The following is a 126,251-nucleotide window of genomic DNA, read 5'->3' as shown; positions in this document are numbered from 1 at the left end:
TGATTTGAGCAGCAACATGACTCCATTGCATATTCTGTATTAATTTTCTGAGCCTCCTCTTATATTCCCTGAAGGGATTTCTCGAAATATTAGGAGAGACTTCAGACGCTTTCTTTAAAACATTACTACATATTTCATGTTTCTTAAAAATTAAGAACAGTGGCACAAAGTTATTCAAAAGGATGAGATAAAGGGTGCGGTAAGTTAGGAATAATCTCGATGGATGAAACTGTACGCATAAATCGGCTTCAGTGCTGGGGTCATGTGAGGCGAATGGAGGAGGTTAGTTTACACTCATGTTCATAAAACAGAACACCTTGGAAGGCTAGAGATAGGACGTTTATATTCACAGGACATGTTCATTAGTTTGTTCTGCAGAAACGATTAGCATTTCAGTCACCTAGGTTCAACATGTGTCCTGTTGCCTAGTAGGCACTAAGTCCTCCATGGGCACTGATAACTTGTTCCATGAGTAATAGGTGCGAATGGCGCCCTGGGGTATAGCCAATCCATACTGCATTCACCTGGTTCCACAGCTCATCGTTGGTGGTTGGCATTGGATCAGAGCGCCGCACTCGTCGTGTTACCATATCCCGATAAGTCCGGTGATCGGGCGGGCCAGGGCAACTGTCTGACATCCTGTGACAACAAGAAGGTACGTGTTCGTGCAGAAACATGTGGTCGCGCATTGTCCTGCTGCAATATGGCGTCTGGGATGTCGTGCAGAAAGTGTATGGCTACGGGTCGCAGTATGTCATTCACGTCACAGTGTCCTGGACATGCACCAACTGTGAATTGTGGTTGTACCCAATAGCACCTCACACCATAAAGCCTTAAGTTGGTGCTGTATGTCTTGTGCGAATGCGGTCATTGTCATGCCTCTCCCCCTGTCTGTGGCGAACCTAAATGTGGCCATCATTTTCAAACAAACAGAACCTGGATTCGTCCAAAAACACTATCTGCTGCCATTCCTGTCCCCAGTGACGTCGTTCCATACATCATTGCAATCTAGCATGTTTATGCACATTAGTCAAAGCTAGGCAGAGAAGTGGACGACGTGCCAGTAACCCAGACCGTAATGAATGGTGACGGACTGTCACTCCTGATAGTGTACGATGTGTTACACTGTTCCACTGTTGCGCCAGAGCCGAGGATGAGGTGTCGATCTTGTCGGGTGGGGGTGGGGGAGTTGTCTGGGAGGTGCGACTAGACCCATCTCGTCGTGTTCCTCGGCCTTCTGTGAACCATTCTGTACACACCCGTTGCACTGCCGACACACTTCGTCCCACATGAGCAGCAATTTCCCGGATGGATGCATCACGTTCTCTCATGCCAGTAATGCGCCCTCTTTCAAACACACTCATTTGTCGGTACGATTCTCGCATATGTCTCTGGGGCATCCTGCATGTCTGCTCAAGTCACACTGATCCATTACCTTCGGTTTATAGCGACAACGAGAGCCACTGGTACATTTTACCAGTCGGTGGTGGCGCGCTGAGATATCGATGTGGACTTTGAACCTGAGGGCTGACATGGTTCAAATTCAGAATATACTAATTATCAGTGGTCGACAAGGAATTTGTTACACACACAAATTCAGGTGTTTCTTATGTATTTCCATCTGATGATTCCAAAAATGAAGTCAGAAATTGTCCATCACCCACCATTTTTTTGTAATTTTGAAAATAATGTTTTTCCTGTTTATTAGCGTTGGAGGTACTGTATATAGGTTGCTGATTAGAAGGAGTATCTTACATTTAAATTTCATTCCATTTTGTCAACAGTGGACTTATAACGTTTGGTGATTGTTGCCTTGAATTCACGAGTTACAGCAATTATATTCTCCTAAAAACAATGATTTTAAGGTAAAGTTTGCAGATGAGTCAGTGTGGCCAACTGTAGCGGAATGTGTTGTGGCAATGTACTTTAACTTGCTCACGAAGTATTCTAAATGGGTCTAGTACACCAAGAGGTAGGGTAGTTCTTTCTAGTCACACCAGAAAAATGCTGGGGCTGTACCTTAATTGAGGCCACGGGCGCTTCCTTCCAATCCTAGGCCTAGGCCTTTCCTATCCCATCGTCGCGATAAGACCTATCTGTGTCGGTGCGACGTAAAGCCACTAACAAAAACATTTCTATCTAGCCCCATTAATTTCAAACAACTTACAGTAGACGATCTGAAACAAGGAGTAGAATAAGTACTTGAAAAGTTTTCTCATGTTGTCCACAAATTGAAAACAAGACCACTTCGAAGAAGAATCGACTAAACTTGTTGGAACATAGTAAAATTCGCAATTGTATTTCCAAATTTTTTGCAAATTGGAAGAAAGCTTGTTAGAATTTATCTTCCGACACTGCGTGGCGGAGTGTAGCGGAATTTCAGAAAACCCGTAGTAGCTTTTGCTACCGGCACAATGCGAGTTGGAGCTTTCTTAAAAGGAAGAAGCTAATTCTGTGCTCTCTTCCGTTGTCAATTGAATTGTTGTAGAAGTGTGTAATACGATCCATAGTAGTGCGTTATAAGAAGTAGTGTGTGTAATGTGTATAAGAAATATGTCTCGAAAGTGCATAAATGATAATAACATCTTCAGTTACGAGTGCGGTAAGCTGACTTTCAAAGCGCAGGGACGGAAGTTTACTCCTCTTATAAGAAGGGCTGGTCACTTTTATTTTAACAACAAAATAGACCAGAAAAAGACATGGGAACCAGAAATATCGTGTACGAAAAGTGGAACACTATTAACTGGCTGGTTGATAGAATCCTGCCATATGCCTTCTACAATACCTATGATATGGCGCGAATCTGTAGGATCATATGACAGACTGCTACTTCTGCTTGACTAATGTATCTGGAATAAGTTCCAAGTCCAGGCATACTGTTAAATATCCATCTTTGGATTCAGCAATTCGACCGGTGCCTCACGGGCCAGGGCTTCCCATACTAGATCCAGATTTGGCGTAAGAAGATACTATAAATGAACCTTAAATGATTTGGTTCGTGATCGTTGTTTAAGTAAAAGCAAGGCAGAATTACTCGCCTCAAGATTGAAAGGATGGAAGCTACTGCACGGTGACGCCAAAGTAAGTTTTTTCCGCAAACGCCAAAAGGAATTGGAGTATTTGTTTTCTAAAGAAGAGGACCTAGTTTTATGCAGTGATGTCGAGAATTTATTCCAGTCACTCGGTGTTGAGCATAAAGTTGAGGATTGGCGTTCGTTCATGGACTCCTCGAAAACAAGGTTGAAAGGAGTAATACTACATAATGGAAACATATATCCATTCCTTTAGCCCATGCAGTTGGTTTGAAGGAAAATTATGATAAATGAAGCTCTTACTTTCTGCTATCAATTATGACCAATTTTCTTGGCAGATACGTGGGGATTTGAAAGTTATAGCTAACTTATATTACTAGGGTTACAGCTTGGCTAGACCGAATTTTGCTGTTTCTTATGCAAGTGGAATAGCAGAGATAATCATTATATTCAAAGTAATTGGCCAAAACGAGAGTCACTTAATCCAGGACATGGAAATGTTATTCACTTACCACATGTACAACCTGAAAATATCTTCTTGCCTCCACTGCATATCAAACTAGGCTTGCTTAAGAATTTTGTGAAAGCTTTGAATCGTAATGGCAGTGCATTCCTCTTCTTAAAAATAAGCTCCCCAGGATCAGCGATGCTAAAATTAAAGAAGGAATATTTGTTGGCCCTCAAATAAGAGAATTGATGAAAGATATGCAGTTTGAAAATCACTTAAATATGCAGGGAGCACTTGCATGGCAAACTTTCAAAAAAGTTGTAAAAAGACTTTCTAGGAAACTTCAAGTCTGATATGTACAGAGAACTTGTCAGTGAGATGATTGACAACTACAAGCTAATGAGATATAATATGTCTCTAAAAATAAACTTCCTGCACTCCCATCTCTATTTCTTCCCTGAAAACCTAGGGGCTGTGAGCGAGGAACACGCGGTGCGTTTCCACAAGGACATCGCGGAAATGGAAAGGCGCTTCCAGGGTAAATGGTCCCCAAACATGCTAGCAGACTACTGTTGGACACTGATAAGAGATGTTCCTGAAGTGAAATACAGTAGAAACTCCAATTTACATACATTTTAGATAAGTAAATGTAATTTCAGGTGCATATGGTCCTGAGGTTCACTCAGCCTACACCAAAAATGAGTACCAGGTTAATTCCTGGGGCAAAGGCGGCCGGGCGTAGAGCTAACCACTCTACCCCATCACGTGCCGAGGTTAACAATGGTGGAAGCCTTTACCTTCCACTCCTCCAAGTGACTTGGCTTTGTTTGCTTTGCTAAATGTAATTTCAGCTAAAATATAATACTATAGTGTATAGACACCAAAACAGGTTTTTTATGTTATTACTCGAAAACCTTGGGTGATGGGAAAGTTCTGTAAAAAGATTTGAAATCAGCACAAAAAAGGAAGTGAGAAACACGTATTGTCTCTCTTGTAACAAAAAAGTTCAAATTTTGTCAACCAGTGTTATTTTTTAAAAGCATGTTCTCATTGCTCCCCTGAGGGGGAGGCGGGCCACCTGGTAATTCTATCGGTGCCTCATGGGCCAGGACTTCACTCCACCAGGTGACAAGACTGAAGAATTTTTCGAACATCAGGATGATTTACAGAATGATCCAGATGCGGTGGATGATGATACTATAAATTAATGAACCCACCGGACGAGTTGGACGTGCGGTTAGAGGCGCGCGGCTGTGAACTTGCATCCGGGAGATAGTGGTTTCGAATCCCACTGTCGGCAGCCCTGAAGATGGTTTTCCGTGGTTTCCCATTTTCACACCAGGAAAAGTAAGTAAGGCCACGGACGCTTCCAACTCCTAGGCTTTTCCTATACCATCGTCGCCATAAGACCTATCTGTGTCGGTGCGACGTAAAGCCACTAGCAAAAAAAAAAAAAAAAAAAAAAAAAAAGGAAAAGAAAAGAACCTCACTTTGTAACACAGGAGGATTCAAATGATTTGATTCGTGATGTTTGTTTAAGTTAAAGCACGGCAGAATTACTCGCCTCAAGATTGAAAGGGTGACGCCAAAGTAAGTTTTTTCCGCAAACGCCAAAAGGACTTGGAGCATTTGTTTCCTAAAGACGAGGACCTAGTTTTCTGCAATGATGTCCTGTGAATATGAACTTCCTATCTCTAGTCTTTCTAGTCTTTCAAGGTGTTCTGTTTTTTATGAACAAGGGTGTACTTAGAAAAATGATGAACTCGGTCCTTTTCTTCTGGAGTTTACGCTATAGTTTTTACTCAATCGAGGACGTTGGTCTTGTTTTAATTTAAACGAACTGAGTTCTTAAACTGAATTGGGATCGTCAGTACTCAACTAAGGACACTCCCGGCTGGCATCTAGCGTTTATATTTTAAACTGTTCAACGGAAACAAGGCTAGGAATCTAGTGAACATTCGGCGAGATGGCTGACCAAGCAAAACATTAATACAAGTGTCAATACTAATGACATAACTGTGACATACCTTATTCTTTCTTTCTTAATCTGTTTACCTTCCAGTGTTGGTATTCCCCCGGACTCAGCGAGGGATCCCACCTCTACTGCCTCAAAGGCACTGTCCTGGAGTGTGAGAATTTGGGTCGGGGTGATACAACTCGGCAGGAGGGCCAGTGCCTTGCCCAGGCGGCTTCACCTGCTACGGTCATCCGGGGTCTTGTGGGGGATGGAAAGATTGAAATGGATGGACAAGGAAGTCAGAAGGAAGCGGCCGTGGCCTTAAGTTAGGTACCATCCCGGCATTTGCCCGGAGGAGAAGTGGGAAACCACGGAAAACAACTTCTGGCTGAGGAAGGAATCGAATCCCCTCTACTAATTTTACCTCCCGAGTCTGAGTGGACTGCGTTTCAGCCCTCGTACCACTTCTCAAATTTCGCGGCAGAGCCACGAATCGAACCGGGGCCTCCTGGGATGGCAGCTAATCACACTAACCACAACACCACAGTGGCGGGCTGTGACATATCTCATCATCATCATCATCATCATCTGTTTACCCTCCAGGTACGGTTTTTCCCTCGGACTGAGCGAGGGATCCCACCTCTACCGCCTCAAGGGCAGTGTCCTGGAGCTTCAGACTCTTGGTCGGGGGATACAACTGGGGAGTATGACCAGTACCTCGCCCAGGCGGCCTCAACTGCTATGCTGAACAGGGGCCTTGTGGAGGGATGGGAAGATTGGAAGGGATAGGCAAGGAAGAGGGAAGGAAGCGGCCGTGGCCTTAAGGTAGGTAGCATCCCGGCATTCGCCTGGAGGAGAAGTGGGAAACCACGGAAAACCACTTCGAGGATGGCTGAGGTGGGAATCGAACCCACCTCTACTCAGTTGACCTCGCGAGGCTGAGTGGACCCCGTTCCAGCCCTCGTACCACTTTTCAAATTTCGTGGCAGAGCCGGGAATCGAACCCTAATCACGCTAACCACTACACCACAGAGCCGGACTTGTGACATATCTACTAAATAATATTAAAATATTGTTACTGTGTAGTCATTTAATGAATATTCGGGAACTCTAGGGTGGAATGTTGTATAGAAAGGCCTTGGTTGCAACTGTCTTCAATTAGGTACCAAAGGCCCTAAACGACTGTAATCTGGGTGACATAACAAAGAAATCGCACGTTGGATGTTATATTTATTTATGGTAATTTTCTCACAGCCCACCTCTCTGGTGTAGTGGTTTGTGTGATTAGCTGCCACCCCTCGTGGCTCGGGGTCGATTCGCGCCTCCGCCATAATTATAATAACAAAAATTATGGTTGTGATCTTCTCATAATGCGATGTGTTTAAGTTAAGTTCGGACCTCACGCAAACAAGTAAATCTGGAAATGATAGCCAGAATTAGGAATGGATAAACGTACAGAAAATAAATTAAAAAGGAGAAAAATTATTTATGAGACTCTCCTCTATAGTGAAATGTACAGTAGAACAAACACTGATGTGCTGGAGGAAGCAGGCAGGCCATGGAAACAAATGAGCGAGTAGGGAACAAACAGCGACTTATCGCCGCCATCTTCGCCCGGACCAAGTGCCATGCGATTTTTCAATCTAGGGGATATTGGAAGACGAAATTTTCGCTACAAAGCCACTCAACCTACAACATTTAAGAGATTTGTTTGAGGAAAAGTCCGCCTCTGTGGTGTAGTGGTTAGTGTGATTAGTTGCCACCCCCGGAGGCCCGGGTTCGATTTCCAGCTCTGCCACGAAATTTCAAAAGTGGTACGAGGGCTGGAACAGCGTCGACTCAGCCTAGGGAGGTCAACTGAGTAGAGGTGGGTTCGATTCCTACCTCAGCCATTCTGGAAGTGGTTTTCCACTTCTCCTCCAGGCAAATGCCGGGATGGTACGAAACGTAAGGCCACAGCCGCTTCCTTCCCTCTTCCTTGTCTATCCCTTCCAATTTTCCCATCCCCCGCAAGGCCCCTGTTCAGCATAGCAGGTGAGGCCACCTGGGCGAGGTACTGGTCATCCTCCCCAGTTGTATCCCCCAACCCAGAGTCTGAAGCTCCAGGACACTGCCCTTGAGGCGGTAGAGGTGGGATCCATCGCTGAGTCCCAGGGAAAACCGACCCTGGAGGATAAACAGATAAAAAAGAAGAAGAAGACGTTTGAAGAAAAATTTGAAAACATGTTTGGTAATTGTTCCGATGTTTCGTGGATGTGCAGAGGTGAAAGAAGGTGCTGGGTGGAATAGGTCTCAACTTACGAAATTAAAGTTAATTTAAAACTTTAACAAAGGTTATATTTTCTTTTCAAGATAAACAAATAACAAGTATAACAGGTACTCAGTAGCATATCAACAAATTAAGAATGTACAATTGCAATTTGTTAATGGATTTGGGCTTCGAGCTTCGACACGCAATCCTTGAGCAACGAGCCCAACTTTATCTAAGTACAAAGTTCAACAAAGGGGCTGAAAACCCCAATCATGCCAAGGAGCACTAGCTCCCAATTACCCAGTAAAGCCTGCTCGAGGCACACAGAAACCAAATTTAAGAAAGAGCAACCCGCTCTCAAAGTTCAAGCCTATTCAAAGGCCACACCAAACTCCACCTTCAATCTGCCCTCCAGGCACACAAGAACAGGGGTAATAATACCCAATCTACTGAGGCCTATTCAGTAAAGAAACGGGTCAATTACATGGCCCAAAATTCTGATTTGAATGGAGGTGTAACTTGCACTCCTAATACCTTTTTAAAACCTGTTTGGCACTAGGCCGCATACACAAGGGCTAATCCCATACTAAAGAGGTGACTTGTATAAGAAGACTTTATTACATTTAAAACAAGAAGAAACGGTTGTGAAAACAAAGTCACCTCAAAACAATAGGAGTGGGAGCTCGAGAGGGTTAGCACTCTCTATCCCAATTTATAGTTAAAGATCCGAAGTTTAGTAATAATAATGTTATTTGCTTTACGTCCCACTAACTACTTTTTAAGGTCTTCGGAGACGCCGAGGTGCCGGAATTTAGTCCCGCAGGAGTTCTTTTACGTGCCAGTAAATCTACCGACACGGGGCTGTCGTATTTGAGCACCTTCAAATACCACCGGACTGAGCCAGGATCGAACCTGCCAAGTTGGGGTTAGAAGGCCAGCGCCTTAACCGTCTGAGCCACTCAGCCCGGCGAGCCGAAGTTTTACCAAGTGTCTATTATATTTTAAAGATAGGTTACATGGGAAAGTTTTCGAACCTGCCCCGAGGGTTAAACTGCTGAGCTAGCAAGAAATAAAGTTATTAAACGGCCATTACCTTGTGGATGAACTGCTGCCCGAAGAAAGAGGCGCTTCCCGCCCCCTGCTACATACTCACACTAGGAGAGATGTTACTGAAGTGGCCAGGAGACCAGAAAATCAGCAGTTTATATACCCTCGTGGAAAATTCGAGACGTTTCATGAATGATTACAACCCGACCACAGAATTTTATTGGATTATGGCAAAAACTAATACACCAGACGAAGAAGAAACACCTTATTGGTGGAAAATTAATTACAGAAATTCCTTATTGGTCAAATTCAAAACTGGCGGAAAGAGAAGGGTTATACTGCCAACCCAAACAATGACTGAAAGAAATTTAACAAAGAACAAACTTATGAATAGCAAATTTCTTCAAAAAAAGTTCCTTCACTTCGCACTAGGGTGCACCATAGCAGTTCTTAAGTGGTGCCATCTAGAAGAGAATGTTCACACTTCTTACTCCAGAGAAAACAAAAACAAATCGAAACCGACATAGTTCAGAATACTTCAAAATTTACGGTAAAGACATCTTCTGAGAAACCTTAGAATTAATATGGTTGTTAAAGTTCAGGCTTCCTCCAGTAGAGGAGTTTCAACTGGCGCAATGTTTGAATTAGCGGCGTGGAGGTGTACCGCCCGGTGCAGTAATAATGCGGACTTCTGTCGCAATATATGTAGATCAGTGCTTGAACGATGTCTTTGTTTTGATAAAAACGGAGGCCAATTTGAAGAATTCCTGTATAAACTATTAATGCTACACAACGCATTTCCATTAACTGACTTATGCCGGATCCTTTATATCCAGGGTGTATCAAAACAAAAAGAAAAAACAAAAAAAATAAGTCAGGGATGCTCTTCGTGTTAAGTTCAGAACGATGGTGTAGTCGGATTGGCGGAGGAAATCCTTTGCGAGAAAATGAAGTTACTTTCTTACGAACTCACCGTATTTGTTATGCCAGAGCACAATCCGCTGCCGTGCGGTGCATGATGGAGACAGAGTTAATGCTCCGCGCATATGCACAAGTTTCCTCGTTCGACTCACACAAGATTGTCCTTGTTTGGTAATATCTACAGTTCGTTTATTAAACAGAGTAACTGCACACACAGTACAAGAACACACTTGTCAGTCAAGATCGCCTCTCCTATCGTCTGCTGGTCACAGTAACGCCCTTTAATATTTAACATCCTCGAAGATGCGACGCTGCTGTCCCACGATTGTGTTTTCCTTCACTCATAACATTGTACAGTATATTGAATGAAACACTGAACTGTTCACAGCGGATTTTGTTTAGGATGTGTGGTATGTCGCGAATGACCTGGAAAGCTGCCTCTATTCTCTTTCTACGGGGTTCGCATAGTAGTCAATTTGTGCAGAACAAATTGTACACTGCCTACTGGAGCTGGAGAGCGACTGTGCAAAACGAATGAGCAACTTGTGAATTTGCACCGAGCGTCTCTAACATCCACGTTTCCCTCCCTTCCTTCCCTTCTCTGACGCACAACAACAGGAGCGGCTGGCTCTGTGGGGTTATGTGAACGAATGTGATCCACGAAATGTCACTGTAATATATGTCCCAAATGGAAGATAATAATTGCTTTTACTCAAATAAAGTCTCAAATCGGAGGTAAATTAAGAAATGATGAAATATTCTATTTGTAGGGAATACATACTTCACTGTCTTACAAGTACTATTTCTTGTGCGTCGCAACGCAGTGTTTTGTTTGTCTAACATTGTCGTGTGTGATATCTTTGCTCAGTGAAGTTCTTTGGTGTTGTTTTATTGATTTTTCTCTTTGGATGTAATTTGAAGGGCTGTCACTTCGCGGTAGTGCTGCAAAGGAAGAAGGAAAATATAGCATCATTTCCTGAATTATATCGCGATAAGCAGGAATTAATTGGCGATAAAAACCTATGGCCTATGGACTAGCAAACTGAAATACAGAGATAGATTACCGCTTAATGTGGTTTTTCTTTTCTTTAGAAATGGTTGTTCTATGGACTGTTTCATTGAATTGTAGACGAAATCTAACGTGATAATTAAAAAAAATTAGCAAAATTCATAGGAATCTGGATATAGTTGGAGAAATGTGCGGAAGAAAAAAGGATGGATGTTTTGAAGAAACGAACATATTACGACATATCGTTAGGGCGAGTTGTGGACTTGTGTTCTAACTGATTCATTAAATGATTTATTGGTCCAGGGATCATGTTATTTTTCTTTAAAAAGTAATATATATATTAGTCCAGGTATCATGCTATTTTTCTTTCGGCAATAGCTTTAGGTCTTGTAGCTTCCTTACAGCACGATCATTTGCCTCGTTAAAGAATGCGATAACTTCCTGAATGCTGCTGACCTCCATTTCGCTGTTTGAACTGCCCGCGCTAGACATATGGACAAAAATAAGGAGAATTCACAGACATAGCACTCCCATTCATCGGTGCCAGCCCTGGACCTCAAGAAAGAAACAAAAGACGGCGCGAGCAGCGGAATACAACATAATGGGGTCCTGTCTACAGCCCGTGAGTACGTCTAAATATTGAGTATTGAGTAAAAGCAATTATTATCTTCAATTTGTGACAAAGATTACAGTGACATTTCGTGGATCACATTCGTTCGGCGAGTTCGTCAATTTGAATCGCACTCGAAAAGAAAAATGTTCTCCGCATTCCAATTGCACCATCGATCTTAACAAGACACGAGAGCATCCCTGTTTTCTTTTGTGTCGGTATACACCCTTTAGAACTACGTTCAGAGTGTTGAATGTTGAATTGCATTTCTATTCGACATTGAGTTAAATACTTTGTACAATTGCTTAGCGATTGCCCAACCCTGATTCCGTGACCTAATCACTGCCGGGGCATCTGTGAGCAGGACTTAAACGGACGTCCAGACCATATCTGAAGAACAGCTGACCTTGTAACAAGATCCTATTCATCGGCATTCTCATTACAATAGAAGATAACACCCGTGGGGTTGTGCAAGGCGCCGCCTACACTATTGGTGCCATACTTGGTACAGACAATCGTTTAGCTAGAACCATCCTTGAGGTGATGTATTGTGACAGCGGAACCGCCCGCTAAATAGCTATGTTAAGCAGCTTTCCTCTCCTTTGAACAATGTTCCACTTAATCTCAAGAACGTGATTTTGAAGAGATAAACAAATATTACCGGAAACAAGTGACACAATTGCCTTTGTTCCTTAAATATTTTGTTACGTAAATGTCGGAGGATCTGTGGTGTAGTGGTTAGCGTGATTAGCTGCCACCCCCGGAGGTCCTAGTTCGATTCCCGGTTCTGCGACAAAATTTGAAAAGTGGTACGAGGGCTGGAACGTGGTCCACTCAGCCTCGGGAGGTCAACCGAATAGAGGTGGGCTCGATTCCCACCGCAGCCATCCTGGAAGTGGTTTTACGTGGTTTCCCACTTCTCCTCCAGGCAAATGCCAGCATCGTACCTAACTCAAGGCCACGGCCGCTTCCTTCCCTCTTCCCTGTCTATCCCTTCCAATTTTCCCATACCCCCGCAAGGCCCCTGTTCAGCATAGCAGGTGAGGCCGCCTGGGCGAGATACTGGTCCTCCTCCCCAGTTTTATCCCCGACCCAAAGTCTCACGCTCAAGACCCCTGTTCACCATATTAGGTGAGGCCAGCCGCGCGAGGTACTGGTCCTCCTCCCCGTTGTATCCCCAGACCCAATGTCGTAATCTCCAGGACACTGCCCTTGAGGTGGTAGAGGTGGGACCTTTGCTGTGTCCGAGGGGACCCTGGAGGGTAAACAGATTAAGAAGATTAAGGAGAAGAAGAAGAAATGTCGTAATTACTTACCCTGGTAACCGGGAAGACATATACAAGGAAACGTAACCGAAAGGCCTCGCGGAAGAAAGAAAGAAAGAAACAAAGAAAGAAACAAAGAAACAAACAAACAAAGGGACTTTTTCCTTGCGTACATATATTCATTTTTCTTATCATCCGACTCGTTGGATGAATGGTCAGCGATGGAGCCTTTGACTCCGACCGGGTTGGAGATTTTGAGCACGTTTGATTGATTCCTCTGGCTCGGGGACTGGGTGTTCGGCTTTCACCCAACACTTTCCTCTTCATATTCAGACAACACACTGCATCACCAATCATCACAGTAACACGCAATAGTGATAACATCCCTCTCTATAGGGTTAATATCAGGAAGGGCATCCGTCCGTAAAATAGGCCCAAATCCACTTGTGCGATACACTTCCCAACCGCGAACCCACAGCTGTGGGAAAAGCGGTAGAAGAAGAAGAAGAAGAAGAAGAAGAATAACATTTTTCTTACCTTCTCCTCCTTAATCTGTTCACCCTCCAGGGTTAGTTTTTCCCACGGACTCAGCGAAGGCTCCCACACCCACCGCCTCAAGAACAGTGTCCTGGAGATTACGACATTGGGTCGGGGGATACAGCGGGGGAGGAGGACCAGTACCTCGCGCGGCTGGCCTCACCTAATATGGTGAGAAGGGTTCTTGTGGGGGATGGGATTATTACAAGGGATAGGAAAGGATGTGGGAAGAAAGCGGCCATGCCCTAGAGGGAGAAGTGGGAAACCACGGAAAACCACTTCCAGGATGACTGAGATGAGAATCGAACACCCCTCTACTGAGTTGACCTCCCGAGGCTGAGTGGACCCCATTTCAGCTCTCGTACCACTTATCAAATTTCGTCGCAGAGCCGGGAATCGAACCCGGACCTCCGGGGTGGCAGCTAATCACATCACAGAGGCGGACACTTGACTCATTATTACACTAATTTGTGTGGTATTCTTCATGGAAACATTGTAAACAAAGCATTTCGCGACAACGAACACATTTGAAACAAGAATAACACTTTGATTTCATAACTTCACGCGAAAAACAGATGTTGTTCTCAAATAGAATTACAAATCAAGGGCATACTCGGAACTCCGAATCTTCAGTTCCCAGTGACAATGCGCAATAGACTATGTGGGAAGAATAGCTGTGGGAATAACATTACCAAATTTTGAGGATAGATTTAAACGTTAAATTTTGCACAAAACAAGGGCCATTGGCAAGAACTCTCGAACAGGGCTAAAATATTATTTAACGAAGGGAAAATCCTCAAAATTTGAACCATTTTCTAGAAAACCACACGGCGACATCCCCTTGTCAGCCTTAGGAGGTCAACTGAGTAGATGGGGGTTCTATTCTGACCTCATCCTCCTTGATATGGTTTTCTGTGGTTTCCCACACATTCTGGAGGTATATTAACTTCCTCTTGTCTATCCTTTCCAATATTCCAATATTTCCCCCATAAGACGCCTTTTCAGCATAGCAGGTGAGAGCGCCTGGGCGAGGTACTGGTCCTTCTCCCCGTTGTATTCCCCGATCCAAAGTATCGCGCTCCAGGACACTGCCCTTGAGGCGGTAGAGATGGGATCCCTCGCAGAGTGCGTGGGAAAAGCCGACCCTGGAGGGTAAACAGATTAAGAAAGGAGAAAGAAAGAAAGAAAAACAGCTGTTATCATCACGAGTTTGTGATACACTTTAGGGAGGAGGAAGATGTCGAAATACAATGAACCAAAGATGGTATCCCCTGAAGAATTACACCCATTTTATACTCCAATGTTACAGGCAGTTGGAGATTTCAGAATACTTCATTGTATATCATCATGTGATTTACTGTGCACAGTACAAGGTGAAGTGTTTGACAAACAGCACGTTACTCACACGTCTCAAACGAAACCTTATTCAACGTCAGTCAGTCAGACTCGCCGACTGAGCCAGTTATGGCGAATCAATTACCTCACGTGAAAAGGAGATATTCTTCAAGACCGAGGCGGGGATGTGCATGGAGCAAAATCCAAGCTCCAAGCATGGCAAAGAAAAACACGGTATATTTTAAATCAAGTTACAGTTCAGCGTTGCTTTTCGTTTGGGCCCAGCGATGGATCACACCTCTACTGCCTCAAGGACAGTGTTCCGAAGCGTGAGACATTGGGTTGGGATACAACTGGGGAAAAGTACTAGTACCTCGCCCAGGCGGCCTCACCTGGTATGCTGAACGGGGGCCTTGTTTGGGGATGGGAAGAGGAAGAGGGAATGAAGGGGCCGTGGCCGTAAGTTAGGTACCATCCCAGCATTTACCTGGAAAGACGTGGTAAAGTACCTCGTGAATGGCTGAGGTGATAATCGAACCGTCCTCTACACAGGTCAAATCCTGAGGCTGAGTGGACTACGTTCCATTCCGCGTTAACACTTCCCAAATTTCGTTGCAGAACCGAGAAACGAACGTTGGCCCCCGAGAATGCCAGCTAATCACACCAACCACTATACCAGAGAGGAGGACAAAGACTTTCTATTCTGAAAATAATCCCAGCATAATATTTTGTGATCAGATGCAAAATAATTGACTGATTTCTCAGGGACGTAGTGGGACTAATTGTAAGGGCATACTGGGCCTTTCTTACTGTCAGCTAAGGACAGAGGTGCGGTATCCGAGTGATAAGGAGTTGGACTAGAAATAGAATGGGTTCAACCCGCACAGGTTCGAATCCTGTCGGCACCGTCTCTTTATCTACATATTAGATGTTGCAATGTGATATACTGGGCCTTTCTTATTGTCAACTAAAGCAGAGCTGCGGTGTTCGAGTGGTTAAGGAGTTTGACTTGAAATTCAATGGGTTCTACCCGCACAGGTTCGACTCCTGTCCGCGGCGTTCCTTAACCTACATACTATATGTTGCAATGTGACAAAATGGGCCTTTCTTATCATTAACTAACACAGAACTGCGGTGTCCGAGTGGTTAAGGAGTTGGACTAGAAATCCAATGGGTTCTACCCACACAGGTTCAAATCCTGTCCGCAGCGTTACGATTTCTACACATTAGATGTTGCAATGTGCCACTCCGGGCTTTTCTTATTAATAACTAGGGCAGAGCTGCGGTGTCTGAGTGGTTAAGGAGTTGGACATGAAATCCAATGGATTCTACCCACACAAGTTAGAATCCTGTCCATAGCGTTAGTATTTCTACACATTAGATGTTGCAAGGTGACACACCGGGCTTTTCTTATTGTCAACAACCGCAAAGCTGTGGTGTCCGGAGTGGTTAAGGTGTTGGACTTAAAATCCAATGGGTTCCACCCGCACATGGTCGATTACTGTCCGCAGCGTTACTTTTTCTACATATTGAACCGTACTGTTCATGACTTGATATGCAATATTTGACGCAATTGTAATTTTTCGCAACATGACTCCGAGTATATGGGCGCGAAGCTATATAAAACGCGGGAGTATCGAGGTGGTTCCCTAGGAAGGGTGTGACCATGTATGAGTGAAAATGAAGATGTGTTGGAGAAGGAAAGAGAGACAAGAATTTTGTTTTGGGAAGTACCATGCCACCTTAACAGCATTTAAAGCGGGAAGTGACAGGTTTACCACGTCACGGGAATCGAGTGATATCTCCTCTACCTGAGGGTTTTTAGGATAATAAAACGATGAAGTCCGCCTCTGTGGTGTAGTGGTTAGTGTGATTGACTGCCACCCCCGGATGCCCCAGTTCAATTCCCGACTCTGCCACAAAATTCGAAAACTGGTACAAGGGCTGGAGGAGAAGTGGGAAATCACGGAATCAGTTGACCTCCCGAGGCTGAGTGGACCCCGTTCCAGCCCTCGTACCACTTTTCAAATTTCGTGGCTGAGCCGGGAATCGAACCCGGTCCTCCGGGGGTGGCAGCTAATCACGCTAACCACTACACCACAGAGGCGGCATTTCTTATTGTCACGTTACAAAAAGGCCGCGGTTTTCGAGTTGTTAAAGTGTTGGATTAGAAACCTAATGGGTTCTACCCGCACAGGTTCGAGTCTTGTTCGCAGCGTTAGCTTTCTACATATTAGATGCCGGAATGGGACACATATGCCTTTCTTATTGCAGGTATGTGTAAGAGCTGCGGTATGCGAGTGTTAAGGACTTGGACTTGCAACCCAATGGGTTCTACCCGGGCAGGTTCGAATCCTGTCCGCAGCGTTGTTACAGTATGACGCACTGGGCCTTTCTCATTACGGGCTGGATTAAGTGCTGCAGTGTCCCAGTGGTTAAGGACTTGGATTGGAAATTGAATAGGTTCAACCGCAGCGCTGCTTTTTCTACATATTAGATGTGGCATTATGAAACAATGGGCCTTAGTTTTTGCCAGCTAGGGACAGGGCTGCGCAGTCCGAGTGGTTAAGGATTTGGACTAGAAATTGAATGGTTCTACCCGCTCAGTTACCAGTCCTGTCCGCTGCGTTAGCATTTGTACAAATTGGGTTATGCAGTATGACACACTGGACCTTTCTTATTGCCAACTAGGAACAGAGCTGCGGTGTCCGATTTGTTAAGGAGTTGGACTAGAAATCCAATGGGTTCTACACCCATAGGTTCGTGTCATATCCGCAGCGTTAATGTTTCTACATATTTGATGATACAGTATGACACACTGGGCCTTTCTTATTGCTGTTTGGCGGGAGAGCTGCGGTGTCCGAGTGGTTAAGGAGGTGGACTAGTAATCGAATGGGTGCTAGCCGCACAGGTTCGAGTCCTGTCCACAGCGTTAGTTTTTCCACATAATGGATGTTGCAATATGACGCAGCGGACCTCCCTTATTGTTGCCTAGAGTAAAAGAGCTGCGGTGTCCGAGTGGTTAAGGCTGAGCGATCAGTTTTAGCTGCCAATCGCGAGGGAACAGATGACAGCTCCGACACCACTAGCTAGCGGTTTCAAGTGTTTTTCTAGTGCGTTGTCTAGGTTATACCTCGTAGGCAACGATTAGTGACGTGCACTACACTTCTATCTCCCCGTTCTGCTCTTACACGTCATCTAGTGTCTGTATCTCTCTCTACTTGTGTCGCCTTGCTTCTGAGTCACACACACCATACCTGCTTTCCGAGCCGTAAGACCAATTTGTACGATCTGTCGTCCTGCATCCCCAACCCGCCAAAGATCGGTTGTTTGTTATGTTATGATGTAGCATACATAATGATACTATTAAATGATTATGATATATTATGTTTCTTAAAATCACAATTCAAATACATTTCTATTGATCATAAACTATATTTCTTCTGGGATTATAACTTGCAGATTTTCTTTGCTGTAAGTTAGGTACCAACCCCGCATTTGCCTGGAGGAGAAGTGGGAAATCACGGACTCAGTTGACCTACCGAGGTTAAGTGCACCAAGTTCCAGCCGTCGTACCGCTTTTCAAATTTTTTGCAGAGCGGGGAATTGAACCCGGTTCTCCGGGAGTGGCAGTTAATCACTCTAACCACTACACCACAGAGGCCAACGTTACTCTTTCTACATATTAGATGTTGCTATACGAGACTTTGCGCCTTTCTTATTGCGACGTTGCAAAGAAGCTGCGGTGCCCGAGTGCGTAATGGGCTCTACCCGCACAGGTTCGAGTTTTGTTCGCAGCGTTAGCTTTCAACATATTAGATGTCGCAATGGGACACATATTCCTTTCTTAATGCCTATGGGAATAAGAGCTGCTGTGTCCGAGTGGACTTGAAAATAGTGGGTGCTAACCACACAGGTTTGAGTCCTGTACGCAGCTTAAATTGTTATGTATATTAGTTGTTACTGTTACGGAGTTATCCGTGGAAGGCAGAGGTGAAAGAAGGTGCGGGCTAGAATGGGTCTAACTACAAGGCCAAAAGATGAATTTAAAATTACAATAAAGGTTATATTTTTAAAATTTCAAAACTTAACAAGATTTAACAAAGAGCTTTAGACTTCAACAAAAACCAGCGAGTCAAACAATAACCAACTATCCGGTCCAAGACCAAGAAAACAATTTTCCACTACGTAAAATAACAATGAAAGGCAGGTACAAGTATAATTTTACCAGTACAGGGAATTTTTTTTTTTTTTTACAAGTTTTGGGCTTCGAGCCCCGCTTTCACAATCCTTGAGCTATTGGCCCAATTTTACCAAGGTACAAATTTGAACTAAGGGGCAGAAAACCCCATCATACCAAGGAGCACTTGCTCCTAATTACCATGTTAAGCCTCCAAGGGGCACTCAGAGATCAAATAATGAAAGAGCAAACCGGCTCACAGTTACTCACGCCCCTTGCGGGCAGCCTCAGCTTTTACAATCACTTGCCATACAGGCACGACTTACAAATTTAAACAGGGGTATCTCTTAGCCAAGCTACTGGGCCTTAATGGAAAAATATTAGGTTAATAACAACGGCCCAAAACGCAAAAGGAATGGAGGCGTGAATTAGCACTCCTAAATACACATTTTAAAACCTAAGTGGCGCTAGGCCGATTACACAGGGGCTAATCCCAAGCTAGGGAGGTGACTCGGATGAGAAAACTTTAATACCTTAAGGAAGAGAAGAAACGGTTATGAAAACGTAGTCACCTCAACTTCAAAATGAAGAGGAGCTCGAGAGGGTAAAGCACTCTCTATCCCCGAATTACAGTTCAAGTTATGTGAAGTTTTTACAAAAATTGAAAAGGCTTACATATTTAAAGATATAGGTTACATGTTAAAGGATTCGAACCTTCCCCGCGAGTTGAACTGCTGAGCTAGCAAGAAATTAAGATGTTAAAAGGCCATTTCCTTGTTGAAGAGCTGCTGCCTCAAGAACGTGGTGCTTCCCGCCCCCTGCTACATATTCACACACTGAGAAAGATGTTATACGAGTGGCCCGGAGACAAGTAAATCAGCAGTTTTTATACCCTCGTGGAAAGTTCGAGACATTCATGAATGATAACAACCCGCACTAAAACTTTTATTGGCTACAGTACACAGTTACATACAAAATTGAAGAAGAAAGCCCCGATTGGCCGAAAATTAATTGCAGAAATTCCTGATTGGCTACATTCAAAACAGGCGGAAATAAAGGATTAATATTGCCAACCCACAAATGACAGAACAAAATTTAGTAAAGAGAAAACTTATGAATACAAAATTTCTCCAAGAAGGTTCATTCCTTTACACCAGAGCGCATTATCATAGTTTTTCGTGGAGACGTCTGTTAAAGAATGTCCACACTTCTTGATCAATGAAAAACAAAAGCAAATCAAGAACCCACAGTGACATCTTCTGATAAACAGTAGAGTTAGTTCAGTTGTTAAAGTTCAGGTTTTCCCCAGTAGAGAGGTAATTTAAAGCGGAACATTCAAATATGTGGCTTATAAGTGTACCAACCGGTACAGACCTCCCCCCCCCCCCCTAAAAGTCCTGCCAAGTGTTGATACAGAAGAATGTTGGATAAAGTTATTTTCCAAAGCAAAAGTCAAGCTGTCGCTGATTAATTGAAGAAGAATTTAGAAGAGAAAATACAATTTTTCAGTAGTCGGAGGTCTCTTAAGTTGTGTGATATAGATGGGTGGGACTAATTTAAGTCCAGCTTTAGAGTTTCTTTGTTGTTGTAGAATTGCGAAACAAAACATCAATTCATGGAAGTAATATTTTTCTAAGTCCACCAAAGATTGATTTGAAGCAAAAATGTACTAAATGCAGATATAGAGTGTCCATGTAACTGTTGAAGTACATTAGCTGCCGATTAATTTTGACGGCAAGACCAGTCGCCGCTGCCAAAGTTCTGTCGAGGTCGCCCGGACCCCTCAAGTACCCTGAGATACACCTCTCCCGCTACTATGAGAGGGGTAGTCGTGGTGAAGGACGCCGCAGATGCAAAGTTTGTTTACAGTCCCCAGATCAGCTTGCGGTGCGCCGCACTTCAGCCTGTGCCGGGAGATAGACTCCGGCGCGCCGTACACAGAAGGACATCACGGAAGTGGAGTGGGCCCTTACCCCACCACGGTGGCGGTAAGGCGACGAACGGCTGAGGGGCACTGAAACAGTAAGATCTCGGCGGCAGAATTGTTGTTGAGATCTGATTTAAGGGTACGATCTTTGTTGGAGAGGCAGAGGGGCCAGTAGCGTGGAAAATTCTTCTTTTTGCCACTGATATGGTTTTAGCAGGATACGGGAGCTTGGTAATGGCCGCGGGGAAAGGACAGCAGAATGATCAGAGGGGAAGATCGTACAATTAACACATAGACACAAGGAACGTAATCCAAGGGCAGAAGGCCTTAAAATAAAACAAAACTATAACCTTCAGGGGTCTTACAAAATGTCAAACACTAAGTTAGCAAGGATATTACACAGGTTTCACCTGAGATAGGTGAAGCCTAAAGATCCTCTCGGTGGCTGGATTACTCACTAGTAAAGTTACTGGAGTTAGAAAATCTAAAATGATACACGGCCCATAAAATCTGGGGGCAAGCTTGCCCGTGGGAACAAAGTTCTTAATCATTACCTGGTCTTCTACATTTAAATTGGTGGGCCTCCGTCCACGATCATATCTTTCCCTAACCTTCTCATGAGAAACTTTAAGATTGGCCTTAGCCTTCTTCCAAAGATCTCTAATATTATCTGGATCTATTGTCTCAGGTAGAATATCACTAAGAGACCACAGGTTAGAGAGCGGCGTGTTGGGTACAAACTTAAACATCGAGGAAGCCGGAGTAAACTTATGAGATTCATAAACCGCCGAATTCAAAGCGAAGGCTAACCTATGCAGGGATGTGTCCAACCTGGAGTGATAGTCATGATGGTAGGCAATAAGAGCCGACCTCAGAACACGATTGACCCGTTCAGCCAGAGATGGTTGAGGATAATACGCTGAGGTAGTTACATGTAAGATGGATAAATCAAAAAACAGAATTTACGGAAGAGATTAGAGGTAAAAGCTTTCGCATTGTCAGAAACAATATATTGACACGGACCAAAAGAAGCAAAAATGGAATTTAAACACGAAATGGTGGACTGAGCGGTAGCCACCTTAGTCGGAAATAACAAGGAAAATCTTGTGAAACCATCTACATACACAAGAATGAATTTATTGGCGTTCCCCTTTGATTGGGGGAAGGGTCCTACGTAGTCGATGTAGAGGCGTTCCATGGGGCGCGACGCTTGATGAGAAGATAATAGCCCTAGTTTAGTGGACATGGTGGGTTTACTAAGTAAACAAGATTTACAAGATTTTACCAATTCCCGAATTTCACCGTCCATACCTTTCCAAATGAACACCTCTCGGATCTTTACTCGAGTTTTGAAGATGCCTAAATGTCCCCCTAATGGGGTCTCATGGAAGTAATTGAAGATCATAGGTACAAGAACAGTAGGAATCTTCTGATCATGCCTCGACGGGCAACATAATACCCCATTCCTCAACACAGAAGGGACGACATGTTCCCCAGAAGAAAGGGTTTCCATAACGGGAGCCAGCACTGGATCTTCACGCTGATATTTTTCAATATCCGTAAACAACATGGGGGCATCAGTTAGAATGGCATTCACACCAGGAGGTATGGACTCGGGAAGAGAAGCACTGTCTTCCTGTTCAGAGGTATCCACATTATTGGAAAACATACGGCTTAGTCCGTCCGCCACAACATTTTCGGATTCTCTTATATGCCTAACATCAAACAGGAAGGCAGAAATCCTGATAGCCCAGCGGGCTATGCGACCAGTACGACGCGGCCTAGCTAAGACCCAGCTTAAGTCTTGGTTATCAGTCTGTAAGTCGAACTTGATATGTTCCAGATAGAGGCGGAACTTTTCTAGCGCAAATAAGACTGCCAAACCTTCAAGTTCATAAATGGAATACTTGGATTCTTGAGCCGATAGTATCCTAGATGCATAGGCGATGGGTCGCCTTCCGAGTTCAGTCTCTTGAAGAAGGACTGCAGCCACCGCCAAGGACGACGCGTCGGTTTGGACGATGAATTTCTTCGAGAAATCAGGCATAGCAAGGACAGGGGCGTTACAAAGCGCTAATTTGAGGTCTTCGAAAGCGGCTTGCTGAGAAGGCCCCCACTCAAATTTGACGCCTTTCCTACGTAGTAAGTTCAAGGGCGCCGCTCTATTAGCGAAGAAAGGAATAAATTTCCTGAAGAAATTCACCATGCCAATGAATCTGGCAATTCCTTTGATGTCCTTGGGAGGTTTGAAATCACGGATGGCCTGTGTTCTAGAATGATCTACTGCGACACCATCGGGCGACTCAGTATGCCCTAGAAATGACATGGAAGGCTTAGCGAAAGCCTTACGAAGGCGACTCAGGACCTCTTTCAGATGTTCTAGATGTTCTTCAAAAGTCTCAGAAAATACATCATGAAGATAATGGTATAGGTACTCAAATTTGATGTCGGAGAAGACCCTGTCTAGCAGTCTCGTAAGCACAGCTGCTCCCGTGGGGAGACCAAAAGGCACGCGGTTGTACTCATACAATTTCCAATCCGTGGCAAACGCTGTAAGGTGTTAAGATTCCTCTGCTAGTGGTATCTGATTATAAGCCTGAGTGAGGTCTAAGATGGCGAAGAACTTAGCTTTTCGAAACCATGAAAAACAAGAGTGAAGGTCGGGAATCGGCACAGATTGTAACACCACCTTCGATTTAAAACCCTGTAGTCAATCACAGGCCTGAAGCCACCTTGGGGTTTCGGGACTAAGAAAATAGGCGATGAATATGCAGACTTAGAGGGCCGAATTAGACCATCTTTCAGCATCTGATCTATGATCTCCTTCAGAGCCTTCATTTTGGGTGGAGATAACCTATAAGGTGGAAATCTAACGGGAATCGAATCCGTAACCTCAATCTTGTATTCAATAAGTTCAGTAACACCAAGAGTATCAGAAAAAACATCTGGAAACGACTGACAGCTTACGATTACTCTCAGCCTGCTCCTCAGGTAGATGTCTGAGGTCTAACAACATCTCATCCTGGGTAGGCGAAACAGATGAACATGACAGAATTACATTTTAACAAAGGAATTTTACAATTATCTGCAAATTTGAAAGTGCACGACTTGCTCTGAATGTTGAGCACTAGACTCGTATGCGACATGAAGTCCGCTCCTAGTATAATGGGGCAAGAGAAGTGCTTAGCCACAAACAGTTTAATTTTCCAAGTGAATTCCAAAATGCGAATTTTGGCATACAGGGAACCTAAAATTTCTAATGGAGAAGAGTTAGCCGAAACGCATTGAACCGAGGACGAACAATAATCAGAAAATTTACAGACAGACTGTAATTTGGAATACCATTCAGCCGGAATAATGGAACACACACTCCCAGAGTCTAATAGGGCAGTAATCGGTACATCATTCAACTCAATTTGCAGAAAAGTTACCAGTGCGGGGGTCTCCGCCGCAATCTTAAGACATTCTTTGTGACCTTCGAATGATAAATTAGAAGAGCCCTGACTTTTCCCTGAACTTTCGTCGGGTTTAATAGGGGCTGAGCCTGAAGAAGGTGAGCACGCAGACTCAGCCGATGTCACTAGGCACTTTTGATTATTTGCGTTGGTGGAGGTTGCACCAGAAGTTGAGCAGGAGCGGGTGTTATTAGTATTAGGGCAATTCTTAGCTATATGAGAAAACGAGCCGCATTTAAAGCAGCCTCTTGATGACCCTGCTCCATTCTTTGCCCCGTTGGATTTGATCAAAGGGCACTTGTTCCGGAGATGATCTGCAGAGCCACAAGCATAACATTTGCGGGTTGCGATGGTTCGGCGAGGTGGAGGCCGAAGATTACTTGAAGAAGGAGGGGACTCCCTCGCGACACGTAGTGTGTCAGCATATCTAACTCCCCCGGCTGAGACAGCCATAGCTTCTAATTCGGAAAAAGTTTGCGGACGCGACGCAAAACACAAGTGCGACCTATAGGATGGTGAAATTCCTTCCACAATGGCTTGAACAATTTGATCTTCTGGGAAATGAAGAGCAAATACCCTAGTATAGAACTTAATATCTTGGATGAAGTCGGGAAGATTTTCATCCAGACGCTGTACTCTGTAATAATACTTCTGTATTAGAGAGGACCTTGCCCTAGCCGGAATTTTTTTGCCAGAAGGTGTGCACGGAAGTCTTCTATAGAGGATTGATCAGCTATGGCTCTCACTATTTTGTCTGAAAGGACACCGATGGCATAGGGATAAATAATCTGAAGAATCTGACACGGGGAAAGCGAAAACACAAGAGCATGATCCTGAAACTCGACCAAAAATCTTAGAAATGGAATTACATCACTGGTGGAATTAACGGAAAACTAGGAAATACCTCTAAGCAACATCGCTAGAGGATGAGGCAAACTACTAAACCCGGGTGACATAGTAGGTAACGGCCTATGGGGTGGAGAAGCAGAGGGTACATTATTCAACACAAATGGAGGGATGGATGTACGACGACCAGACTCGGTTTCTAATGGGGCAGATGTCTGTTGGATTCCTACGGATTTCCTACTTTCTTCCCTCTTGGAGGAATCCTCCTCACTTAAATTTTTACCACCGTGGGCTGGTCGGTTTTGGGAGTAACAGATCCCGATAACAATTGACTAAAACCTTAGTAGACATTTTAGAAAGTTGTTCAATAAGAGCACTAGCCTCCATTCCCCTGAATGTCACTTAACTTAAGAGACAATAGATCACTAACTCTGTTGTAAAAATGGAACAGTCTAGCCTGTACACGTGTAAGTTGATTTGGAGATGGATCACCCACTTCAAAAAACTAACTACAGATGCTAGCTCAGTAGTATTGTGTCAGTGATCGTGGAGAGAGCGTTGTCAATCTCTTTCTCTCCCAAGGTTGGGATGGTAATCGGCAAGTCAAGGGAATCCTTAACCTTGTTGGTATCTACCGCAACCGTGCCTCCAGATTGAACATTTCTAATGGTTAATTCACAAATTAATTCCTCCTTGCGCAAATAGCCGGGATGGAGAACATCGCGAGGGCCGGACATGATGACAAAACATTGACAAATTTAGAAAAAAAGAAAGAAAGTTCCAGCGACGGAGAAAATTGTTAGAGTTCAGGGCAAAAACAATGTTTAGCCGTCAAAAGGGGCTAAATTGAGACCCATTTACCACGCTCTGCTACCACTTGTTACGGAGTTACGCGTGGAAGGCAGACGTGAAAGAAGTTGTGGGCTGGAATGGGTCTAACTACAAGGCCAAAAGATGAATTAAAATTTCAATAAAGGTTATATTTTGAATAGACAACAAGATTTAACAAATTTTCACTAGATGAAATAACAATAAAAAAACACAGTTACAATGATAACTTTACAAACGAAAGCACAAGTTTCGGGGTCTTTACAAGTTCTGGCTTCGAGCCCCAATTACACAATCCTTGAGCTACTAGCCCAACTTTACCAAGGTAAACTCATTTGTTCAAAGGGCAGAAAACCCCTTCATTCAAGGAGCATTTGCTCCCAACTTTTAACCTCAAGCCTCCCAGAGGCACTTTTCAAACACAAGAAAGAGCTGACCCGCTCTCAATTTTTCAAGCCTATTAAAGGCAATACCAGACTTTTACACATGATTGCCATCAAGGCACAACTTACAATGAAACAGGGGTATCTAGTACCCAGCCTACTGGGTCTAAATAGAAAATGAACAGGTTAACTTAAATGGCCCTAAACGCAAAAGAATGGAGGCGTGTATCAGCACTCCCAAATACACATTTTAAAACCTAAAAGGCACTAGGCCGATGACAAAGGGTCCTATTCCCAAACTAGGGAGGTGACTCGTATTAGAAAATTTAATACATTAAGGAAGAAAAATTTACCAAAACGTAGTCACCTCAAGGCAAAAATGAAGGGGAACTCGAGAGGGTAAAGCACTCTCTATCACCGATTTACAGTTAAAGATATATGTTTTACAAGAGAGACGGCAATTTACATGTTTGAAGATAGGTTGTCCGCCTCTGTGGTGTAGTGGTTAGCGTGATTAGCTGCCACCCCCGGAGGCCCGGGTTCGATTCCCGGCTCTGCCACGAAATTTGAAAAGTGGTACGAGGGCTGGAATGGGGTCCACTCAGCCTCGGGAGGTCAACTGAGTAGAGGTGGGTTCGATTCCCACCTCAGCCATCCTGGAAGTGGTTTTCCGTGGTTTCCCACTTCTTCTCCAGGCGAATGCCGGGATGGAACCTAACTTAAGGCCACGGCCGCTTCCTTCCCTCTTCCTTGTCTATCCCTTCCAATCTTCCCATCCCTCCATAAGGCCCCTGTTCAGAATAGCAGGTGAGGCCGCCTGGGCGAGGTACTGGTCATACTTCCCAGTTGTATCCCCCGACCAAGAGTCTGAAGCTCCAGGACACTGCCCTTGAGGCGGTAGAGGTGGGATCCCTCGCTAAGTCCGAGGGAAAAACCGAACCTGGAGGGTAAACAGATGATGGTGATGATGATGATGATGATGATGATGATGAAGATAGGTTACATAATGAAGGTTTTGGACCTTCCCCGAGGGTTAAACTGCTGAGCTAGGAACAAAATAAAGATGTTAAACGGCCATTACCTTTGTGATGAGCTGCTGCCCGAAGGAAGAGGCGCTACCCGCCCCCTGCTACACTTCCATACACTAGGCTAGATGTTGTTCGAGTGGCCGAGAGACAGGAAAATCAGCAGTTTTTATACTCTCGGGGAAGGTTCGAGACCTTTCATGAATAATTAAGACACACCCACAGTCGTTTATTGGCTGGCTAAAGGTTACACATCCAAATTGGAGAAGAAGGACACGATTGGTCAAAAAATAATTACAGAAATTCTGGATTGGCTAAGTTCAAAACTGGCGGAAAGAAAATATTTATATTGCCAACCCACAAATGAAAGAACGAAATTTAGTAAAGAACAAACTTATGAATACAAAATTTCATCAAATATAGTTGTTCCACTTCGCACCAGGGTGCATGGTCATAGCTTTTTTTGTAGAGACATCTATCAGAGAATGTCCACACTTCTTGATCAATAGAAAACAAATCAAGTTGAACTCCGCACAGTACTGACAACTTCGTAAACACAAAATTTACGGTAGTGACATCTTGTGAGAAACTTATGAGTTGATCCAATTTTAAAGTTCAGAGTTTCTCCTGTAGAGGAGTACGTTACGACGGAAAATTCAAATGTGCGGCGTATAAGAGTACCAGTCGGTACAATTATTATTATTATTATTATTATTATTATTATTGTTATTATTATTATTATTATTATTATTATTAATTATCAACTATCGTCTTCAAACCGCAAGCTTGAAGGCTGGAGCCCATAGGATATAGTTTATGGAGAAACAGTGATATATCATTTATTAAGTTGACCTGCCACGCCATAATTTTGTCACACATCTGTGGGTTGAGTGGGTACGTCACAATATGAAACACCGGGCCTTTCTTTTTGCCAGCTAGGGACAGAGCTGCGGTGTCCGAGTGGTTAAGGAGTTGGACTCGAAATCCATTGTGTTCTACCCGCACAGATTATTGTCCTGTCCGCAGCGTTAGTTTTCCTACATATTAGATGCTGCTATATGACACACTGCGCCTTCCTTATTGCCACGTTGCGAGGAAGCTGCGGCGTCCCAGTGGTCAAGGAGTTGGATTCGAAATCCAATAGGTTCTGCCCGCAGCGCTGCTTTCTCTACATATTAGATGGACAATATGAAACACTTGTTCGATCTCGTTTTCGAGTTGTTTATTCATGTTGAACGAATTGAATTGAATTGAATTTATTGATCATGATTTACATGCCACTGAGACTGAAAAGTCCCTTTATGCAGCGTCTTCTTATAATACAATGCAGATTTATGAAAACAGCAACCACATTTTTATAATATTAAGGTATTAAACTAAACAAGAAACTTAAAAAAAAATGAAAATACAGATACCAAAACCAGTAAGGTTAAGACATACATTATATAATAAGAAAGTAAATCATTAAGCCCTTCTGTTATTTTGGACTACATGGGTTTAAAGGATATAAAGCTAAAGCAGAGAAACAATTTTCTTCGAAATATACATATTCCTGATTGTTCGACACAAGAATGCCTGATCTCAGCCTCTTGCGTACTCCTCCAGAAAGATAGATGTTAAGAACTGCTTTAGTTGGGTACAGTTAGTGTTACTTGCGAAACGGTGAAGATTAAAGACGTTAAAGATACGTGATGCAGTGCAAACAAAGGATTTGTTAAATTTAGTGGTACGATGAAGGGGAATTTGAAGGGTGGTTTTTGTAAACCTATTATCTCTGTTATGTACCGACTCCATAGGTTTAAATGCATTATAAAGGTAGGATGGTGTCTTCAGTTTGAGAATTTTCTGCGTAGCAACAGCTACTGAGATATCCCGACGTTCATGGAGTTTCTAACTCTTCCCACAGTCCACGAAATGTACTTCATCATTAAGTGCAAAGGGAAGGCCAACATAATGTACATTACATACTTAATTTATTCACAAAAACTATTTACACTGTACAAAATATGCATTAGGACGTGGTGGTCCATGATGTAGCGCACCAAACACAATGTCGTTACCGTCGCTAGTCAAAGTCTCCTAATTCACTGACGCCGGTGAGGCGCGTGACTCTGTCCCCCCTTCCACTGGGGCTGTAGCAGTCTGATTATGCTGACCCCTGACGGAAAAACAGACACATGGCGTTCAACATACCGCCCACCTAATTTATATATAAATTACAAACATAAATGTTATTAAGAACTGTTACCGTGATTTGGTGGATCAGCAGAGGTGAAAGAAGGTGCCGGGGTGATTGGGTCTATCTACTTTATCAAGAAAGAATTTAAACTGAAATGGAAGGTTATATTTTCAAAAAGCAACAATTTCTCACTTAGTGAGATAACAATAACATAGTAATTTAAAAACAAGATTTAGAAAAAAAATCCAAGATTTCGAATCTTTAACACACTTCGGCTACAAGCCCTTAGTTTTACAATTTTTGACCTTCTAGATCAAACTTTACAGAGGAGCGTAATTTTTAAAGGGCAGAAATCCCCAAATACCTGGAGCGCTTGCTCCTTAATTTATCATGTCAAGCCTCCTAGAGGCACGTTTACAGTACTTGTAAAGAGCATACACGCTCTCAGTTTTTCAAGCCTAGTCAAGGCAACACCAAAAATATCTTACACTTTCTGGCTTTCCATGGCCTCGTTTACAAATTGAAACAGGGGTATCTCGTACCTAACCTACAGGGCCTTCGATTAGAAGAAATAACAGATAAATAAATGGACCGAAAACAAAATGAACGGAGGCGAACACTTGCACTCCTCTATGTAGCTTCTTAAAACCTAACAGGCACCAGGCCGATGAAACAGGGGCTATTCCCAAACTATGGAGGTGACCCGTATAAAATTTTTAAATATTAAGGAAGAAAAGAAAATCAGTTACCAAAACTTAGTCACCTCAAACCAAAATGAAGTGGAGCTCGAGAGGGTAAGTCACTCTCTATCCCCGAATTACAGTTACAGATTTTATGAAGTTTTTACATAAATCGGCAAAGAGTTACATGTTTAGAAAAGTAGGTTACATTATTAAGGTTTCGGACCTTCCCCGCGGGTTAAACTGCTGAAGAAATAAAGATGTTAAACGGCCATTACCTTGCTGAAGAGCTGCTGCCTGATGAAAGAGGCACCACCCGCCTCCTGCTTCACATCCACACACTTAAATAGCTGTTGATCAAATGGCCAAGAGACGTGGAAATCAGCAGTTTATAAACCCTCGGGGAAGGTTCGAGACCTTTCATGAATAAAACAGCCACGCCCTCTCACTTTATTGGAGAATTTAAAAGTTACACACCAAATCGAAGAAGAAGCCTGTGATTGGTAGGAAATTAATTACAGAAATTCTGGATTGGCTAAATTCAAAACTGGCGGAAGGAAAAGATAAATATAGCCAACCAACAAAAGAATGAACGAAATTTATTAAAGAAAAAACTTATGAGTACAAAAATTTCTTCAAAACAGTTTCTTCACTTCGCACCAGGGTGCATGATCATAGTTTTTTAGCAGAGACATCTGTGAGAGAATGTCCACACTTCTATGAAAAACGAAAAACAAAACAAGTAGAATTTCACACAGTTCAGGAAACTTCACCATAAAAATTACGGTAGTGACAAGTTCTGAGAAAATTTACAAGTTGGACCAGTTTTAAGTCCAGCGTTCCTCCTGTAGAGGAGGTTTTATTGGCGCAAGATTTAAAAGTGCGGCGTAGGGGTGTACCTCCCGGTACATGAACAATAAAAATTAGCACTCACACTGAAAAAGTCAAATGAAAAAATAGGAAAGGTTTAGCACATGAAAGATTACACCTTTTTACTAATTACATTTTTTCACTATGTACAGTTTCAACCTCTTCTGGGAAGACACAAAGTTTTGCAACTGGGCGTTTGAAGGTCCCCTTGGGAGTGCGAATAGTTGCAACTCGCACGAAGCCGTCAGCACCTCCGTGCGTATCTACCACGATCCCTGTCTGCAACACGAGAGGTGGCAAGTTGTCTTCCTTGAGAAGAACTAGAGTTCCGGGTTGAAGGTTGACCCTTCCTGCTGACCACTTAGTCCGCTGCTGGAGTTGACATAGATAGTCCCTTGACCACCGCTTCCAGAAGTACTGCCTGCAACGCTGAAGTAGTTGCCACCTGGACAGACGAGAATCTGAAACTGCAAGTAAATCTGGCTCTGGGATGGTTGTGAGAGGTTCTCCAATCAGGAAGTGACCGGGAGTCAGGAATGAATAGTCATCAGGACTATCAGACAATTTAGTTATTGTTCTCGAATTCAGGCATGCCTCAATCTGGACTAACAACGTGGACACTTCTTCAGAAATCAGTACAAGATTTCCTGCAACCTTCTTCAAATGGGACTTAGTAGACTTTATGCCAGCCTCCCACAGCCCACCAAAATGAGGGGCATGCGATGGAATAAAATGCCACTGTATTCCACATTGAGATGCGAAGTCATCCACCTTCCTCTGATGTACTTGAGATCTGAACAGGGTGTGAAGCCCCGCAGCTCGTTTCTTGCTCCCACGAATGTACTTCCATTGTCGCTGTAGATATTCTGGCAGATACCCCGACGCGATATAAATCTACACAGAGCAGCTAGGAACGCATCAGTAGACAGGTCAGAGACAAGTTCAAGATGGATCGCCTTGGTAGCCATGCAGATGAATAGAGCAATATAACATTTTAGCTTTGTTTTGCTCTTACGGGTCCCTTGCTTAATGTAAAGTGGACCCCCATAGTCAACTCCGCAGTTCAAAAATGGTCTGTTGGGTTCTACCCTGTGGTGTGGGAGCTGGCCCATGAGTTGAGTTGATGTACTTGCCTTCAACTTGTAGCAAGGGAGACACTTGTGTGTTATGTGCCTAATGACAGACTTACCATTAGGTATCCAATATTGTTGTCTAATGATTACAAGCAAAAGTTAGGGTCCAGCATGCAGAAGTCGCATGTGCTCGCACATTACTAACAACCTGGTCACAGGATGATTAGGTGGTAGGATGATGGGATGTTTCTGGCTGTACGGAGCTTGAGATTGTTCCAATCTGCCGCTCACCCTAAGCATCTGGTTTGCATCTACAAAGGGATGAAGAGACTTCAACTTGCTGTCCTTTGCGATCGGTCTGCCAAGTCGCAGATCTTGAAGCTCCTTACCATATTCTCGTTCTTGGGCAGTACGAATGATCCTGTGTGATGCCTCTTGAAGTTCTACTACAGTCAGACTTCCCACCTGTCTCCTTGAAGCAGCAAGCCTGAGGTTGTTCATGTATCTCAGTATGAAGGCCATGACTCTCACCAGCCGTGTCCAAGAAGAAAAGCGTTGGACTAAATCTTCAAGGAAATTACTGACAACAAGTAAGCAAACAGCTGGTTTCCGTTGCTCTGGTACATCAGTGAGTTCGGAAGTTTTCTTCATGTCGCTGGCAGGCCAGGTTGACGGTGGCTGGTAGAACCAGGATGGTCCCACCCACCATAACAGATTGTCTTGGAGAAGATGTGGTTCAATCCCTCTCGAAATGATGTCAGCTGGATTGTCCTGTGACGTCACATGGTTCCATTGTTCTACAGATGAAAGTTGTTGTATCTCAGACTCTCGGTTACCAACAAACGTTTTCCAAGATGCGGGCTCTCCTGCAAGCCAAGCTAGTACTATGGTAGTATCAGTCCAATAGTAGTATTGTTCAATTTTTAGGTTAAGTGAAGTCTTAACCTTATCCATTAATTTTACAAGGAGTAATGCACCACATAGTTCAAGTCTAGGGAGGTAAATCTGTTTCAGTGGTGCTACTCTGGATTTGGAGCTTAACAGCACTACTGTTACATTATCCTTGATATCTATACTCCGTAGGTAAACAGATGCTCCAAAGGCCCTTTCTGAAGCATCAGAGAATCCGTGTAACTCATATTGTTTAATTTCTCCGTCTCCCGTCACGCTTCGAGGGATGCGAATGTCGTTGAGTGATGGCAAATATGCATGGAACTGTTCCCAAGTAGTTAATAGCTCAGGAGGCAAACTCTGATCCCAGTCCACTTTCGCTTGCCATAAGTGTTGCAAGAAAATTTTACATTTTATTATTACTGGACCTAAGAGTCCCAAAGGATCAAAAATGGATGAAATGCAGGATAACACACTACGTTTTGTCCAGGTTGTGGTCTTCTGGGTGTGACTGGTAGCTACAAACTGGAAGATGTCCTTTAGAGGATGCCACAGTAGTCCCGAGGCCTTAATGGTACCCTCTTCCTTGTCATCCAGACTCCAGGGCAGTTGTGATTCTTGGTGCTCAAGAGGTATGTGCTCTAAAAGAGTGGGATGATTAGCACACCATTTACGAAGAGGAAAGTCTGCGCTACTGAGTAGTTCGATCAGCTCTTGTTGCAGACTGAGTGCATCTCCAATGGCATCTGCTCCACTCAGAACATCATCAACATAGACGTCTCTTCGTAATGTCTCCGACGCTCTTGGGTATTGCAGTGCACCATCGTTGGCCAGTTGTACCAGGCATCTTGTGGCTAAAAAAGGCGCTGCTGAGGTACCATAAGTTACAGTGGAAAGTCGATAAATCTGGATAGGTTCATTCGGAGATGAACGCCAAACAATACGTTGCAGATCTTGGTCATCAGGATGAACTAGAATTTGCCTGTACATTTTTGTAACATCTGCAGTGAAGGCATACTTGTGTGTTCTAAATCTCAAGATGATAGAATACAAGTCTTCTTGCACCGTAGGTCCAACCATCAAGATATCGTTCAGTGAGTAGTTACTAGCAGTTTTAGCAGAGGCGTTGAAGACGATTCTGACCTTAGTGGTAGTGCTGGACTGCATAATTACAGCATGATGCGGCAGGTAATATGTTGGCTTATTAGTTTGCGTTGTCAGAAGTTCCATGTGATGAAGATCAGCATATTCTGTCATGAACTCAACATAGTCCTTCTTCAAGTCTGGTTGGCGATGTAATTGCTGTTCAATTTGACTGAGACAACGAGTGGCGTATTTAAATGAATCCTCATGGTGTGGTTTAATAGGCAGTCTTACAGCATATCTTCCGGTGCCATCCCTAGTAGTGTTGTTCACAAAGTGTTCTTCGCATTGACTTTCTTCTTTAGAACGCGGGGGACACATCTTTACTTCCGCTTGTTTCCAAAATCGTTCGACCTGTATGTGCAGTTCATTGCCGCGCACAAGACATGACTTTCTTGCTGGTAGACTTTAGAGAGTGTGGTGGTATCTTGCCTGATAAGATCCAGCCAAATTCAGTGTCCTGTAGTACAGGATGATTTTTCTCTCGTGAGTTGGCCACGACGCAGTATGTCAAAAAACACAGAAGCCCCAGTAGTAAATCAACTTCACCTGGTGTACTAAATTGAGGATCCGCCAAGGGAATGTCCTGTGGTAGCTGCCAGTCAGACGTGTCAAGCTGTACTGTAGGGAGCTGACCAGTTTTGCAAGGAAGTACAGCACAAACAATAGGGGTAGTGTAGTCTGTGACCCTAGATGTAACTTGGATTTGACAAATATGTGATGATTCAGTTGCCTTAGTATCACTAATTCCCCTTATAGGCATTGAGTGCTGACTCAATTCAACCCCTAAGCGATCTGCCAAACGCCTGGACATGAAATGCATTTGAGACGCACTATCAAGTAGCGCTCGACACTGATGTGTATGTGTAACCAGCACGAGAGCTGTTGACATGAGTATAGTTGCTCTTCACAACACAGTAGGTTTGCTGCTGAGTCTGGTTGGTTTCTGATGTAGTAGAAGCATTGTAGGAAGTACTCTGCTCCTTGTGCAACAGAGTATGATGTCTATTATTGCAGATTCGACAATTTCCTGAACTACACTCCTTTAAAGTATGATTAGCACCCAGACAGTTGAAACAAAGTTTACACTTCTTTAAAGTATGATTAGCACCCAGACAGTTGAAACAAAGTTTACACTTCTTGGTGAAATCTATTCTATTTCCAACGCGGGCTTCACAAAACCTAGGGCATTTTGTTAGGGTGTGATAAGCCTTACAAAACTCACAAGGAGTTGCTGTTGTGACAAATGAATTCTTACTGCTCTTATCACCACCATGTTTGGATACGACCTGTTGCTTGTCGCTTTAGTGTTGTTTTGGGGTTGATTAGCTCCAGAGTTTGACAACTATTCTCCAAGAAAGCTACTAAATCCTTCAAGCGAGGGAACTTCTTATCTGAGGATATAACTTCCCACTGTTTTCTAGACCGAGGCTGATTCGATCTAGTACTAAGCGAGATAACAACATTTCATGCAGAGCCACATCTACGTCCATTACTTCGATAGCGCTCAGGTTGCTCAGCAGTTGATTTAGCAACACTCGTAAATCCTTAGCTGATTCTGTTTTAACTGACGGAAGATCTAGCAGTTGCTTAACGTGTAGTCTACAATCAATTTGGGGTTACTATATCTCTGAAAGATTAATTCCCAAGCTACCTTGAAATTGCTTTCAGTGACAGGCAAGCTTTCAATTAATTTGTGAGGTTCTCCCGATAAGCATGATAGTAGGTATACCTTTGTATGTCTGTTAAGGCATGATTATTAATTACCAGGCTCTGGAATGTATTTCGAAAGTGAATAAATTCAGAAATAATTCCCGTAAATTTTGGCAGTGAAATAGTAGGGAGTCTTATTTCATGCATGCTACTGGTATTTGAAGAACTAGATGTTTTGGGGGGGAAGTCGCATTCAACAAAGTTTCCATCTTAGATTTTATTTCTAGAAAGAGTTCTTCAATGGATTTCCTATGAACTTCTTCGGTATCGGTAACTTCTAACTGGGTTTGAACATCGTTGTATTCCTCATTACTTGAACATAGCAGCCTTTGCCTAACTCGAATATCATTCAAATTTGAGCCTTCATTAAATGTACTGACAAAACTAGCTATACGGTTTATGCGAGACTTAATAACTGCTCTTTTCTTTATGAGACCTTTTCGCTGGAGAGGATCCATGGTGAAGGATAACAAGAAATAATGGATATATTATAAAGGACTGGGAATGCCAGACTACTTACAGATCAGGAGGATGTATCCTTCCACAGCAGGGCTGAAAACCAAAGAGAATTACTACTCCTTGGAAACTCCACCAATTGGGTTGGTAAGACTGTATTCGTCCGCGCAAGATGGCGGCAACACACGCTTCAATCTCGAGGTTTAAAATTATTGAGAACTGTATTAGAACTCAGTTAATCACATCACAAGTCACAGTGTTTCATGTAGAAGATGGTTGTGAATCACATACACGGCACGTTAGTTGAAGTCCCTCATTTGTACCTTACTGCGCAGTACTTAGCACGTGGGTGGTTGTAAGTTTGGCGGTAAAACGAACACATTCGTACCTTACACAAATGTAAACACTTGTCAATAAACTGTAATCACTAATAGGCCTAAATGCGCAGATTATGAGATGTAATATCGTCACTGAATCACATCGGGCACCGGAGGACAAAATTGTTCGGTCTCGTTTTCGAGTTGTTTACTCATGTTGAACGAGGCCTAGCTATTCCCACAGTCCACGAAATGTACTTCATCATTAAGTGCAAAGGGAAGGCCAATATAATGTACATTACATACTTAACTTATTCACAAAAACTATTTACACTGTACAAAGTATGCATTAGGACGCGATGGTCCATGATGTAGCGCACCAAACACAATACTGTTACCCTCGCTAGTCAAAGTCTCGGAACTCACTGACGCCGGTGAGGCGCGTTACCAAAGAGGATAGAATAGAGATGAAACTCAATGATAAATTTCGGTTCCAAGCAACGAGCTAGACTAGCTCGTTGGTTCCAAGCCACTTGGCGCTAGTAGTTTTAGTCTCTTTTCCGAGATAGCGCCACAGTGTGCATTCTGGTGCAATACCTGAGTATTACTATCAACAGATAGAGCGGAGAATTAACATCCGGTGCAGTGACGCACATCCGGGTATGCTTACGGCTCCTCCGCCCTCCCTTCCCCGCCCCCCCAACCGGCGATAACAATGCAGTTCTACTACTTCCATGCCCAATACATTGTAATTCATATATTTTTATTTCCAAGTATTTACTACGTTGTAAATAATGATTTGATACCCTAGGTTCGTATGGCATACTATGTTACTGAGAACATAACCACACACCTCAAAGCAGCTTTAACTTCAAATGAATGATTTACACATTAACACAAAGCTAATATTATAACAAATAAGAAATCCCTTCGAAAGCAAGACAACAGAGCACACCATATGCAAGACAATGGGGTATCACATCAATATCCAAGTCATCATCATCATCATCTGTTTACCCTCCAGGTTCGGTTTTTCCCTCGGGCTGAGCGAGGGATCCCACCTCTACCTCCTCAAGGGCAGTGTCCTGGAGCTTCAGACTCTTGGTCGGGGGATACAACGAACCCGGGCCTCCGGGGGTGGCAGCTAATCACGCTAACCACTACAAAACAGAGGCGGACGTTACCATTGTTAGGTTTTGAAAATATAACCTTTATTGACATTTTAATTCATCGTTCGAAGTTGTAGTTAGACACATTCCAGCCCGCAACTTCTTTCACCTCTGACTTCCACGAATAACTCCGTAACAGTTACAATGTGACACACTGGGCCTTTCTCATTGCGGGCTGGAGTACGTCCTGCGGTGTCCCAGTGGTCATGGAGATGGATTCGAAATCCAACAGGTTCTGCTTGCAGCACTGCTTTGTCTACATAGTAGATGAACAATATGAAACACGGGGCCTTTCTTTTTGCCACCTAGGAACTGAGCTGGGGTCCCGATGTGGTTAAGGAGTTGGACTTGATATCCAATGCGTTCTGCCCGCACAGGTTCGACTCCAGTCCTCAGCGTTAGTTATTCTACATATTGGAGGATGCAGTGTGCCACGATGGGCCTTTCTTATAGCCCGCCAGGATATCCGATTGGTGAATGTGTTGGACTAGAAATCCAACGCGGTCTACGCGCACAGGTTCGAGTCCTGTCCGCGGCGTTAATTTTTGTAGATATTGGATGATGCAAATTGACACACAGCTCCTGTCTTATTGCGAGGCAGGGGCGGAGCTGCGGTGTCCGAGTGGTCAAGCATTCAGAATTGAAATCCAATGGGTTCTACCCGCACAGGTTCGAATACTGCCCTCAGCGTTAGTTATTCTACATATTGGGGGATGCAGTGTGCCACAATGGGCTATTCTTATAGCCCGCCAGGGTGTCCGATTGGTGAATTAGTTGGACTAGAAATCCAACGGGGTCTACACGAACAGATTCGAGTCCTGTCCACAGCGTTAGTTTTTCTAGATATTGGATGATGCAATATGACACACAGGTCCTGTCTTATTGCCAACCAGGGGCAGAGCTGCGGTGTCCGAGTGGTTAAGGAGTTGGACTAGAAATCCAATGGGTTCTACCCGCACAGGTTCGAGTCCTGTCCGCAGCGTTAGTTTTTTTACATATTAGATGCTGGTATTTGACACTGCGCCTTTCTTATTGCCATGTTGCGAGGAAGCTGCGGTGTCCGAGTGTTTAAGGAGTTGTACTCGAAATTCAAAGGGTTCTACCTGCGCAGGTTCGAATCCTGTCCGCAACGTTAACTTCTCTGTATATCAGTTGTTACAATACGACACACTGCCCCTTTCTCACTACGGCCTAGATTAAGTGCTGCGGTGTACCAGTAGTTAGGGAGTAGGATTCGAAATCAGATCTTTTCTTCCCGCGGCGCTGCTTGTACTACATATTAGACATAGCAACTTGGAACACTGTGCCCTTCTGTTTGCCAGTTAGGGACACAGCTGGGGTTTTCGTGTGGTCAAGGAGTTGGACTCGAAATTCAATGGGTTATACCCGCACTGGTTCGAATCCTGTCCCCAGCGTTAGTTTTTCTAGATATTGGATGATGCAATATGACACACAGGTCCTGTCTTATTGCCAGCCAGGGACGGAGCTGCGGTGTCCGAGTGGTTAAGGAGTTGCACTAGAAATCCAATGGGTTCTACCCGCACAGGTTCGAGTCCTGTCCGCAGCGTTAGTTTTACTTCATATTAGATGCTGGTATATGACACTGCGCCTTTCTTATTGCCACGTTGCGAGGAAGCTGCGGTGTCCGAGTGTTTAAGGAGTTGGACTCGAAATTCAAGGGGTTCCACCCACACTGGTTCGATTCCTGTCCCCAGCGTTAATTTTTCTGCATATTAGATGTTACTGTACCGGGCGCTACACCTCTACGCGACGCAAGTTCAAATCTTTTGCCAATTGAAACTTCTCAACTGGAGAAACCCAGAACTTTAACAACTGAACTAACTCTACGGTTTATCAGAAGATGTCACTGAGTGTTTTTGATTTGCTTTTGTTTTTCATTGATCAGGGTGTGTGGACGTTCTCTCTAAACTATGGTAATACACTCTGGGGCAATGGAATGAACTCTCGTGAAGAAATTTTGTATTCATAAGTTCGGTCTGTTCTAAATGTTGTTCTGTAGTTTGTGGGTTGGTAATATTAACCCTTTCTTTCAGCCTGTTTTGAATTTAACCAATCAGTAATTTCTGTAACTAATTTTTCTCCAATCATACCTTTTTTCTTCAAATTTCCATGCGTATTTCTCCGGGCCACTCGTATAACATCTAACTCAGGGTGTGAATATGTAGCAGGGGGCGGGAAGCGCCTCGTTCTTCAGACAGCATTTCTTCAACAAGGTAATGGCCTTTCAACAACCTTATTTCATGCTAGCTAGCATTTCTTCAACAAGGTAATGGCCTTTCAACAACCTTATTTCTTGCTAGCTCAGCAGTCTAACTCTCGGGGAGGGTTCGAAACCTTTAATATGTAACCCATCTCTTTAAAATGTAAATTCCTTTTCAGTCTATGTAAAAACTGCAAATCTCTTTTACTGTAAAGCGGGGATAGAGAGTGCTTTACCCTCTCCAGCTCCCCTTCATATTTGAAATTGAGGTGACTACGTTTTCATAACTGTTTCTTCTCTTATTTAATGTATTAATGTTTTCTAATAAGAGTCACCTCCCTAGCTTGGGATAAGCCTCTGTGTAACGGCCTAGATCCACTTAGGTTTAAAATGTGTATTTAGGAGGCAAGCTCACGCCTCCAGTCCTTTCTGTACTTTGGGGCAGTAACTCAACCTGATGTTTTGTTTTCTTCATGCGAAGGCCCTGTAGGTTGGGTATTAAATACCCCTGTTTCTTTGTGTGCCTTGAGGGCAGATAGATGTGAAGATTGTTGTGGCCTTTGTTAGGCTTGTAAATTTGAGAGCAAGTTCGCTCTTAGCGGGAGCAAGAGCTCCAGGTAATTAACGGTTTTCTGCCCTTTGGTACTTTATGATTGTGAGCTGAGAGCTCAAGGATTGATGAATTTGGGGCCGTAGTCCAGAATTTGTATAGACCACTTAACTGGTGCTTTTCTTGTAAAGCGGCATTGTACCTGATTTTCTTTGTTATTTCCCCTAGTGGAAACATGTTAAATATTTCTCTAATCTTGATTGTTGTACGCTCAAAATTCTATGTTACCATTGTTCATCATCATCATCATCATCATCATCATCATCTGTTTACCCTCCAGGTTCGGTTTTTCCCTCGGAATTTTGCGAGGGATCACACCTCTACCGCCTCAAGGGCAGTGTCCTGGAGCTTCAGAATCTTGGTCAGGGATACAACTGGGGAGTATGACCAGTACCTCGCCCATGCGGCCTCACCTGCTATGCTGAACAGGGGCCTTGTGGAGGGATGGGAAGATTGGAAGGGATAGGCAAGGAAGCGGGAAGGAAGCGGCCGTGGCCTTAAGTTATGTACCATCCCGGCATTCGCCTGGAGGAGAAGTGGGAAACTACGGAAAACCACTTCCAGGATGGCTGAGGTGGGAATCGAACCCACCTCTACTCAGTTGACCTCCCGAGGCTGAGTCGACCCGTTCCAGTCCTCGTACCACTTTTCAAATTTCGTGGCAGAGCCGGGAATCGAACCCGGGTCTCCGGGTGTGGCAGCTAATCACGCTAACCACTACACCACAGAGGAGACGTTACCATTGTTAAGTTTTAATTTATAAACTTTAATGACATTTTAATCCATCGTTCGAACTTGTAGTAGCCCGCACCTTCTTTCACCTCTGACTTCCACGGATAACTCCGTAACAGTTACAATGTGACACACTGGGCCTTTCTCATTGCGGGCTGGAGTACGTCCTGCGGTGTCCCAGTGGTCATGGAGATGGATTCGAAATCCAACAGGTTCTGCTTGCAGCGCTGCTTTGTCTACATATTAGATGAACAATATGAAACACGGGGCCTTTCTTTTTGCCACCTAGGAACTGAGCTGGGGTCCCGATGTGGTTAAGGAGTTGGACTTGATATCCAATGGGTTCTGCCCGCACAGGTTCGACTCCAGTCCTCAGCGTTAGTTATTCTACATATTGGAGGATGCAGTGTGCCACGATGGGCCTTTCTTATAGCACGCCAGGATATCCGATTGGTGAATGTGTTGGACTAGAAATGCAACGCGGTCTACTCGCACAGTTTCGAGTCCTGTCCACAGCGTTAGTTTTTGTAGATATTGGATGATGCAATATGACACACAGGTCCTGTCTTATTGCCAGCCAGGGACGGAGCTGCGGTGTCCGAGTGGTAAAGGAGTTGGACCAGAACTCCAATGGTGTCTACCCGCACAGGTTCGAGTCCTGTCCGCAGCGTTATTTTTTCTACATATTAGATGCTGCTATATGACACTGCGCCTTTCTTATTGCTACATTGCGAGGAAGCTGCGGTGTCCGAGTGTTTAAGGAGTTGGACTCGAAGTTCAAAGGCTTCTACCTGGGCAGGTTCGAATCCTGTCCGCAGCGTTAACTTCTCTGTGTATTAGTTGTTACAATACGACACACTCACCCTTTCTCACTACGGCCTAGATTAAGTGCTGCGGTGTCCCAGTGGTTAAGGAATTGGATTCGAAATTAGATATTTTCTTCCCGCGGCGCTGCTTGTACTACATATTAGACATAGCAACTTGGAACACTGTGCCCTTCTGTTTGCCAGTTAGGGACACAGCTGGAGTTTTCGTGTGGTCAAGGAGTTGGACTACCGGGCGAGTTGGCCGTGCGCGTAGAGGCGCGCGGCTGTGAGCTTGCATCCGGGAGATAGTAGGTTCGAATCCCACTATCGGCAGCCCTGAAAATGGTTTTTCGTGGTTTCCCATTTTCACACCAGGCAAATGCTGGGGCTGTACCATAATTAAGGCCACGGCCGCTTCCTTCCAACTCCTAGGCCTTTCCTATCCCATCGTCGCCATAAGACCTATCTGTGTCGGTGCGACGTAAACCCCTAACAAAAAAAGAAAAAAGGAGTTGGACTCGAAATTCAATGGGTTACACCCGCACTGGTTCGAATCCTGTCCCCAGCGTTAATTTTTCTGCATATTAGTTGTTACAATGTGACACACTGGGCCTTTCTCATTGCGGGCTGGAGTAGGTCCTGCGGTGTCCCAGTGGTCATGGAGATGGATTGGAAATCCAACAGGTTCTGCTTGCAGCGCTGCTTTGTCTACATAGTAGATGAACAATATGTAACACGGGGCCTTTCTTTTTGCCACCTAGGAACTGAGCTGCGGTCCCGATGTGGTTAAGGAGTTGGACTTAATATCCAATGGGTTCTGCCCGACAGGTTCGACTCCTGTCTGCAGCGTTAGTTTTAAACATATTAAATGATGCAATATGACGCACTGGACCTCCAACATTCCCGGCTAGAGTTTAAGAGCTGCGGTGTCCGATTGATTAAGGCTGAGCGATCAGTTTAGCTGCCAGTCGGGAGGCAAGAGATAACAGCACGGACACCGCTCGGGCGCTCGCTAGCCCTTGCATGTGTTTATCTAGTGCGTTGCCTGCGATATATCTCGTAGCCAACGACTAGTGACGCGCACTACCCATCCCTCTCGCCCTTCTGCTCTTTCTCGTCATCCAGTGTCTGTCAATCTCTCTGTTTTTGTCGCCTTGCTTCTGAGTCACACATACCATACGTCCATCCCGAGCCGTAAGGCCAATTTGTACGCACTGCCGTCCAACATCCCTAATCCTCAAAATAGGTTGCTTGTAATATTATGATATAGCCTCATAATGATACTATGATATGAGTACAATATATTATATTTCTGAAGATTACAACTCAAGTAAAATTCTATTGATCATTAATATTTCTTACTCTGCGATTATAACTTAAGTTAGGTACCAACCCAATATTTGCCGGGAGGAAAAGTGGCAAACAACGGGAAAGCAACTCCAGGATGGCCGAGGTGAGAATCAAACCCACCTCTACTCAGTTGAAATCCCGTGGCTGAGTGGACCCCGTTCCAGCCCCCCTTTCACTTCTCAAATTGCTTTACAGAGACGGAAAGCGAACCAGGGCCTCCGAGGTGGCAACTAAAAACACTACCAATACACCACAGAGGCGGACGTTATTCTTTCTAGATTATTAGATGTTGCCATGTGACACATAGGCCTTTATCGTTGCTTGTTTTAATGGGAGCTGCGGTGTCCGAGTGGTTAAGGAGTTGGACTTGAAATCCACTGGGCTCTACCCGCACAGGTTCGAATCCTGTCCGCAGCGTTAATTTTTCTGCACATTAGTTGGTACAATATGACACACAGGTTCTTTCTCATCACGAGTTGGAGTAAGAGTTGGGGTGTCCCAGTGGATAAGGAGTTAGATGCGATATGTATTTGGTTCTGCCGCAGCGCTGCTTTTTCTACATATTAGATGTAGCGATATGAAGCACTGGGCCTTTCTTTTTTTCTAGTTAGGGACAGAGCTCCGGTCTCGGAGTGTTTAAGGAGTTGGACTTGAAAAACCAATGGGTTCTACGCGCACGGTTTGGAATCCTGTTCGCAGCGTAGCCTTTCAACGTATTAGATGTTGCAATGTGACATATAGGCCTTTCTTATTGCCGTTCCGAGTAAGATCTGCGGTGTTCATGTGCTTAAGAAGTTGTACCTGAATTATAATGCGATACACCCCCACAGGTTCGACTCCAGTCCTCAGCGTTAGTTATTCTACATATTGGAGAATGCAGTGTGCCACGATGGGCTTTTGTTATAGCCCGCCAGGATGTCCGATTAGTGAATGTGTTGGACTAGAAATCCAACGGGGTCTTCACGAACAGCTTCGAGTCCTGTCCACAGCGTTGGTTTTTGTAGATATTGGATGATGCAATATGACACACAGCTCCCGTCTTATTGCCAGCCAGGGACGGAGCTGCGGTGTCCGAGTGGTTAAGGAGTTGGACTAGAAATCCAATGGGTTCTACCCGCACAGGTTCGAGTCCTGTCCGCAGCGTTAGTTTTTCTACATATTAGATGCTGGTATATGACACTGCGCCTTTCATATTGCCACGTTGCGAGGAAGCTGCGGTGTCCGAGTGTTTAAGGAGTTGGACTCGAAATTGAAAGAGTTCTACCTGCGCAGGTTCGAATCCTGTCCGCAACGTTAACTTCTCTGTATATCAGTTGTTACAATACGACACACTGCCCCTTTCTCACTACGGCCTAGATTAAGTGCTGCGGTGTCCCAGTGGTTAAGGAGTAGGATTCGAAATCAGATATTTTCTTCCCGCGGCGCTCCTTGTACTACATATTAGACATAGCAACTTGGAACACTGTGCCCTTATTTTTGCCAGTTAGGGACACAGCTGGGGTTTTTGTGTGGTCAAGGAGTTGGACTCGAAATTCAATGGGTTACACCCGCACTGGTTCGAATCCTGTCCCCAGCGTTAGTTTCTCTAGATATTGGATGCTGGTATATGACACTGCGCCTTTCTTATTGCCACGTTGCGAGGAAGCTGCGGTGTCCGAGTGTTTAAGGAGTTGAACTCGAAATTCAAAGGGTTCCACCCGCACTGGTTCGAATCCTGTCCCCAGCGTTAAATTTTCTGCATATTAATTGTTACTGTACCGGGCTGTACACCTCTACGCGACGCAAGTTCAACTTTTGCGCCAATTGAAACTTCTTAACTGGAGAAACGCAGAACTTTAACAACTGAACTAACTCTACGGTTTATCAGAAGATGTCACTGAGTGTTTTTGATTTGCTTTTGTTTTTCATTGATCAGGATGTGTGGACGTTCTCTCTAAACTATGGTAATACACTCTGGGGCAATGGAATGAAATCTCGTGAAGAAATTTTGTATTCATAAGTTCGGTCTTTTCTAAATTTTGTTCTGTGGTTTGTGGGTTGGTAATATTAACCCTTTCCTTCAGCCTGTTTTGAATTTAACCAATCAGTAATTTCTGTAACTAATTTTTCTCCAATCATAGCTTTCTTCTTCAAATTTCCATGTGTATTTCTCCGGGCCACTCGTATAACATCTAACTCAGGGTGTGAATATGTAGCAGGGGGCGGGAAGCACCTCGTTCTTCAGACAGCATTTCTTCAACAAGGTAATGGCCTTTCAACAACCTTATTTCTTGCTACCTCAGCAGTCTAACTCTCGGGGAGGGTTCGAAACCTTTAATATGTAACCCATCTCTTTAAAATGTAAATTCCTTTTCAGTCTATGTAAAAACTGCAAATCTCTTTTACTGTAAAGCGGGGATAGAGAGTGCTTTACCCTCTCGAGCTCCCCTTCATATTTGAAATTGAGGTGACTACGTTTTCATAACCGTTTCTTCTCTTCCTTAATGTATTAAAGTTTTCTCATAACAGTCACCTCCCTAGCTTGGGATAAGCCTCTGTGTAACGGCCTAGATCCAGTTAGGCTTAAAATGTGTATTTAGGAGGCAAGCTCACGCCTCCAGTCCTTTCTGTACTTTGGGGCAGTAACTCAACCTGAAGTTTTGTTTTCTTCATGCGAAGGCCCTGTAGGTTGGGTATTTAATACCCCTGTTTCTTTGTGTGCCTTGAGGCCAGATAGATGTGAAGTTTGTTGTGGCCGTTGTTAGGCTTGTAAATTTGAGAGCAAGTTCGCTCTTAGCGGGAGCAAGAGCTCCAGGTAATTAACGGTTTTCTGCCCTTTGGTATTTTTTGATTGTGAGCTGAGAGCTCAAGAATTGATGAATTTGGGCCCGTAGTCCATTATTTGTATAGACCACTTAACAGGTGCTTTTCTTGTAAAGCGGCATTGTACCTGATTTTCTTTGTTATTTCCCTAAATTTTTCTCTAATCATGAACTTCTTGATTGTGTACCTGAATTAACTTGTTGTTATTTGTTGTACGCTCAAAATTCTATGTTACCATTGTTCATCATCATCATCATCATCATCATCATCATCTGTTTACCTTCCAGGTTCGGTTTTTCACTAGGACTTTGCGAGGGTCCCACCTCTACCGCCTCAAGGGCAGTTTCCTGGAGCTTCAGACCCTTGGTCAGGGATACAACTGGGGAGTATGACCAGTACCTCGCCCAGGCGGCCTCACCTGCTATGCTGAACAGGTGCCTTGTGGAGGGATGAGAAGATTGGAAGGGATAGGCAAGGAAGCGGGAAGGAAGCGGCCGTGGCCTTAAGTTATGTACCATCCCGGCATTCGCCTGGAGGAGAAGTGGGAAACCACGGAAAACCACTTCCAGGATGGCTGAGGTGGGAATCGAACCCACCTCTACTCAGTTGACCTCCGAGGCTGAGTGGACCCCGTTCCAGCCCTCGTACCACTTTTCAAATTTCGTGGTAGAATCGAACCCGGACCTCCGGGGGTGGCAGCTAATCACGCTAACCACTACACCACAGAGGCGGCCAATATTTCTTACTCTGCGATTATAACTTAAGTTAGGTACCAACCCCATATTTGGCGGGAGGAAAAGTGGCAAACAACGGGAAAGCAACTCCAGGATGGCCGAGGTGAGAATCAAACCCACCTCTACTCAGTTGAAATCCCGTGGCTGAGTGGACCCCGTTCCAGCCCCCCTTTCACTTCTCATATTTCTTTGCAGAGACCGAAAGCGAACCCGGGCCTCCGAGGTGGCAACAAAAAACACTACCAATACACCACAGAGGCGGACGTTATTCTTTCTACATTATTAGATGTTGCAATGTGACACATAGGCCTTTATCGTTGCTTGTTTTAATGGGAGCTGCGGTGCCCGAGTGGTTAAGGATTTGTACTTCAAATCCAATGGGCTGTACCCGCACAGGTTCGAATCCTGTCCGCAGCGTTAATTTTTCTGCACATTAGTTGGTGCAATATGACACACAGGTTCTTTCTCATTACGAGTTGCAGTGGATAAGGAGTTAGATACGACATGTATTTGGTTCTGCCGCAGAGCTGCTTTTTCTACATATTAGACGTAGCGATATGAAGCACTGGGCCTTTCTTTTTTTCTAGTTAGGGACAGAGCTCCGGTCTCGGAGTGTTTAAGGAGTTGGACTTGAAAAACCAATGGGTTCTACGCGCACGGTTTTGAATCCTGTTCGCAGCGTAGCCTTTCAACGTATTAGATGTTGCAATGTGACATATAGGCCTTTCTTATTGCCGTTCCGAGTAAGATCTGCGGTGTTCATGTGCTTAAGAAGTTGTACCTGAATTATAATGCGTTACACCCCCACAGGTTCTAGTCCAGTCCTCAGCGTTAGTTATTCTACATATTGGAGAATGCAGTGTGCCACGATGGGCTTTTGTTATAGCCCGCCAGGATGTCCGATTGGTGAATGTGTTGGACTAGAAATCCAAGGGGCTATTCACGAACAGCTTCGAGTCCTGTCCACAGCGTTAGTTTTTGTAGATATTGGATGATGCAATATGACACACAGGTCCTGTCTTATTGCCAGCCAGGTACGGAGCTGCGGTGTCCGAGTGGTTAAGGAGTTGGACTAGAAATCCAATGGGTTCTACCCGCACAGGTTCGAGTCCTGTCCGCAGCGTTAGTTTTTCTACATATTAGATGCTGGTATATGACACTGCGCCTTTCTTATTTTTTTTTTTTTTTTGCTAGGGGCTTTACGTCGCACCGACACAGATAGGTCTTATGGCGACGATGGGATAGGAAAGGCCTAGGAGTTGGAAGGAAGCGGCCGTGGCCTTAATTAAGGTACAGCCCCAGCATTTGCCTGGTGTGAAAATGGGAAACCACGGAAAACCATCTTCAGGGCTGCCGATAGTGGGATTCGAACCTACTATCTCCCGGATGCAAGCTCACAGCCGCGCGCCTCTACGCGCACGGCCAACTCGCCCGGTCGCCTTTCTTATTGCCACGTTACGAGGAAGCTGCGGTGTCCGAGTGTTTAAGGAGTTGGACTCGAAATTGAAAGAGTTCTACCTGCGCAGGTTCGAATCCTGTCCGCAACGTTAACTTCTCTGTATATCAGTTGTTACAATACGACACACTGCCCCTTTCTCACTACGGCCTAGATTAAGTGCTGCGGTGTCCCAGTGGTTAAGGAGTAGGATTCGAAATCAGATATTTTCTTCCCGCGGCGCTTCTTGTACTACATATTAGACATAGCAACTTGGAACACTGTGCCCTTATTTTTGCCAGTTAGGGACACAGCTGGGGTTTTTGTGTGGTCAAGGAGTTGGACTCGAAATTCAATGGGTTACACCCGCACTGGTTCGAATCCTGTCCCCAGCGTTAGTTTCTCTAGATATTGGATGCTGGTATATGACACTGCGCCTTTCTTATTGCCACGTTGCGAGGAAGCTGCGGTGTCCGAGTGTTTAAGGAGTTGGACTCGAAATTCAAAGGGTTCCACCCGCACTGGTTCGAATCTTGTCCCCGGCGTTAATTTTTCTGCATATTAGTTGTTACTGTACCGGGCGCTACACCTCTACGCGACGCAAGTTCAAATTTTGCGCCAATTGAAACTTCTCAACTGGAGAAACCCAGAACTTTAACAACTGAACTAACTCTACGGTTTATCAGAAGATGTCACTGAGTGTTTTTGATTTGCTTTTGTTTTTCATTGATCAGGATGTGTGGACGTTCTCTCTAAACTATGGTAATACACTCTGGGGCAATGGAATGAACTCTCGTGAAGAAATTTTGTATTCATAAGTTCGGTCTTTTATAAGTGTTGTTCTGTGGTTTGTGGGTTGGTAATATTAACCCTTTCTTTCAGCCTGTTTTGAATTTAACCAATCAGTAACTTCTGTAACTAATTTTTCTCCAATCATAGCTTTCTTCTTCAAATTTCCATGTGTATTTCTCCGGGCCACTCGTATAACATCTAACTCAGGGTGTGAATATGTAGCAGGGGGCGGGAAGCGCCTCGTTCTTCAGACAGCATTTCTTCAACAAGGTAATGGCCTTTCAACAACCTTATTTCTTGCTAGCTCAGCAGTCTAACTCTCGGGGAGGGTTCGAAACCTTTAATATGTACCCCATCTCCTTAAAATGTAAATTCCTTTTCAGTCTATGTAAAAACTGCAAATCTCTTTTACTGTAAAGCGGGGATAGAGAGTGCTTTACCCTCTCGAGCTCCCCTTCATATTTGAAATTGAGGTGACTACGTTTTCATAACCGTTTCTTCTCTTCCTTAATGTATTAAACCTTTCTCATAACAGTCACCTCCCTAGCTTGGGATAAGCCTCTGTGTAACGGCCTAGATCCACTTAGGTTTAAAATGTGTATTTAGGAGGCAAGCTCACGCCTCCAGTCCTTTCTATACTTTGGGGCAATAGCTCAACCTGATGTTTTGTTTTCTTCATGCGAAGGCCCTGTATGTTGGGTATTAAATACCCCTGTTTCTTTGTGTGCCTTGAGGCCAGATAGATGTGTAGTTTGTTGTGGCCGTTGTTAGGCTTGTAAATTTGAGAGCAAGTTCGCTCTTAGCGGGAGCAAGAGCTCCAGGTAATTAACGGTTTTTTTCTGCCCTTTGGTATTTTTTTTTTTTTTGATTGTGAGCTGAGAGCTCAAGGATTGATGAATTTGGGCCCGTAGTCCAGAATTTGTATAGACCACTGTACCTGATTATCTTTGTTATTTCCCTAAATTTTTCTCTAATCATGAACTTCTTGATTGTTTACCTGAATTAACTTGTCGTTATTTGTTGTACGCTCAAAATTGTATGTTACCATTGTTCATCATCATCATCATCATCATCATCATCTGTTTACCCTCCAGGTTCGGTTTCTCCCTCGGACTTTGCGAGGGATCCCACCTCTACCGCCTCAAGGGCAGTTTCCTGGAGCTTCAGACCCTTGGTCAGGGATGCAACTGGGGAGTATGACCAGTACCTCGCTCAGGCGGCCTCACCTGCTATGCTGAACAGGTGCCTTGTGGAGGGATGGGAAGATTGGAAGGGATAGGCAAGGAAGCGGCCGTGGCCTTAAGTTAGGTACCATCCCGGCATTCGCCTAAGGGAGAAGTGGGAAACCATGGAAAACCACTTCCAGGATGGCTAAGGTGGGAATCGAACCCACCTCTACTCAGTTGACCTCCGAGGCTGAGTGGACTCCGTTCCAGCCCTCGTACCACTTTTCAAATTTCGTGGCAGAATCGAACCCGGACCTCCGGGAGTGGCAGCTAATCACGCTAACCACTACACCACAGAGGCGGCCAATATTTCTTACTCTGCGGTTATAACTGAAGTTAGGTACCAACCCCATATTTGGCGGGAGGAAAAGTGGCAAACAACGGGAAAGCAACTCCAGGATGGCCGAGGTGAGAATCAAACCCACCTCTACTCAGTTGAAATCCCGTGGCTGAGTGGACCCCGTTCCAGCCCCCCTTTCACTTCTCATATTTCTTTGCAGAGACCGAAAGCGAACCCGGGCCTCCGAGGTGGCAACTAAAAACACTACTACTATACCACAGAGGCGGACGTTATTCTTTCTAGATTATTAGATGTTGCAATGTGACACATAGGCCTTTATCGTTGCTCGTTTTAATGGAAGCTGCGGTGTCCGAGTGGTTAAGGAGTTGGACTTGAAATCCAATGGGCTGTACCCGCACAGGTTCGAATCCTGTCCGCAGCGTTAATTCTGCTGCACATTTGTTGGTACAATATGACACACAGGTTCTTTCTCATCACGAGTTGGAGTAAGAGTTAGGGTGTCCCAGTGGATAAAGAGTTAGATGCGACATCTATTTGGTTCTGCCGCAGCGCTGCTTTTTCTACATATTAGATGTAGCGATATGAAGCACTGGGCATTTCTTTTTTCCAGTTAGCGACAGAGCTCCGGTCTCGGAGTGTTTAAGGAGTTGGACTTGAAAAACCAATGGGTTCTACGCGCATGGTTTGGAATCCTGTTCGCAGCGTAGCCTTTCAACGTATTAGATGTTGCAATGTGACATATAGGCCTTTCTTATTGCCGTTCCGAGTAAGATCTGCGGTGTTCATGTGCTTAAGAAGTTGTACCTGAATTCCAATGCGTTACACCCCCACAGGTTCTAGTCCAGTCCTCAGCGTTAGTTATTCTACATATTGGAGGATGCTGTGTGCCACGATGGGCCTTTTTTATAGCCCGCCAGGATGTCCGATTGGTGAATGTGTTGGACTAGAAATCCAACGCGGTCTACGCGCACAGTTCGGAGTCCTGTCCGCAGCTTTAGTTTTTCTACATATTGGGGGATGCAGTGTGCCACAATGGGCTTTTTTTATAGCCCGCCAGGGTGTCCGATTGGTGAATGATTTAGACTAGAAATCCAACGGGGGGCCGCCTCTGTGGTGTAGTGGTTAGCGTGATTAGCTGACACCCCCGGAGGTCCGGGTTCGATTCCCGGCTCTGCCACGAAATTTGAAAAGTGGTACGAGGGCTGTAACGGGGTTCACTCAGCCTCGGGAGGTCAACTGAGTAGAGGCGGGTAATTGTAATCATATCATAGCATCATTATGAGGCTATATCATAATATTACAAGCGACCTCTTTTGAGGGTTAGGGATGCTGGACGGCAGTGCGTACAAATTGGCCTTACGGCACGGGATGGACGTATGGTGTGTGTGACTCAGAAGCAAGGCGACAAAAACAGAGAGATTGACAGACACTGAATGACGAGAAAGAGCAGAAGGGCGAGAGGGAAGGGTAGTGCACGTCACAGGAGTCGAACCTGTGCGGGCAGAACCCATTGGATATCAGGTCCAACTCTTTAACCACTCCGGGACCGCAGCTCAGTTCCTATGTGGCAAAAGGAAAGGCCCCGTGTTTCATATTGTTCATCTACTATGTAGAGAAAGCAGCGCTGCAAGCAGAACCTGTTGGATTTCGATTCCTCCTCCATGACCACTGGGACACCGCACGACGTACTCCAGCCCGCAATTAGAAAGGCCCAGTGTGTCACATTGTAACAACTAATATGCAGAAAAATTAACGCTGGGTACAGGATTCGAACCAGTGCGGGTGTAACCCAATGAATTTCGAGTCCAACTCCTTGACCACACGAAAACCCCAGCTGTGTCCCTCACTGGCAAAAAGAAAGGCGCAGTGTCAAATACCAGCATCTAATTTGTAGAAAAACTAACGCAGTGGACAGGACTCGAACCTGTGCGGATAGAACCCATTGGATTTCTTGTCCAACTCCTTAACCACTCGGACACCGCAGCTCCGTCCCTGGCTGACAATAAGACAGGACCCCGTTGGATTCATCATCATCATCATCTGTTTACCCTCCAGGTTCGGCTTTTCCCTCGGACTGAGCGAGGGATCCCACCTCTACCGCCTCAAGGGCAGTGTCCTGGAGCTTCAGACTCTTGGTCGGGGGATACAACTGGGGAGTATGACCAGTACCTCGCCCAGGCGGCCTCACCTGCTATGCTGAACAGGGGCCTTGGGGAGGGATGGGAAGATTGGAAGGGATAGGCAAGGAAGAGGGAAGGAAGCGGCCGTGGCCTTAAGTTAGGAACCATCCCGGCATTCGCCTGGAGGAGAAGTGGGAAACCACGGAAAACCACTTCCAGGATGGCTGAGGTGGGAATCGAACCCACCTCTACTCAGTTGACCTCCCGAGGCTGAGTGGACCCCGTTCCAGCCCTCATACCACTTTTCAAATTTCGTGGCAGAGCCGGGAATCGAACCCGGGCCTCCGGGGGTGGCAGCTAATCACGCTAACCACTACACCACAGAGGCGGACAAGGAGTTAGATACGACATGTATTTGGTTCTGCCGCAGCGCTGCTTTTTCTACATATTAGATGTAGCGATATGAAGCGCTGGGCCTTTCTTTTTTCCAGTTAGCGACAGAGCTCCGGTCTCGGAGTGTTTAAGGAGTTGGACTTGAAAAACCAATGGGTTCTACGCGCACGGTTTGGAATCCTGTTCGCAGCGTAAGCTTTCGACGTATTAGATGTTGCAATGTGACATATAGGCCTTTCTTATTGCCGTTCCGAGTAAGATCTGCGCTGTTCATACGGTTAAGAAGTTGTACCTGAATTCCAATGCGTTACACCCCCACAGGTTCTAGTCCAGTCCTCAGCGTTAGTTATTCTACATATTGGAGGATGCTGTGTGCCACGATGGTCCTTTTTTATAGCCCGCCAGTATGTCCGATTGGCGAATGAGTTGGACTAGAAATCCAACGGGGTCTACACGCACAGGTTCGAGTCTTGTCCGCAGCGTTAGTTTTTCTAGATATTGGATGATGCAATATGACACACAGATCTTATCTTACTGTCAACCAGCGACGGAGTTGCGGTGTCCGAGTGGTAAAGGAGTTGGACTAGAAATCCAACGGGGTCTACACGCACAGGTTCGAGTCCTGTCCGCAGCGTTAGTTTTTCTAGATATTGGATGATGCAATATGACACACAGATCCTATCTTACTGCCAACCAGGGACGGAGCTGCGGTGTCCGAGTGGTAAAGGAGTTGGGTTAGAAATCCAATGGGTTCTACCCGCACAGGTTCGAGTCCTGTCCGTAGCGTTAGTTTTTCTACATATTAGATGCTGCTATATGACACTGCGCCTTTCTTATTGCCACGTTGGGAGGAAGCTGCGGTGTCCCAGTGGTTAAGGAGTTGGACTGTAAATTCTTAAATTGTTAACTTGCTACTTGGTACCTCTTATAACTTTGTTATCTACCTGCGCATGTTCGAATCCTGTCCGCGGCGTTAACTTCTCTGTATATTAGTTGTTACAATACGACACACTCACCCTTTCTCACTACGGCCTAGATTAAGTGCTGAGGTGTCCCACTGGTTATGGAGTTGGATTCGAAGTCAGATATTTTCTTCCCGCGGCGCTGCTTGTAGTACATATTAGACATAGCAACATGGAACACTGTGCCTTTCTTTTTGCCAGTTGGGCACACAGCTGGGGTTTTCGAGTGGTCAAGGAGTTGGAGTCGAAATTCAATGGGTTCCACCCGCAGTGGTTCGAATCCTGTCCCCAGCGTTAATTTTTCAGCATATTAGTTGTTACTGTACCGGGCGGTACACCTCTATGCGACGCAAGTTCAAATCTTGCGTCCAATTGAAACTTCCCTACTGGAGAAACCCAGAACATTAACAACTGAACTAACTGTACGGTTTATCAGAAGATGTCACTGAATGTTTTTGATTTGCTTTTGTTTCTCATTGATCAAGAAGTGTGGACATTCTCTAACAGAGGTCTCTAGCACCAAAAACTATGGTAATACACTCTGGGGCAACGGAATGAACTCTCTTGAGGAAATTTTGTATTCATAAGTTTGGTCTTTACTAAATTTTGTTCTGTGATTTGTGGGTTGGTAATTTTAACCCTTTCTTTCAGCCTGTTTTGAATTTAACCAATCAGTAATTTCTGTAATTAATTTTCCTCCAGTCATAGCTTTCTTCTTCAATTCTCAGTCTACCAATAAAAAATGAGGGGCTGCTTCTACTCATTCTTGAATGGTTTCGAATTTTCCACCAGGGTATAAATACTGCTGATTTTCTTGTCTCCGGGCCACTCGTATAACATCTAACTCAGTGTGTGAATATGTAGCAGGGGGCGGGAAGCGCCTCGTTCTTCAGACAGCAGTTCTTCAACAAGGTAATGGCTTTTTAACAACCTTATTTCTTGCTAGCTCAGCAGTCTAACTCTCGGGGAGGGTTCGAAACTTTTAATATGTAACCCATCTCTTTAAAATGCAAAATCCTTTTCAGTCTGTGTAAAAACTGCAAATCTCTTTTACTGTAAAGCGGGGATAGAGAGTGCTTTACCCTCTCGAGCTCCCCTTCATATTTGAAATTGAGGTGACTACGTTTTCATAACCGTCTCTTGTCCTCCTTAATGTATTAAAGATTCCTCATACGAGCCACCTCCCTAGCTTGGGATTAGCCCCTGTGTAACGGCCTAGAGCCACTTAGGTCTTAAAATGTGTATTTAGGAGGCAAGCTCACGCCTCCAGTCCTTTCTGTACTTTGGGCCAGTAACTCAACCTGATGTTTTGTTTTCTTCATGCGAAGGCCCTGTAGGTTGGGTATTAAATACCCCTGTTTCTTTGTGTGCCTTGAGGGCAGATAGATGTAAAGTTTGTTGTGGCCTTTGTTAGGCTTGTAAATTTGAAAGCAAGATCGCTCTTACCGGGAGCAAGAGCTCCAGGTAATTAACGATTTTCTGCCCTTTGGTATTTTTTGACTGTGAGCTGAGAGCTCAAGGATTGATGAATTTGGGCCCGTAGTCCAGAATTTGTATAGACCACTTAACTGGTGCTTCTCTTGTAAAGCGGCATTGTACCTGATTTTCTTTGTTATTTCCCCCTAGTCCGCCTCTGTGGTGTAGTGGTTAGCGTGATTAGCTGCCACCCCCGGAGGCCCGGGTTCGATTCCCGGCTCTGCCACGGAATTTGAAAAGTGGTGCGAGGGCTGGAACGGGGTCCACTCAGCCTCGGGAGGTCAACTGAGTAGAGGTGGGTTCGATTCCCACCTCAGCCATCCTCGAAGTGGTTTTCCGTGGTTTCCCACTTCTCCAGGCGAATGCCGGGATGGTACCTAACGTAAGGCCACGGCCGCTTCCTTCCCTCTTCCTTACCTATCCCTTCCTATCTTCCCATCCCTCCACAAGGCCCCTGTTCAGCATAGCAGGTGAGGCCGCCTGGGCGAGGTACTGGTCATACTCCCCAGTTGTATCCTCCGACCAAGAGTCTGAAGCTCCAGGACACTGCCCTTGAGGCGGTAGAGGTGGAATCCCTCGCTAAGTCCGAGGGAAACACCGAATCTGGAGGGTAAACAGATGATGATGATGATGATTTCCCCCTAGTGGAAACTTGTAAAATTTTTCTCTAATCTTGAACTTCTTGATTGTGTACCTGATTTAACTTGTTGTTATTTGTTGTACGCTCAAAATTCTATGATACCATTGTTAAGTTTTGAAAATACAACCTTTATTGATATTTTAATTCATCGTTCGAACTTGTAGTTAGACCCATTCCAGCCCGCACCTTCTTTCACCTCTGAATTCCACGGATAACTCCGTAACAGTTACAATGTGACACACTGGGCCTTTCTCATTGCGGGCTGGAGTACGTCGTGCGGTGTCCCAGTGGTCATGGAGGTGGATTCGAAATCCAACAGGTTCTGCTTGCAGCGCTGCTTTCTCTACATAGTAGATGAACAATATGAAACACGGGGCCTGTCTTTTTGCCACCTAGGAACTGAGCTGCGGTCCTGAAGTGGTTAAGGAGTTGGACTTGATATCCAATGGGTTCTGCCCGCACAGGTTCGACTCCAGTCTGCAGCGTTAGTTTTAAACATATTGAATGATGCAATATGACGCACTGGACCTCCAACATTCCCGGCTAGAGTTTAAGAGCTGCGGTGTCCGATTGACTAATGCTGAGCGATCAGTTTAGCTGCCAGTCGGGAGGCAAGAGATAACAGCACGGACACCGCTCGGGCGCTTGCTAGCCCTTGCATGTGTTTCTCTAGAGCGTTGCCTGTGATATATCTCGTAGCCAACGTCTAGTGACATGCACTACCCTTCCCTCTCCCCCTTGTGCTCTTACTCGTCATCCAGTGTCTGTCCATCTCTCTGTTTTTGTCGCCTTGCTTCTGAGTCACACACACCATACGTCCATCCCGAGCCGTAAGGCCAATCTGTACGCACTGCCGTCCAGCATCCCTAACCCTCAAAAGAGGTCGCTTGTAATATTATGATATAGCCTCATAATGATGCTATGATATGATTACAATATATTATATTTCTGAAGATTACAACTCAAGTAACATTCTATTGATCATTAATATTTCTTACTCTGCGATTATAACTTAAGTTAGGTACCAACCCCGTATTTGCCGGGAGGAAAAGTGGCAAACAACGGGAAACAAACTCCAGAATGGCCGAGTGAGAATCAAACCCACCTTTACTCAGTTGACAACCCGTGGCTGACTGGACCCCGTTCCAGCCCTCCTACAACTTTTGAAATTTCGTGGTAGAGCCAGGAATCTTGTCCGGACCTCCGGGGGTGGCGGCGAATCACGCTAACCACTACACCACAGAGGCGGACTAAGTAAAATTCTATTGTTGATTAACATTATTTATTCTGCGATTATAACTTACAGATTTCCGTCGCCTTAAGTTAGGCACCAAAACCGTATTTGCCGGGAGGAAAAGTGGGAAACAGCGGGAAACCAACTCCAGGATGCCTGAGGTGGGAATCGAACCCACCACTACTCAGTTGACATCCTGAGGCTGAGTGGACCCCGTGCCAGCCCCCCTTCCATTTCTCAAATTTCTTTTCAGAGACGGAAATCGAACCTGGGTCTCCGAGGTGGCAACTAAACAAACTGCCACTACACCACAGAGGCGGACGTTATTCTTTCTACATTATTAGATGTTGCAATGTGACACGTAGGCCTTTCTCATTGCTTGTTTCAATGGGAGCTGCGGTGTCCGAGTGGTTAAGGAGTTGGACTTCAAATCCAATGGGTTCTACCCCCCCCCCCCACCATGTTCGAATCCTGACCGCAGCGTTCATTTTTCTGCACATTAGTTGGTACAATATGACACACAGGTTCTTTCTCATCACGAGTTGGCGTAAGAGTTGGGGTGTCCCAGTGGATAAGGAGTTACATACGGCATGTATTTGGTTCTGCCGCAGCGCTGCTTTTTCTACATATTAGACGTAGCGATATGAAGCACTGGGCATTTCTTTTTTCCAGTTAGCGACAGAGCTCCAGTCTCGGAGTGTTTAAGGAGTTGGACTTGAAAAACCAATGGGTTCTACGCGCACGGTTTCGTATCCTGTTCGCAGCGTAAGCTTTCAACGTATTAGATGTTGCAGTGTGACATATAGGCCTTTCTTATTGCCATTCCGAGTAAGATCTGCGGTGTTCATGTGGCTAAGAAGTTGTACTTGAATTCCAATGCGTTACATCCCCACAGCTTCGAGTCCTGTCCTCAGCGTTAGTTATTCTACATATTGGAGGATGCTGTGTGCCACGATGGGACTTTTTATAGCCCGCCAGGATGTCCGATTGGTGAATGAGTTGGGCTAGAAATCCAACGGGGTCTACACGCACAGGTTCGAGTCCTGTCCGCAGCGTCAGTTTTTTTAGATATTGGATGATGCAATATGACACACAGGTCCTGTCTTATTGCCAGCCAGGGACGGAGCTGCGGTGTCCGATTGGTAAAGGAGTTGGACTGGAAATCAAATGGGTTCTCCCCGCACAGGTTCGAGTCCTATCCGCAGCGTTAGTTTTTCTAGATATTGGATGATGCAATATGACACACAGGTCCTGTCTTATTGCCAGCCAGGGACGGAGCTGCGGTGTCCGAGTGGTAAAGGAGTTGGACTAGAAATCCAATGGGTTCTACCCGCACAGCTTCGAGTCCTGCCCTCAGCGTTAGTTATTCTACATATTGGAGGATGCTGTGTGCCACGATGGGACTTTTTATAGCCCGCCAGGATGTCCGATTGGTGAATGAGTTGGACTAGAAATCCAACGGGGTCTACACGCACAGGTTTGAGTCCTGTCCGCAGCGTTAGTTTTTCTAGATATTGGATGATGCAATATGACACACAGGTCCTGTCTTATTGCCAGCCAGGGACGGAGCTGCGGTGTCCGAGTGTTTAAGGAGTTGGACTCGAAATTCAAAGGGTTCTACCTGCGCAGGTTCGAATCCTGTCCGCAACGTTAACTTCTCTGTATATTAGTTGTTACAATACGACACACTGACCCTTTCTCACTACGGCCTAGATTAAGTGCTGCGGTGTCCCAGTGGTTAAGGAGTTGGATTCGAAATCAGATATTTTCTTCCCGCGGCGCTGCTTATACTACATATTAGACATAGCAACTTGGAACACTGTGCCCTTATTTTGCCAGTTAGGGGCACAGCTGGTGTTTTCGTGTGGTCAAGGAGTTGGACTCGAAATTCAAAGGGTTCCACCCGCACTGGTTTGAATCTTGTCCCCAGCGTTAATTTTTCTGCATATTAGTTGTTACTGTACCGGGAGGTAAACCTCTACGCGACGCAAGTTCAAATCTTTCGCCAATTGAAACTTCTCAACTGGAGAAACCCAGAACTTAACAACTGAACTAACTCTACGGTTTATCAGAAGATGTCACTGAGTGTTTTTGATTTACTTTTGTTTTTCATTGATCAGGATGTGTGGACGTTCTCTCTAAATAAAGGTAATACACTCTGGGGCAATGGAATGAACTCTCGTGAAGAAATTTTGTATTCATAAGTTCGGTCTTTTCTAAATGTTGTTCTGTGGTTTGTGGGTTGGTAATATTAACCCTTTCTTTCAGCCTGTTTTGAATTTAACCAATCAGTAATTTCTGTAACTAATTTTTCTCCAATCATAGCTTTCTTCTTCAAATTTCAATGTGTATTTCTCCGGGCCACTCGTATAACATCTAAATCAGGGTGTGAATATGTAGCCGGGGGCGGGAAGCGCCTCGTTCTTCAGACAGCATTTCTTCAACAAGGTAATGGCCTTTCAACAAACTTATTACTTGCTAGCTCAGCAGTCTAACTCTCGGGGAGGGTTCGAAACATTTAATAAGTAACCCATCTCTTTAAAATGTAAATTTCTCTTCAGTCTATGTAAAAACTGCAAATTTCTTTTACTGTAAAGCGGGGATATAGAGTGCTTTACCCTCTCGAGCTCCCCTTCATATTTGAAATTGAGGTGACTACGTTTTCATAACCGTTTCTTCTCTTCCTTAATGTATTAAAGTTTTCTCATAAGAGTCACCTCCCTAGCTTGGGATAAGCCTCTGTGTAACGGCCTAGATCCACTTAGGTTTAAAATGTGTATTTAAGAGGCAAGCTCACGCCTCCAGTCCTTTCTGTACTTTGGGGCAGTAACTCAACCTGATGTTTTGTTTTCTTCATGCGAAGGCCCTGTAGGTTGGGTATTAAATTCCCCTGTTTCTTTGTGTGCCTTGAGGCCAGATAGATGTGAAGTTTGGTGTGGCCGTTGTTAGGCTTGTAAATTTGAGAGCAAGTTCGCTCTTAGCGGGAGCAAGAGCTCCAGGTAATTAACGGTTTTCTGCCCTTTGGTATTTTTTGATTGTGAGCTGAGAGCTCAAGGATTGATGAATTGATGAATTTGGGCCCGTAGTCCAGAATTTGTATAGACCACTTAACTGGTGCTTCTCTTGTAAAGCGGCATTGTACCTGATTTTCTTTGTTATTTCCCCCTAGTGGAAACTGGTTAAATTTTTCTCTAATCTTGAACTTCTTGATTGTATACCTGATTTAACTTGTTGTTATTTGTTGTACGCTCAAAATTCTATGTTACCATTGTTCATCATCATCATCATCATCATCATCTGTTTACCCTCCAGGTTCGGTTTTCCCTCGGACTTAGCGAGGGATTCCACCTCTACCGCCTCAAGGGCAGTGTCCTGGAGCTTCAGACTCTTGGTCACTGATACAACTGGGGAGTATGACCAGTACCGCGCCCAGGCGGCCTCACCTGCTATGCTGAAGGCGGACGTTACCATTGTTAAGTTTTGAATTTATAAACTTTATTGACATTTTAATTCATCGTTCGAACTTGTAGTAGCCCGCACCTTCCTTCACTTCTGACTTCCACGGATAACTCCGTAACAGTTACAATGTGACACACTGGGCCTTTCTCATTGCGGGCTGGTTTACGTCCTGCGGTGTCGCAGTGGTCATGGAGATGGATTCGAAATCCAACAGGTTCTGCTGCAGCGCTGTTTTGTCTACATAGTAGATGAACAATATGAAACACGGGGCCTTTCTTTTTGCCACCTAGGAACTGAGCTGGGGTCCCGATGTGGTAATGGAGTTGGACTTGGTATCCAATGGGTTCTGCCCGCACAGGTTCGACTCCAGTCCTCAGCGTTAGTTATTCTACATATTGGGGGATGCAGTGTGCCACAATGGGCTTTTCTTATAGCCCGCCAGGGTGTCCGATTGGTGAATTAGTTGGACTAGAAATCCAACGGTGTCTACACGAACAGGTTCGAGTCCTGTCCACAGCGTTAGTTTTTCTAGATATTGGATGATGCAATATGACACACAGGTCCAGTCTTATTGCCAGCCAGGGACGGAGCTGCGGTGTCCGAGTGGTTAAGGAGTTGGACTAGAAAACCAATGGGTTCTACCCCCACAGGTTCGAGTCCTGTCCGCAGCGCTAGTTTTTCTACATATTAGATGCTGGTATATGACACTGCGCCTTTCTTATTGCTACATTGCGAGGAAGCTGCGGTGTCCGAGTGTTTAAGGAGTTGGACTCGAAGTTCAAAGGCTTCTACCTGGGCAGGTTCGAATCCTGTCCGCAGCGTTAACTTCTCTGTGTATTAGTTGTTACAATACGACACACTCACCCTTTCTCACTACGGCCTAGGTTAGGTGCTGCTGTGTCCCAGTGGTTAAGGAGTTGGATTCGAAATCAGATATTTTCTTCCCGCGGCGCTGCTTGTACTACATATTAGACATAGCAACTTGGAACACTGTGCCTTTCTTTTTGCCAGTTAGGGACACAGCTGGGGTTTTCGTGTGGTTATGAAGTTGGACTCGAAATTCAATGGGTTACACCCGCACTGGTTCGAATCCTGTCCCCAGCGTTAATTTTTCTGCATATTAGTTGTTACAATGTGACACACTGGGCCTTCCTCATTGCGGGCTGGAGTACGTCCTGCGGTGTCCCAGTGGTCATGGAGATGAATCCGAAATCCAATATGTTCTGCTTGCAGCGCTGCTTTGTCTACATAGTAGATGAACAATATGAAACAGGGGGCCTTTCTTTTTGCCACCTAGGAACTGAGCTGCGGTCCCGATGTGGTTAAGGAGTTGGACTTAATATCCAATGGGTTCTGCCCGCACATATTAGATGTAGCGATATGAAGCACTGGGCCTTTCTTTTTTCCAGTTAGCGACAGAGCTCCGATCTCGGAGTGTTTAAGGAGTTGGACTTGAAAAACCAATGGGTTCTACGCGCACGGTTTGGAATCCTGTTCGCAGCGTAGCCTTTCAACGTATTAGATGTTACAATGTGACATATAGGCCTTTCTTATTGCCGTTCCGAGTAAGATATGCGGTGTTCATGTGCTTAAGAAGTTGTATCCGAATTCCAATGCGTTACACCCCCACAGGTTCTAGTCCAGTCCTCAGCGTTAGTTATTCTACATATTGGAGGATGCAGTGAATGTGTTGGGCTAGAAATCCAACGCGGTCTACACGCACAGGTTCGAGCCCTGTCCACAGCGTTAGTTTTCTAGATATTGGATGAGGCAATATGACACACAGCTGCTGTGTTATGCAGGGACGGAGGTGCGGTGTCCGAGTGGTAAAGGAGTTGGACTAGAAATCCAATGGGTTCTACCCGCACAGGTTCGAGTCCTGTCCTCAGCGTTAGTTATTCTACTTATTGGGGGATGCAGTGTGCCACAATGGGCTTAAGTTATAGCCCGCCAGGGTGTCCGATTGGTGAATGATTTGGACTAGAAATCCAACGGGGTGTACACGAACAGGTTCGAGTCCTGACCTCAGCGTTAGTTATTCTACATATTGGGGGATGCAGTGTGCCACAATGGGCTTTTGTTATAGCCCGCCAGGATATCCGATTGGTGAATGTGTTAGACTAGAAATCCAACGCGGTCTACGCGCACAGTTTCGAGTCCTGTCCACAGCGTTAGTTTTTGTAGATATTGGATGATGCAATATGACACACAGGTCCTGTCTTACTGCCAGCCAGGGACGGAGCTGCGGTGTCCGAGTGGTTAAGGAGTTGGACTAGAAATCCAATGGGTTTTACCCGCACAGGTTCGACTCCTGTCCGCAGCGTCAGCTTTTCTACAAATTAGGTGCTGCTATATGACTTTGCGCCTTTCTTATTGCCACGTTGCGGGGAAGCTGCGGTGTCCGAGTGTTTAAGGAGTTGGACTCGAAATTCAAAGGGTTCTAACTGCGCAGGTTCGAATCCTGTCCGCAACGTTAACTTCTCTGTGTATTAGTTGTTACAATACGATACACTGACCCTTTATCACTACGGCCTAGATTAAGTGCTGCGGTGTCCCAGTGGTCAAGGAGTAGGATTCGAAATCAGATATTTTCTTACCGCGGCGCTGCTTGTACTACAGATTAGACATAGCAACTTGGAACACTGTGCCCTTCTTTTTGCCAGTTAGGGACGCAGCTGGGGTTTTCGTGTGGGCAAGGAGTTGAACTCGAAATTCAATGGGTTACACCCGCACTGGTTCGAATCCTGTCCCCAGCGTTTGTTTTTCTAGATATTGGATGATGCAATATGACACAGAGGTCCTGTCTTATTGCCAGCCAGGGACGGAGCTGCGGTGTCCGAGTGGTTAAGGAGTTGGACTAGAAATCCAATGGGTTCTACCCGCACAGGTTCGAGTCCTGTCCGCAGCGTTAGTTTCTCTACATATTAGATGCTGGTATATGAGACTGCGCCTTTCTTATTGCCACGTTGAGAGGAAGCTGCGGTGTCCGAGTGTTTAAGGAGTTGGACTCGAAATTCAAAGGGTTCCACCCGCACTGGTTCGAATCCTGTCCCCAGCGTTAATTTTTCTGCATATTAGTTGTTACTGTACCGGGCGCTACACCTCTACGCGACGCAAGTTCAAATTTTGCGCCAATTGAAACTTCTCAACTGGAGAAACCCAGAACTTTAAACAACTGAACTAACTCTACGGTTTATCAGAAGATGTCACTGAGTGTTTTTGATTTGCTTTTGTTTTTCATTGATCAGGATGTGTGGACGTTCTCTCTAAACTATGGTAATACACTCTGGGGCAATGGAATGAACTCTCGTGAAGAAATTTTGTATTCATAAGTTCGGTCTTTTCTAAATGTTGTTCTGTGGTTTGTGGGTTGGTAATATTAACCCTTTCTTTCAGCCTGTTTTGAATTTAACCAATCAGTAATTTCTGTAACTAATTTTTCTCCAATCATAGTTTTCTTCTTCAAATTTCCATGTGTATTTCTCCGGGCCACTCGTATAACATCTAACTCAGGGTGTGAATATGTAGCAGGGGGCGGGAAGCGCCTCGTTCTTCAGACAGCATTTCTTCAACAAGGTAATGGCCTTTCAAAAAAAAAATTCTTGCTAGCTCAGCAGTCTAACTCTCGGGGAGGGTTCGAAACCTTTAATGTGTAACCCATCTCTTTGAAATGTAAATTCCTTTTCAGTCTATGTAAAAACTGCAAATCTCTTTTACTGTAAAGCGGGGATAGAGAGTGCTTTACCCTCTCGAGCTCCCCTTCATATTTGAAATTGAGGTGACTACGTTTTCATAACCGTTTCTTCTCTTCCTTAATGTATTAAAGTTTTCTCATAACAGTCACCTCCCTAGCTTGGGATAAGCCTCTGTGTAACGGCCTAGATCCACTTAGGTTTAAAATGTGTATTTAGGAGGCAAGCTCACGCCTCCAGTCCTTTCTGTACTTTGGGGCAGTAACTCGACCTGATGTTTTGTTTTCTTCATGCGAAGGCCCTGTAAGTTGGGTATTAAATTCCCCTGTTTCTTTGTGTGCCTTGAGGGCAGATAGATATGAAGTTTGTAGTGTCCTTTGTTAGGCTTGTAAATTTGAGAGCAAGTTCGCTCTTAGCGGGAGCAAGAGCTCCAGGTAATTAACGGTTTTCTGCCCTTTGGTATTTTTTGATTGTGAGCTGAGAGCTCAAGGATTGATGAATTGATGAATTTGGGCCCGTAGTCCAGAATTTGTATAGACCACTTAACTGGTGCTTCTCCTGTAAAGCGGCATTGTACCTGATTTTCTTTGTTATTTCCCCCTAGTGGAAACTGGTTAAATTTTTCTCTAATCTTGAACTTCTTGATTGTATACCTGATTTAACTTGTTGTTATTTGTTGTACGCTCAAAATTCTATGTTACCATTGTTCATCATCATCATAATCATCATCATCTCTTTACCCTCCAGGTTCGGTTTTTCCCTCGGACTTTGCGAGGGATCCCACCTCTACCACCTCAAGGGCAGTGTCCTGGAGCTTCAGACTCTTGGTCAGGGATACAACTGGGAGTATGACCAGTACCTCGCCCAGGCGGCCTCACCTGCTATGGTGAACAGAGGCCTTGTAGGGGGATGGGAAGATTGGAGGGATAGGTCAGAATCGAACCCACCTCTACTCAGTTGACCCTCCGAGGCTGAGTGGACCCCGCTCCAGCCCTCGTACCACTTTTCAAATTTCGTGGCAGAGCCGGGAATCGAACCCGGACCTACAGGGGTGGCGGTGAATCACACTAACGACTACACCACAGAGGCGGTCTAAGTAAAATTCTATTGTTCATTCACAGTATTTATTCTGCGATTATAACTTACACATTTCCGTCGCCTTAAGTTAGGCACCAAAACCCTACTTGCCGGGAGGAAAAGTGGGAAACAGCGGGAAACCAACTTCAGGATGCCTGAGGTGGGAATCGAACCCACCCCTACACAGTTGACATCCCGAGGCTGAGTGGACCCCGTTCCAGCCACCCTTCCACTTCTCAAATTTCTTTGCGGAAACGGAAATCGAACCTGGGCCTCCAAGGTGGCAACTAAACACACTACCACTACACCACAGAGGCGGACGTTATTCTTTCTACATTATTAGATGTTGCAATGTGACACATGGGCCTTTCTCATTGCTCGTTTTAATGGGAGCTGCGGTGTCCGCGTGGTAAAGGAGTTGGATTTGAAATCGAATGGGTTCTACCTGCGCAGGTTCGAATCCTGGCCGCAGCGTTAACTTCTCTGTATATTAGTTGTTACAATACGACACACTGACCCTCTCTCACTACGGCCTAGATTAAGTGCTGCGGTGTCCCAGTGGTTAAGGTGTTGGATTTGAAATCAGATAGTTTCATCAGCGGCGCTGCTTATACTACATATAGACATAGCAACTTGGAACACTGTGCCTTTCTTTTTGCCAGTAAGGGGCACAGCTGGGGTTTTCGAGTGGTCAAGAAGTTGGACTCGAAATTCAATGGGTTCCACCCGCACTGGTTCGAATCCTGTCCCCAGCGTTAATTTTTCTGCATATTAGTTGTTACTGTACCGGGCGGTAAACCTCTACGCGACGCAAGTTCAAATCTTGCGCCAATTGAAACTTCTCAACTGGAGAAACCCAGAACTTAACAACTGAACTAACTCTACGGTTTATCAGAAGATGGCACTGAGTGTTTTTGATTTGCTTTTGTTTTTCATTGATCAGGATGTGTGGACGTTCTCTCTAAACTATGGTAATACTCTCTGGGGCAATGGAATGAACTCTCGTGAAGAAATTTTGTATTCATAAGTTCGGTCTTTTCTAAATGTTGTTCTGTGGTTTGTGGATTGGTAATATTAACCCTTTCTTTCAGCCTGTTTTGAATTTAACCAATGAGTAATTTCTTTAACTAATTTTTCTACAATCATAGCTTTCTTCTTCAAATTTCTATGTGTATTTCTCTCGGCCACTCTTATAACGTCTAACTCAGTGTGTGAATGTGTAGCAGGGGGCGGGAAGCGCCTCGTTCTTCAGGCAGCAGTTCTTCAACGAAGTAATGGCCTTTCAACAACCTTATTTCTTGCTAGCTCAGCAGTCTAACTCTCGGGGAGGGTTCGAAACCTTTAATATGTAACCCATCTCTTTAAAATGTAAATTCCTTTTCAGTCTATGTAAAAACTGCAAATCTCTTTTACTGTAAAGCGGGGATAGAGAGTGCTTTACCCTCTCGAGCTCCCCTTCATATTTGAAATTGAGGTGGCTACGTTTTCATAACCCTTTCTTCTCTTCCTTAATGTATTAAAGTTTTCTCATACGAGTCACCTCCCTAGCTTGGGATAAGCCCCTGTGTTTCGGCCTAGATCCACTTAGGTTTAAAATGTGTATTTAGGAGGCAAGCTCATGCCTCCAGTCCTTTCTGTATTTTGGGGCAGTAGCTCAACCTGATGTTTTGTTTTCTTCATGCGAAGGCCCTGTAGGTTGGGTATTTAATACCCCTGTTTCTTTGTGTGCCTTGAGGGCAGAGAGATGTGAAGTTTGTTTTGGCCTTTGTTAGGCTTGTAAATTTGAGAGCAAGTTCGCTCTTACCGGGAGCAAGTGCTCCAGGTAATTAACGGTTTTCTGAACTTTGGTATTTTTTTATTGTGAGCTGAGAGCTCAAGGATTGATGAATTTGGGCCCGTAGTCCAGAATTTGTATAGACCACTTAACTGGTGCTTTTCTTGTAAAGCGGCATTGTACCTGATTTTCTTTGTTATTTTCCCTAGTGGAAACTTGTTAAATTTTTCTCTAATGTTGAACTTCTTGATTGTGTACCTGATTTAACTTGTTGTTATTTGTTGTACGCTCAAAATTCTATGATACCATTGTTAAGTTTTGAAAATATAACCTTTATTGACATTTTAATTCATCGTTCGAACTTGTAGTTAGACCCATTCCAGCCCGCACCTTCTTTCACCTCTGACTTCCACGGATAACTCCGTAACAGTTACAATGTGACACACTGGGCCTTTCTCATTGCGGGCTGGAGTACGTCCTGCGGTGTCCCAGTGGTCATGGAGGTGGATTCGAAATCCAACAGGTTCTGCTTGCAGCGCTGGTTTGTCTACATAGTAGATGAACAATATGAAACACGAGGCCTATCTTTTTGCCACCTAGGAACTGAGCCGCGGTCCTGAAGTGGTTAAGGAGTTGGACTTGATATCCAATGGGTTCTGCCCGCACAGGTTCGACTCCAGTCTGCAGCGTTAGTTTTAAACATATTGAATGATGCAATATGACGCACTGGACCTCCAATAATCCCGGCTAGAGTAAAAGAGCTGCGGTGTCCGATTGATTAAGGCTGAGCGATCAGTTTAGCTGCCAGTCGGGAGACAAGAGATAACAGCACGGACACCGCTCGGGCGCTCGCTAGCCCTTTCATGTGTTTCTCCGGTGCGCAGCCTGCGATATATCTCGTAGCCAACGACTAGTGACGTGCACCACCCTTCCCACTCCTCCTTCTGCTCTTACTCGTCATCCACTGTCTGTCAATCTCTCTGTTTTTGTCGCCTTGCTTCTGAGTCACACACACCATACGTCCATCCCGAGCCGTAAGGCCAATTTGTACGCACTGCCGTCCAGCATCCCTAACACCCCCAAAAGATGTCGCTTGTAATATTATGATATAGCCTCATAATGATACTATGATATGAATACAATATATTACATTTCTGAAGATTACAACTCAAGTAATATTCTATTGATCATTAATATTTTTTCATCATCATCATCATCATCTGTTTACCCTCCAGGTTCGGTTTTTCCCTCGGACTTAGCGAGGGATCCCACCTCTACCGCCTCAAGGGCAGTGTCCTGGAGCTTCAGACTGGGGAGTATGACCAGTACCTCGCCCAGGCGGCCTCACCTGCTATGCTGAACAGGGGCCTTGCGGAGGGATGGGAAGATTGGAAGGGATGGGCAAGGAAGAGGGAAGGAAGCGGCCGTGGCCTTAAGTTAGGTACCATCCCGGCATTCGCCTGGAGGAGAAGTGAGAAACCACGGAAAACCACTTCCAGGATGGCTGAGGTGGGAATCGAACCCACCTCTACTCAGTTGACCTCCCGAGGCTGAGTGGACCCCGTTCCAGCCCTCGTGCCACTTTTCAAATTTCGTGGCAGAGCCGGGAATCGAACCCGGGCCTCCGGGGGTGGCAGCTAATCACGCTAACCACTACACCACAGAGGCGGACCTTTAATATTTTTTACTCTCAATTATAACATAAGTTAGGTACCAACCCCGTATTTGCCGGGAGGAAAAGTGGCAAACAATGGAAAAACAACTCCAGGATGGCCGAGGTGAGAATAAAACCTACCTCTACTCAGTTGACATCCCGAGGCTGATTGGACCCCGTTCCAGCCCTCCTACCACTTTTCAAATGTCGTGGTAGAGCCGGGAATCGAACCCGACCTCCGGCGGTGGCGGCGAATCACGCTATACACTACACCCCAGAGGCGGACGTTATTCTTTCTACACTATTAGATGTTGCAATGTGACGGATAGGTTTTTTTTTTTCTTTCTTCGGGGGGGCCCCCGAAGCCCGCTCCCCCCGCGTGACCAACGACTCAATCTACATGGCCTCCGACATGCTATTATTTCTAAGAAGAAGAAAGAGATAGCAGGGAAGAGTGGGAAGTGATACAAGGAGTATCTGCCTGTTTCCATGTCAAACACGCTACCAGGCGATATTGTATTAGGTATATGGTATTGAAGTTTGGTATTGAAGGGTCAGGGAAAAACCACATAGGCAGAAAGAAGAAAGAGCCTACATGTAAAACCTGACATCTTTTGATAGCACATGCAAGGATGTGGGCTGGAAAAAGACCAGAGGTTGTGTTAGTTAGGAACAGGTAACATGCACAATACATAAACCAATTCCTCGCCGTTCCATCGTCTGGGGATCAGTCCGTCTGGGCACTGCTATGACTAGCACGGTCCTTGCCGGCTGCGGAGCCATGCGTCGAGTACCACTAGGGCCTGTCGCACGACTCCACCTCCTTGGGGTACCTCGTACCCAGTCTCCGATCCCTGAGAGTGAGGCCAAGCCCGCCGAGGCGGGGGCTTCCTGGAAGGGGGTGGGTCATGGCGCCGGGCCTCCTTCCTCTCTGCCCGCGCCATGGCCCGGTAGACAGGGCAACTGCGATGGGAGGCCGGGTCGCCCCCCGAGCAGTTGGCGCACACCGGCGCGTCTCTAAGTGCTGCGCAGGCCGTGTAGTGGTGATCACCACCACAACGGTTGCACCTCACCTCGAGCCCACAGCTGACCTGACGGTGGCCCCACCTCAGGCAGCGGAAACACTGCAAGAGCTGCTGAGGGGGACGTTTTACACTCACCTGACTGCCGCTACCCGCTGAGGTCCTCTCCTGATTGGCTCCTCGGTTGACTGCTGTCCTGGGAGCAGTCCTGGGTTGCGGCTTGGCGGTCCTCTCCTGGTGAGCCAGCGACGCCTTCTGCTTCCTGGTGCGGCGTCGCCTTCTTCTTCTTCCCGGGGGTTGCTTCTCGGCGGGGGAAGAGGCCTCGTCCTGGTGGCCCTCCTCCCGGCCTGGTGACCCCAGGGTAGCTGATGGCTCCGCTGTGTCGCCGTCTTCTTCCTTCTCCTGGCTGGCGGCGGCGGCGGCGTCGGTCGGTGCTAACGCCTGAGTGCATTCCCTGTCCTGTGGGGCGCACATCGAGGTCTGCAGCTCGACAGACGTGCTGTCAGGCTGGGCCTGGACAGCAGCCTCAGAACGCCAGGGGGCGTCCTCCTCCACTGAAGTCGCACCGTCGCGGCGCCAGGGGGCGTCATGCCCCACCTCCGTGATGGCGTCGCTGGTCGCCGGCTGGGTAGCCAGGACTAGGTCGGTATTAACCGCCCTATTCCTTAGCCTCCTCGGCGTCTCCCTGGTCTCCGTCGCGGCCCTGACTGCGCCGGTGTTCATCCCTGGCACGCCGTCCCTCCCTGGTGGGCGGATGACCTGGAACAGAGTAGAAAGCTCCTTCTCTGCGTCGCGCATCCGCTCCTGGTCGTGATGCCGGATAATGAGGCCTCCTGGTAGGAAGCTCTCGACGGCCATGGTTGTCGAGATGATCCTGCCTCCTCGGCGAGGGCGCCGCATTCTGTCCAGGACGTGGCCCCGTTCAGAAGTTACAGGGCGCCCTGGCCTGTAGTACACGAGCAGCGCCTCGTACTCCGGGTCGGTGTGGCCTTCGGAGAAGAGAAAGCCGTCAGGGGGGTCGCACCCGTCCCTGTACGGCTCCGTCTCCACCTCGGTCTCCGGCTCCGGCTCGGGTGCAGGCGGCTCGTTCTCCTCCGATGCCCAGCAGTAGTCTGCTGCTCGCCACACGTCCGTCTTCTTCATCCTGGTACTCCTGAAAGAGAATAAGAATAAGCGAGCACTGAGAAGTGCTCAGCTCAGACAAAAGCCCTTTCGAAGTCGTACTAATAAGTACAGCTGCCTGGTTAGCACTTGAAAGTACTGAGCGCCTGGCAAGGAGAGAGACAACGGAGCGACAGGCACGTACAACCTCTCGCTACGACAGTCAGCTGCTCCTTGTATCGTGACAGATAGGCCTCTCTCATTGCCTTTTATGAATGGGAGCTGTGGTGTCCGAGTGGATAAGGAGTTGGACTTGACATCCAATGGGTTCTACCCGCACAGGTTCGAATCCTGTCCACAGCGCTAGTTTTTCTGCACATTAGTTGGTACAATATGACACACTGGTCCTTTCTCATTACCAGTTGGAGTAAGTGTAGGGGTGTCCCAGTGGATAAGGAGTTAGATACGACATCTATTTGGTTCCGCCGCAGCGCTGCTTTTTCTACATATTAGATGTAGCGATATGAAGCACTGGGCCTTTCTTTTTTTTTTTTTTTTTTTTTTTCAGTCAGCGACTGAGCTCCGGTCTCGGGGTGTTTAAGGAGTTGGACTTGAAAAACCAATGGGTTCTACGTGCACGGTTCCGATTCCTGTTCGCAGCGTAAGCTTTCGACGTATTAGATGTTGCAATGTGACATATAGGCCATTCTTATTGCCGTTCCGTGTAAGATCTGCGTGTTCAAGTGGTTAAGAAGATGTACTTGAATTCCAATGCGTTACACCCCCACAGGTTCTAGTCCAATCCTCAGTGTTAGTTATTCTACATATTGGAGGATGCTGTGTGCCACAACGGGCCTTTCTTATAACCCGCCAGGGTGTCCGATTGGTGAATGAGTTGGACTAGAAATCCAACGGGGTCTACACGCACAGGTTCGAATCCTATCCGCAGCGTTAGTTTTTCTACATATTAGTTGCTGCTATATGACACTGCGCCTTTCTTATTGCCACGTTGCGAGGAAGCTGCGGTGTCCGAGTGGTTAACGAGTTGGACTCGAAATTCAAAGCGTTCTACCTGCGCAGGTTCGAATCCTGTCCGCAGCATTAACTTCTCTGTATATTAGTTGTTACATTATGACACACTGACCCTATATCACTACGGCCTAGATTAAGTGCTGCGGTGTCCCAGTGGTTAAGGAGTTGGATTCCAAATGAGATAGGTTCTTCCCGCGGCGCTGCTTGTACTACATATTAGACATAGCAACTTGGAACACTGCGCCTTTCTGCCAGTTAGGGACAAAGCTGGGGTTTTCGAGTAGACAAGGAGTTCGACTCGAAATTCAATGGGTTCCACCCGCACTGGTTCGAATCCTGTCCCCAGCGTTAATTTTTCTGCATATTAGGTGTTACAATGTGACACACTGTAACATATCGCCATATGCCACATATTATTATGAGCAACACACAGGGTTCATTAAAAATGGATTATTGCATGTAGGAGGAAAATGGCTGTTAGGAAGCTATACTGCGCCTAGTTAGAGTGAAGTCGGTACCAAGCATGGATAGACGGACATTTTTCGACGTGTAGGCGCGGAGATTCTGTCCGCTGGTTAACATTTTCAACCAACCACGTGCTGGAGTGGGGAGAACCGAGCTTCCGGAGCTGGCAAACTGCAAGCGAAATGGAGAAAACTTGACCCAACCTGGTATAAAATTTCATGGGAATCTGTCAGAAGATATCCGTCACGGAGCCACATTCCACAGTTTATTCGTATGGAGAAAACGAGACTTGAATTGTCATATGCCTGTGAATAATAACATTGTATAATTATGCCTGTTTCATGTGTATTACGTTCAAACCTATAGCCTGGTCTGAACCTGTTTTAGTTGTGGGACCGGAAGGCGAGGATTTACGAGGCGAAGTTCTTTGGCAGGACGGAGGAAGGAAGGTTGAAAAAGAACTTGGAAAGGGGAAGCCGCGCCATGTTAGAAGCTCTGTTTGTTTTAATTATGGTGTTTTACATAGTATAAACAATGATCTGGACAGTTACCTCTGTCTAAAATATTCGTATTTGAGTAGTCGCCAGGGTGCGGGCTGGTGAATGACTGTATACGTTGCTTACTTCAGACTGTGAGTGATTTTCTCATTATATTTTAGGCGTCTCACGTATGTACTTTGTTCACGGTAGCAACGAGTGATCGGGACGCGGGCGCGGAATACGCGTATGCCGTGTGTGTACCGTCTTATATATTGCCGTTTGAAGGATAGGAAACTGCCCGCAATCTAATGGTGCATTTATTTAACTGTAACTCTGTTGCACAGGTTGTTGCCTAATTACAACCTAATCATTAGGGGTGGATCCCATGTGCTTGTTGATTAAAGAAACGGCGAAGAAGAAGACTTCCACAACAGCTATATTGGAGGATACCGAAGCCTACTGGAGAATCATGGCCGTCTTTGGACTCGAGAGGACAAGGCTTCGATTCCTGGAGATCGCTGAGATGTCAGGCTAAGGCCTGAATGACACCAGCGGTCATGTGACCGCCGTTGCTGGTTCCTGTCGTCAAGCTAAGCTTTCCAATGTCTATTAGCATGTTGTAGTTATCAGATAGATATACTATAGGCAAATTAGATTTCTATGTAAATATTTGTGCATATTTAAAGTCAGCCAGTGAGGCGTATGTCTTGATTTAACTTCAGTAAAGTAAATGTGTTCATAAGCTATAGCATGTATTAGCTTGGGACGTGAGTGTGTTATATAGATAGTTGGGGTTTAAAGGGAATACTTAGGATATATTTAGTGTTGTGTGAATTCATTCACTGGGGACATGTTTCTGTCTGTGTGTTCTACGACTTCATTTGAGATTTATTTGGATAGCGTCCTCACAGAATTTTTAGGCCTTAAGCCTTAAATGTCGCATGGGAGCGAGGGTTATGTTTTCAGGATTAGAGAAGGATTTTTCTTTATCCTTTATTTACTGTCATCTCTGCACGCAGCATGCATTTCAGGTACCATTAAGACGTGCGACAGAGCTGTGGACACCGTCGAGTGAATTAAGATCTTTAGATATGCAGGGAAAGCAGATTTTGGAGTTGATACGGGTCGGACTTATGTGACGCGAGTTGTAAGGCTAGAGGATGCTTATATATGGATAACGGGGGGCTAAAACTAGGAGAGTGTACCTAGGGAGTGAAGCCAAGAGACCTGAGCGCCCATCTGTGTTGAATTAAGTGGGGGTCGAACCCACGTTACGTTGAGCAAAGAGCTCGTATAACCCGAAATGGCTAGGGAGGCCAGATATGTGTATGAGATAGGCAGTAGCCCTATGTATTTGCTGAGGTCGAGGTATTATTGTATGTGATTTCGCCGGCTGTTGAAAACAAGAGCCGAGCTTGTTATTGTGAGGAGAGGAACCTTGTCTCGGGTACGGAGACCTAAGCCAGGCAGGCCAAGCTGGCTAGTGAATGAATGAAGGCCTTAGCTGACAGGGAGCAACTGAGTCCAGCCTGTTAGAACAATTCTAAGAAACCTGCAGCCCCTTGCTAGCCCGTCGTGTTTTGGTTTGTGTGTCACAGTTGTATGCATTCCTTTCAGTGAGGGTGCAAGTCGGAAGTATTGTGCCGGGCCAGGCGCTATTGGTCTACGCCCACATATAGGAGCTGAACTCAGATTGATATCCCATTATATGCATTTTCCCATGTGTCCTTTGTTTACAGGTGTGTGTGTATGTACATATGTTTTTCTGATGGTGTTGTGACCAGTGTTTTATTGTTTATTTTGCTTAACCAACGTTGTTTAGATGTGCGTCTATTTTAGCTCGTAAGCTAATAGCTGGGTTGTAAGGTTTCTTAACCATTCTCATTTTCATATGGCTCGGGCCATATTTAGAATCTGTGTTTTTCTTTTGGAAGGGAGAGTAGGATGGCTTGAACAAGAGGTTTATTTATCCCCGTGTCCGAATATATTTGCATCGGACCGTGTTTATATCAAGTTAATGTGTATTTGCCTAATAATGAATGATATCTATGTTTTATTGAATAAATCCATCTTTGCCTTTTTTGGGGGGGTTCTTATTCACTAGAATATTGACCGTAGATCCTGTCCAGGTACTAATTTAGTACGATTGATATTATTGCTTGATTTATTTTCTCCCAAACACATCGAACCATTCCACGCGTTCTTTACGCTGTAGCTAGCCCACTTTTATGACAGGGGATACGGTTCAACACTGGTCCTTTCTCATTGCGGGCTGGAGTACGTCCTGCGGTGTCCCAGAGGTTAAGGAGGTGGATTCGAAATCCAACAGGTTCTGCTTGCAGCGCTGCTTTCTCTACATAGTAGATGAACAATATGAAACACGGGGCCTGTCTTTTTGCCACCTAGGAACTGAGCTTCGTTCCCGAAGTGGTTAAGGATTTGGACTTGATATCCAATGGGTTCTGCCCGCACAGGTTTGACTCCTGTCTGCAACGTTAGTTTTACACATATTGAATGATGCAATATGACGCACTGGACCTCCAATACTCGCGGGCAAGGTAGTTAGAGTAAGAGGTAGGGATCACGCGCAGGTCTCCCCACCAAGCTTGGCTGGCGATGACGACACTTGAACCCTCAGCGCCTTGTCCTCTATATGAGGTAGGCTAATACACAGCTGTAAGCTATTCTGTTTTAGCCACAAGTTAGAGATAACTTCATTGATATTTTAACATCACCTAAGAAAATGCATTCCACTTCACTATTACAGTAGAGTAATAATAGGAGATCAAATACAGTGTGAATCCAGCAGCGTTTCTGAAGTATTTCGATCTGTATAAAAGGATGTACCAATGCTAAGACTGTGATAGCAGTGGAATGGCCATTCCATATGTTCATGTTCTCAACACCTATGATAACAATAACAAGGGGCTCTAATTGTTACAGACTCGAACATAAAGCTTGATGACTGCACGAAATATGTCCGTTGTTACAAGCAGTATTGGGAAAATATATACACCGTCAACAACACAAACAGCAAATTTTAGGAAACTGTCCACAATACAAACAGTACAGTAAATGTTTTCCTGCAAGTGCCAAGAAATGACAAATTCCACGTTAACATTAGATAGGCCATATTCATGAGCCTGTATATCAACATTCTTAGCACTGGTTTCATATACAACATAATAAATTGATTTTCATAAAAAAAAAAACGGGTATGTTATACACAAAGAATAATGCTGATATTAAAAATATATATAACAAAACACACTTATCCATAGCATCAGTGGAATTTCTTTGCTTTTCTTCTTTCTTTATCGGTGTTGTATTAACAGAAACCCGGTCTCTTCAATGTCTTACTTTTGTTTAAAGCGTCCATTGGAATAAAAGAACGGCTTCTCACGAAGCAACTTGCAAGCTCATAAATTTCGGAGAATGTCTTTTTCAGGATATCCGTAAGGTTTGTGATGATGTTAGAACCCCTTTTTCAGTTCTTTCCCGTGGTAAAATTGAAACTACCGAGCTCGATAGCTGTAGTCGCTTAAGTGCGGCCAGTATCCGGTATTCGGAAAATTGGGTTCGAACCCCACTGTCGGCAGCCCTGAAGATGGTTTTCCGTGGTTTCCCATTTTCACACCAAGCAAATGCTGGGGCTGTAACTTAATTAAGGCCACGGGCGCTTCCTTCCCACTTCTAGCCCTTTTCTGTCCCATCGTCGCAGTAAGACCTATCTGTGTTGGTGCGACGTAAAGCAACTTGCAAAAAAAAAAAAAAAAAAAACCTTTTTGAAATTTAATTTCCACCCCTTGTAGTTTGACCTGTTTTCTCTCCGTAATTACTTTCTATATCGAGGTTCTTCTTTATCCTGAAAGCTATATAGCCAGTGAAGTCTTCAAGCAGCTCCTTGGTTTCACGACTCCCCTCGAGCTGTTTTACTAGATCTTCAAGGGCTTTAACGAACCCTTGCTCATCCTCCGATAAAAAAAATAGGATGTTGTGGGCTCAACGCTGGCCTTAGACTGGCACACGATATCCGAGTTTTGATCGAGTTCATCAGTACATATTTGGACGTAATATTTCATAATCTTCCGGAGAACAGTTGGAATTTCTTATCGCCTTGGAAGCATTGAGGCTAGAAGCAATGATTTCACCTTTCGCGTCACAGCTGTCGGAAGAGGATCGTCATAAAGCCTTCCGAACCCTCGAAGCTGAGAAAGATAGCTTTCGATAACGTCTTGATTACTTCTGTCGCCATTTATTTACGTCAGTGGTTTTAGGGAATTCATGAAAGTGTATGTTTCGTTCCTTCGCGTGCCTGCTATGATTTGTGCAGTCTGCAATGGCATGACAAAGCATACTGAAAAGTGTACATTATTACTGCTTTTTACGTGTTATCTCATAAAATAAACACACACGGTTTCTTATACACCACAGATATGTTACTATCGTGTATTATTAGCACCTAGCTTCTGCGTGCACAGCGATTCTTACTCGAACTACCTCTACCTCACTCAGAGCAGATTCAACGCGAGGGTCCTGCGTGACGTCACAGCTCTGCTTTGCCACTGCGCACCTCTCTCGTGATCCCTACCTTGTATTCTACGTACCTTGCTCGCGGGTAGAGTTAAAGGGTACGAACATGCCGAGTGGATTACTCCTCGCTCAGCGCTCATCACTCCTGTGTCTTCACACAGGAAGTTGAGAGATGCAAAACAAACCCATACATTTCAATAGTAGCGTTCATGCCGGCACTTCACTCATCCCTCTTCTTTCCGCTCCTCCCTCAAGAATCAAATCGGTTTGATTTTGGAGCGATGTGCTTCTTGAGCGCTGTTCTGTGATTGGTTGGCTCAAGGCCACGGCCGCCTACTCATAATATTATCGACCTGCGTTCACTGAAGGTAAAATATCCATGTTGAATATTATCTTTATACTCGGTAAATTTAATCTTTCGATGAAGTACAGATTGCTTTATTGAAGTGGAGAATAATATTATATTACTATTGCTTACGTTATTGTAATGACCAGTTCTTCTTCAATGCAAATATGACTCACATGATAGCTGCTGTACTTCCGTGGTTTCATATTGCCTTCAATTCCCTTCAGCAAATATTGAAATGTCTGCATTCTTCTTCTTCTTTTTCTACCGCCTTTCGCCACACCTTGTGGGGCCGCGGATGCGAACCGTATCACACATGTTGACTGACCCTGTTTTACGGATGGATGCCTTTCCTGACGTCAACCTTATGTGGAGGGATGTAATTACTATTGCGTGTTTCGGTGGTAGTTTGTAGTATGGTGTGTTGTCTGAGTATGAAGAGGAGAGTGTTGAAACAAACGCAAATAACCAATCCCCGAGCCAGAAGAATTAATGTCGCCAATAAAATCTCCGACCCGGCCAGGAATCGAACCCGGGATTCACTGAACCGAAGGGATCAACGTTTGCCATTCAGCCAAGGAGTCGTATACTGAAATGTCTGCACTGACATTCTTCAATAGTCGTAACATTTCTGTGGGTCTTTCTTCACTTCTTGGTATAAATGATGGAATTCACCCAATCTCTGCCTTCTCTAATTAATTGGATGTGCGCTGTATCTTCTGTCAGAACTTGAAATCAAGTACAGTTTGCGTGCTATCATGAGTTCATCATCACTTCTGCTACTATACTTAACTATTATGTATGCTATTTTGCTTTACGTCGCACCGACACAGATAGGTCTTATGGCGACGATGGGATAGGAGAGGCCTAGGAATGGGAAGGAAGCGTCCGTGGCCTTAATTAAGGTACAGCCCCAGCATTTGCCTGGTGTGAAAATGGGAAACCGCGGAGAAACATCTTCAGGGCTGCCGACAGTGGGATTCGAACCCACTATCTCTCGGATGCAAGCTCACAGCTGCGCGCTCCTAACCGCGCGGTCAACTCGCCCAGTACTATTATGTATACAGAGGAGTATGAACATTTTCACGAAACAAAATTACATATAAAGAACACAACCCTATCTTCTCGTGAATGCTGCACAATCATAACTGGATGGAAAACTTTTCCTCATTAATGAAGAAAGAGCGAGGGTCTCCTACCCGGTATGTGCGCCTTTGAATGATGAGTGATGAGTGAAGAGCACTGCTATGAGCACTGAGTGAGGAGTAATCCACTCGGCATGTTCGTACCCTTTAAAAGAGCTGCGGTGTCCGATTGACTAATGCTGAGCGATCAGTTTAGCTGCCAGTCGGGAGGCAAGAGATAACAGCACGGACACCGCTCGGGCGCTTGCTAGCCCTTGCATGTGTTTCTCTAGAGCGTTGCCTGCGATATATCTCGTAGCCAACGACTAGTGACGTGCACTACCCTTCCCTCTCCCCATTCTGCACTTACTCGCATCCAGTGTCTGTCCATCTCTCTGTTTTTGTCGCCTTGCTTCTGAGTCACACACACCATACGTCCATCCCGAGCCGTAAGGCCAATCTGTACGCACTGCCGTCCAGCATCCCTAACCCCCCCAAAAGATGTCGCTTGTAATATTATGATATAGCCTCATAATGATACTATGATATGATTACAATATATTATGTTTCTGAAGATTACAACTCAAGTAAAATTCTATTGATCATTAATATTTTTTACTCTGCGATTATAACTTAAGTTAGGTACCAACCCCATATTTGCCGGGAGGAAAAGTGGCAACCAACGGGAAACCAACTCCAGAATGGCCGAGGTGAGAATCAAACCCACCTCTACTCAGTTGACATCCCATGGCTGAGTGGACTCCGTTCCAGCCCTCCTACCACTTTTCAAATTTCATGGTAGAGCTGGGAATCGAACCCGGACCTCCGGGGGGGGGGCGGCGAATCACGCTAACCACTACACCACAGAGGCGGACTAAGTAAAGTTCTATTGTTGATTAACATTATTTATTCTGCGATTATAACTTACAGATTTCCGTCGCCTTAAGTTAGGCACCAAAACCGTATTTGCCGGGAGGAAAAGTGGGAAACAGCGGGAAACCAACTCCAGGATGCCTGAGGTGGGAATCGAACCCACCCCTACTCAGTTGACATCCCGAGGCTGAGTGGGCCCCGTTCCAGCCTCCCTTCCACTTCTCAAATTTCTTTGCAGAGACGGAAATCGAACCTGGGCCTCCGAGGTGGTAACTAAACACACTACCACTACACCACAGAGGCGGACGTTACTTTTTCTACATTATTAGATGTTGCAATGTGACAGATAGGCCTTTCTCATTGCCTTTTGTGAATGGGAGCTGTGGTGTCCGAGTGGTTAAGGAGTTGGGCTTGAAATCCAATGGGTTCTACCCTTCCAGGTTCGAATCCCGTCCGCAGCGTTAATTTTTCTGCACATTAGTTGGTACAATATGACACACTGGTCCTTTCTCATTACGAGTTGGAGTAAGTGTAGGGGTGTCGCAGTGGATAATTAGTTAGATACGACATCTATTTGGTTCTGCCGCAGTGCTGCTTTTTCTACATATTAGATGTAGCGATATGAAGCACTGGGCCTTTCTTTTTCCAGTTAGCGACAGAGCTCCGGTCTCGAAGTGTTTAAGGAGTTGAACTTGAAAAACCAATGGGTTCTACGCGCACGGTTTCGAATCCTGTTCGCAGCGTAAGCTTTCAACGTATTAGATGTTGCAATGTGACATATAGGCCATTCTTATTGCCGTTCCGAGGAAGATCTGCGGTGTTCATACGGTTAAGAAGTTGTACTTGAATTCCAATGCGTTACACCCCAACAGGTTCGATTCCTGTGCTCAGCGTTCGTTGCTCTACATATTGGAGGATGCAGTGTGCCACGATGGGCCTTTCTTATAGCCCGCCAGGATCTCCGATTGGTGAATGATTTGGACTAGAAATCCAACGGGGTCTACACGCACAGGTTCGAGTCCTGTCCGCAGCGTGAATTTTTATAGATATTGGATGATGCAATATGACGCACAGGTCCTGTATTATTGCCAGCTAGGGACGCAGTTGCGGTGTCCCAGTGATTAAGGAGTTGGGTTCGAAGTAGAATAGGTTCTGCCCGCTGCGCTGCTTTTCTACAGATTAGATGTAGCAATATGAAATACTCGGCCTCTTCTCTGCCATCTAGGACAGAGCTGCGATGTGTGAGTGGTCAAGGAGTTGCGCTTGAAAACTATTGGGTTCTACATGCACAGGTTCGAGTCCTGTCCTCAACGTTAACTTTTATTCATATTGGATGATGCGGTGTGCCACAATGGGCCTTTTTTATTGCCCGCCGGGGACAGAGCTATGTTGTCCGATTGGTTAATGAGTTGGACTAGAACTCCAATGGGTTCAACACGCACAGGTTCGAGTCCTTTACGCAGCGTTAGTTTTTCTACATAATGAATGATGCATTATCACACACAGGGCCTTTGTTCTTGCCAGGTATAGGGGGAGCTGCGGTGTCCGATTGGTTAATGAGTTTGACTAGAAATCGTATGGGTTCAACACGCACAGGTTCGAGTCCTATCCGCAGCGTTAGTTTTTCTGCATATTGCATGATGCATTATGACACACAGGGCCTTTGTTCTTGCCAGGTATAGACGGAGCTGCGGTGTCCGAGTGGAGTGCAACCTCGGCCGAGGTAACACGGCAAGCGGCCAAGAGGTGACAGTGAGCTAGTGCGAAAGTCATTGGGACTTGTTAAGTGTTCTCGTTACATCCTTGGAACTAGTATCAGTACTAATATGGCAAGTATACGGAAAAATACTATTAAATGTGTGTTTGAGGATAGGAATAATAGGCCTACTCCACTGGAAAATCATCGCTGGATAGGAACAGAACTCAAACTTAACAAGGACCAAATTATAGCCATTCAACTTCATAATGGGGAAAATGCAGTGTATATTAAATTAGTCTCTGTTGTACTATATGTAAACTTATTGTCCCGGCATGAAGGTGTGAAAGTTTTCCGTCTTTCTACTGGTCTTTCGACTAATGTGACAATTACTGCTGCGGACACCTCTACTAAGCGAGTGCATGTATTCAGCTTACCACCTGAAGTAAACAACGAACGGCTTGCCCGCGTGCTGTCAACTTACGGGCTGGTCAAGGACATTCGGGACGAGAAGTGGAGTGACCCCCACGAATTTTCTGACGTGAGTAACGGCATGTCCGCCTCTGTGGTGTAGTGGTTAGCATGATTAGCTGCCACCCCTGGAGGCCCGGGTTCGATTCCCGGCTCTGCCACGAAATTTGAAAAGTGCTACGAATGCTGGAACGGGGTCCACTCAGCCTCGGGAGGTCAACTGAGTAGAGGTGGGTTCGATTCCCACCTCAGCCATCTTGGAAATGGTTTTCCGTGGTTTCCCACTTCTCCTCCAGGCGAATGCCGGGATGGTACCTAACTTAAGGCCACATGCCGCTTCCTTCCCTCTTCCTTGTCTATCCCTTCCAATCTCCACAAGGCCCCTGTTCAGCATAGCAGGTGAGGCCGCCTGGGGGGTACTGGTCATACTCCCCAGTTGTATCCCCCGACCAAGGTTCTGAAGCTCCAGGACACTGCCCTTGAGGCGGTAGAGGTGGGATCCCTCGCTTAGTCCGAGGGAAAAACCGAACCTGGAGGGTAAACAGATGATGATGAGTAACGGCATTCGTGTTGTCAATATTGAACTTCAGTACCCTATACCCACTCAACTAACTGTTAATGACTGTAGAATTCTCCTAACGTATGAGGGCCAAATGAAATCATGTTTTTACTTTAAGGAAACGACACATTTACAAGTAGATTGTCCGCATCGTAGAAGCCGACCGGCTTTGAACGCCAGGCAGCCGACATACTGCACTGTGTTGACAGCTTCTGACGGAACTGGCAATATAAATAACATTACTGAGGATGGTGGAGACGTTAGTTCACCACCACTTCCTGGCTTAGATGACCTTAATACTTCACATGCAGATCTCTCAGACATAGAAAACACCATGGAACCAGCCGTACAGCACATTAACACAGATGAACATTCAGCGATTCGAAGTTCTTCTACTCCCGAGAAGATATCTTAGTTTGTATATATCCACACCAACGAGCTAGAACTAACTCGTTGATCCACACGTAAGAACTGCCATGTTTTGGTAGCCATGGGGGGCGTGGCCTTTGGCTTCAAGCGACAGCCACAGAGAGTAGTGTAGCGGGCAGCTCCCTGTATTCTTTACTCCCTGCCTTCAAGATTCGTATTGGCAACCTTTGAAACAGAAACTATGAATCGCTTATGCATCGCCGTGAGACGTCTGGCGTACACTTTACGTACTAGAATTGTTGTTGTTTTACACAGCAAAGCCAAACTATAAAATTCATGCTAGGAAAATGTTATATAACGTTATGTAATGTGTGTGTGACACAGTTGTTGGATTAAGATAATGAAGGTTTAGAAAATTCATATTGATCGATCATACTATCGATTCAATTCAGATTTCATTTCCTTTCAGTTGACAGTATTACCGGAACCGGGAGAGCTCCCTCCTTAACCCTCACCCCCGTAACACCTGGTATCACTAAAAGTTGCGCGTACTATATGTACCGGGAAGTACACCTCAACTCTGCGCTTTCAAAGAAGCGCCTTAAGAACTCTATCTATCAAACAAAACGTGAAACTGCTACTACATGAAGTTGGGACCTTAATCAGAAAATGTCACTGCTGAGTAATTGAGAAGTTTGTCATTTCTAAGTTTCTTAAACTGATTGGATTTATTTTGTTATGTTTTGGTGTACATCAAGAAGTTTGAACATTTCTCCATAGATGTCTCTACAAAAACTGAGGTCACGCACTGTGGTGCAAGGGGGAATTATTTGTTATTGAAAGAAATTTTGAGTTTATAGGTTTTGTCAAGTAAATTAAATTGCATTTCTTTTTTTATATATATTTCAAGGTTTGTAACACTTCCTTCTCTTCCCGCCGGCTTTGGTGTCTGCCCAATCAAAATTTTCTGTAATTATTTTTCAGCCTATCATAGGCTTCTTGTTGGTTTTTGGGTGTAACTTTTGATTCTGTCCGCCTCTGTGGTGTAGTGGTTAGCGTGATTAGCTGCCACCCCCGGAGGTCCGGGTTCGATTCCCGGCTCTGCCACGAAATTTGAAAAGTGGCACGAGGGCTGGAACGGGGTCCACTCAGCCTCGGGAGGTCAACTGAGTAGAGGTGGGTTCGATTCCCACCTCAGCCATCCTGGAAGTGGTTTTCCGTGGTTTCCCACTTCTCCTCCAGGCGAATGCTGGGATGGTTCCTAACTTAAGGCCACGGCCGCTTCCTTCCCTCTTCCTTGCTTATCCCTTCCAATCTTCCCATCCCTCCACAGGGCCCCTGTTCAGCATAGCAGGTGAGGCCGCCTGGGCGAGGTACTGGTCATACTCCCCAGTTGTATCCCCCGTCCAAGAGTCTGAAGCTCCAGGACACTGCCCTTGAGGCGGTAGAGGTGGGATCCCTCGCTCAGTCCGATGGAAAAACCGAACCTGGAGGTTAAACAGATGATGATGATGATGATGACTTTTGATTCTGCCAATAAAAATGAGAGGGTATGTCCGGATTTAGTCCAGAATCCTCTCGAACCATCTCTTCGGGTATATACGTTGCAGCTCTTCAAGTTTCCTTGTCTTATTCATCGTCGTCTTTCTGAGTGTGTGTGTTAAGACAGGAGGTGGGGTGCCTCATTCTTCGGCAGGCAGAACATCAGCCCAGGTAATGGCCAGCAGTCCTCTATCTTTGTAGCTGTCTCCGCAAACTTATCCGAGGGCAAGTTTATAAACTTTAACCATGTAACCGTGTGATTTCTAAAATGTAAATTTCCTCTTGCTAATGTAAAATTTCATAAAGTCTTAAACTGTAAATCGGGGATAGAGAGTGCTTACCCTCTCGAGTTCACCTTCAACTTAGTTTGAGGTGGCTACGATTCTGTAACTGTTTCTCTTTTCTGTAAAGCGTTTAGTTTACCTTCATTCTAGTCACCTCAGTAGCTTGGGATTAGCCTCTGCATCATTGGGCCGTGAGCCCAATTAGGGTTTTATATGTAATTTTCTAGGAGCGCAAGTGTATGCCTCCATTCATTTTGTGTTCGGGCCAGTAATTTAACCTGTTTTTCTTTTCGACGAAGGCCCAGTATTTTGGGTACTAGTTACACCTGTGTACTAAATTGTAAAATCGCAACTTGGGCCTAGAGAGGCCAGAAATTCGTAAGATTTTTGTAAGAAATTGGGAGCATAGTCTCCTAGGTTGAAGTTGGAGAGCATGGAAGCTCTTTTCTGAGTTTGCTGTAAAATTGAGGGGTGCCTTTGAAAGGCTGTTTTGTAACGCTGGAGTAAAGTTCTCTTAAATGGTGTTTTGGGGGAAACTTGTAAACTGCCTATCCTTGGGTTTTCTATTTTGTACCTGAGTACCAGTACCTGAAAATATTGTTTGTTAAGTTTGAGATTCTAAAAGAAATATAACTTTTATTTAAAGTTTTAAATTAATTTTTTTATACCGTAGTTAGGCCCATTTAAGCCCACACCTTCTTTCACCTCTCTGCGTTCCACAGATAACCCCGGAACACTATATATGGATATTTATTCTTCTCTGACCACATAAGTATCTGTCACAGTGAGGGCATTACGTCAAGTCGGGTCTAAGATCGGACTGGGTGGTAATTTATATTGAGGTTATCTTCTCAAAATAATGGATGAAAGTGAACTTTTCTAAAAAGACGAATATAAACTGGTTTTAAATGAATATGCTCTGAAATAAAAATCACGTATTTTTAAAAGAGTTTCGTCATAGCAACAAGCGTAGACAACAGGTTGTGCATCATACTTCGTTAAAATAGGGAAACAAAACTATGAATTCCCGCAAAGTACATACAAAATCAGTCACTCATCGAAAATCCAATTAAGTTAAAATATCACACACACAAAAATGGTGTAAAAGTAGGCAACAGAATAAGAAAAATTCATATAAAATGTGAAGCACTTCTGAATGATTGATTCGCACCATCCACAGCCCTATAATACATAAAATCACCAATTCATAATCAACGTAAATATATTTTGTACATACTATCTGCGTCTGACGGGAAGTCACGGCACGAGTAACAGACACTACACTCTTAGCTGCAAACATTGGTCGTGATAGACAATGCGAGCTGTGTTAATCAATGCGTATTCATCACCGAACAGTTCATTACGCTGTACAGTAAATGTGTAGCTAAGACACAATTGCCGTACCACTTTGCAACTCCACGACAACAGCTCAAATCGCAGTGTCACAGAGGACGGAACGAATGTTTATTGTCAGACTTTGAGACTTGAGACAGGCGCATGCGCGACGGCCATGCTTATTCCTCGCACCTCTTAATCTGTCAGACAAACACAGTACTGTATATCTTTATCTGATCTGTTTACCCTCCATGATCGGTTTTTCCCTCGGACTCAGCGAAGGATCCCACCTCTACTGCCGCAAGGGCAGTGTCCTGGAGCTTCAGACTCTGGGTCGGTGGATACAACTGTGGTGGAGGACCAGTATTCCTTCAAGGCGGTCTAACAGCTATGAACAGAAGCCTTGTGGGGGGATAGGAAGATCGGAAGGGATAGAAAAGGAAGACTGAAGGAAGCGCATGACCTTAAGTTAGGTACCATCCCCGCATTTGCTGGGGGAGAAACGGAAAACTATGGGACACCACTTCGAGCATGTCTGAGGTGGCAATCGAACTTATTTGACCTCCCGAGGCTGAATGGAGCCCCTTCCAGCCCTCGTAGAAGTTTTCAAATTTCGTGCTAGAGACCAGAATCGAACTCGGTCCTCCTGGGGTGGCAGATAATCACTCTAACCACTACACCACTGAGACGCATGATTTGAAGTGATTTGATAGAATCAGAGGATGTTCCCGTAGAACGAGACTAATCATTCTTTGTTTAATTACGTTTATTCTTTTCACATGTATGTTATAGTTTTATTTTATTCTTATTCTTATTCATCTGTTTACCCTCCAGGGTCGGTTTTTCCCTCGGACTCAGCGAGGGATCCTACCTCTACCGCCTCAAGGGCAGTGTCTTGGAGCTTCAGTCTCTGAGTCGGGGGTACAACTGGGGAGAATAAGCAGTACCTCGCTCAGACGGCTTCACCTGCTATACTGAATAGGGACCTTGTGGGGGGATGGGAAGATTGGAAGGGATAGACAAGGAAGAGGGAAAGAAGCGGCCGTGGTATTAAGTTGGGTATCTTCCCGGCATTTGCCTGAAGGAGAAGTGGGAAACCACGGAAAACCACTTCCAGGATGGCTGAGGTGGGAACCGAACCCACCTCTACTCACTTGACCTCCCGAGGCTGAGTGGCGTCAGCAAGAGAATCGAACCCGGGCCTGCGGGGGTGGCAGATAATCACACTGAACACTACAGCACAGAGGCGGACAATTTATGATTTATTTTTAATTAATTAATGATTGGTGAGGAGGGTCTGTATGCAGATGAGAAGTGTATTAAGACAGACGAACTCACTTAGTTCCCGAGCCTAAAACCGCGGCTCTGCCGGGAATAGAACCCTGAACGTCTGAACCGAAGGCTAGTTCGCTGACAATACAACCAAGAAGCCGGGTTAGTAACAACCAATGTGCAGGACTCGGCATGAGTTATAAAAATCATTCCTCAAGTGAGGCTCGAACTCACAACCCCCGTGTCTCTCAGCTACTGTTTTATAAGTACCGAGCGGTAACCAATTGCGCCAATGGCGACGGCGACGGCGCTCTAACTAGCGGGACAGGAATACGTTAATCTGGTTGCAGTGAACAATGGCTTTAGACAGAAACTGTAGCCTTTCGTAAGAGGTGACTAGAAGGGGCTCTCACTAGCGAGATAGGAATACGTTAATCTGCTTGCAGTGAACATTTGCTTTAGACACAAACTCTAGTGTGTCCTCACTAACACCTGCCTATCGTAAGAGGTGACTAGAAGGGGCTCTGGTTGGCAGTGCGGGTCTGTAAACAGTAGGGTCTTAGCTGACTCTGGTATCCCTTCCACTTAATTGTGCCAGACGCCTCATTTTTCGTTTTCCCATCTTGGTTAACTCTCGTTCTTTCCCAACCCTGAGAGGTTTTTTTTTTTTTTTTTTGCTAGGGGCTTTACATCGCACCGACAGAGATAGGTCTTATGGCGACGATGGGATAGGAAAGGCCTAGGAGTTGGAAGGAAGCGGCCGTGGCCTTAATTAAGGTACAGCCCCAGCATTTGCCTGGGGTGAAAATGGGAAACCACGGAAAACCATCTTCAGGGCTGCCGATAGTGGGATTCGAACCTACTATCTCCCGGATGCAAGCTCACAGCCGCGCGCCTAACCCTGAGAGTATCAGGTGAAGAGCCCAGGGGAGTCTTTTATTTTCACGGTCTTCCTTTCTTTTGCCGATATCTCCCCCGACGGAAGGAGCAGAATTCTCCCATTTTCTTTCTGATCAGTGTTAATACAGGATGGTTGCCCCGTTGTACTTCCTCTGTGGTGTAGTGGTTAGTGTGATTAGCTGCCACCCCCGGAGGCCCAAGTTCGATTCCCGGCTCTGCCGCGAAATTTGAAAAGTGGTACGAGGGCTGGAACGGGGTCCACTCAGCTTCGGGAGGTCAACTGAGTAGAGGGGGTTCGATTCCCACCCCAGTCCTCCTCGAAGTGGTTTTCCGTGGTTTCTCAATTCTTCTCAGGGTGAATGCCGGGATGGTATATAAATTAAGGCCTCGCTCGCTTCCTTCCCTTTTCTTTGTCTGTTTCTTGCAATGTGCCCATCTCTCCCTTCAACGCCCCTGTCAAGTATAGCAGGTGAGGCCGCCTGGGCGAGGTACTGGTCCTGCTCCCCAGTAGTATACCCAACCCAAAGCCTCACGCTCCAGGCCACTGACCTGGAAGCGGTAGAGGTGGGATTCCTCGTTGAGTCCGAGGGAGAAAGCAACCCTGGAGGATAAACGGATTAAGCAAAGGAAAGGAAAACAAGGCTATGATCACAGGACTTTACTCTTAGCAACTCCGTAACGGCCCCGGAGGTCGTAGCTTCCTTAACGTTCAGCAATAAGAAAGTGCAAGCATTTTGTGGTGCAGCATGTAATATATAGGAAAAGAAACGCTGCGCACAGGTTTTGAACCTCTGCGGGTAGAATTAATCGGATTTCGAGTCCAAGAGAATGAGAATGAGACGATAAGAAGATTGGATGATGTAGACAAGGAAGATGCTATGGCTGTACCATCCTGGCATTTACCTGGAGAAAAAGAGGGAAACCACGAAAAACCATCTAGATAATGGCTGAGGTGGGAATCGAATCCCGTCTGCTCAGTTGACCTCCCGAGACTCGGACTTGGACACCATATCTTCTTTCAAAACTATTGCCCCCCCGCCCGGAGGTCCAGGTTCGATTCCCGGCATTGTCACGAAATTTGAAAAGTGGTACGAGGGATGGAACGGGATACTGTAAGCCTCCGGAAGTCAACAGAGTAGAGGTGAGTTCGATTTCCACCTCAGCTATCCTCGAAGTGGTTTTCCACTTCTCCTCCAGGGAAATGCCGGGATGGTACCTATCTTAAGGCGAGGATCGCCTTCTTCCCTCTTCCTTGTCTATTACTTCCCATCCTCTCATCGCGCATAAGGCCCCTGTTCAGCATTGCAGGTGGGGCCCCGCCTGGGCGAGGTACAGGTTCTCCTTCACAGTTGTATCCCCGACCCAATGTCTCACCCTCCAGGACACTGCCCTTGTGGTAGAAGAGGGTTTCCTAGCTGATCCGACGGAATATCCAACCCTGGAGGTTACACGGATAAATAAATACATAAATAAATAAATAAATAAATAAATAAATAAATAAATAAATACATAAATAAATAAACAAATAAATAAATAAATAAATAAATAAATAAATAAATAAATAGTCCGCCTCTGTAGTGTAGTGGTTAGTGTGATTATCTGCCACCCCCGCAGGCCCGGGTTCGATTCCTGGCTCTGCCACGAAATTTGAAAAGTGGTACGAAGGCTGGAACTCAGCCTCGTGAGGTGGGTTCGATTCCCACCTCAGCCATCCTGGAAGTGGTTTTCCGTGTTTTCCCACTTACCCTCCAGGCAAATGCCGTGATGGTACCTAACTTAAGGCTCGGCCACTTCCTTCCCTCTTCCTTGTCTATCCCTTCTAAAATTCCCATCCCCCCGCAAGGCCCCTGTTCAGCATAGCAGGTGAGGCCGCCTGGGCGATGTACTGGTCATCCTCCCCAGTTTATCCCCGGCTCAGAGTCTGAAGCTCCAGGACACTGCCCTTGAGGCGATAGAGGTGTGATCCCTCACTGAGTCTGAGGGACAATACCCTGGAGGGTAATCGGACAAAGAAGAAGAAATAATTAATAAATAAAAATAAATAATAAATAAATAAATCTCCGCCTGCAATACCTACTGGGTGGATTGAGTAGCTCAGTAGTTGGTGTTGCCGGTCCCAAGCCCGGGGAAAGGAGGAGGGTTGGCTCAATGCCGTAATATGACAGCCAGAGAACATCTTGAGGCAACCTCAATGGTTCACAACCATAGTTGTAACTCGCAGCTTTCTCCAGCCGAGGCCATATGCCTTTGACAGTCAAGAATGGACGGAAATCTTTTCCGTAAATTTCCACCGCTTGGTACTAGCCAAAGACTGCATGCGGATCCGGTGGGCAGTCGCTTGAAAGATGAGTCGGATGAGTCGGAGCATCTGGAAATACCCAACACAAACCAACGAATAAACCAAAGGTTAAAGGTGAAATAGATAAACTATTTAGCAACAAATAACATAAAATCTCTGGCACAGGTGGGAAAATTAAAAATCCTAACTAATGAACTAGACAAACAAGGGATCCTTACAGCAGAACTCCAAAAGACGAGGAATTAAGAGCAGGAAACCCTGGAATCCCAAAGGTATAGAGTATACAAAGGCATCCCTGGGGAAAGAGTGATGAGAATTGTCCACAATTTGGTACCACAGGATACGTAGTTAACTTGAACATAATTTATTCGATAATAGATTTTCAGGCGAAGTCCCCAAGACTCGCGACGCTGACAATTAAAGCATCGAATCAAACCTACACAATAATTAACGCCCACGCTCCTAAAAATGATAAAAACAATAGGAGAAAAATCAGAGAAGAGGTGGATTAATTCTGGGACCTCTTAGATCAAACAGTGACAAATATCAATAACAATCACACCAAAATTTACAACGGTGACTTCAATGCACAATTAGGGAAAGAAAAGAGATAGAGGGACATAATATAAAAATGGCCAGCTCAAAAACAGACCAATAAAAATGGCATAAGATTGATATTTTGTGGAAACCATAATGTGATATCAAAATCTACCTATTTTATGAGGAAACCTAATAAACTTAAGACATGTAAACACTTAGATTGGAGAAAACTAGAATGGCAATTTGATCATGTTTGTACGGAAAAGAATTAACATAAGGAAATCCAAAATGTGTATTATTATTATTATCATTGTACTCAGGATGGCACAACAAGTCAATAGGTGTCCCGCAGGGGTCGGGTTTGGGCCCATTTTTATTTGTTGTTAGTGTGAACGACATAGGGGACGCATTGAAATATAGCAAGTACCACATCTATGCAGATGATCTTCAGATTTATTATCACTCATATCCACAAGACATAGATGTAGCCATTGACAGAGTAAATTTTGACTTACGACGACTGAATGACTATGCGAAAAATAACAGCTTGTTAATAAATCCTAACAAAACTCAGGCTATTATATTTGGAACCAAAAGAAACCTTAACTTGTTAAAAAGTAGACATGTACCCCCAATTATTTTAAATAATATTGTCGTGCCCTGTTGTACGTCAGTAAGAAACTTAGGCGTTATAATGACTGAGACACTAAATTGGACTGAACAAGTGACAAAGTGACAAATACATGCCGTAAAGTGCAGAAATCCCTTTTTCCTCTCAAACGCTACTCTACTATATTTCCACAACATCTCAAAATACAACTGGTAAAATCCCTAATCTTACCAATCCTAGACTACTGCGACACTGTACTTACGGACATATCTCATGACAGTAACAAGATGCTTGAACGGAGTTTAAACACCTGTATTCGATTCGTATTTAAGCTGCGATATGGTTCTCACATTTCAAGTTATTACAGGGAGTTGCCATGGCTTCGTGTTCATGAGCGTCGCAGTCTCCACATGTTGTCCCTTCTGCATGGAGTTCTAAACACAGGTGTACCGAATTATCTCTCTTCAAAATTTAATTACCTCTCCTCCTATCATAACCACGATACACGATCTGGCTCCTGTTTAACAATATCTCTCAGTCACTCCAGGACCTACAACCCCTCCTTTGTAGTCACTGCCGCGAGGCTATGGAATACCCTACCTGCTACCATTAGGGATTTGCTTTTTAAAAATTTGTTGTATTTAAATATTATACTGTATGTATGTTAATTATTTTAAATATTGTGGTTAAGTTTAAGAGAGGGCCTTGAGCCCTAACTTCGCCACGAATAAAGACGAATTACTTACTTACTCATCATTAGTTGATCCGATTCATTATATATTATATTCTGTTTTTCATCATTTATACTGTAATATAATTAGGTATCACGCATGTTATGTTATTTAATCATAGGTTAAGTGAATTTTGTTTGTAATTATTCTGTATATTAATAAGTGAGATTTGTTGGTTTCAATTAGACATACTGTAACTTGTAACTCTGGCCAAGATGGGCTGGCATATTATTTTGCAATCGAGGCTATGTTTAACCGAGACTGTATTGAGCAAGTATGTTTTCCGCTGACACATGCAGGGTAGTCATCGGTAGTCCGCGTGGGCAAGCTAATACGACAAATGACTGATGACATCAGTGCGTGGGCAAGTGATTTCGACCGAGTGTCTGTATTCGCCAGCAACCGTATTTTGAGGTGGAAGGGATGACCAGATAGTAGGGAGATGTGTGGTCATTACAAGTTTATAAAAGTAGAGGTAAGAATAGTTGGCCCGTATGAGAGTGGTAGTCAGAGCTAAGAGGTGTCTGAAGAGGTCTTGGAATCATCGAAGAGGTCTACGAGTGGTGGTTTGATCTGAGTAAAGACTGGTACAGTGCTGATAGTGAAACATTGTCTACTTGTGAGGACGGATTTCACAATGTGTTTCAATAATATTTTCCAATTTCTTACAATCTATTGAGTGGATGTAACTACATTGGAGCTTGCTACACTCGTACAGGGAAAGTAGGTCAACTCCAGGTTACATAAGAAGATAACAGCAGACGGCTCCCGACTTCAGTTCATTGGTTTTTCCAGGAATTTCAAGTTCAACAGCGGTGTGTGCAGACATCAGGTAATTACAGCATCAGGCATGTTATGCATTAATGACATGAAGAATGTAATCAGTGGCGATATCATATTTCACTTCAAGTTCATACCAATAGCTTTCTTTGTTTAGATTAAATTTTCTTTTTGATTGTAACAACAAGTCTCATTGGGTATATATATATATATTTGTTAAATTAAAGTACGGCAATGCTAGTGCATTGTGAAGTAAAGTATAGTCATAAATTCAGTTTTCATTTCATAATAATAAGTTATTCTATTTCCAAATACAATCCTCAATTGTGGAAATGCAACCGTAATCTACTATTGTCCTGATCCATATTCCTGTATATTGCCAAATGTGTGAGTTTATCACCTCACGACTTGAGATAATTGAGATAAGAGGCATGCTCTGCGAATTTTGTTGCTTAATAGAGCAACTGGCGCCCAACACATTGAATGTATTGTACCATTCTGTTAATTATAAGAATGGATATTTAACGCTGATAAAATAATGCACAGCAGGACGCTAACTGCAAAGGCGTGATGCTATACCAAGCGCGGGAACTGAAGGGGATTCCCGAGGCAAGGCGTGGTCATATGTGACGAAGAAAGAATATGTGAGGAAGAAAGAAAGAGAGATGGGATTTTGTCTGGGGGAGAGACCTGCCATCTTAACAGAGATTTTCAGCGGGAACAGACAGGCTCACCACATTACGGAAATTGAGTCGTAATTCCTATATTTGGAGGTTTTACAGGAAAGTAAAAGGATGGAAATCAGTGCCAGAATTTTACGAAGCCATAGGTACATCAAAGTCTATTAATATATAATCGAATAAATAGCTACGTGGGTGACCGACTACCGTGAGAAAATATTTCGAGGCCACATGCCAATCTCAAGTTGTTTCCCGGGACTTCCCAGCGCGTCGCGTGGGTTCCTGGATTCTATAAGAGCAGAGAAAGGTGGAAGGAGGTATTCAGTCCATGATAAGTTCGCTGTCCCTGCGCGTCGCGTCTCTGCTGGTATTCGCCCCAGAAACCTTTGTTTAAGACAAAGATTGTGACTAATAAGTGTTGTGGCGATAATTTGATTCAGTAGCTACGAGATTTGTAAAATTCCCGGTAGCAATTTAAGTAAATGACAATATGTAGACGTGTGCAGTGAGACCACGAGTGTTTTAGTATTTGACGCAAAGAGTGCTACCTGTGTAGACTTTCATTATGAGGCGATGAGAGAGGACTGGCGACGGGCGAAGGGACTCCAATAACAATAAGCTAGGATAGTTGGTATTATTCCGGTCAGATGTAGAAGACTAGATTAGTGGAGCAGGAATAGTAAAGTCAGTTTCGAGATTCCAGATATCCAGGACTGATTCCCATGTCAAAGGGAATAAATAGATCGGGAGGTGGTGTGCTGTGAATAAACTGAGTATTTCATTTTAGTGAAGAGCGGTGAGGTGTGCAGGAGACTGGTGTTACGAACTGCCGTCCACGACCCCAAGAAGACGACCAACGGGCCACCCAGGCGGAAGAAGACATCATGAACATGGTACACTGGAAGACTGGACCTAAGGGATCGATCTGGGACAACGCTGCCGCCATGACTGCTTAAGCATTCGCAGTCAACCCGGACGGTGAGGAAGAGGTCTCCAAGATGATAGATAAGTGAACTATAATTAATATATATGTGTAGGGTCGGGGGGTTGTTATGCAGAAATACGGTGATTTGTTTGTAAATATAGTAGGGAATATGATTACGGCCCATTAGGCCATTTATTGAGGTATTTTCTTTATATATTTTAGGGTAATGCATATACATTTTATTTTTATTTTTATAGAAAGCAAGGATTAAGGTAGTTTAAATGACAGGGTTGCTGTACACATAGTCGTAGGGAAGCTTAATTACGAGCTTAGATCAATGTTTCTTAGTGCCCGGTATCAGACGATATCTGCTTGTAATTATGGGTTATTAATGATAGAGTACCATTATGTTGGGAAGGGAATCTGTCTGCATAATGTAGAGCACGCATGCGGCCAGGATTTAATTGTTTACTTCGTGTTTGTATTGAGTTTGATTGACTGTGAATGTAATGAAACTACACCGGAGGCTATGTCACGTATATTTGCGACCCCTCATACTCTGCCAAGTAAGGGATTGAACCCTAGACTTGAGGGTAGCTGGAACTCGTCGCATGTGTTTACGGCGAGGTTGATGTGAATAACGGAATGTTATACTTCATATGTTATAATTGAGACCCAGGGCGGTCTGCCACGGGTGTTGGACAGTTAGAAATAAAGTAGATGATTCCTCACTCATTTATATGGCTATTTTCGTCATGTGTAGAAGAGGGTAGGAGCACGGGCGAAGGTCTTTGCCGGCTTGGAAACTAGGCTATGTTTTTTTAAATCTTCTTTTTGTTGTGAGGGGTTTCACGGTCGAGTTTTGGAGGTCATTTCCCCCCAGCCTGCACGCCAGGGAGGCTCGACGCCATTTTTAAATGGACCGCTGGTGCGAGGAATTCTCTTGCAGGCGAGACAAGCTGGCACGGCAGTTTCATTCATTCATTCTTTCTTTCTTTTTCTTTCTTTCTTTTTTTTTTGTTAATTGAGATGTCTTAGGTAGGAACTGGGCACTAAGGAAACTAGCTTGCTTAATACATTTTGTAAATATAACGTTTGTTTTAATGGACCTCGGTTCATATCCATAAAATATATATTTCATGCGAGATTGGAAAGGATATGCCTGTAGTTGTAGGTTCAAACTTACTATTTTGTTGTGTGCATTTTCCCAAATATGTGTGGGGACCTTTTTTGTGGCTTTATTTCTGCAGGACAATTTCTCACCCTGGCATCATATACTTTATTTGTAGGTATAGCGATGCTGTTCCGTGTAAGGACACATTTGTTTCTTTGGTTCACTTATCGTTTCCCGCACGACATCAACCAGCTATTTTATATTTTTCGATGTTTATCTTTGGATTTATGATGTGAGCCTTTGGGGCATCCATTTTAGCTCTATTAGTGCAATCAATTGTAAAATAAAAGAAAAGAAAATGTTGGTTTAAGAATACACAACTTTGGCTCAAAATGTTAGTAAATGCGTTTGTGTTCCTCATTTCGTAAGCATACGTATAGAACAATTTTTTTTTAATCCCCCTACTCTCGTTCACAAGAACCCTGTAAACGACCTTTCCTGCCGACTGCAGTTGAGCTGGCGCATTCATGAGATAACAGGTAAGAAGGTAAGATCGATTAGGCAGTGTTGTTTATGCCCTATAGGGTACAGTATATTGTGTGAAGGAAATTAAGGTGTAAGAATAGTGGTAGGAGTAGTCGCAGTACCTAGAGGAATAGGCATAGGGTCTGACCATTACATGGTGAAATTCAAAATTAAATTCACACCAGTAAAGAAACCGAAATCAAACTGTAAATGGAGAAAAATTTATGATCTCCACAAACTAATAACAATGAACATTATGATGAACTAACTCCAGACATTGATAAAAAAGATAAATTAGAAGATATCATCCCAAAATTAAGAGACATAGCTGAGAAAATAACCTTACCAAGTGCAAGGAAAAAGCAACAATGGTGAAATGAGGTATGCGATAAATCATTTGAAAGTAGATACCAGGCATGGTTAAATCACCAAAGTAAGAAAACAGATACATCTCATGAAGAATTTAACAAGCGAAGTACTAACCCATAAAACAATCAGAAATATTAAAAGACAACATGAAAAAAGCATTATTCAACCAACAGAAATAGATCACAAAAAGACCAATTCTAGGGATTACTATAAAATATTTAGTAAACAACTTCAAAAATATGAACTGCCAACACTTATGCTAAAAGGAAAGAACAGAAAGATGGCACATAATTATAAACTTAATTCGCAAATTCTATCAGACACATTCAATAAATTATTGAATTGTGAAGAACCCAAATAACTACTCCTTATAAACACAGACATGCTCATTAAAAGTCCACCACAAAATATCGAACCACTCAGCTTTTGTAAAGTTAATCAAGGCATTAAAGAACTGAAAAATTATAAAGCTTATGGGTAAGACCAAACATTTGCCGAGTTGCGGAAAAATGCAGCGAAATCAATAAATTAGAGAATCACCTCACCAATGCTTGATAGAAATTTGGAATGATGAAAATTTACCGGACCATTGGACAACTGCAGTGTTCTGTTGTATGCAGATTGAGAGATATGTATTTAGACAAACGTGATCACATTGTACCCAAGCCATAATCTGTCGCTCTGCAGGGGTTCGAACCCGAAGCCGTGTGAACTGAAGCCTAGTTAGCTGGCAATACAAACAAGAAGCCGGATTAATAAGAATCAATATGCAGGACTTGGCGTGAATTTTAAAAGTCATTCGGAAGGTGAGACTCGAACTCACATCCCCGGCATTTCTCGGCTACTGTCTTACAACCACCGTGCCACTGTGGAATACGGCGCAGCGCTCACTAGAGGATTAAGAATACGTTAATCTGGTTGGAGAGTACAATGGCTTTCAGACAGTGTCTATCAAACGAACATGTACCGACACCTGTGTCACTGCGGTACCCTCAGTACCCTTTCCCCCGCCTGTTGTAAGACACGATTAAAAGGGGCTCTGTGCTTGGCAGTGCGTGTCTGTAAACCTTTCTCTCTTTCTAAATCCGTTCACCCTGAAGCGTGAGACTTTGGGTCGGAGGATACGTCTGTGGAGGAGGACCGGTACCTTACCCATGCGGTCTCACCTGCTATGTTCAACAGGGGCCTTGTGGGGGATGTGGACATTGAAAAGAATAGACAACGAAAAAGAAAGGAAGCGGGTGAGGCCTTGATTTAGATACCATCCCGGTATTCACTTCGAGGATGGCTGAGGTGGGAATAGAATCACCCTCTACTCAACTGACCTCCCGAGGCTGGGTGGACCCCGTTCCTGACCTCGAACCACTTTTCAAATTCCGTGGCAAAGCCGGGAATCAAACCGGGCCTCCGGTGGGGTGGGGGATTTGTAGCTAATCACATTAACCACAGAGGCGGACAGTATTGAGAAATAACGGCGCATAATCTTGTGGAGTTAGGTTTGATAAAAGGATGACAATTGAGGTTGGCAGTGGGGTATTTAACTTCACTAGAAAAGAGTACAGATGGTTCCGCTGTTAGGAGTGCGCTTTACATGACAGTAGGATGTGGTTCAAGTCGACTATATCTCTAGTGAGGGATGTCCAATACCCTAATTCTGTCGAGTTGTTTCGGATAGTATCCATGACAGAGACGCATTCATATTAAAGATGAAAGGGACGAAATGAAAACATTTTACTAGCAGTTTCAAATTCTTGCACCACACTTGGGTAGAACATTCCTTGTAGGCCTGTTGCTTGATTGTGGGCAGGCAACTGTTTGTAGAGGCGGTGTTCGACTAGCTGGTCTACTAACTCGTTCATTGTTATTCCAGCGTGCACTTTAATCCATGGGAGATGTACTTTCTCACCTGCTTTCTGGGCGTTATGGATCATGTTCAAAATGTCTAATACATACCGACGAGTTGACAGGCCCCAGTGTGAATGTTTTAGGTTACGAAGGGCATCTTGTGAGAAAGTATTAGAATCTTACGGATGTGACGAATTCCATAGTTGATTGCTGAATGGATAGTTAAAATTTCTGCAGTAAGTATAGACGTCTCTTGATGTAAGGAGTACTTTCTTGAAACCTGAGGTGCAACACAGAACAATGCATAATCCCACGTCGGTTGAGTTCTTGGTTCCGTCTGTATAGATATGTAAGAGGCAACCAAAAGGGGCTCTGCAGTGGCAGTTCGGGTAGTAACCACGGCGTCACTAGCTGAGTCTCGTATTGATTCTACTTACTTGTTCCTGGCTCCTTATTTTCCTCTTTCCTATCTGACCTTCCTTGGCCAACACTTTTCTCTTTTAACCCCGATGTAAGTAGGTTTCCGAGACCTCGGGAGTCTTTCTTTTACATAACCTACGTGGGTCAGTCCGGTGGTTTGTGAAGGTGCTAAAATGCGATAGCCTTGTGTCGGTAGATTTATTGACATGTCAAAAAACTCCTGTGGGACGAAATTCCGGCACTTCGACGTCTCTGAAAACCATCAAAGGTAGTTAGTGGGACGTTAAATCAATAACATTTTATAGGTTGTAAAAATCTCACTTCATACCGGCCCTGCAGAGAAACGAAACAAAAGTTGACCACACTTCTTCTTCTTTATCTGTTTACCCTCCAGGGTCGGGTTTTCCCTCGGACTTAGCGAGGCATCCCACCTCTACTGCCTCAAGGGCAGTGTCCTGGAGCTTCAGACTCTGGTTTGTTAGATACAACTGGGCAGGATGACCAGTACCTCGTTTAGGCGGCCACACCTGCTATGCTGAACAGGGGCCTTGCGGGGGGATGGAAAGATTGGAAGGGATAGACAAGGAAGAGGGAAGGAAGCGGCAGTGGCCTTAAGTTAGGTACCATCCCGGCATTTGCCTGGAGGGGAAGTGGGAAACCACAGAAAACCACTTCTAGGATGGCTGAGGTGAAAATCGAACCCACTTCTACTCATTTGACCTCCCTAGGCTGAGTGGACCCCGTTCCAGCCCTCGTACTACTTTTCAAATTTCGTGGCAGAGGCGGGAATAGGCCTCCGGGGGTGGCAGCTAATCACATTAACCACTACACCACAGAGGCGGACCAAAAAATCTCCTGTGGGACGAAATTCCGGCACCTCGACGTCTCTGTAAACCGTCAAAATTAGTTAGTGGAACGTTAAAGCAATAACACTTTTATAGGCTGTAAATATCTCACTTACCGAGCTCGATAGTTGCAGTCGCTTAAGTGCGGCCAGAATCCAGTATTCGGGAGATAGTGGGTTCGAACCCCACTGTCGGCAGCCCTGAAAATAGTTTTCCGTGGTTTCCCATTTTCACAGCCAGGCAAATGCTGGGGCTGTACCTTAATTAAGGCTACGGCCGCTTCCTTTCCACTCCTAGCCCCATCCCTGTCCCATCGTCGTCATTAGACCTATCTCTGTCGGTGCGACGTAAACCTATTTGAAAAGAAAGAAAAATAGTTCGAGTAGAAAATTTGATGTTTGTTGTTTAAAGGGGCCTAACATCTAAGGTCATCGCCCGGTAGAAAACGTCTTCTTTCTTTCTTTCTTTCTTTCTTAATCTGCTTATCCTCCAGGGTTGGATTTTCCCTCGGACTCAGCAAAGGATCCCACCTCTACCGCCTCAATGGCAGTGTCCTGGAGCTTCAGACTCTGGGTCGAGGGATACAACTGGGGAGGATGACCAGTGCCTCGCCCAGGCGGCCTCACCTGCTATGCTGAACAGGGGCCTTGTGGGGGGGGGGATGGGAAGATTGGAAGGGATAGACAAGGAAGAGGGAAGGAAGCAACCGTGGCTTTAAGTTAGGTACCATCCCGGCATTGGCCTGGAGGTGAAGTGGGAAACCACGGAAAACAACTTCCAGGATGGCTGAGGTGGGAATCGAACCCACCTCTACTCAGTTGACCTCCCGAGGTTGAGTGGACCCCGTTCCGGACCTCGTACCACTTTTCGAATTTCGTGGCAGAGGTGGGAATCGAACCCGGGCCTCCGGGGATGGCAGCTAATCACACTAACCACTACACCACAGAGGCGGACGGTAGAAAATTTAAAGAGAATTATGTGGAAATAATATTCAGAAACTTTTAGTGGCAATGTTGAAGGAAACTACCTGCGCGGAGGAAAGCGTAATATGATAAGCTGAAAGCAGAAAAGGAAAGAGACGGTTTAGTGCACTCTTCAAAACTAATGATTACATCACACTCCTATGACTCCCCTGAATAAAATATACTAAGAGGATTACGTGCATCCCTCAGCGCTGCGGTGTCCGAGTGGTTAAGGAGTTGGACTCGAAATCCAATGGGCTATGCCCGCACAGGTTCGAATCCTGTCCGCAGCGATGCTTTTTGACAAGGGAATATACATGCTATTTGTGATTGAGGTGTTCAACAGGAATGAGGCGTGTTATTCTCACACATCGGAGATACACGCGGTATTCACGTGTAGCGCATATACCCGCTCTCTGTGAAAGTATGTCTTTGTCTTACACGTTAATAATGACAATGACGTAGCAATAGTAATTTATAGTAACTTCTTGAAAGAACAATTTAACAAGAGGAATGTAGCGTTGATAATAGTGGTTTTAAAGTGGAATTAAAGCTTCAGTCCGCGTTGTGGTGTAGTGGTTATCTTGATTAGTTTAGCGTGATTAGCTTTTGCCCTCGGAGGCCTGGGTTCGATTCCCGGCTCTGCCACGAAATTTGAAAACTGGTACTTGGGCTGGAACGGGGGTACACTCAGCATCGGAAGGTCAACTGAGTAGAGAGAGGTTCGATTCCAACCTCAGTCATCCTCGAAGTGGTTTTGTGTCGTTTCCCACTTCTCCTTCAGGCAAAAGCCGATGGTACCTAACTCACGGACACTGCCGCTTCCTAACCTTCAAATCTGCCCACTTCTCCCCACTATTGCCATGTTCAGCATAGCAAACGAGGCCGCCTGGGTGCTGTACAGATCCTCTTCCCCAGTTGTATCCCGGACGAAAAGTCTCACGCTCCAGGACACCGCCCTTGAAGCGTTAGAAGGTAAAACCTACCCTGGAGTGTAAACCGATAATTACTAGATAATAATTGATCCCAATTACTTGTATTTGTTTACTGTTCCCATCACTTCAGGCATCGTATGAGATCGTATATGATTCCAACACGCCGGAAGAGTTTGGAAGCGCCACCCAGCTGTAGCCGTGCGCGCTCCCTCCAAACCCATTCCATTCCCCTGCACCTAGCAGAGTAAGGTTGAGACAGAAGTGCTGTTTGAATAATAACAAATTATCGCTACCACGACATGAGCTGCGGTGTCCGAGTGGTTAAGGAGTTGGACTTGAAATCCAATGGGTTCTACCCGCGCAGGTTCGAGTCCTGTCCGCAGCGAGTTGTTTTCCCTTTTTGCAAGAGAGATATGAAACCTTTCCAAAGACACCGCTACATACAGCAGAAAAACAATTGCAGCTCCACAAATTGATGAGTATCAAGGAGGTTTATAAAGGGCAGATCATGTGCGGAACAGATTCTTCTTTCTTTCTTCTTAACCTGTTCACCTTCCAGGGTCGGTTTTTCCCTCGGACTCAGCGAGGGATCCCACCTCTACTGCCTCAAGGGCAGTGTCCTGGAGCTTCAGACTCTGGGTCGGGGGATACAACTGGGGAGGATGACCTCGCCCAGGTGGCCTCACCTGCTATGCTGAACAGGGACCTTGGTGGAGGATGGGAAGGTTGGAAAGGATAGGCAAGAAAGAGGGAAGGAGGCGGCCGTGATTTTAAGTTAGGTACCATCCCAGCTTTTGTCTGGAGGAGAAGTGGGAAACCACGGAAGACCACTTCCAGGATGGCTGAGGTGGGAATCGAACCCTCCTCTACTCAGTTGACCACCCGAGGCTGAGTGAACCCCGTTCCATTCCTCATAAGTCTTTTGAAATTTCGTGGCAGAGCCGGAAATCGAACCCGGTCCTCCGGGTTGCCAGCTAATGCGGAATCTCTGCTCCACGATGGTATCTTTGCCCATCTTCCTTTTCACAATTTGTTTTTAAATTTTCCTAGTGCTCCTTCAAATTTTATTTACCATTCCAGCCGATAATAGATTGACTTTAATCGGACTATTTCACTCTGCACGCCATCTATCTCTATCTCACTACAATTTACCTTCATACAGTTTTGTATACTGTAGTCCGCCTCTGTGGTGTAGTGGTTAGCGTGATTAGCTGCCACCCCCGGAGGGCCGGCTTCGATTCCCGGCTCTACCACGAAATTTGAAAAGTGGTACGAGGGCTGGAACGGGGTCCACTCAGCCTCGGCAGGTCAGCTGAGTAGAGGTGGGTTCGATTCCCACCTCAGCCATCCTGGAAGTGGTTTTCCGTGGTTTCCCACTTCTCCTCCAGGCGAATGCCGGGATGGTACCTAACTTAAGGCCACGGCCGCTTCCTTCCCTCTTCCTTTCCTATCCCTTCCAATCTTCCCATCCCTCCACAAGGCCCCTGTTCCGCATAGCAGGTGAGGCCGCCTGGGCGAGGTACTGGTCATACTCCCCAGTTGTATCCCCCGACCAAGAGTCTGAAGCTCCAGGACACTGCCCTTGAGGCGGTAGAGGTGGGATCCCTCGCTAAGTCCGAGGGAAAAACCGAACCTGGAGGGTAAACAAATGATGATGATGAAGACAGTTTTGTATAACGTCCAAAACCTCATTCGCTCACCGTGTACAATTTCAGTTTCACTCGCGTGTACAGCATAAATAAAAATAGTATTCCACTTGGTTCTCTGGTTGGCCACACTTCCTTGTCATATTACATCTATCAACTCCTCCTCTACAGTCGCCCTGTACTGTTGAGTAGTAGTTCCTCGCTCAACACTTACACAGAATACTTATCACTTCATTTGTTCGATTACAACTGAGCACACCACATGTAGCTGGCCTCTACGCAGGACGGGGGTGTAGCTCAGTGGTAGAGCATTCGACTGCAGATCGAGAGGTCCCCGGTTCAAACCCGGGTGCCCCCTAAACATTTTGGCCCCACGTTCGATTTCCAGCCGCATAGCGGATTTTAACCGTAATATTGGTTATTTCCATTGAATCAGGGACTGGATGTGTGTATTGTCCTTAAGTCGAATGTTATTGAACTCATCATCATCATCTGTTTACCCTCCAGGTTCGGTTTTTCCCTCGGACTTAGCGAGGGATCCCACCTCTACCGCCTCAAGGGCAGTGTCCTGGAGCTTCAGACTCTTGGTCGGGGGATACAACTGGGGAGTATGACCAGTACCTCGCCCAGGCGGCCTCACCTGCTATGCTGAACAGGGGCCTTGTGGAGGGATGGGAAGATTGGAAGGGAGAGGCAAGGAAGAGGGAAGGAAGCGGCCGTGGCCTTAAGTTAGGTACCATCCCGGCATTCGCCTGGAGGAGAAGTGGGAAACCACGGAAAACCACTTCCAGGATGGCTGAGGTGGGAATCGAACCCACCTCTACTCAGTTGACCTCCCGAGGCTGAGTGGACCCCGTTCCAGCCCTCGTACCACTTTTCAAATTTCGTGGCAGAGCCGGGAATCGAACCCGGGCCTCCGGGGGTGGCAGCTAATCATGCTAACCACTACACCACAGAGGCGGACTGTTATTGAACTACCAGCCAGAATTTTACAAATGATGATATCGTATTTGAATTTTATAGCAAAACTTTAAATTCACCGCCTCTATGGTATCACGGTTACCGTGATTAGCTGCCGCTCCCGGAGGAGCAGGTCCGTTGCACGGGTCAGACACGAAAATTGAAAAGTGGTACGAAGGCTTAAACGGGGTCCACTCAGCCTCGGAACGTCAACTGAGTAGAGGTGGGTTCGATTCCCACCTCAGCCATCCTGGAAGCGGTTTTCCGTGGTTTCCCACTGGTACCTAACTTAAGGCCTCGGCCGCTTCCTTCCCTCTTCCTGGTCTGACCCTTCCAAACTTCCCGTCCTTCCACAAGTCCCGTGTTCAGCATAGCAGGTGACGCCACCTGGGCGAGATACAGGTCCTCCTCCGCTCTTGTATCCCCCGACCCAAAGTCTCAGACTTCTGGACACTGTCCTTAAGTCGCTAGATGTGTGCTCCCTGGCTGAGTGCGAGGAAAAAACCAAGCCTGGAGGGTAAACAGATTAAGAAAAAAAGAAAGAAAGAAAGAAAGAAAGAAAGAAAGAAAGAAAGAAAGAAAGAAAGAAAGAAAGAAAGAAGTACTTTGAAACCATACACTAGCGTCAACAAATTAATACTGAAGATGAAAGCTAGCCTGGAATTAATGGTTTGCTTGTACATTTTTATTCTAAAAAAGGAGCCATAGTTTTGCTCCATAAAAATATCAGAACCGCCTCTGTGGTTCAGTAGTTAGTGTGATTAGTTGCCACCCCCCGGAGGTCCGGGTTCGATTCCCGGCTCTGCCACAAAATTTGAAAAGTGGTACGAGGGCTGGAACGGGGTCCACTCAACCTCGGGAGGTCAACTGACTAGAGGTGGGTTCGATTCCCACCTCAGCCAACCTGGAAGTGGTTTTCCGTGGTTTCAAACTTCTCCTCCAGACAAATGCCAGGATGATACTTACCTTAAGGCCACGGCCGTTTTCTTCTCTCTTTCTTGTCTATCCCTTCCAATCTTTCCATCCTCCCGCAAGGCCCCTGTTCAGCATAGCAGGTGAGGCCGCCTGGGCGAGGTACTTGTCATCCTCCACAGTTGTATCCCTGGACCCAGAGTCTGAAGCTCCAGGGCACTGCCCGTGAGGCGGTAGAGGTGGGATCCCTCGCCTAGTCCGAGGGAAAAGCCAACCCTGGAGGGTAAACAGATTAAGGAAGAAAGAAAAAAATCAGAACGTTTCCCAACAGCTCCTAAACGGAACCATATTACGGCCTAATTCTAAGAAGTTTCTTCATTCTATCTTTCTTTCTCTCTTTTCCCCTTAATCCGTTTACTTTTCTTCTTCTCCTTATTCTTTTTCTTCCTCATCTGTTTACCCTCCAGAGTCGGTTTTTTCCCCGAACTCAGCGAGGGATCCCACCTCTACCACCTCAAGGTATAGAAGGTCCCTTTTTACCTCGGCCACGGCCAGTCAAATGTTGCCATGTCAAGATAGCGGTATTTTAAAGTATCAATATTTACCGAGCAAGTGGCTACGTGGTCTGCGTCAAGACATGACAGTATTGGGGTGAATGATTTTTGAAGGATTTCCTTATACACTATACGAATTTCTAGTAATTCATTATTTATATAATTCCTTACGTCACACCGACACAAATACATCTTACGGCGACGATGGGAGAGGAAATGGCTGGGAATGGGAAGGAAGTGACCGTGGCCTTAATTAAGGTACAGCACAACATTTACCTAGTGTGAAGATGAGAATCCACGGAAAACAATCTTCCAGGCTGCCGACAGTGGGGTTCCAACCCACTATCTCCTGAATGCAAGCTGATAGCTATGTGACCCAATGAGGTCTCTCTATTTAGACTCATTTCCTCTACGATATGGTTCACTGCTTCCCTTTCCACGGAATGGTAATCCTTCTGGAAGTCCACAAATGTGAGCATAAATTTCTTGTTTCTCTGTTTCTGGTATGCAATGATCAATTTTAGGTTCAGGATGTGTTTTGCAGATGATCTGCCCTTTCTAAACCTCCTTGATACTCATCAGTTTTTGGAGCTACTATTGATTTCCTTATCTATATAGCAGTACCTTTGGATAGGTTTATACCGTTCTGGCAGTATTTATATTATATCCTATTCAAAAATAGACAAAAAAATACCGCTGCGGACAGGACTCGAACCTGTGCGGGTAGAACCCATTGGATTTCTAGTCCAACTCCTTAACCACTCGGACACCACAGCTCACGTCATAGCGTATATTTGTTACTATTCAAATAGCACTTCTGTTTCAACCTTACTCTGCTAGATGCAGGGGAATAGGAGAGGTTTGGAGGGAGCGCGCACGGCTACAGAGAATGACTCTTCCGAACTCTTCCCGGGTGTTGGAATCATATACGATCTTACACGATGCCTGCAGTGATGGGAGGGTAAAAAATAAAAGTAATTGCCTCCATTATTATCTAATAATTATCGGTTTACACTCCAGGGTAGGTTTTACGCTCTACCGCATCAAGGGCGGTGTACTGGAGCGTGAAACTGTTCGTCCGGGAAAAAACTGGGGAGGAGGATCAGTACATCACATGATGAACATGGGCCTTGTGGGTGCATGGGCAAGTTTGAAGGGTAGCCGTAGCCGTAAGTTAGGTACCATCTGCATTTGCTGAAGGAGAAGTGGGAAAACACGCAAAACAACTTCGAGGATAGCTGTGGTGGGAATCGGACCTCCCTCTACTCAGTTGATCTCACAATGCTCAGTGTACCCCGTTCCAGACATTATACCAGTTTTAAAAATTCGTGGCATAGCCGGGAATAGAACCCAGGCCTCCGAGGGTGTAAGCTAATCACGCTAACCTAATCAAGACAACCACTGCACCACAGACGTGGACTGATGTTTTAATTCCACTTTAAAACCACTATTGTCAACGCTATATTTCTCTGTCAAATAGTTCTTTCAGTCCGCCTCTGTGGTTCGATTCCCGGCTCTGCCACGAAATTTGAAAAGTGGTACGAGGGCTGGAACGGGGTCCACTCAGCCTCGGGAGGTCAACTGAGTAGAGGTGGGTTCGATTCCCACCTCAGCCATCCTGGAAGTGGTTTTCCGTGGTTTCCCACTTCTCCTCCAGGCGAATACCGGGATGGTACCTAACTGAAGGCCACGGCCGCTTCCTTTCCGCCGCTTCCTTCCCTCTTCCTTGCCTATCCCTTCCAATCTTCCCATCCCTCCACAAGGCCCCTGTTCAGCATAGCAGGTGAGGCAGCCTGGGCGAGGTACTGGTCATACTCCCCAGTTGTATCCCCCGACCAAGATTCTGAAGCTCCAGGACACTGCCCTTGAGGCGGTAGAGGTGGGATCCCTCGCTAAGTCCGAGGGAAAAACCGAACCTGGAGGGTAAACAGATGATGATGATGATGATAGTTCTTTCAAGAAGTTACTGAAATTACTATTGAAACAAACACATACTTTCACAGAACAGGGCCATATGCGTTACACATGAATATTTATCACCAGTGTGTGACAATAACACGCCTCGTTTCTGTGAAATACCTCGATCAAAAAATATCACGTATATTCACTTGTCAAAAACTGCCGCTGCGGACAGGATTCGAACCTGTGCAGGCATTGCCCATTGGATTTCGAGTCCAACTCCTTAACACACGGACACCGCAGCGCTACTACAAGTATTCCTCTTGCTGTGTCTTATACGCACGGTTATGTAACAGTTCATATCCCGTTACAAGGTGATGTATGTAATTTTATTATTATTATTTCATCTGTGATATTATTATTATTATTATTATTATTAATATTATTATTATTATTATTAATTATATCATTATTATTGTTATGGTCCGCCTATGTGGTGTAGTGGTTAGCGTGATTAGCAGCCACCCCCGGAGGCCCGGGTTCGATTCCCGGCTCTGCCACGAAATTTGAAAAGTGGTACGAGGGCTGGAACGGGGTCCACTCAGCCTCGGGAGGTCAACTGAGTAGAGGTGGGTTCGATTCCCACCTCAGCCATCCTGGAAGTGGTTTTCCGTGGTTTCCCACTTCTCCTCCAGGCGAATGCCGGGATGGTACCTCACTTAAGGCCACGGCCGCTTCCTTCCCTCTTCCTTGTCTATCCCTTCCAATCTTCCCATCCCTCCACAAGGCCCCTGTTCAGCATAGCAGGTGAGGCCGCCCGGGCGAGGTACTGGTCATACTCCCCAGCTGTATCCCCAGACCAAGAGTCTGAAGCTCCAGGACACTGCCCTTGAGGCGGTAGAGGTGGGATCCCTCGCTAAGTCCGAGGGAAAAACCGAACCTGGAGGGTAAACAGATGATGATGATGATGATTATTGTTATGTCCGTACTATTATTTTATCTGTGAGATTACTATTATTGTATTATAATTATTATTCAATTCAATTCTGCAATGTTTGTCTCTTGCGTGACTGTAGCTAAATGTATGCATATATGCGTGTCTGTAGATTAACACTAAAGACATTACAGTAAGAGTTGTTGTATATCAGATGTGTATTGCTACATTGTGCAATACTGCTGGCGTTACTGCCAAGTCATCGCTACGTCATCGTGCGTATTTAGCGGTGAGCTCACGTTCTTGGAGATACCTTCTGGGTGCTGCGGGTGATTTCGCCATAGTGTGAAACATTTGTCGCGGAGTGGGAGTAGGTCATAGTTATTTCTGGAGATTACGTAGGTGTGTCAACCAGTCTACATAAGGTGGCTGCATATTGTAGCGTCAGTCATTAGTTAAACGAAAGCTGAACAGTAAAGAAGCCAAATGTATTAGTGAACATTCAAGGAGTTAACGAGACCAAGCTTGATAGCTGCAGTCGCTTAAGTGCGGCCAGTATCCAGTATTCGGGAGATAGTAGGTTCGAACCCCACTCTCGGCAGCCCTGAAAATGGTTTTCCGTGGTTTCCCATTTTCACACCAGGCAAATACTGGGGCTGTACCTTAATTAAGGCCGCGACCGCTACCTTCCCACTTCTAGCCCTTTCCTGTCCAACGTCGCCATAAGACCTATTTACGTCGGTACGACGTAAAGCAACCAGCAAAAAAAAAGGAGTGAACGAGATGGAGAGGACTCAGTGAGTCATTAGTCATTGGTTATTGAGAAAGTTAGGCCACAGTTGGTCGGTCACTTAGTTGAAGATACCGACGGAAAGGCTTACCATGGAGTCATAGAAGGATACACTTACCAAGAAGTCATATGATATGGAGAAGAAGCAGTCACATGGGTACGTAGTCGTCAATGAAACAAAAAGGATACATCACCAAATTAGGCTTGATACATCTACAGTAAACATCAGATCAAAGGAATACGTCGTAATTACACTCCAAGTGTTGAAGGTACAGACAAGTGAAAAAGTGAGGGATAAATTTTGTGTATAATTGTTAAATGTCCCGTCAAGAAGAATTCAAATTCATGCCTAGTTTCTTTCAGTTGCAATGTCATAATTTAATGTTCTCATCTGTTTTTTCGTATAAAGACTTACTATTTTTTCTATACAATTTAAAGAATATATTTTGTTCTATCAAATGAATTCATCGTATTATTTCAATAACAGAATTAGATAACCTGAAATGTAACGGGGAAACCAAACGCCAATCTCCGTTTCCCAGAACTTACATGATATGTTGTCAAAAGTAAGCTTATTATCCCACACCGTAGAGATATTCAAGAATCTCATTATCTTATTGCTGCACTGAGTTGTAGCTGGCGCCCTTCAAGTAACGTATGTGTAAGTGATCAGGTAAGAAGTAAGTGTGAGTGCAAGGTCCGACGATCGTGTATTTTATTTAATGAATAGTAATTTTTCAATTTAAATTCAGGTTAGTATATTTATAAAGCTAGTAAAGGAGTTAGGATGCGATCTTCAGTTACTAGTCTAATACGGAGGAGTCATACGAGAGTTGCGTAAGAATTAGTCTAGAAGAGTACACTAAAACGTCTCCTTCCTCTTCTGTTTTCAGCATATCGAATTACGCTGTTCTCCGCGCAGGTGGTCTCCTCCAACTTTGTCACTAAACCTTCTTATTAATCTGTTTACCCTCCAGGGTTTTTCCCCTCGGATTCAGGGAGGGATCCCACGTCTACCGCCTCCAGGGCAGTGTCCTGGAGCGGGGGGCATGGGTCGGGAGATTCATCTGTGGAGAATGAACATCACCTCGCGCCGGACACACCTGCTATGCTGAACAGGGCCCTTGCGGAGAATGAGAAGTTTGGAAGGGATAGAAAAGGAAGAGAGAAGGAAGCGGCCATGGCCTTGAGTTACATTATGATAGGTACCATCCCGGCATTTGCTTGGAGGTGAAGTGGAAATCCACGGAAAAACACTTTCAGGATGGCAGGGGTGAGAATCGAACCAACCTCTACTCATTTGACCTCCCCAGTCTGAATGGACCCCGTTCCAGCCATCATCCACTTTTAAAATTTCGGGTCAGAAACGGGAATCGAACCCGGGCTTCCGGGAGTGGCAGCTATTCACACTAACCACTACACCACAGAGGCGGACGGCCATATTTCCTTGCCGGATTATACTGTATGTCTGAACTCATTTAAACCCTTTACTTTGGCCTACAGTATTTCTAACTCACCACCATACTGTCCGCCCTTCTCTGTTATTATCCTCAGTTCCTCATTAACACATTATTTTAACTCCTTAATTTGTTTACCATCCAGGGTTGGCTTTCCTTCGGCCTCAGCGAGGGATTCCACCTCTACCGCCTCAAGGGCAGTGTCTTGGACCATGAGACATTGGGTTGGGGATACAACTGGGGAGGGTGACAAGTACCACGTCCAGGCGTTCTCACCTGCTATGCTGAGCAGGAGCCTTGCGGGAGGATTTCATTATACTGTTCCCGAATTAGGTCCCTAGTTTGTTTCACCTGACACGCCTCTCTGTGTATTTCTCGGATCTTGTCCATGTCTTCCCAGCCAATCTAACTGGTACAGGACCAGCCCGCCTCTGCGGTGTAGTGGTTAGCGTGATTAGCTGCCACCCCCGGAGGCCCGGGTTCGATTCCCGGCTCTGCCACGAAAATTTGAAAAGTGGTACGAGGGCTGGAACGGGGTCCACTCAGTCTCGGGAGGTCAACTGAGTAGAGGTGGGTTCGTTTCCCACCTCAGCCATCGTGGAAGTGGTTTTCCGTGGTTTCCCACTTCTCCTCTAGGCGAATGCCGGGATGGTACCTAACTTCCATCTTCCTTGCCTATCCCTTCCAATCTGCCCATCCCTCCAAAAGGCCCCTGTTCAGCATAGCAGGTGAGGCCGCCTGGGCGAGGTACTGGTCATTCTCCCCCGACCAGTTCAAGTTTCCTGGTAGAGCCGGGAATCGAACCCGGGCCTCCGGGGTTGGCAGCTAATCACACTAACCACTACACCACAGAGGCGGACCGGAAGAATTCTTAATGGGGTATTATAACATACACGCAGCTGTGGGTCCGAGTGGTTAAGGAGTTGGATTTGGAATCGAATAGGTGCTACCCGCACAAGTGCGAATCCTGCCCGCATGAAATGCGGCGAATGCCATATACGGTAATGTGAAGGCTCGCAGAGCAGCAAATCGTTATTAAAATCAACTTCAATGTCTTCCCATGACTTTTGACGACTCATTGTAACACCTCCATCTTCGTACATACTCACTTTCTATTAACCTGTTCCTTACTGTCTTGTCAGACACCGTGACTCCAATGACCCTCCTGAGGTATTGTTACAGTTCTCTGGCAGTTGTTGAACAACGCCGCAACGCACAGATGGTCAGATATCAGTGATCGTGTGGGGTTCCGAACTCAAGGAACAAATATTTGTTTGCAAATGGGTAACCTTCCGCTGGGTTGTAGACAAAACCAAGACATAAGCTTATTTCACCGTTCCAGTTCATCTTTACTCTTATCCAAAGAGCTTCTTCCATTCCTGTTTCTATCACTTCAGGATATCTGCCCATTTGAACCCTCCTATCTCCTGTCTTGCTAAGTACACAGTTCAAAATAAAATAGGGGAACATGTTTTCTAACGTCTGGTATATGAATGTTTATTTGGTAGATGGCATTCCAATTGTCGTACAGGATACCTTGAGACCTTAGCTACTCAGGGTATGTCAAATCGAAGTTTTACTCCATCTGAAAACGTAGCCATGTATTAAACTGTCAGGTGATCGCTCAAACAATGTGAATAGCGGTGCCCTCGTGTGCCTTTGTGAGGCACACAGACTACTGCGGTCATATGAGCACGTTGTATGTCAACCAGCACATCCCATGAGACATGTTAACGAACTTCAAGTCACTTCAGTCCAGGAAGGACGGACTTTTCGTTGTGTTGCTGTGGATCTCAATGACTCTCTGTCATTTATTCACCGCTTGTGGAATCACTACTATGAAACAGCCCAGTTCAGTAGGAGTGTTGGGCAAGGTCGTGGACGCATGACAACCCCACACCATGACTGATGTCTGTGCGTTGCGGCGTTGTTCAGCAACTGCCAGGGAACTGCAACAAGACCTCAGGAGGGTCACTGGAGTCATGGTGTTTGTCCAGACAGTAAGGAACAGGTTAAGAGAAGTGTCCTTATGACCCAGATGTCCTGTTCGAGTGATCCGTTAAACACAGCAACATCGCACAGCTCACCTTCTATTTGCTCGTAACAACGTCAACTGGCAACTTCGCCAATGGAGACCTGTGTTGTTCACAGACGAGTCCAGGCTTCCCCTGAGACAGTGTGATGGACGTCAACGTGTATGGAGACGCCGTGGTGAGCAGTACAGGCCAAATGTTGTCCAGGAAGGCGACCGAATCGGACAAGGTTCTGTGATGCTGTGAAGTGACATCAGTATTGATGGCCGTATGGATCTTTTCGTCGTCCGTGGTAATATTACCACTGCGGGGTACATCGAGAAGATACTGCTACAGCATGTGTTGGTTGCTGCATACGATGTCGGCCTCGAATTCGTACTCATGCACGACAATGATAGCGCGCATCACCAGAGCTGTCTTGCGAGAACTGGACATTCAAGAGATGGAATAGCCGGTAGTGAGTCCCGACCTTAATCCCATCGAGCATGTGTAGTATAGGCTCGACAGAAGAGTTCGTGGGCGTTCTGTTCCACCACAGACTCTCCAGGACCACGTATAGGCTCTCATTGAAGAATGGGATACCGTAACGTGACCTCCGCCGACTTTTACGCAGCATGCCACGTAGGTATCAAACTGTAATAAATGCTCGCCGTGGACATAAACTATACTAAAGCTCTCCAGCTGTGATAAAAATCCACCCTGGAGGACCATTTTCACTTTTTCTTTGCTCCTATTTGGACATTTCCGTTTGTGTTTTGAAAATGAACGCGAATCCATCGATGTTCTTTCGTATACTTCAACGGTAAGGTATATTTAGTTGGTAATATACGAAGGGCGTACTATATTGCTTTACACTTTTCTTGTACACCTGGGTATGGGTAAATTTCACTTTTGCAAGTGGTGAGGTGTAACTAGTGTCTTGTTCCACCGTTGGGTAGCAGCACATGCACAGGTGTCAACGAATGCACTCGTCATAGCCATTTCATAAAAACATTGTCAGCGTAGGAGCAGACATTATGGAAAGCAACCGTCAGGGAGAGCGCTATACGACTTGCTTCCTATGGAAAAAAAAGGTGTTACCACTGCAGAAGTCCAACTGATGGCACTGTTCGACATTTCTTTGGCGGTGGATTTTCCATATGCTTCCATTGCTTCGATTGTTGTTTCGTTTGTGGCTCATGGTAATGGAGCCATATCTCATCACCAGTCAAAAGTCTAGCCATGAAGTCGTCTGGATCTTGATCATGGCATTGGAAAAGTTCTCTGCACACGTCCACACGCCTCTGCTTTTCGTCTGCAGACAAGAATTGGGCACCCACGTGGATGACACCTTCCCCAACTGTAAGTGGCCGTATACGGTTCGCTGCAGGGTGTTTCGGATAATTCCCGTCACTGCATCCATTTCCGTAAATGTGAAGCATTTGTTTCCTTGGATGGGCTGTTCGACCCGGGCAATGTTGCCTGGTGTTGACACTATAAAATTCCTTACAGAATTGGTTCCTTGTCCACAGATGAGCGCCCTGTTTTACAACCTTCCACCCAGTTTCAAACTGTTTCCGTGACGCCGCATGCTCTTCACAGAGTGCCACCAAGCGCCGATGAATTTCTGCAGTGGTCACGCCTTCCTTCCTCAGGAAGCAAGTCGTATAGCTTTGTCCCTGACGGTTGCTTTCCGTGTGGTTTGCTCCTACGCTGACAGTGTTGTTGTGAAATGGCTATGACGAGTGAATTCGTTGGCACCTGTGTGTGTGCTGCTACCAAACGGTGAAAAAAGACACTAGTTACACGTCACGACCTTCAAAAGTGATATGTGAACCACACCCGGACGTACAAAAAATAAAGTGTAAAAGAATATAATACACCCCTCGTACTAGGGTGTGAGACATTGTTTTGTGGAGCATGGCTTACGTTCAAAAACATGTTCCCCTAATTCTTTTGAACCATCTACCTTAAAACCATCGACGTGGACTTCGTATCCTGATGCAACTCAACACTCAACAAAGGTAATAATGTCCATTTCGGCCATTAATTTTTTCAGCTCATCCTTCCTTATCTTCCTTAAAAATCTCCCTACATTCACACACCCCAGTCTCAATTCTAGCTATTTTTTAGCTTTACCATCTGTCAGGTTGGTAACCATACTTCTTATTACCCTCGATTTCTCTACTTCTAATATACTGCCTTCTAATGAACAAATAATTTCCTTGTGCATATTGTCCTCATTGACTTCTCCTTTTTGAACCATAAGTCCTTTAAATATAAAGTTTTACCTGTGGCCTTTGTTTCTTTCCTCCTTCCTTCGATTCCTCTGCTGACTCCTGAACGTAACACGACCCGGCTGTAAGCAGGTACAGCTGTCTGTTCTCTTCCTTGCAGAGCACTGAACCTCTCTAGTGTCTGCAGTTAAACATGTTGCTGCACAAGCACTATCATTGATCCTAACATTCCACCTGTCGTGCGCGTCACATCTATCTGTTGCTACTCATCCGTTTTATATGGCTGCACTCTGTCCAAGCTCGCCACCGATTACCATCACCACCGCTGTCCTCGTATGTACGCCTTGAGTCCAGAGTTCCTTGCAGAATTCTAGAAAAATTTACTTCTCTTGTTAATTTAAAATGTGGTGCTTGACAATAATGTATTTTAGTGTACCATTTGCCACCGAGGTAGACACCTCATAAAGAGATTTTGATTTGGTTCGCTTTGAATTCTCTACTCCATGATATTATCGTTGTCCATGTTCCTTCTTTTTTGATTTTATGTTCCTAGTGTTCCTTGAAATTTAATTTACCATCAGAACGGATAATAAGCTGACTTTTTTTGGACTCTTTTCCTTCCATCTCCCCGCTCTATGCACGTCATCAATGCCTGTCTCACTGCAATTTACCTCCATACAATTTTGTATAACGTCCAAAATCTTACTCACAGAATCGTGTACATTTTCAGTATCACTCTCCTGTACACCACAGACGAAAATAATATTCCACCGTGTTTTCTGGTTGGCCATATTTCCTTGTCGCATTACATGTCTCGACTCCTCCTCTAAACCCTTTAATTTGGACTTTAGTATTTCTAACTCACTAGCATTCTGCACACCCTTCTCTTTTATCATTCTCAGTTCCTCTTTATAACTCCTTAATTTCATTATACTGTTCCCGAATGAGGTCCCTGGCTTGTTCAACCTGACACGCCTCTCTGACTATTTCTTGCATCTTCTCCATTTCTTCCCAGACAATCCCACTGGTACGGGACCAGGATTCATCTCGAAACACCCTATTACGAGTAGTATTGCTGCCACTGCTTCTGCCATCAACGATACCTTCAATCCGTATTCTTCCCAGTTACTCTTCGCATATGCCGCATGCTCACACTTCACACGTCAGTACCAACGACCTTTAGTGGCCCTGTACTGTTGAGCAGTGATTCCTCGCTCAGCACTTCACACACAATACATATCGCTTCGTTGGTTAGGTTACAACTTAACACAACACATGCAGCTGCTGTGTTGGCATGACGGGGAGTAGATCAGTGGTAGAGCGTTCGACCGCAGAACGAGAGGTCCTCAGTTCAAATTCGGGTGCCCCCTACAGTTTTTGGACTCCGGTTTGATTCCCGGCCGGATTGCGCACTTTAACCGCACTTGGTTATTTCCAATGACTCGGGGAATCGGCGTGTGTATCATCCTTAAATGGAAAATCAAAGAAAAACAAGCAAATAATGACAAAAACAAGACAAACATAATAAGAAATTAAATAATCGTTTTAAAAATGGTCCGCCTGTGTGGTGTAGTGGTTAGTGCGATTAGCTGCAACCCCCGGACCCTGTTCGAGCCCTCGTACCACTTTTTAAATCTCGTGATAGAAACGGGAATCCAACCAGTTCTTCCGGGCTGGCAGCTAATCACACTCACCAGAGATGCATTCCTGAAATAGGAGTATGTATAAGTTTGCAAAAATAAAAGATAGCATTACATAGCAACAGTGTAATAGAAGAGAAAAGCAACACGGTCAGGAAAAAGCTTACGTTTTAATTCTCCTTTAAACTACTATTATCAACGCTACATTCATTTGTTTAAAATTTGAAATTGTTCTTTCAGAAAGTTAATAAACGTTACGAGTGTTACGAATACGTGAGCCCACACAACGCGGGTAGGTGCGTTACTTATGAGTATTCGTCACTAACCACTAACACGTTACGTTCCGGATTAATAATTCAAATAACATGTCTACTCAATTGTACAAAGTTCTCACTGCAGACAGGATTCGAACCTATGCGGGGATAATCCATTGGATTCCGAGCCCAACTCCCTAACCACTCGGACACCGCAGCGCTCATGTAATTAATGCTCTTGCTGTATCTTACGCAGAGGAGTCATAGGACGATATGTAAGAATGAGTCCTTTAAAAAGTGAACTAAAACGTCTCTTTCATCTTCTGCTTTCAGCAGATTGAATTACGCTGTTCTTCGCGCAGGTAGTCTCGTTCAACTTGCCACTAAAAGTTTCTGAATATTATTTCAACATAATTCTCTTCAAATTGTCCACACAAGATACAAACAATGGTGTGTGAGCAGCTCTAGTCCCGTTTTTATACAGGGCCGGGTATGAACTGAGAACAACCTATAAAATGTTATTGCTTTTACGTCCAACTAACTACTTTGGCGGTTTTCAGAGACACCGAGATGCCGGAATTTTGTGCCACTTCAATGCTTTGACGTGTCAATAAATCTTCCGACACGAGCCTGACGTATTTGATCACCTTCAAAAAACTACCGGACTGAGAAAAGATGTGTATGTAAATCAAGACTCCTCAGACCTCGGGGTTAAAAGAGACAGTGTTGTCTAAGTAAGGTCAGATAGAAGGAGGAGAATGAGGGGCCTAGCGCAAGTAAGTGGAAGCGATAATATACTCAGCTAGGGGCCCCATGGTTGCCACAACAGTCCATTATGGTTGTCTCCTTCTTACGGAAAAGTTAATCTTACCAACAAAAATTGTGATACCTTTTACATCCTTGAGAGGACTAAACTCTCGAAGGACCTGGTTTCAAAAGTGATCAACGGAAACGCCGTTAGGTGAAACAATATGCCCAAGAAATGATATTTGGGGCTTGGCAAATTATATCTTAGAGAGTTTGACCGAAATACAACCTTTACGAAGACGCGACAGAACTTCATGGAGGTGTTGAAGATGATCTTCAAAAGTTTCAGAATAAATAACCACGTCATCCAAATAATGATAGACATAGTTAAAATCCTTCTTCTCTTCTTAATCTGCTTACCCCCAGGGTTGATTTTTCCACCGGACTCAGCGAGGCATCCCACCTCAACCGCCTCATGGGCAGTGTCCTGGAGCGTGAGACATTGGGTCGGGGAATACAATAGGGGAGAATAACCAGTACCTCGCCCAGGAGGCCTCACCTGCTCCGCTAAACAGGGGCCTTGGTGGGGGATGGGAAGGAAACGGCCGTGGCCTTGAGTTACCTTAAGTTAGGTACCATCCCGGCATTTGCTTGGCGGTGAAGTAGTAAAGCACGGAAAACCACTTCCAGGATGGCAGATGTAAGAATAGAACCAATCCCTACTCATTTGAGCTCCCGAGTCTGAGTGGACCCCGTTCCTGCTCTCCTACCACTTTTCATATTTCGTGGCAGAACCGGGAATCGAACCTGGGCCTCCGGGGTGGCAGCTAATCACACTAACCACTACACCACAGAGGCGGACGGCCATATAACCTTGTCGGATTAAATGTCTCAACTCCTCATCTAAACCCTTTACTTTGGCCTACAGTATTTCTAGCTCACCCCCATACTGCACATCCTTCTCTGTTATTATTCTCCGTTCTTCTTTAACACATTCTTGTAACTCCTTCATTTCGTTATACTGTTCCCTAATGAGGTCGCTAGTTTGTTTCACCTGACACGCCTCTCTAAGTATTTGTTGCATCTTCTCCATCTCTTCCCAGCCAATCCCACTGGTACAGGACCAGGATTCATCTTGAAAACCCCTATCTCAAGTAGTACTGCTACACTGCTGCCGCCATCAACGATACCTGCAATTATTGTTCTTCCCAGGTACTCTTCGCATACGCCGCATGCTCACGCTTCACACGTCCGTACCATCGACCTATAGTCGCCCTGTACTCTTGAGTAGTAATTCCTCGCTCAGCTCTTATACTTCTTTCTTTCTTAATCTGTTTACCCTCCAGGGTTGGCTTTTCCCTCGGACTCAGCTAGGGATCCCACCTCTACCACCTCAAGGGCAGTGCCCTGGAGCTTCAGATTCTGGGTCGCGGGATACAACTGGAGAGGATGACCAGTTCAGCACTTACACAATATATAAAATACATATCGTTTCATTTGTTCGATTACAACTGATCACAAGACATGCATCTGTTCTGTTGACAAGACGGTGGTATAGCTCAGTGGAAGGGCATTCTACTCCAGATCGAGAGGTCCCCGGTTCAAACCCAGGTGCCCCCTAAAAATTGGTTCCCGGCCGGATAGCGGATTTTAACCGTAATTGATTATTTCCACTGACTCAGGGAATGGGTGTGTGTATCATCCTTAAATAGAAAATCAAAGGAAATTCAAGCAGGAAATAAAAGAGAAAAATAAGAAAAAATATTAAGAAATTCAAATAATCGCTTTAAAAATGGTTAAGGAGTTGAACTCGAAAACTAATGGGTTGTATGCGCAGATGTTCGAATCGTGTCCGTAACGAAAATCTGCGGAATCCATTTACCATAATTATAAGTACCTAGAGAAGAATTAGTCTTCTTAATTTGTTTAATCTCCGGAATTGGTTTTTCCTTCGGTCTCAGCGAGGGATCCCACCACTACCGCCTCAAGGGCTTTGTCTTGGACATTGAGACATTGGGTCGAGGGATATGACTGCGGAGGATGACCAGTACCTCGCCCAAGCGGCCTCACCTGCTATGCTGAACAGGAGCCTTGCGGGCGGATGGGAAGATTGGAAGGGACAGACAAGTAAGAGGGAAGGAGGCGAACCCTAGCCTTAAGTTAAGTACAATGCCGGCATTTGCCTGGTGGAGAAGTGGGAAACCACGGAAAGCCACTTCCAGGATTGGTGAGGTGGGAATCGAACCCACCTGTGCTCATTTGACCTCACGAGGCTGAGTGCACCCCATTCCAGCCCTCGTACCACTTTTCAAGTTCGTGGCAGAGCCGGAAATCTAACCCGGGCCTTCGGGGGTGACGTTTAATCACACTAACCACTACGCTATAGAGGCGACCCGAAGAATAATTCATAATGGGGAATAACATACATGCAGCTGCAAGTTTCGAGTGGTTAAGGAGTTGGCTTTGGAATCGAATGGGTGCTACCTGCACAGGCGTGCTTCCCGTCCGCAGTGATAAACTGCGAATATCATGTACGGTCGAGTTCTGTCCGCAGCGAAATTAGGCCAATGCCATATACAGTAATGTGAAGGCTCTCAGAGAAGCAACTTTTTATTAAAATCAAAGTCAGTGTCTTCCCATGACTTTTGACCACTTAATGTAACCCCTACATATTTGTACATACGCACTTCTGTAAACCTGTTCCTTATTGTCTTATCAGACACCGTGACTCCAGTGACCCTCCTGAGGTACTGTTGCAGTTCTCTAGCAGTTGCTGAACAACGCCACAACGCACAGATGGGCAGATATCGGTTATCCTGTGGTGTTCCAAAATCAAGGAACAATTCTTTGTTGCCTATGGGGAACTTTCCTGCTGGGTTTTAGACAAAACCAAGACATTAGCCTATTTCACCTTTCCTATTCATCTTTTCTCTTGCCCAAAGAGCTTCTTCCATTTCTGTTTCTATCAATTCAGGATACCTGCTCATTCGAACTCTCTTATCTCCTGTCTTGCTAAGTACACAGTTCAAAATAAAATAGGGGTCTGGTATGTGGACGTTTATTTGGTAGATGGAGTTCCAATTGTCGTACAGCATACCTTGAGACCTTAGCTACTCAGGGTATGTCAAATCGAAGTTATACTCCATCTTTAGACGTAGCCATGCATTAAACCGTCAGATGATCGCTCGAAACAATGTTAATGGGGTGTACGGTCGTGTGTCGTTGTGAGGTACACAGACTACTTGCGGTAACATTAGCACGTCGTACGTCAACCAGCACATCCCACGAGACATCTTAACGAGGTTCAAGTCACAAGTGCCGTCACTTTAATCCAGGAAGGATGGACTTTTCGTCGTGTTCCAGTGGATCTCAATGTCTATCCGTCAGTTATTTACCGCTTGTGGAATCACTACAATGAAACAGCCCGGTTCAGAAGGAGGTTTGGAAAGGTCGTGGACGCATGACAACTCCACACGATGACCGATACCTGACCATCTGTGCGTTGCGGCGTTGTTCAGCAACTGCTATAGAACCTCAGGGGGGTCACTGGAGTTACGGAGTCTGACAAGACAGTAAGAAACAGGTTACGAGAACTGTCCTTACGACCCAGACGCCCTGTTAGGCTGATTCTCCACGAGCAGGTAAAACGCCGCTGTTCGCCCGCCTGAACGCTCAAACTTTTTGCCTGTTCTACATGAGCGGTTGAATTGACGCCTGTAAACAGCGCCAAAAACGCCGGCGACACGCGCAGCCATTCTCCACCAGCGATAAACCCGCCATACTGTAATGATGGATGTCGTACAAATAGGTTGTGTTGTCGGAGCTGTTAAACTACAGTTATTAGCAATATTAAAATGTAAACCTGGTAAGAAAAGACGTTGGTGGACTCACCCTGTGTTATCGAATCGGCTCACCACTGGACAATTCCATTTAAAGTTGTGCGAACACAGGAACTATCCGGAAAATATTTTTCCAATATTATAGAATGTCAGTTGCTTCATTCGGTGAGCTTTTTGAACTTATTAAGTTGCGTATTACTAAACTAGTAATGTGGTAGTTTAGGTCAAGACCTGAAATTTAATTCTCAAATATTTATATTTGTAGTTGTCTTATAAATAAATATTACATAAATCAAGTTATACAGAATTAAATTTCCGATCATTTATATCTCTGACATGTTTACCGTACCGGCTATAATAACAGAGACATTCATGAATTTATATTTTTGTTGCTAAGTCATATCAACGCCGAACCAGGAGAAAATGGGCTAACAGAATATGATGAAAATCGGTACATAGAGTGAGGGAATAAGAAACTACAGTCTAAGCTATAAACAATTTTATTCACCCTGGATGAAACTGCAGTTTAGGAAAAGGCACCTAGAATATATTTTTTATTACCTACAATAAGTTATTGGTCCTATCGAAAAGTACTGCATAACAAAAGTTAGAGATAATGCAATTTCCGATCATTTATGTTTTATTGCCAAAGACCGTAGCCGTGTTGAAACATCGGATCCCGTGAGATTTCCGAAGTTAAGCAACATTGGGCGTGGTCAAGATTGGGATGGGTTGCCACACCGGATCCCGTGAGATCTCCGCTACAAGTTCTACATAATTAAATTTCCGATCATTTATATCTATGACATGTTTACCGTACCGGCTATGATAACAGAGACAACCACGCAGACCACGTAGCCACTTGCTCGGTAAATATTGATAGTTCAAAATATCGCTCTCTTGACATGGCAACATTTGACCGGCCGTGGCTGAGGTAAACAGGGACCTTCACGTACCTTGAGGTGGTAGCGGTGGGATCCCTCGCTGAGTCCGGGGAAAAAACCGACTCTGGAGGGTAAACAGATGAAGAAGAAAATAAGAAGGGCGTGGTCAAGCTTGGGATTGGTTGCCACACGCTGTTGGTGGGGTAAGGGAATGGAGGAGCGGAAAAGAACTGGCCACTCCACCGCACGTAAACTCCGGCTCAGGCACACATCTACGGAGGTTCGAACCTGTCTTCGAGCAGAATACACCCTTACCTTTATGTTTTATTCAGTTTCACCACACCGACTATGATAAGAGTGGTATTTCAGAGTCGGAAGAAAACTAAACGTGAAGGCCTACTATATCGAAAGCGCATAACATTCATCAACAATAACATTTTATTGACCATTGTTTGTTGTGATGTTCTTTGTCTCTCATGATGCCGCTTAACTCCGATAGATGGGATTACTGCTGCGTACAGAGTATAACAGCCTGACTGAATATTGGCGGGAAATAGCTGGGGAGTTAGAAAACGTTCATCTTTAGCATTCCATTCCTCTGGTTCATACATTTCCTGATACTGCTGGTACGTAACACACTGGTTCATCATAGTATTCCAGCTATTCCATCCCTACTCTGACGCGCTGTTTTGAATGAGCAGTGTGCACATTTAAGGCAGAGGCTCACTCAATAGTAGTAGTAGTAGTAGTAGTAGTAGTAGTATGACCTGGTTTAGAATTACAATTTAGGTCTACTCCAAATTATAGCACTACAATTCACTAAATAATTCAAAATTCAACCCTGAAAAGAGCCGTTTCTTAAGAAAAGCTTCTTCCGCTTCACTTTTATTAAATCTATATTCATTTTATTCTAAATTAGTCGTGAAGAGGGGCTTTCTCCTCTGGCTTTGAGGAAGAATTTGCCTCCAGGTCAAATCGTTTCTTCCCCCGCCAGTGTTGTGAATTGAGATTTTCCGATTCATTGTGTATTGCTAGGAAACAGAGTAGTAAAAGGGCATAGGTTTTGCCCTCGGACTCTCCACTATTCGACCCTGCCCCCCCCCCCTCTCCCCGAAACAAAAGACGAAGAGTGTTCACGGATCACGATTGTCTGCGGCTTGGTCACTCCAGCTCTGAAAATTTGGATTGTTAGATCGCCAGCGTAGTACTGTTCATTAAAAGTGAGAAAATGCGTGGTTTTTCATTTGATCGAGTATTTCATATCAAAAGATTGCTTTTAATCGTGTCATTCCTACTAACATCATTATAATGACCTATGTTAATTTCAGTTGGGAAAATGACTAAGACAGTCTTTCTGAGGATGTAAAAAAGGCAGGTGGAGATTGAGTGTCTGCCATTATAATGCTCCCCAACTTGATTTTGACTGACGGTAGGCAAGCGGGCCTATTGTTACAATGGATATTCCCTAATACGAGGTTTGTCCGGAAAATACGTATAAATCCGTCGGGGTGACGTATCACGTATCGTGGAGACGCCGCCAGGTGGCACTGCTGTTGTCGCCAATCTTCTCAATGCTCAGTTCGAGTGGGAGAGCTCTGCGTGTCAGTAGCAGTGTGCGGCTGCTTGTTGAAAGTTACCCGTTTTCACCTGCCGTCGGTATGGAGCTCTCTCTGATTGAGGAACAGCGCATCAACATCAAGTCTCAGAGCTCGTGTGGCCCGAGTTCGACCGGATTTGGCACAAGGGGGCAGGTGGATCCTTCATCACGACAATGCGCCCGCTCACACGTCGCTCGTTGTGCGTGAGTTTTTGGCCCGAAGCTCAATCACCGTGACAGACCACCTGCCTTATTCACCCGATTTAGCCCCTTGTGACTTCTTCCTGTTCCCGAAATGCAAAATGGTGCTTCGGGGGCGGCACTTGGGTGATGTGGAAGCCATCAAGGGAGAAACGACACGGCATCTGAACAGCATCACAACTGAAGACTTTCAACAATGTTATCAACAGTGGAAACGGCGTTGGCAGAAGTGCATCTTGTCTCAGGGAGAGTACTTTGAAGGAGACCATATTGTAATACCTGAATAATTGTCAAATAAAGTTATTATTCAACTTTTATACGTATTTTCCGGACAAACCTCGTACAGTCTTCATATTAGAAAAGGCGTTCGGCGACTTTCTCGTCGCGTTTCAAGGGTAACGTTAAGAGCTATGGAACTTAATACAATCTTGCTCACAACATATACACTACCCAACCTGGAATTCTGTATACAATGTAGAATTCCGTAGCGAAGCACAGGTACATCAGCTAGTAAAAAGTATACTACACTTCAGGCAATTCCTATCGTGCGACAGAGGCGGGTGAACTGCTCACTGCCGCCACGTGGAGTATGATTCGCTGTTCTACCGCTAGCGGGAATAACGCCTCTGCTGGCGTTAGACCCGCCTGCCCGCTCATGGACGCGTCCAACCGCGGCGTGCAAACCACCCGTGTAGACAGCTCTACAAATACCCCATAGTTCTGTTCCGCAAACGGGTTTGTAGCGGGCGAACAGCGGCGTTTTACCTGCTCGTGAAGAAGCAGCCTTAGAGCGTTCCGTTTAACGTAGCAATATCGCGCACCTCGCCTTCTGTTTGCCCGTACCCACGTCAACTGGCAACTTCGCCAATGGAGACCTATGTTTTTCACAGACAAGTCCAAGCTTCCCCTGAGACAGTGCGCCGGACGTCAACGTGTATGGCATTTGTCTGGAGGAGAAGTGGGAAACCACGGAAACCATTTCCAGGATGGCTGAGGTGGGAATCGAACCCACCTCTATGAGTTGACCTCCCGAGGCTGAGAGGACCCCGTTTCAGCCCTCGTACTTTTCAAATTTCGTGGCAGAGCCTGAATCGAACCCGGACCTCCGGGGGTGGCAGCTAATCACACTAACAACTACACCACAGAGGCGGACATTAAGTCTAATTACTCGTATTTTTTTACTGTTCCCATCAATTCAGGCATGGTATGGGATCGTGTATGATTACAACACGCGGGAAGAATTTGGAAGAGTCACCCAGCCCAGAGTCATTCTGTGTAGCCGTGCGCGCTCCCTCCAAACCTCTCCTATTCCCCTGCATCTAGCTGAGTAGAAGTGCTATTTCAATAGCAACAAATAAGCTCCACCACGACGTGAGCTGTGGTGTCCGAGTGGTTAAGGAGTTGGACTTGAAATCCAATGGGTTCTACCCGCACAGGTTCGAGTCCTGTCCACAGCGTGTTGAGTTTTTCTGTTTTGAATTAGGGTATACTACAAGTACTGCCAGAAAGTTATAAAACCTTTCCAATGTTATTTGCCTTACGTCCCACTAACTACTCTTTTACGGTTTTCGGAGACGCCGAGGTGCTGGAATTTAGTCCCGCAGATGTTAATTTATGTCCAGTAAATCTACCGACACGAGGCTGACGTATTTCAGCACCTTCAAATAC

At 45.1% G+C, this 126,251-nt stretch overlaps 30 non-coding genes across 30 annotated transcripts; 27 read left to right on the top strand and 3 right to left on the bottom strand.

Moving 5' to 3' along the window:
• The first annotated feature begins 15,239 nt into the window (after positions 1 to 15,239).
• On the top strand, positions 15,240 to 15,320 carry TRNAS-AGA (transfer RNA serine (anticodon AGA)). Its single transcript has one exon. It is a non-coding gene; the product is annotated as a tRNA-Ser (tRNA).
• A 69-nt stretch (positions 15,321 to 15,389) lies between these two features.
• Positions 15,390 to 15,471, top strand: TRNAS-UGA (transfer RNA serine (anticodon UGA)). Its single transcript has one exon. It is a non-coding gene; the product is annotated as a tRNA-Ser (tRNA).
• A 69-nt stretch (positions 15,472 to 15,540) lies between these two features.
• On the top strand, positions 15,541 to 15,622 carry TRNAS-AGA (transfer RNA leucine (anticodon UAA)). Its single transcript has one exon. It is a non-coding gene; the product is annotated as a tRNA-Ser (tRNA).
• A 1,640-nt stretch (positions 15,623 to 17,262) lies between these two features.
• TRNAT-AGU (transfer RNA threonine (anticodon AGU)) lies at positions 17,263 to 17,344 on the top strand. The gene has a single exon. It is a non-coding gene; the product is annotated as a tRNA-Thr (tRNA).
• A 21,103-nt stretch (positions 17,345 to 38,447) lies between these two features.
• TRNAS-AGA (transfer RNA serine (anticodon AGA)) lies at positions 38,448 to 38,529 on the top strand. The gene has a single exon. It is a non-coding gene; the product is annotated as a tRNA-Ser (tRNA).
• Positions 38,530 to 39,032: 503 nt separating this feature from the next.
• TRNAS-AGA (transfer RNA serine (anticodon AGA)) lies at positions 39,033 to 39,114 on the top strand. Its single transcript has one exon. It is a non-coding gene; the product is annotated as a tRNA-Ser (tRNA).
• Positions 39,115 to 41,698: 2,584 nt separating this feature from the next.
• Positions 41,699 to 41,780, top strand: TRNAS-AGA (transfer RNA serine (anticodon AGA)). Its single transcript has one exon. It is a non-coding gene; the product is annotated as a tRNA-Ser (tRNA).
• Positions 41,781 to 43,601: 1,821 nt separating this feature from the next.
• Positions 43,602 to 43,683, top strand: TRNAS-UGA (transfer RNA serine (anticodon UGA)). Its single transcript has one exon. It is a non-coding gene; the product is annotated as a tRNA-Ser (tRNA).
• A 644-nt stretch (positions 43,684 to 44,327) lies between these two features.
• Positions 44,328 to 44,409, top strand: TRNAS-AGA (transfer RNA serine (anticodon AGA)). The gene has a single exon. It is a non-coding gene; the product is annotated as a tRNA-Ser (tRNA).
• Positions 44,410 to 47,843: 3,434 nt separating this feature from the next.
• TRNAS-AGA (transfer RNA serine (anticodon AGA)) lies at positions 47,844 to 47,925 on the top strand. The gene has a single exon. It is a non-coding gene; the product is annotated as a tRNA-Ser (tRNA).
• A 2,970-nt stretch (positions 47,926 to 50,895) lies between these two features.
• On the top strand, positions 50,896 to 50,977 carry TRNAS-UGA (transfer RNA serine (anticodon UGA)). The gene has a single exon. It is a non-coding gene; the product is annotated as a tRNA-Ser (tRNA).
• A 1,482-nt stretch (positions 50,978 to 52,459) lies between these two features.
• On the bottom strand, positions 52,460 to 52,541 carry TRNAS-AGA (transfer RNA serine (anticodon AGA)). The gene has a single exon. It is a non-coding gene; the product is annotated as a tRNA-Ser (tRNA).
• A 1,080-nt stretch (positions 52,542 to 53,621) lies between these two features.
• TRNAS-AGA (transfer RNA serine (anticodon AGA)) lies at positions 53,622 to 53,703 on the top strand. The gene has a single exon. It is a non-coding gene; the product is annotated as a tRNA-Ser (tRNA).
• A 70-nt stretch (positions 53,704 to 53,773) lies between these two features.
• Positions 53,774 to 53,855, top strand: TRNAS-AGA (transfer RNA serine (anticodon AGA)). The gene has a single exon. It is a non-coding gene; the product is annotated as a tRNA-Ser (tRNA).
• A 4,651-nt stretch (positions 53,856 to 58,506) lies between these two features.
• TRNAS-GGA (transfer RNA serine (anticodon GGA)) lies at positions 58,507 to 58,588 on the top strand. The gene has a single exon. It is a non-coding gene; the product is annotated as a tRNA-Ser (tRNA).
• Positions 58,589 to 58,658: 70 nt separating this feature from the next.
• TRNAS-AGA (transfer RNA serine (anticodon AGA)) lies at positions 58,659 to 58,740 on the top strand. Its single transcript has one exon. It is a non-coding gene; the product is annotated as a tRNA-Ser (tRNA).
• A 209-nt stretch (positions 58,741 to 58,949) lies between these two features.
• Positions 58,950 to 59,031, top strand: TRNAS-CGA (transfer RNA serine (anticodon CGA)). The gene has a single exon. It is a non-coding gene; the product is annotated as a tRNA-Ser (tRNA).
• A 2,398-nt stretch (positions 59,032 to 61,429) lies between these two features.
• On the top strand, positions 61,430 to 61,511 carry TRNAS-AGA (transfer RNA serine (anticodon AGA)). The gene has a single exon. It is a non-coding gene; the product is annotated as a tRNA-Ser (tRNA).
• Positions 61,512 to 62,652: 1,141 nt separating this feature from the next.
• TRNAS-AGA (transfer RNA serine (anticodon AGA)) lies at positions 62,653 to 62,731 on the top strand. Its single transcript has one exon. It is a non-coding gene; the product is annotated as a tRNA-Ser (tRNA).
• Positions 62,732 to 63,081: 350 nt separating this feature from the next.
• On the top strand, positions 63,082 to 63,163 carry TRNAS-AGA (transfer RNA serine (anticodon AGA)). Its single transcript has one exon. It is a non-coding gene; the product is annotated as a tRNA-Ser (tRNA).
• Positions 63,164 to 63,231: 68 nt separating this feature from the next.
• On the top strand, positions 63,232 to 63,313 carry TRNAS-CGA (transfer RNA serine (anticodon CGA)). The gene has a single exon. It is a non-coding gene; the product is annotated as a tRNA-Ser (tRNA).
• Positions 63,314 to 63,666: 353 nt separating this feature from the next.
• TRNAS-AGA (transfer RNA serine (anticodon AGA)) lies at positions 63,667 to 63,748 on the top strand. Its single transcript has one exon. It is a non-coding gene; the product is annotated as a tRNA-Ser (tRNA).
• Positions 63,749 to 66,282: 2,534 nt separating this feature from the next.
• TRNAS-CGA (transfer RNA serine (anticodon CGA)) lies at positions 66,283 to 66,364 on the top strand. The gene has a single exon. It is a non-coding gene; the product is annotated as a tRNA-Ser (tRNA).
• Positions 66,365 to 71,441: 5,077 nt separating this feature from the next.
• TRNAS-UGA (transfer RNA serine (anticodon UGA)) lies at positions 71,442 to 71,523 on the top strand. Its single transcript has one exon. It is a non-coding gene; the product is annotated as a tRNA-Ser (tRNA).
• Positions 71,524 to 101,296: 29,773 nt separating this feature from the next.
• TRNAS-CGA (transfer RNA serine (anticodon CGA)) lies at positions 101,297 to 101,378 on the top strand. Its single transcript has one exon. It is a non-coding gene; the product is annotated as a tRNA-Ser (tRNA).
• A 945-nt stretch (positions 101,379 to 102,323) lies between these two features.
• Positions 102,324 to 102,405, top strand: TRNAS-UGA (transfer RNA serine (anticodon UGA)). Its single transcript has one exon. It is a non-coding gene; the product is annotated as a tRNA-Ser (tRNA).
• Positions 102,406 to 103,952: 1,547 nt separating this feature from the next.
• On the top strand, positions 103,953 to 104,024 carry TRNAC-GCA (transfer RNA cysteine (anticodon GCA)). The gene has a single exon. It is a non-coding gene; the product is annotated as a tRNA-Cys (tRNA).
• A 2,762-nt stretch (positions 104,025 to 106,786) lies between these two features.
• On the bottom strand, positions 106,787 to 106,868 carry TRNAS-AGA (transfer RNA serine (anticodon AGA)). Its single transcript has one exon. It is a non-coding gene; the product is annotated as a tRNA-Ser (tRNA).
• Positions 106,869 to 108,214: 1,346 nt separating this feature from the next.
• On the bottom strand, positions 108,215 to 108,295 carry TRNAS-CGA (transfer RNA serine (anticodon CGA)). The gene has a single exon. It is a non-coding gene; the product is annotated as a tRNA-Ser (tRNA).
• A 17,663-nt stretch (positions 108,296 to 125,958) lies between these two features.
• Positions 125,959 to 126,040, top strand: TRNAS-UGA (transfer RNA serine (anticodon UGA)). Its single transcript has one exon. It is a non-coding gene; the product is annotated as a tRNA-Ser (tRNA).
• Positions 126,041 to 126,251: the final 211 nt, after the last annotated feature.

Source organism: Anabrus simplex, chromosome 3 (assembly GCF_040414725.1).
Source record: "Anabrus simplex isolate iqAnaSimp1 chromosome 3, ASM4041472v1, whole genome shotgun sequence".
Classification (NCBI taxonomy): domain Eukaryota; kingdom Metazoa; phylum Arthropoda; class Insecta; order Orthoptera; family Tettigoniidae; genus Anabrus; species Anabrus simplex.
The sequence above is the reverse complement of the archived record's forward strand: the minus strand, read 5'-3'. Positions and strand labels throughout refer to the sequence as shown.